The sequence below is a fragment of the Somniosus microcephalus genome, chromosome 24 (assembly GCF_052327205.1).
Source record: "Somniosus microcephalus isolate GS21.2 chromosome 24, FLI_Smic_1.0, whole genome shotgun sequence".
NCBI classification, from domain to species: domain Eukaryota; kingdom Metazoa; phylum Chordata; class Chondrichthyes; order Squaliformes; family Somniosidae; genus Somniosus; species Somniosus microcephalus.
In genome coordinates, this window is record NC_141010.1 from 3,997,146 (window position 1) to 4,118,410 (window position 121,265).

At 46.8% G+C, this 121,265-nt stretch overlaps 1 protein-coding gene across 7 annotated transcripts; it reads right to left on the bottom strand.

The window, feature by feature from the left end:
* Positions 1–13,701: 13,701 nt before the first annotated feature.
* Positions 13,702–95,635, bottom strand: smarce1 (SWI/SNF related BAF chromatin remodeling complex subunit E1). Of its 7 annotated transcripts, none has more exons than XM_085966084.1 (12): positions 95,389–95,635; positions 93,053–93,084; positions 87,428–87,471; positions 71,406–71,510; positions 57,349–57,420; positions 53,095–53,175; positions 52,150–52,281; positions 48,017–48,188; positions 39,675–39,847; positions 33,609–33,710; positions 22,263–22,464; positions 13,702–15,064 (listed from the first exon to the last, which is right to left on the bottom strand). In XM_085966084.1, exons 2-12 carry the CDS (start codon positions 93,057–93,059, stop codon positions 14,853–14,855), a joined length of 1,302 nt encoding a protein of 433 aa, XP_085822210.1. In that variant the 5' UTR covers positions 93,060–93,084; positions 95,389–95,635; the 3' UTR covers positions 13,702–14,852. The 7 variants fall into 7 exon arrangements, with proteins under 7 accessions (XP_085822210.1, XP_085822207.1, XP_085822205.1 ...); XM_085966081.1 differs by having other exon boundaries at positions 93,053–93,088; positions 95,389–95,634; XM_085966079.1 differs by having other exon boundaries at positions 93,053–93,088; positions 95,356–95,634.
* Between the last annotated feature and the right edge of the window lie 25,630 nt (positions 95,636–121,265).

A 121,265-nucleotide genomic window follows, 5' to 3' on the forward strand; every position in this document is an offset into this window, starting at 1 on the left:
CCTGTGTCGGGTTCATCTGGTTCCAGTATCACCGGATCGGAGGTAGATACTATGGGTATCTCTGCGTCATCATTAGGCGTATAGAGTTGTGGTGTAGGTTGTCCCTTTTCGGATGACTCTATGATCTGGTCAGCATGGCGCCTTATGCTTTCTCCAATGTCCACGGTATACATCAGCGGTCCTAGTCGTGTGCAAATAGTTCCAGGCTGCCATTTCTCGGTACGGTAGTCCCGGGCCAAAACTTGTTGACCTATCTGGAAGGTTCTAGTTGGCCTTTCATTCATGCCTTGAAATTGCCGGTTCTCCACGTCCCTTCTGATGTTTGGCTTGATCAAATCCAGCCGGCATCTTAGGCTTCTATTGAAAAACATCATGGTGGGAGTTTGGTTTGTAACCACATGTGTTGCATTCCTGTATGCAAACAAGAAGTTATCTACCTTATGCTGTAGATTTATGTCTTCATTACCCATGGCCTTTATGGCCTTCTTGAAGGTCTGGACAAACCTTTCAGCCAATCCATTGGTGGCGGGATGGTATGGGGCGGACGTGTAGTGCTTAACCCCATTGTTTTTTTAAGAACTTCCTGAATTCTTCGGACACAAATTGCGGTCCATTATCAGAACAGACCTGTTCAGGCAGCCCATTCCTGGCAAATATGGTCCTTAATACTGTGATGGTTTTTTCCGTGGTGGTGGAGGACATCTTTATTACCTCCGGCCACTTGGAGTGTGCATCCACCGCGATTAAGAACATTGAGTCCATAAATGGACCAGCAAAGTCGATGTGTAACCTTTGCCATGGAGACGAGGGCCACTCCCATGGATGTAGAGGGGCTTGTGGTGGGGCATTTTGGACCTTCTGGCATCCTAGGCAGCTCTTGGTCATTTCTTCGATGTCTCCATCGGTACCTGGCCACCACACAAACGCTCTGGCTAGGTTCTTCATTTTCACTCCACCCAGATGCCCCTCGTGAAGCTCCTTTAGCACTTTATCCTGGAGTTTGGGTGGAATCACCACTCTGGATCCACACATCAAGGTTCCTCGGCACACTGACAGCTGTTCTCTTCTTTGCGAGAATGCTGGCAACAGTGGTTCGCCATGTGCTGGCCATCCCTTCACCGTTAAATCGTAGACTCGTGAGAGAGAGTCGGGTCATTTCTTGTTTCCTTTTCAATGGTAGAATTTGTTACTGGTAGACATTCCACTATGGTTGAGTGGAACATCTCCACTGGGTCCACTGTAGGTGCCTCTTCTACCGTTGGCAATGGTAGGCGCGATAACCCGTCAGCATTCCCATGCTGTTTTGATCCTTTGTATTCTATGTCATATTGGTGTGCCCCTAGGAAAAGGGACCACCTCTGTAGCCTTTGCGCTGTCATAATGGGAACACCCTTTTTACGGTTGAATATGGAGACGAGGGGTTGATGGTCAGTCAACAAGGTAAATTTTTGTCCGTGTAGGTAATGGTTGAATTTCTTCACTCCCCATACCAGGCTGAGTGCTTCCCTGTCGATCTGGGCATAGTTACGCTCAGCTGAGTTCAATGAGCGTGACGCAAAAGCTATCGGCCGCTCCGAGCCATCAGGGAATCTATGCGATAATACCGCTCCTACGCTGTAAGGGGATGCATCGCACGCCAGTCTGATTGGCAGTGATGGGTTGTAATGAGCCAAAACTTCCTTGGACGTGATCAAGCATTTGCAGTCTTCGCTCCATTTCCAAATTACTCCAGTTTGTAGCAGTTCGTTAAGAGGGTGCAGAACAGTTGACAAGTTCGGTAAAAATTTATGATAGTAATTTATCAATCCCAGGAACAACTTTAATTGTGAGACATTTTCAGGTGCTGGGGCTTTTATGACCACTTCAATTTTTTCAGGTGACTTATGCAACCCTTCCTCGTTAATTATGTGGCCACAATATGATATTTTTTTCTGGAAAAATTCGCACTTGGGGCGATTTGCTCGTAGGCCCCGTTCTCTCAGCCTAGTGAGCACCTGCTCCAAATTGGCAAGGTGCTCGTTGTCGTTTTCTCCTGTTACAAGGATGTCGCCTAGGTAGCATTGAGTCCCCGGAATCCCTTGGAGGACTTGCTCCATAGCTCTTTGCCAGATAGCTGGAGCTGATGCTACTCCGAAAACCAGTCGATTGTACTGGTATAGGCCTTTGTGTGTGTTTATCGTGAGATACTTTTTAGAGGCCTCTTCAACCTCCATCTGTAGATATGCCTGTGCCAAGTCAATTTTGGTGAAACGTTTCCCTCCGGATAGTGAGGCGAAAATATCTTCTATCCTCGGAAGAGGATACTGTACCGTGTGAAGGACCGGGTTTACAGTCACCTTGAAGTCCCCACAGATGCAAATTTTTCTCTGTTCTTCAGATTTATCATTATTCAACGTTTTCTTCATGACCGGGACGATGGGTGTTGCCCACTCGCTCCAATCTATCTTGGATAACACGCCTGCGTTTTCCAAATTCTCCAGCTCTGCCTCGACTGCTGGACGAATTGCGTATGGCACCGGCCTTGCCTTAAAAAACTTGGGAATTGCCGCATCTTCCACTTTTATTGAGGCGGTGACGCCTTTCAAGGTTCCTAGTTCCTGTTGAAACACTTCTTTGGCGTTGGCCAAGATGTCTTTTAATCGTTCAGGTATGACATCATCATTTTTTTTCTTACTGGTCACCGTCAGTGCCTGAATGGAGTGCCAGTCTAAACGTATCATCCTGATCCATTCACGTCCCAACAGCGGTGGACCACCATCTTGCAGAACATATAAATACAACTTCTGTATTTCCTTGCCGTTGTATACAACAGGCACCCTTATTTTCCCTCTGGGGTATACTTTCTGCCCCGTATATGTTTTCAAGATAATGGATGTGTCTTTCAAAGGTATATGCGGAAATAGCCGCTCGTAATCCCGTTGACTTATGACGGTCAGAGCTGATCCTGTATCTAGCTCCATTTTAACTGGGGACCCCGCTATCGTGAGGGTAACCCAACTGGTCTGGTAATCTTCTTTGGCAATTACATTATGTAATTTGAGACAGCTTAGTCTCTTGTTTCCGGAGTCGTTATCGCTCTTCTGGTCTTCGGAGCTACTGTCTGTCATCATTTGTACCTTTCTGTACTTTTCCTTATTGATTTTTTTTTCTGTCAGTGGATTTTTTGTTTCCAGATCGGCATACACGTGCAATGTGTCCCATCTTTCCACATTGCCTGCATGCTTTGTCCTTGAACCAGCAGTCCCTCTGGTCATGGGTGGATCTGCCGCAGCGATAACATCTCTCGAAACCCTGTGTCATTTCATGGGTGCCGAAGTCCTGTGGCTTTTGCTGTATCTCTGCAGCTCCTCTTGCTGCTGCTTCGTATGATACAGCCACACTGAAAGCCTTGTCCAGTGTCAAATCTTTCTCAGAAAGTAGCCTTTTCTGTGTTCCTTCACTTAGGAGACCGCAGACGAATTTGTCTCGAAGAGAATCTGCCAGTCCTGCCCCGAATTGGCAATGCTTTGACAGCTTCCTTAATTCGGTGAGGTAATCAGCGTTACTTTCATTCTTGTGCTGATTCCTCCTGAAGAATTTGAATCGTTCCGCTATCAGCAGCGGTGTTGGGTTTAAGTGCTCCTGTAGGGTATCAACAATCTCCTTAAAATTCTTGTCCATCGGTTTGGCTGGAGTGATTAAGTTTCATAACAGCCCGTATGTCCTTGCGCCCATTAGATTTAGAAGTACCGATGCCTTTTTATTATCCTCTATTTCATTTGCTGTGCAATATACCTCCACTCTTTCCACATATGTGGTCCAATCCTCTATATCGCTATCGAAAGCAGTAATATTGCCAGTCTTAGGCATCCTGAAAAAAAAGGCGCCTCCCGCGCTTTCCTTTCTTCCCTGCTGAAAGAAAATGGCGCCTCCCACGCTTTCCCGCCACTGCTGACAACGCTGTTCTCCACGGTTTTTATTTACACAGGTATTTTTAATAGTTGGAGACTCGTTCCCGCCGGACTCTCTGGGAATTTTCCCTCCCTCTGCTTGGTCCGAACGCCGACCTGCTTTGCAGCGCCGGCCGTCTCCCGAGTGCTCCACCCTCCGTCTCTGTTTGCCTCCGCCTTCGCTGCTCGGCCCCGCTGCAGAGCCAGCCGATCGAGCCCCAGCCTGCCGCCCAGGAAGGATTATTGCAGTACCTGCCACCAGCCCGGCTAGCTGGTGAAACCACAGTTTTTCTTTCTTTTTTTCTTCGACCTTCGTCTGAGGAATCGATCTCCTTGAGGTGCTGCCGAATTGCAGGTAAGTCCGTTTCCAATTCGTCGCCACTGTTGTATCCGTGTGTTAATGGCGACATGGAATGCAGGAGTTGGTTTAACAGGTGTTTACTGAACAAAGTCTGGAGGTGAACTAAAAGATACAAGACACTATACAGGCTTATATAGCCCGAGTGGCCACTACCGGCATTACAGTACACAGGGGCTCTTAAAGGCACATACACCACACCCGTGACCTTGACCACCTAGGACAAGGGCAGCAGGTGCATGGGAACACCAGCACCTCCAAGTTCCCCTCCAAGTCACACACCATCCTTCTTGAATATATTTAATGAATTGGCCTCTACTGCCTTCTGTGGTAGAGAATTCCACAAGTTCACCACTCTCTGGGTGAAGAAATTCCTCATCTCTGTCCTAAATGGCTTACCCCTTATCCTTAGACTGTGACCCCTGGTTCTGGACTCCCCGACCATCGGGAACATCCTTCCTGCATCTAGTCTGTCCAGTCCTGTTAGAATTTTATAAGTTTATAAGTTTCAATGAGATCCCCTCTCATTCTTCTAAACTCCTGCGAGTACAAGCCCAATCGACCCAATCTCTCCTCATACGTCATTCCTGCCATCCCAGGTATCAGCCTGGTGAATCTTCGCTGCACTCCCTCCATGGCAAGAACATCCTTCCTCAGATAAGGCGACCAAAACTGCACACAATACTCAAGATGTGGTCTCACCAAGGTCCTGTACAACTGCAAGACATCCTTGTTCCTGTACTCAAACCCTCTCGCTACGAAGGCCAACATACCATTTGCCTTCTTAACCGTCTGCTGCACCTGCATGCTTACCTTCAGCGACTGGTGTACAAGGACACCCAGGTCTCGTTGCACTTCCCCTTCTCCCAATTTAATGCCGTTCAGATAATAATCTGCCTTCCTGTTTTTGACACCAAAGTGGATAACCTCGCATTTATCCATGTTATATTGCATCTGCCCAATCACCCAACCTGTCCAAATCATACTGGAGTTTCTCAGCATCCTCCTCACAGCACACACGCCCACCCAGCTTTGTGTCGTCTGCAAACTTGGAGATATTACATTTAGTTCCCTCGTCCAGATCATTAATATATATTGTGAATAGCGAGGGCGATAAGGGATGGGCAATAAAATGCTGGCTGTGCCAGCTATGCCCACATTCCGAGAATGAAAAAAAAAATGTAGGAATGAGATGACTACACTGTACCAAGTAGTCAGTGTTCTGACCAAGAACAGCGAGGAGCTGCAGGAGCCCCAGTGAAACAGCAATGACCGGCTTTTGCTTGGGGTAGCTGGGTCTTTGCTCTTTACTAGACTTGGCCCCGTCGTGGTCATGGTGTTTTAGCTTGGTGATTTAGTGGGGTGACCCTTTGGAGTCAGGAGCTTGGATAAGCTCCACTAGCTCCCTGTATTCCAGTGAAGTGACTCCAAAATTCTGATCTCTTGTTTTCAAATCTCCCTCTCCCCACCCTACCTTGGTGATCTCCTCCCATCTTACACCTCCACAAACAGCCCCATCACTCCAATAATGGGCTTGTCTTTGTCCTCCACCATTTATGGGCTCTTGGTCAGCCACCATGCTCCTCACCAGTATGCCACCCTCCACTCAGTTTCCAAAACCTTTTTCTTTGGCCATGACTTTGATCCCCTGCCTCGGCATCTGCTGATCCTTGAGGCATCTTCCTGCGTGTGAAGAATACTACAGAAGTGAAATGCAGTTAGTTATTGCTGTAAAAGTTACAATTGAATCTGCTTCCTTTCAGGCAGTGCATTCCAGATCATCAACCCTCTCCACTGCTTCATCAAAAAACTAATCACATTTGTCAGGTATGACTTGCTTTTAAGAAATCCATGTTGGCTGCCATTAATCCCATGTTTGCCAAGTGACAATTAATTTTGTCCTGGATTATGGTCTCGAGGTTTCCACACCACTGACACTAGGCTGACTGGCCTGTAGTTTGATTGATCTCTTTTTTTAAACAGAGACACAAAATTTGCAACCCTCCAAGTCCTCTGGCACCACTTCCACATCCAAGGAGGATTGAAAGATTGTGGCCGGAGCCTCTCTTTTTTCCGCCCTTACTTATCTAGGCTGACATTCCAGTACTGCATTGTTAGAGATACCGTCCCACAGATGAGATATTAAACTGATATCCCGTCTGCCTGTTCAGGCAGATTTTAAAGATCCCATGAGACTATTGAAAGAGCAGAGAGTCTCCACAACATCACCACCAAACAAAACCAACTTAACAGGTTGTTACTGTTATTGCTGTTTGTGGGTCTATGCTGGCGCAGAATGGCCGGTGTGATTTTTTTAAATTAAATTCGCTTATGGGATGTGGGCGTCGCTGGCAAGACCAGCATTTATTGCCCATCCCTAGTTGCCCTCGAGAAGGTGGTGGTGAGCTGCTGCAGTCCGAGTGGTGAAGGTACTCCCACAGTGCTTACATAACAGTCCTTGCATACCAAAAAGTAATTAATTTCGTGAAGCACTTCTGTGCTTTTTGTCAAGTCTTCTGACTTGATATAGTTCTGTATAAATAGAAATATTATTTCTCTTTATCAGTATCACTGTATGAGGAATTCCTGAATTCTGGTTCCATCCATCTCCGATCTGTGATCTATGATCAACAGAGAGTTTTTTCAAATTTATTCTCAGGATGTGGGCGTTGCTGGCAAGGCCGGCATTTATTGCCCATCCCTAGTTGCCCTGAGGTGGCGGTGGTGGGCCGCCTTCTTGAACCGCTGGTCGTGAGTTTGATACAACTGAGTGTCTTGCTGGGACATTTCAGAGGGCAGTTAAGAGTCAACCAGGTTGGTGTGGGGCTGGAGTCACACATAGGCCCAGACCGGGTAAGGACGGCAGGTTTCCTTCCCTAAAGGACGTTAGTGAACCAGTTAGGATTTTTACAACAATCAAGTTGTTTCATGTTCGATTTTATTGGTACCAGCATTTTATTTCCAGATTTTTAAAACCCTTTTTAAACTGAATTCAAATTCTTAAATGACTATGGTGGGATTTGAACCCACATTTTCTGGATTAATAGTCCAACCTCTGGATTGATTTTGGTGCAATGCAGTTCTGGTCTCCATATTATAAAAAGGATACAGGGGCACTGGAGAAGGTGCAAAAAAGATTTACAAGGATGATCCCAGAACTGAGAGGTTATACCCATCAGGAAAGATTGAACAGGCTGGGGCTCTTTTCTCTAGAAAAGAGAAGGCTGAGGGGTGACCTGATTGAAGTCTTTAAAATGATGAGAGGTTTTGATAGGGTAGAGGGAGTGAAGATGTTTCCACTTGTGGGCGAGACCAGAACTAGGGACCAAAAATATAAGATAGTCTCTAATAAACCCAATAGGGAATTCAGGAGAAACTTCTTTACCCAGAGAGTGGTGAGAATGTGGAACTCGCTACTACAGGGAGTGGTTGAGGTGATTAGCACAGATGTGTTTATCTAATTTTCCCTTAAATGCATGAGAAAGGAATACGATACACTGACAGAGTGAGATGAAGTAGGGCGGGAGGAGGCTCGTGTGGAACATAAACACCGGCACGGACCAGGGCTGAATGGCCTGTTTCTGTGCTGTAAATACTTTGTGATTACTAGTCCAGTAACAACCCCTACTGTTTGATGCTACGGAGGAGAGGAACCAACGTGCATATTGAGCTTTATAACTTCACTGAAATGTCTCCAATTGTTCCATGCAGTGAATTACTTGTAGAATGAATCAATTGCTACGTAGGCAAACAAGTTAGGGTACTAAAGAGAACTAGATGGGCTGAATGGCCTTTAATTGCCATCGACATCCTTCACAAACAAAACATTGCATTTATATAGCGCCTTTAACGTAGTAAAATGATCAGGAGCGTGATAAAACAAAGTAAGGAGACATCGAGCCACATAAGGAGATATTAGGGCAGATAACCAAAAGCTTGGTCAGAGGTAGGTTTTAAGGAGCGTCTTAAAGGAGGAAAGAAATGTAGAGGTGGAGAGGTTTGGCGGGGGGGGGGGGTGCAAATTCCAGAGCTCGGGGCCCAGGCAGCTGAAGGCATGGCCACCAATGGTGGAGCGATTAAAATTGGGGATGCTCAAGAGGCCAAAATTAGAGGAGTGCACATATCGGAGGGTTGTGGGGCTGGAGGAGGTTACAGAGATAGGGAGGAGTGAGGCCATGGAGGGATTTGAAAACAAGGATCAGAATTTTAAAATCGAGGCATTGCTTAACCGGGAGCCAATGCAGGTCAGCGAGCAAAGGGTCGATGGGTGAACGAGACTTGGTGCGAGTTAGGACACGGGGCAGCAGAGTTTTGGATGACCGTAAATTTATGGAGGGTAGAATTTGGGAGTTCGGTCAAGAGTGCATTGGAATAGTCAAGTCTAGAGGTAACAAAGGCATGTGGGTAAAGAGGAATAGGTACAAAGCAAAGGGCCAAAGCCTCTATGGTCACAGGAGAAATGGCTGCAGTAAATGAAGTGGAATTTAATTTTCTTTTAAACTATTTTACAGGTCAGATCCAAATAGGATTCACATATATCAAGTTTCGGGATGCCCCACATAAGATCAATTCACCAGAGATTTTGAGACAAGGCTGTTAAGAAGGAATATGGGATCCTTGGCTTTATAAATAGGGGAGAAAAGTACAAAAGCAAGGAAGTGATGCTAAATCTGTATAAAATACTGGTTATGCCCCAGCTGGAGTATTATGGCCAGTTCTGGGCACCACACTTTAGGAAGGATGTCAAGGCCTTGGAGAGAATGCAGAGGAGATTCACTAGAATGGTTCCAGGGATGAGGGACTTCAGTTGTGTGGCAAGAAGGTGGGATTGTTCTTAAAGCAGAGAAGGTTAAAGGGAGATTTGATAGAGGTGTTCAAAATCCTGAAGGGTTTTAACAAGGAAAAACATAGAAACATAGAAGATAGGAGCAGGAGATTCGGCCCCTCGAGCCTGCTCCGCCATTCAATGCGATCACGGCTGATCATCCAAATTCAGTACCCGGTCCCTGCTTTCGCCCCATACCCCTTGATCCCTTTAGCCTTAAGAAATATATCCAATTCCTTCTTGAATATATTTAATGAATTGGCCTCTACTGCCTTCTGTGGTAGAGAATTCCGCAGGTTCACCACTCTCTGGGTGAAGAAATTCCTCATCTCAGTCCTAAATGGCCTACCCCTTATCCTTAGGCTGTGACCCCTGGTTCTGGACTCCCCGACCATCGGGAACATCCTTCCTGCATCTAGTCTGTCCAGTCCTGTCAGAATTTTAAAAGTTTCAATGAGATCCCCTCGCATTCTTCTAAACTCCAGCGAGTACAAGCCCAATCGACCCAATCTCTCCTCATATGTCATTCCTGCCATCCCAGGTATCAGCCTGGTGAATCTTCGCTGCACTCCTTCCATGGCAAGAACATCCTTCCTCAGATAAGGCGACCAAAACGGCACACAATACTCAAGGTGTGGTCTCACCAAGGCTCTGTACAACTGCAGCAAGACATCCTTGTTCCTGTACTCGAATCCTCTCGCTATGAAGGCCAACATACCATTTGCCTTCTTAACCGCCTGCTGCACCTGCATGCTTACCTTCAGCGACTGGTGCACAAGGACACCCAGGTCTCGTTGCACTTCCCCTTCTCCCAATCTATTGCCGTTCAGATAATAATCTGCCTTCCTGTTTTTGCCACCAAAGTGGATAACCTCACATTTATCCACATTATATTGCATCTGCCATGCTTTTGCCCAATCACCCAACCTGTCCAAATCATCCTGGAGTTTCTCGGCATCCTCCTCACAGCACACACGCCCACCCAACTTTGTGTCGTCTGCAAATTTGGATATTACATCTAGTTCCCTTGTCTGGATCATTAATATATATTGTGAATAGCTGGGGTCCAAGGACCGATCCCTGCGGTACCCCACTAGTCACTGCCTGCCACTTGGAAAAAGACCCGTTTATTCCAACTCTTTGCTTTCTGTCTGCCAACCAGTTTCCAGTGGCAGAAGGGTTGGTAACCAGAGGACACTGATTTAAGATAATTGGCAAAAGAACCAGAGCAACATGAGCAGAATTTTTTTTTTTTTTTTTTTTTTTTTAAAAACAGAGCCAGTTGTGATCTGGAATGCGCTGCCTGAAAGGGCGGTGGAAGCAGATTCAATAGTAACTTTCAAAAGGGAATTGGATAAATATTTGAAGGGGAAAATTTGCAGGGCGATGGGAAAAGAGCAGGGGGGAGTGGGACTAATTGGAGAGCTCGTTCAAAGAGCCGGCACTGGCACGATGGGTCGAATGGCCTCCTTCTGTGCTGAGAGATTCTATAATTCTACAAACGACATTTTCTGTGTTAGAGCAGCTGTGTGTGTGGGTGGTGCGAATTCACCTCGTTCTTTGATAGTGTAATGGATACACCCAAGTTGCTCTTTCATAATTAATCAGCTCCGACAATTAATTAAAAAAGAAATGGCTGCCTTTGGCTAAATCACAGCATTCCGAAAAAACAGTTCTTGTCGAGCATTGCGTGCTTCTCTCAATGATTACACACTCGTTCACTTATCAAGCCTTTCTCAACATTTTCCTGAAGGGTGTAGTGGTGACATTTATACAATAAATCTTTACACTGCGATCTTAGCAACCAATCGGAAATTGAGAGCTCGTCGATTACTGTTTCCTTCTGTTTTAATTATTTTCCAAACCCAATTATTGCTCGACTATGGTACCATAGTCAATGGTCCAAATAGGAAAGGTTTGCCAGGCACTATATGATGTCAGCTGTGCCTCAGAGGGCAGTGCTCTCACCTGAGTCAAAAGGTTACGGGCTCAAGTCCCACTCCAGAAACTTGAGCACAAAATCTAGACCGACTCTCCCAGTGCCAATGCTGAGGGAGTGCTGCACTGTCGGAGGTGCCGTCTTTTCAATGAGATGTTAAACCGTGGCCCCGTCTGCCCGCTCAGGTGGATGTAAAAGATCTCACGGCCACTATTTTTTTTGGAAGAGCAGCAGAGGGAGTTCCTGTTGCTGTCCTGGCCAATACTTATCCCCAACCAACACCACTAAAAAAAAACTGATGATCTGGTCATCACATTGCTGTTTGTGGGAGCTTGCTGTGCGCAAATTGCCTGCCACGTTTCCTACATTACAACAGTGACTACACTGCAAAAAAGTACTTCATTGGCTGTAAAGCGCTTTGTGACGTCCCGAAGTTGTGAACGGCGCTGTTTAAACGCAAATTCTTTCTTTTTAGACTGTCAGCTAGCAATTTTATAAGGTTCGGCATCACAGCCGAGTCGAACCTCTCCCCCCGCTATAGCCACACACGTGCCAGCAGGGATTTCCAGATAATTACTGAGAACAGAAACTCTGGCTGGCTATTTTTTGCCTTTCATAATACATGGGGTGCTGAACATTGTTCCCCCTAATTTTTTTTTGGGCTACATGGCCCCTTTAACAGGCTGAGTGGCCCCTTTCATAACACCACGCGTGCGCGGTTTTTCCCCTTTAAAAGCCGGCTGCGCGGGATCTCAAGAGCGCGGCGCGGCTTACAGGGGACATTGGTGCTGAGGCCAACTGGAGCACTGGTGCGGACATCAGCTAAGTCCCTCTGGCAGTACGGCTCAGCTGCTCGCTGGGCAATCTCTGGGGAGCTTCCATCAATTCCTTTCTAACCAGCAAGATCAACCGTCACACAACCAATGAGCAGCAGCCAACTGCGGATAATCTAACGGACTAGATTACCTCACTGCAATTCCAATCTCAGTTCGGAAGTTCCAGCACCACCCAGTCTCATGGTCCCCACTGTGCTGAAACCAAGACTCATCACAGTCTTTTCTCTAACTCATTCTTTCCCAGGACTGCAAAATTCTAGAAATCCTCACCTCGCTCAGTCGCACTTTTCTCCAACCACCTACTGGCTTTTATAAAATCCAAGCTTAGTGCCTTAACTGCTCTCCTATCCATTCCAACCTCGGTGCTTTCCTACGTTCTGGGTTCGCCTTGGCTCTTCACCTAAACAAAGTTTCAAGCCAGTTAAGACATGCAGATAGCTGGACAGGGATTGCACAATACGAGCGGCTTGTACTGAAGACACGGTGCAGGCAACGGTGGAGGGAACAGGTCCATGAGACGGAGGTCGTGTCGGGCACATGGCGTTAATGTTTGTGGTGGGATCACGTTCAGATCATCTCTTTCCAGAACAACAAAGCAACTTCAAAAGTTGAGCGAGGCATGTTGGAGCCCAGCTGGGAGTACACAAATCCCACAGTGTGGAGCTTCTAATTGTGAATATGAACCATGAAACCTGAAGCAACCATGAAACTTAATGCACAGAATTTTACTACTATCTTCTATTTCTGGACCCTAGCCATCAATTAAAGAACTTACCTACCTTTCTTGGAATCAGGTACCCTATAATTATCATGCATCCACATTGTTTCCAATATTTGCAGTCAAGACCTGTTCTGCAACCTCTTGTTCGCATCCAAAAGATTTTTAGAAACTACATTTTTGTGCGTGGAGCAATTGTAATAATCTCTCCCAGCTCACTTGGGGGCTTCTTAACTGATCTTCAGTCACCAGAGCTAAAAGCCTCGAGGGGGGGGGGGGGGGGGGGGGGAGGGCTTTGCACACAAGGCCCCACAAACAGCAATGTGATAAATGACCAGATAATCTGTTTTAGTGATGTTGCTTGAGGGGTAAATCTTGGCCAGGACACCGGGGAGAACTCCCCTGCTCGTCTTCAAAATAGTGCCTTAAGATGTCTTTACAACAACCTAAGAAGGCAGACATGGCCTCCACTTAACGAAAGACTTGCAATGTTAATTCAAAGATCCTACACAACTCGGGTGCCAGTGTTATACTAGTGTGAGCATGGCTTAGCATAAATGAGGGGAAGTGAATAGAAATAGGATGTTTGAGGTCACCACGTCATTAGCATCTCATTTACATGTAGCTGTCCAAATATGGATGGGCACTAGCGCTGTCTGTTGGAAATGATAGTGCTGCACTGTCGGAGTGCCATTTTTCAGATGAGACGTTAAACCCAGGCACCATCTGCCTGTTCAGGTGGATGTAAAAGATCCCATGGCAATATTTGAAGAGAAGGGGAATTTTTCCATTGTCCTAGCCAACATTTATAGCTCAACCTACACCATCAAAACAGATTAATTGGTAATTTATCTCATGGCTGTGGGACCTTGCTGTGCACAAACTGGCTGGCGCATTTGTCTACAAGTGACTACGCTGCATAAGTAATTCATTGGCTGTGATGCTCTTTGGGGCGTCCAGAGGGTGTGAAAGGTGCTATAGAAATGCAAGCTAGCTCTTTTTTCCCCTCAGTGGACCGAGATTCAACCAGCGGAGCTTCCACACTCTGCACGATATAGTGTCTAGCATCAGGATCAGAAAGCACACACAACAGAAATTACATTGAGCTTCTCCTTTATTGTGGCGGGGAAATCTTTTTAAAAAAAAGGTAACGCAGCATACTACAGTACAAGACACAAACAGTGATGCCAATCACACTGGGGAGCCACCTGTGCTGTGATCCTTGCTTGCACGCCCCATCTTCCCCCGAGGCACAACACAACCTCAGCTACAGAGACTCAGCTGGCTTTTATAAAGGAAAGGTGCTTGTCGCAAAACAAGTTCACCCAGCACCAAACTACATCAGTTGACAGCTCTGTAGTTATGACTAGCTATCCTGTGTCCTTGTTAAATGACTTTGTCCATCAGCAGCTGGGGAGGCAGGAAGGAACCTGCAGCTCTACACCCGTAAAATGTCAACTCTGCAGCCAAGTTAGTTCATTACAGGGCATTGCAAGACGACACTTTTACACAGCTCAAGTAAAACGCAATGAACAAAAGGGCATTGATCGAACGCATGCGACTAGTGAACTTATAGTCACCTCTGGGGCGATCGCCGTCTTATCAGGGTCCTAAATTGGCACAGAATGAATTCCAGGAAGATGTACACCAACTGTATTCAATTGTGCTCTGCAAAAATGATCGCGCGAGGAAGTGGTAAACCTTTGAGGTCCAGAAAGCACTTGTACAGTAAACAGTGAGCATGGGGGCCAGCCTCACCAGAAACACTATGTCTTTCAGTTTTGGGAAGCAACGTTCACAGTTCTTCAACATGTCAGTCAAAATTCATGGACAATTAAGTACACAGGAAATCAGAGAGGGAGATAAGTATCAAGCTGACAACTGCAACCTGTGCACGGAGCTTGTGATTCAGCCATTAAGTGGTATTTATTTAATGAGGAAAATAAATATCCTTTTACAGGGACCAAGAGACAAGCAGGCTGGTTTAACTACAGCATACAGTACCTTTAAACTTCTGTATCTTTCCTTCCACCCCTTTATAATTCATTGACCTCCAATTTGTAACACTGAATCTCAGACTGGCGACGGGGCTGTAGGTTGTGCTGAAGGAGTCCATTATGCTGGCATCTCTACAAATGTGTAAAAAGAAAATCCTTCTAACTTATAAACAGGTCGAATAAAAAACGAGTACGATATTAATCAAGTAGTACAACTAACTGGAATGAAAAGTTTGTGTGTTTGTTGAAATCATTCTTTCTTGTCTTCGCTCTCTGCTGTGGGCTCTGGTATGGGTTCCTCTGCCATGGCGCTGTTACTCTCCGTACCAGAGGTGCTCTCGCTTGCTCCCTGCTCCACGCTGCTGTCTGTTGTGTCCGGACACCCCTCTTTGTCTTCTGGAGTCGCTGTGCTCTCTTCACTACTCTGTTGGGTTTCTGGTGTTTCATCATTGCGTGGTTCATCTGTAAATAAGGATGCAGGGTTTAGCCACAATGTCCTCCAGTTAAACACGGGGAAGACTGAAGCCACCGTCTTCAGACCCTGTCAAAAAATCTGCTCAGGTGGACGCACAAGATCCTACAGCACTACTCAAAACAGAACAGGGGAGTTCGCATGGCATCCTGGTCAACTGTTCTTCCATCTCAATGCTGCTTGTGGGACCTTGCTTGGCATAAATTGGCCGCTGCATGTGCCTACAAAACAACAGTGACCACAGTTCAAAAATAATCCATTGGCTGTAAAGCCCCTTTGGCTCGTCCCGAGGAAATATAACTGCTAATTCTTTATTTTTAGAAAAAGGGGACAACAGGATTGGGCTCAGCTGTGATTCTCCTCAGTTTAATAGTCTGTTGATGCCCCAACCACCTGCTGGTGAGTCTCAGTACTGCACTGAAGCGTCACGCTAGACTAAATGCCGAAGTGGAGCTTGAACCCACAACCATCTGATTCAAGGGCAAGGGCGTTACCACAGAGCAAAGTTGGCACCATCTACAATTACACACTTCTCAGCAGAAAAGTGGTTTGGGATCAAGAATTTCTGTGGGGGCTCTCCCAATTACCTGCCGCGACTTCAGCGGACGATCAGCGGAGACAGAGGAGGAATGGTGTGAGACGCCTTCTCCCCGGGGTTTATACCGATCTTCTACCGAAGTTAATGAGGAACCCCAGGGGAAATTCTACCCCCTCGGCTGATTATTTCCACCACCCACCCCCCCCCCCCCCCCCCACCCTACGATTCATAAACTTAGGGGAACTGAAGAATGGCAAGATTCACCCAAGTGCTGTCGGTGCCCGTGGCACCATACCCCACCCCGGCAAGAGACAATATGTTCAGGAAGGCAGGGGAGAACCATGGAAAAGGGGTTAAATAATATAAATCCTTTATAAACTCCAAATCATAGCAACAACCCAGTCGGGTCATCGCGCTCCTGGCTGTGAGGTGGTCAAACAGTTAACTGCTTTATTACCCAATTCCAAACCGGGACACCAAAGCTGTTGTATGCACCTCCCTTAGAAAATCAACAAATGACTGCGGATACTATGGCCTTTTGCCCCCATTCCACAACGGAACTCCGATAGCCTGGGAATAGGTAAATAATCAGGTTTCTTTACTGAGCCTCTGATGGGCAGGGTGACGCAGCTGCCTACACCAGGGCTCGAGTCCACTTACTCAGCTCAGAGACGAGAGCGCCATCCCATCTCTACCAGCCACACTTTGTGCGGCACAACCAGTTTCACCATCACTGATTTGTTCAAGAGCCCGAAGCATTAGTACAGTTAAACCTGCTGAACGAACTCCAGCTTCAGAGAAGCAAATTTAGATGCTGGAACAACAGAGGCCTTTCCTTTCCACCCCATGACAAACAGGAAAGTTAAGTCTGGATGTTATACAAGAGTGTGGGCTGATCCCATTTGTATGGCAACGTGGCACTTGACAATTTGAAATCACAGATTAAAAGGAACAGCGAGAATTTAAAAAACACTCCTTCAGTAACCGGAATGGAAAATCCTGCTAGGGCTCAGAATGTGGTTTGACACTAGATTTAAGCAGACTATGTCGGAAGGCTCAACAAGGATTTATCCAGAACCACTAACCACACGCTAGAGGTTTAAACCATGCATTAAATAAAATAGCAAGCTTCTGTAGGTAATTCTGAATCCGATGCAATATTGGTAAAATCCCAATCATAAACATGTGTGCCTTTTTTCCCCAGGAATGAGGGATTAGTTATGTGAATAGACTGGAGAAGCTGGGGTTGTTCTCCTTGGAGCTGAGAAGACCAAAAGGAGATTTGATAGAGGTGTTTAAAATCATGAATAGTTTTGATAGAGTAAATAAGGAGAAACTGTTTCCAGTGGCAGAAGGGTCGATAACCAGAGGACACAGATTTAAGGTGATTGGCAAAACAACCAGAGGCGACATGAGGAAAAGCTTTTTTACTCAGCGAGTAGTTAGGATTTGGAATGCACTGCCCGATAGGGTGGTGGATACAGATTCAATAGTAGCGTTCAAAAGGGAATTGGATAAATACTTGAAGGAGAAACAATTGCAGGGATCTGGGGAAAGAGCGGGACTGACTGGATTGCTGTTTGAAAGGGCCGGCGCAGACTCGATGGGCCGAATGGCCTCCTTCTGTGCTGTACGATTCTATGATTCTATGCTAAACGAGCAGAGTGAGAAGGAGTAGGAGTATAAGGGGTACGGGGTTGCAGGTCCAACGTTATGCACAGCGGAGTAGATAGGCCATAGTGATTACCTCACACTGATTGCAACCACTACACCAAGAGAAGAAGAAACTGAAAAATATCAGTCACCACTTTCACACACCTACAGCCACCAGCACAGGTCTGGCATCAGTCAGCTGGCCAGCTGGGGCTGTGCTGTAGTGCTGGCCTGGAAATAAAGTCAAAGTTGAATCTTGCTTGCGATCCAGACAAGTCAAATCTAATACTGCAGGGTAACCTAAAGGACAACTGGATAAGAAAGTGATGTCAGCTTTTACAGGCAATGTCACACTTCCAAAGTTTACTGCCTATACTTCTGCAAAGAAAAATCTGATACCACCGTAAGCTTTTAGTTAACCCATGCCAAAACTACCTACAAAGACATCACACCCTCCCTGAAACAGGCATTCACAGGTTACATTCAGATGAAAAGGGCCCTTCAGCCCATTTAATCTTTCCAGAACACGAACCCTACCCAGCTGCTTCTCCAGTGAGTCCAGTCTTAGCCTCAACTGCCCTTCCTCACAACCTACTCCAGTTTTTAATCACCTTCTGTGTAAAGAAGTACTTTCTGACATCTGTCCTAAGTTTGCCCTCACACTCAGGCCCTGCACCCTCCTGCCCTGCTGTATCTGGAAGCATTGTTCCAGGTTTCCATTCTCTATCCTTTTAAAGATCTCGTACGCCTCTACAAGGTCTCCACTGAGACATCACCTTGAGGCTGAAGAGTCCAAGCTGGTCAAGTCATAGCTCTTCCTCGGACACCAGGGATCAGTCTCACTGCTCTCCTCTTCACCGCTTCGAGGGTCTGGATGGCCCCCTTATGTTGTGATGACCAAAACTGTACTTGGCACTGCAGGTGTAGACTGACCAGGACTCTGTACATCTTTAACATGGCCTCTGGGGATTACAACTCAACTGACTTAGCAACAATATCCAGAATCATGTTTGTTTTGTTTAATGCTGCTTCGCGCGGTTTGGGCATGGTGAGCAATGAGTCATCCAACACCCGTGTCGCTTTCAACTCCCCTCGACAAATTCCATCCCACTCATGGAGATGAACTGGATAGAACATGTGCCTCCTGTTCTTACTTCCAACCCTGTACTTGTCCCTATTGACCTTCATTTGCTGCAGACAGTCTAGATGCGAAACCGGTTCAGCTCCCTTTGTAAGATCTTCACTAGTTCTCTCTGAGTACACCCCTACCTATTAAATAGTGAGGAGAATCACAGCTGAGCCCAATCCTGTTGTCGTCTTTTATTAGAAAAGAAGAAGAATTTGCAGTTATGTAGCACCTTTCACTTCCTCAGGACGAGCCAAAGGGCTTTACATCTGCAAATTTAACTACTTTGCATTACTACCCGACGTCAGGTAATTCATTTATACCAGGAACAAGAAGGGTCTTAGCACAGACCCTGGGGCTGCCCACAGGTTCCTCAATGCAACCCAGCTCCTCTTATGGCTAGCTTCTACTTCCTTCCCTTTAGCCAGTGACTAATCTGCATCCATGTCTTGCCCTTGATACATTTGTAAAGGACTCTCTCACGTGGTATGATCAGCCATGATCTCATTGAATGGCGGAGCAGGCTAGAGGGGCCGAATGGCCTACTCCTGCTCCTATCTTCTATGTTTCTATGTACTTTTTCCAACAATCTTTTGGAAGTCCAGGCACCTACATCAGCGGCCAAATTTGGATGTCACTTCCTCAAAAGTCTACGAGAAGGTTGACACTTCAGTGCAGTAGTGAAGGAGTGCTGCGTTATTGTATTTGCTGTTTTTCAGGTGAGAGAGTTGTTAAACAGAGGCCCAGTCTCTCTGTTCGAGTGCTTCAAGTGGAGGTAAGCGATCACATGTTTGAAGAGCAGCAAGATCGCCCGGTGTTCTCCCTCAACCAGCACCACCAAAAACAGATTACCTAGTCATTCTTATATTTGCTGTGAGTGGGACTTTGCTGAGTGCACATTAGCATTTGCTTGCTGAATAACAGTGACTGCAACTCAACATAATTAACTGGCTGGAAAACACCTTGGGATTTCTAACGGCGTGATGAGGTACTATATTAACTTTCTTATTATTTTGAGGCAGGCCGGCCAAGCAGGACCTATTCCTTCCAGACATGCTGTCTGTGTGTATTAGTTATCTGCAGACAAGCACTCTTCCATTTTGCTGATAATTATTGTTTCCATTAGTTTCCTTCCATTAGAGTCCTTATCTCACAAGACAGACAGATGAAGGCGGCTACTGATCCCACCCCAGCGAGAAAAAAAACCTATGGTCATCCACCAACCAGGTATTTAGAAAATGATTCCAGGGTTTCCCTCCAATGCAGTGCCTTAAAGTCCATTCCATCCACTGGTGACTAAGTGCATGAACTTCTTGACAAATTTTATTTGCAATTCACTAGTTTGAACTAGTCCTACCGTCACAAAGTTTAATTTGAATTAATTCTGTGGCATTCTCAATCCCTGTGGCTGCCTCTTTTCCCACAGATTTTCCTTAGTCTCACTTTCTTTCCCCTTTGATGCGTTTCTTTGATGCTGTTTCTTTCCTATTTATTTCTGTTCCTCTCCTGTTCAGATTTTTATTTCAATCACTTCGGACCACCGTGGCCATTGCACAGATGGCCACTTTACTGGGTACAGTAGCATAGTGGTTATGTTACTGGTCCAGAGGCCCGGACTAATGATCCGGAGACGTGAGTTCAAATCCCACCATGGCAGCTGGGGAATTTAAATCCAATTAAATAAATCTGGAATAAAAAGCTAGTATCAGTAACAGTGACCATGTAAAAACCAATCTGGTTCACTAATGTCCTTTAGGGAAGGAAATCTACCAGCCTTACCCGGTAAAGTCAGTATTGTGGGTGTACACTGCAGCGGTTCAAGAAGGCCACCATTTTCTCAAGGGCAATTAGGAATGGGCAATAAATGCTGGCCTTGCCAGCAACACCCATATCCAGTGAACGAATAAATTTAAAAAAAGTTTACAGCACTGAAGGAGGACATTTGGCCCATCGTGTCGATGACTGCTCTTTGCTACAAAACTAACCCACCCGCTTTATAAATCAAACAAGGGCCGACTCCATCAAACGTGGAAATTGGGTCACGACTAAGATGGAATTTCTATTTAGCCTGAAGATAATGCCTGTGGAAAACAACATTCGAGATAACCACAGAGGTATTCAAGAAAAGAAGGCCATCCTTGTAAAACAAGGTTGTCAGCAGCAAATAGCTACACCTGAATGTGAAATATCTACAGATAACCCGCAGCATGTAGTCAAGCAACTTCAACCTCCACCACACCCAGTAACTGGAGTCAGGTAACCTGTATACCATAGACTGGGTGCCAGGTGATCTACAGTGCATCTGATGGACTAAAGATCACAGAAAAAGTTTATGTGCACCAGTTCCATTAACACACTCAAATAAAAATGGATAACATGTTGGAATAAGATAGAGTAGCATGTTAGGGGGAAAAGACAAAAGTTATACACAAAGGATTGGAAACCTATAAACTACTCCATAACATGCCATGGTTTATTGATATTACAGAGCAGAGTGCAGGTAACACTGAAGCAAAGCGCGCAAATGCAGAAGTTAAAGTTTCTGGCCCTGAAGTTAGAAGGCAGGTGGAGCGCCAGTAATGCAATATAAATTCAACATTAGACCACAACCTCTAGCGCATATGGTTGGACATGGCTCCTTACACTTGTGTACAGGTGTATTCTTTTCAAGCTATTTCTCCCTTGCTGTAGGCAGTATAACCAACCTACTCCCAGGCAAGCAACTTAACAGGAGACTCCTCGCCAATGGGGAGGTGCCTAGTTTCTCATATTCCACTCCAGAGACTTCAGCACAAAAATCTAGGCTGACACTCTGGTGCAGTACTGAGGGAGTGCTGCACTGTCGGAGGTGCCGTCTTTCAATGAGTCGTTAAACCGAGGCCCCATCTGATCTCGCAGGTGGACATAAAAGATCCCATGGCACTATTTCGAAGACGACTAGGGAAGTTCTCCCCGGTGTCCTGGCCAATATATATCCCTCAATCAACATGAAAAGAATTAACTAGTCATTATCACATTGCTGTTTGTGGGAGCTTGCTGTGCACAAATTGGCTGCCGCATTTCCTACATTACAACAGTGACTACACTTCAAAAAAATATTTCATTGGCTGTAAAGCGCTTTGGGACATCTGGTGGTTGTGAAAGGCGCTATAGAAATGCAAGTCTTTCTTCTTTCTATACCCTGTCAGTAAAGGCACTACCATGATTTATGTACCATCACACCCATACATACATCAGTAATGTGGCTTCGCCATAACTGGGCTATACAGGCCTTCCAATATCAGGGCCAGAAACTTTAACTTCAGCGTGGAACATGCCCGCTCGATACGCTACGCCCAAAGTAACCATACAAGGCGACTGGTAAAGATCACAACTGTTCTACTGACATTACTCTTATAATAGAGCAACTTCGACAGTCGATATGGGCTTTAAAACCACCTGAAGCATCGACTCCCTCCCCCACCAGCGCACCGTGGCAGCAGTGTGTACCATTTACAGGATGCACTGCAGCAACTCGCCAAGACTTCTTCAACAGCATCTCCTAAACCCAGGACCTCCAGCAACTAGAAAGACAAGGGCAGCAGGTGCATGGGAACACCATCACCTCCAAGTTCCCCACCATCCCAACTTGGACATATAGTCGGCCGTTCCTTCATCATCACTCGGTCAAAATCCTGGAACTCCGTACCTAACAGCACTGTGGGAGCACCTTCACCACACGCACTGCTGCAGTTCAAGAAGGCGGCTCACCACCACCTTCTTGAGGACAATTAGGGATGGGCAATAAATGCTGGCCTTGCCAGCGACACCCACATCCCGAGAATGAATTAAAAAAGATATGCAACAATCTGCAGCCCGCCTATTCTGTTACCTGTGTCCATGGGGGCCTCCTCCACTTTGGACTCTTCGGCCTCACTGCTGCTTGGGGGTTCCTCAGGTGTATTGCTCGGGGGCGGTTCTGCATGCTCAGCCTCCTTTTCCCTCTCCTCCTGACGCTTGCGGGCCTGCTCTTCAGCCTGAGCGATTTCAGCAGCAATTTTCTCCATGTCGACCTCCACCTTCAAATTGCACAACTAAATAAAGGAAGGTTAAAACAAAAAGCTGTAAGAAGCCAAAGATTTGAACATCTTCCAGCATCTACAACAACTTGCATTTATATAGCGACTTTAATATAGTAAAACGTCCCAAGGCACTTCATAGGAGTTTTATCAGACAAAATTTGACACCAAGCCACATAGAGATATTAGGACAGGTGATCACAAGCTTGGTCAAAGAGGTAGGTGTTAAGGAGCATCTTAAAAGGAGTAGAGAGAGGTAGCGATGTAAATTGGGGATGTGTAAGAGGCCAGAATTGGAGGATTTCATTTAACTGCACAAGTATTTTGTGCCACCTGTGGGTTTGCAGTTTCCCAGGGACTTCACAGATGTAACCTGCCTCAAAAAGAGTCAGGGTCAGAAAGAATCTTCCACAAAGAATCACAAGCATCAGCAGCCAAGAGTGAAACTCGACTGAAGTCGCAGCAGACACATCTGAAGATGAGATGTGTTCAAGTACAGGACTGTTATAAATGTTATTTCATTGCTTGTGGATTTTTACAAAGTACCAACAGCACAAAACAGCAAAGGGAAACCAAAGTACTTTCATAGAATGGTTACAGCACGGAAGGCGGCCATTCGGCCCGTCGACCCTGTGCCGGCTCTCTGCAGGAGCACTTCAGCTAGTCCCACTCCCCCGCAGCCCTGTAAATGCTTTTCTTTCAGGTACTTATCTAACTCCCTCTGGAAAGTAGTGATTGAGTCTGCCTCCACCACCCTTTCAGGCAGTGCATTCCAGATCATAACCACTCGCTGCCTAAAAAAGTTTTTCCTCATGTCACCTTTGGTTCTTTTGCCAATCACCTTAAATCTGTGTCCTCTGGTTCTCAACCCTTCCGCCAATGGGAACAGTTTCCCTCTATCTACTCTGTCCAGACCCATCATGATTTTGAATACTTCCATCAAATCTCCTCTCAACCTTCTCTGCTCCAAGGAGAACAACTCCAGCTTCTCCAGTCTATTCACGTAACTGAAGTCCCTCATCCCTGGAATAATTCTCGTAAATCTTTTCTGCACCCTCTCTAAGGCCTTCACATCCTTCCTAAAGTGCAGTGCCCAGAATTGGACACAATATTCCAGTTGGGGCCGAACCAGTGTTTTATGAAGGCTCATCATAATTTCCACGCTTTTGTACTCTATACCTCTATTCATTAAGCACAGGATCCCGTAAGCTTAACTGCTCTCAACCTGCCCTGCCATCTTCAATGTTTTGTGCACATACACCCCCAGGTCTCTCTGTTCATGCACCCCCTTTAGGATTGTACCCTTTAGTTTATATTGCCTCTCCTCATTCTTTCTACCAAAATGTATCACTTCACACTTTTCTGCGTTAAGTTTCATCTGCCACGTGTCCGCCCATTTCACCAGCCTGTCCATGTCTTCCTGAAGTCGATAACTCCCCTCCTCACTGTTCACTATACTTCCAAGTTTTGTGTCATCTGCAAATTTTGAAATTGTGCCCTGTACACCCACATCCAAGTCATTAATATATATCAAGAAAAGCAGTGGTCCTGGTACTGACCCGTGGGCAACACTGTATAACTTTCTCCAGTCCGAAAAACAACCGTTCACCACTACTGTCCTGGCCAATATTTATCCTCAACCAACATAACAAAAAAAAATTCTCTGGTCATTATCACATTGCTGTTTGTGGGACCCTGCTGTGCACAAATTAGCTGCCGCATTTCCCACATTACAACGGCGACTCCACTTCAAAAGTACTTAATTGACTGTAAAGTGCTTTAAGATGTCCAGTGGTCGTGAAAGGCGCTATATAAATGCAAGTCTTTCTTTCTTTTCTTTTACTCTCCATTTCCTGTCACTTAGCCAATTTTGTATCCATGCTGCCACTGTCTCCTTTATTCTTTGGGCTTCAACTTTGCTGACAAGCCTATTATGTGGCACTTTGTCGAACGCCTTTTGGAAATCCATGTACACCACGTCAACCGCATTACCCTCATCAACCCTCTCTGTTAGCTCAAAGAACTCGATCACGTTGGTTAAACACGATTTGCCTTTAACAAATCCATGCTGGCTTTCCTTAATTAATCCACACTTGTCCAAGTGACTGTTAATTTTATCCCTGATTATTGTTTCTAAAAGCTTCCCCACTACCGAGGTTAAACTGCCCGGCCTGTAGTTGCTGAGTTTATCTTTACCCCCTTTTTTGAACAATGGTGTAACATTTGCAATTCTCCAGTCCTCTGGCACCAGCCCCGTATCTAAGGAGGATTGGAAGATTATGGCCAGTACCTCCGCGATTTCTTCCTTCACTTCCCTCAGCATCCTAGGATGCATCCCATCTGGTCATGGTGACTTAGCTACTTTATAAGTACAGCCAGCCTTTCTAATACCTCGTCTTTATCAATTCTTATTCCATCCAGTATCTCCTTCAGGGAAAGGAATGGAGGGAAAGGAATGGAAGAAAACTAAAATTAAGGATTTCCAAGACAGCGTTGCTTGGGACATCTAGCAGGATAGACTCCAGTGGTCATCTCTCCAATTCTTTTAGGATCTTTATTCTGCCTTTTTCTCTCCGCTCCTGAAGGTACTGATCCCTGCTGGATGAAAGTGCCCTCTGGTACCTTTCCCTACTGGTCACTAATCACGTGCGAGCCCCAGCCAGTGAGGATTGGCAGGTTATCGGACCACTGAGGACATCACAGCAGAGCCTGATCCTGTCCGTACCCAATATTCGCCACGTGGGCTTTCAACAAGGTGACTGGGTAGCGATCAGGAGCAAGAATACCAGCCCACTTTCTCTTCCCTAGCCCAATGGCGACTTCATGCCACATCTGGTTCCCCTTTCCAAGCTCAGCTCACTCAGGACCGACTGGAAATGGAAGCTGGGTTCCTCATGGTCTGTATAGCCCAGCTGTTCACTTGCCTAACCAGCTGAGCCATGGAGGGTGGGGGGCGTTTCCCCTCTAATTCTGGAGGAGTTAGAACAAACTTCTCAGCAGGAAGAACATGATGACTATAACAAAAGCGTTGCCAATTAAATAAGGAGTCATCCAGGAGACCAAGGGAAACATCAGGGAGACTTAAACGAAGCTGTTATGGTGCAACTTTCCATATCACCACCTGGATAGTCCCTCCAAAAAATAATCAAATGTATGAAAACACATCCCCTGCATGCCTGGAACAATTTTGACAGGTTTCAGCAGTCAATTTATTCAAATTAAATGCAGCATAACAAAAACGGTGTCTGTATTTAAACTGCTCCTCTCTGTGCAGAACAGTACGTGTCCAGGCCTAGCTTCAGACATCCTCTGCACCTGGCTCAACAAACATGCAAATACATACAAGTTTCAACACGGAGCTGGCCAACCCGTCCCTACCAGTGTTCGCCCACCTTGCAAGAAAACATTTCCAAGCACATTTAACCACTCTGTTCCCATATCTCTTCAACCCCATTCCTTTTTTTGTATTATTCGTTCATGGGATGTGGGCGTCGCTGCAAGGCCAGCATTTATTGCCCTCGAGGTGGTGGTGGTGAGCTGCCTTCTTGAACCGCTGCAGTCCGTGTGGTGAAGGTGCTCCCACAGTACTGTTAGGGAGGGAGTTCCAGGATTTTGACCCAGCGACGATGAAGGAACGGCGATATATTTCCAAGTCAGGCTGGTATGTGAATTGGAGGGGAACTTGGAGGTGGTGGTGTTCCCATGGGCCAGCTGCCCTTGTCCTTCTAGGTGGAAGAGGTCACGGGTTTGGGAGGTGTTGCCGAAGAAGCCTTGGCGAGTTGCTGCAGCGCATCTTGTAGATGGTACACACTGCAGCCACGGTACGCCGGTGGTGGAGGGAGTGAATGTTTAAGGTGGTGGATGGGGTGCCAATCAAGCGGGCTTATTTGTCCTGGATGGTGTCGAGCTTCTTGAGTGTTGTTGGAGCTGCACTCATCCAGGCAAGTGGAGAGTATTCCATCACACTCCTGACTTGTGCCTTGTAGATGGTGGAAAGGCTTTGGGGAGTCAGGAGGTGAGATACTCGCTGCAGAATACCCAGCCTCTGATCTGCTCTTGTAGCCACAGTATTTACGTGGCTGGTCCAGTTAAGTTTCTGGTCAATGGTGACCCCCCAGGATGTTGATCAACCTAATCAATCATATATATGGAGTTAGGTCACAGATCAGCCATGAGCTCATTGCATCATGGAACAGTCTCGAACGGCTAAATGGCCTCCTCGTGTTCCTATACATGTTCAACCACCATCCCTGGGAGTAAATTCCACACCCTCACAACTGTGTGTGAAGAAATTTCTCCTGCCCTCTGTTCCAAATCTCTTACATTTAATCATCCCCTTGTCCTTGAGTTTTCTTTAGCTATCTTTATGTTTTAGGTACAAAATGAATAGAAAAATGCTGGAAATACACGTTAAATCGGTCAGCTTCTGTGAAGAGAGGGAACAGGTTAATGCTTCGGGTGTTTTTAATCAGATACTCTTGGCAAGGTCTGGCGCTAATGGTAAGCACAGGACACAAGTTTTTTCTTGCTCTCTACACTAAATCTCTTCCATTTAATCTTGTATCTATGGCCCCTCATGCTAGACTTTTCAACTACTGGATTTCTATTTACCCTGTCCCATCCTTGCATAATTTGAAACACCTCATAGAATCATAGACATTTACAGCACAGAAAGAAGCCATTCGGCCCATTGTGTGAGCAGGCCGAAAAAGAGCTCTCCAGCCTAATCCCACTTCCCAGCTCTCGGTCCGTAGCCCTGTGGGTTACGGCAGGCGCATATCCGAGTACTTTTTAAATGTGATGAGGGTTTCTGCCTCTACCACCCTTTCAGGCAGTGAGTTCCAGACCCCCACCACCCTCTGGGTGAAAATAGTTCTCAACTCCCCTCTATTCCTTCTACCAATTACATTAAATCTATGCCTCCTGGTTATTGACCTCTCTGCTAAGGGAAATAGGTCCTTCCTGTCCACTCTATCCAGGCCCTTCATAATTTTATACACCTCAATCAAGTCTCCCCTCAGACTCCTCTGTTCTAAAGAAAACAACCCCAGCCGATCCAATCTTTCCTCATAGCTAAAATTCTCCAGTCCTGGCAACATCCTCGCAAATCTCAAACTTCTATTATGTTACCCTGTAATCTGCATTGTTCTAACAAAAAAGCCCCAATTTAAAGCCTTTCTATGCATTTGTATCTTACCAGGCAGCACCCTAGCATATGCTCTCTATAGCTTCAAACTCCCTCCTATAGATAGTGTGGGGCTCAATATCGCACCCAGTACTCAAACCGAGGTCTTGTTCAGGTTTAATATAGGCTTATCAGTACCTCTTGGCTTGAATATTCTATACCTCGTGATAAAACTTAGAAATCCATTCGCTTTTTTTTTTAAATGGCCTCATCAACCCAAGGTGCTACCTTTAACGTTCTATGTCCATTGATAGGCCAAAATTTTTAAAATTTATTCCTGGGACGCGGGCATCACTGGCCAGGTCAGCATTTATTGGCCGTCCCCAATTGTCCTCGAGAAGATGGTGATGAACCGCCTTCTTAAACCGCTGCTGTAATTGGGGTGAAGGTCTTTTTTGTAGCGGTTTGGTACAATTGAGTGCCTTGCGGGGCCAGTTCAGCGGGCAGTTTGAGTCAGCCACATTGCTGTGGGTCTGGGCTCACCAGACCGGGCAAGGACGGCAGATTTCCTCCCTAAAGGACATTTTAGGACAATTTGGCAGCTTCAGGGTCACCATTATTGATACTAGCTTTTTAATTCCAGATGTTATTTAATTAACTGAATTTAAATTCCCAGCTGCCGTGGTGGGATTTGAACTCATGTCTCTGGATCAGTAGACCAGGCCCCTGGGTTACCAGCCCAGTAATGCTCATGTCTCTGGATCATCAGTCCAGGCCCCTGGGTTACCAGCCCAGTAATGCTCATGTCTCTGGATCAGTAGACCAGGCCCCTGGGTTACCAGCCCAGTAATGCTCATGTCTCTGGATCATCAGTCCAGGCCCCTGGGTTACCAGCCCAGTAATGCTCATGTCTCTGGATCATCAGACCAGGCCCCTGGGTTACCAGCCCAGTAATGCTCATGTCTCTGGATCATCAGTCCAGGCCCCTGGGTTACCAGCCCAGTAATGCTCATGTCTCTGGATCAGTAGACCAGGCCCCTGGGTTACCAGCCCAGTAATGCTCATGTCTCTGGATCATCAGTCCAGGCCCCTGGGTTACCAGCCCAGTAATGCTCATGTCTCTGGATCATCAGTCCAGGCCCCTGGGTTACCAGCCCAGTAATGCTCATGTCTCTGGATCAGTAGACCAGGCCCCTGGGTTACCAGCCCAGTAATGCTCATGTCTCTGGATCAGTAGACCAGGCCCCTGGGTTACCAGCCCAGTAATGCTCATGTCTCTGGATCATCAGACCAGGCCCCTGGGTTACCAGCCCAGTAATGCTCATGTCTCTGGATCATCAGTCCAGGCCCCTGGGTTACCAGCCCAGTAATGCTCATGTCTCTGGATCATCAGTCCAGGCCCCTGGGTTACCAGCCCAGTAATGCTCATGTCTCTGGATCATCAGACCAGGCCCCTGGGTTACCAGCCCAGTAATGCTCATGTCGCTGGATCATCAGTCCAGGCCCCTGGGTTACCAGCCCAGTAATGCTCATGTCTCTGGATCATCAGTCCAGGCCCCTGGGTTACCAGCCCAGTAATGTAACCACAGTACCTCCTTCTCTGCTGTATCATTCTATAATCCTATGAATTTGTACCCAAATTCCCTCTGCTCTTCCATAGACCGAGCCTACAACCAGAGTATAAATACTGAATGTTTTTTAAATAAACCAAAATACATCATCTCACACTTACTGATATTAGAGTCATTGGCCTAGAAATTCAGTGGGCTGCGCCACCAGTTAGCGCCCAAAGAGGGCACTCAGTGGCTTTAGCGCCACTGGCCACGCCTCCCGCGATATTTAGCGGGGCGCTAATGGCGGCGTTAGCTTGTAGCGCTGCGCCGCCACCGATGACGTCATTGGTGTGCGCAGCGCCCCGCCCGCGATATTTGGTCGCGCCCGCCTCTAACGCCGGTCGCAAATCGCGACCGGTTCACAGGGCCTACCTGTGGCGGTAGTGGCACAAATTAAGGTGGAGGTGCGGGGCGGCCATTTTTTCCGGTGGCCGCCTGCCAGCACCTCCTCGCGCCGCCCTCCCCGGCCTCCTGATCCACCCCCCGGGCAGTGCCGGCTGTGTCCCAAAAGCCCGGCACTTCTCCTCGGTGTCGGGCTCTTTTGCTGGCACTCGCGATCGGTGATCGCGCTGGTGCAGCCCCTCCCCCTTAAGAAGGGGAGGAAGGCCTGCAGTACAGCAGCACGCCGTGCCACAGCATGTGGCACGTAGCACGACGATATTCAGTTTGAGCGCCTCAAGCGGGACGCGGGGAGCCTCGAGCAGCGCCCCGAGTCCCTCTTCGGGCGCTCCCACTGAATATCGGGAGGGCGCAAGCGGCTCTGGCCGGAGCGCAACTTCCGGCGCCCAGGTGAGCTTGGCGCCCCAAACGCGGCGCTACCGAATTTTTAGCCCATTGAATTAGACAGCACAGAAGGAGGCCCTTCGGCCCATCGCGTCCGCGCCAGCCATCAAGCCCTGTCTAATCTAATCCCATTTTCCAGCATTTGGTCCGTAGCATTTCAAGTGCTCATCTAAATGCTTCTTGAATGTTGTGAGGGTTCCTGCCTCTACCACCCTTTCAGGCAGTGAGTTCCAGATTCCAACCACCCTCTGGGTGAAACAGGTTTCCTCAAATCCCCTCTAAACCTCCTGCCCCTTACCTTGAATCTATGCCCCCTTGTTATTGACCCCTCTACTAAGGGAAAAAGTTCCTTTCTATCTACCCTATCTATGCCCCTCATAATTTTGTACACCTCAATCAGGTCCCCCCTCAGCCTTCTCTGGTCTAAGGAAAACAACCCCAGCCTGTCCAGTCTCTCTTCATAGCTGAAGCGCTCCAGCCCAGGTAACATCCTGGTGAATCTCCTCTGCACCCTCTCCAAAGCAATCACATCCTTCCTATAGTGTGGCAACCAGATCTGCACACAGTATTCCACCTGTGGCCTAACCAGCGTTTTGTACAGCTCCATCATAACCTCCCTGCTCTTATATTCTATGCCTCAGCTAATGAAGGCAAGTATCCCATATGCCTTTTTCAACCACCTTATCCACCTGTTCTGCTGCCTTCAGGGATCTATGTACATGCACACCAAGGTCCCTCTGATCCTCTGCCCTTCCTAGGGTCCTACCATTCACTGTGTATCCCCTTGCCTTGTTAGTCCCTCCAAAATGCATCACCTCACACTTTTCAGGGTTAAATTCCATTTGCCACTGTTCCGCCCATCTGACCAACCCATCTATATCGTCCTGCAGACTGAGGCTACCCTCCTAGCTATTTACCACCCCACCAATTTTCGTGTCATCTGCGAACTTACTGATCATACCTTTTACATTCCCATCCAAATCATTAATGTAGACCACAAACAGCAAGGGCCCAGCACCGATCCCTGTGGTACCCCACTGGACACAGGCTTCCAGTCACAAAAACAACCTTCGACCATCACCCTCTGCCTTCTGCCACTAAGCCAGTTTTGGATCCAATGTGCCAAGGCACCCTGGATCCCATGGCCTCTTACCTTCTTGACCAGTCTCCTATGTGGGACTTGTATCGAAAGCCTTACCGAAATCCATGTATACCACATCCACTGCACTACCCTCATCCACACACCTAGTCACCCCCTCGAAAAATTCAATCAAATTGGTCAGACATGATCTTCCCTTGACAAAGCCATGCTGACTATCCCCGATTAATCCTTGCCTCTCCAAGTGGAGACTAATTCTGTCCCTCAAAATTTTTTCCAATAATTTCCCTACCACTGATGTTAGGCTCACTGGCCTGTAATTCCCTGGTTTATCCCTACTACCCTTCTTGAATAATGGTACTACGTTAGCTGTTCTCCAGTCCTCTGGCACCTCCCCTGTGGCCAGAGAGGTTCTGAAAATTTGTGTCAAGAGCCCCTGCAATCTCCTCCTTTGCCTCACACAGCAGCCTGGGATACATCTCGTCCGGGCCTGGGGATTTATCCACTTTTAAGCCTGCTAAAACCGCTAGTACCTCCTCCCTCTCGATGCTAATATGTTCAAGTATATCACAGTCCCCCTGCCCGATTTCTATGTCTACATCGTCCTTCTCCATAGTGAACACAGATGCAAAAAATTCATTTAAAACCCCACCTACATCTTCTGGCTCCACACACAGATTGCCACTTTGGTCCCTAATGGGCCCTACTCTTTCCCTAGTTATCCTCTTGCCCTTAATATACTTATAAAACACCTTAGGATTTTCCTTTATTTTGCTCGCCAGTGTTATTTCATGGCCCCTCCTCGCTCTCCTAATTTCTTTTTTAAGTATCCCCCTGCACTTTTTATACTCTTTAGTCCTTTGTATCTGGCAAAAGCCCCCCTTTTTGTCCTAATCCATTCTCGTATATCCCTTGACATCCAAGGTTCCCTGGGCTTGTTGGTCCCACCCCTGACCTTTACGGGAACATGTTGCCATTGTACTCTCAATTTCCTTTCTGAAAGACTCCCATTGCTCCGATGTGGATTTTCCTACAAGTAGCTGATCCCAGTCCACTTTGGCCAGATCCTGCCGTATCATATTAAAATCGGCCTTCCCCCAATTTAGAACCTTTATTTCCGGTCCATCTCTGTCCTTTTCCATGACTACCTTAAATCTCACCGAATTATGGTCACTGTCACCAAAGTGCTCACCTACTAACACTTCTACCACTTGCCCGGCCACATTCCCTAGAATTAGGTCCAGTACCGCCCCCTCTCTTGTAGGACTTTCTCCATGCTGGCTCAAAAAGCTCTCCTGGATGCACTTTAAGAATTCTGCACCCTCTAAGCCTTTAACACTCTGACCATCCCAGTTAATATTCGGGAAGTTGAAATCCCCCACTATTATTACCCTATTATTTGCACATTTCTCTGAGATTTGCCTACATATCTGTTCCTCTATCTCCCCCTGACTGTTTGGGGGCCTATAGTACACTCCCAGCAAAGTCTGGATTGAATTCCATTTGCCATTTTTTTTAATCCATGCCCCCATCTTATCAATTTCGCATTATCGTTTCCTTCAGTCTTAAACAATTGACCATACCTCCTATTTTGGTTCAAATCCGGCCTCAGGTGACAGTCTGTGTGGAGTGTGCACATTCTCCCCGTGTTTGCGTGGGTTTCCTCCGGGTGCTCCGGTTTCCTCCCACAGTCCAAAGATGTGCGGGTTAGGTTGATTGGCCATGATAAAAATTGGCCCTTAGTGTTAGGGGGGATTAAATACGTGGGGTTACGGGGATAGGGCTTGGGTGGGATGGCTGTCGGTGTAGGGACCGGGTGCTAGGGTTTGGATGATCAGCCATGATCTCATTGAATGGCAGAGCAGGCTCGAGGGGCCGAATGGCCTACTCCTGCTCCTATCTTCTATGTTTCTGTTTGCAAATGTTGAATGTTGATACCGCACTGTCCCTTCCTGTGCTGACAGTGTTAGGCTTTGTTCCACTTTAAAATTGACATTATTTGTGTGTAATATTAGCTAGTCTACTTAGCACCTCCTTCCTTCTCTGCACCTAATTTCTACTCTCCCATTTTAGAAGTCCTTACTCGCGCTCTGTTCCTACCTCACTCTGTGACATGCACTCGGCATGAGATTAAACAGATGGCTCATGAGAGCGTGTCACTGGGAAGTTAGGAAAAATCCCTGAGCTGTGACCAGGAACTCCCCAGGTTATGCAGAGACAGTCTGTCCATGCAACAATAAATCTGCTCAGGTGAGAAGTTCACCTCTGTGGACGCAACTGAAAAGAACACTAAAGTTCAGGATATGTGAGCCTTGCACAAGGTAAACTGATCCACACATAAAAATACTAAAGGCTTTCCTTGAATACTTACATCTGGATTTTTCAATTGCCATTATTTAAACCAGTTCAAAACAGACAGGTAAGCACTGGAGTCAACTTAACACCCATCAGAAAATCGAAGGTTTATGGAGAGAACATTTGAGTTATTTGATAGTTACAACGCATCACCTCCCACCCCTAAAAGAGAATATATTCTTACCCGCTTTAGCTCACTATTAAACGTCTCTGTAGTTTCCAGAAATTTCCTTTTCTTGTCTTGGTGGCGATCCTCAATCTGAAGGAGCTCGGCTTCCAATTTCCGCTAAAGGGAAACGGATTTTAAAATTATATTTAGAGACCAATTAAATGTTCAATTATTTAGGGATATGAAGAATCATAGATACATAGATACATAGATACATAGAAGATAGGAGCAGGAGTAGGCCATTCGGCCCTTCGTGCCTGCTCCGCCATTCGATGAGATCATGGCTGATCCTTTAATTCAGTATCCCGTCCCCGCCTTCTCTCCGTAACCCTTAACCCCTTTTGCCCGTAGAAATATATCTAATTCCCTCTTAAATATATTTAATGAGCTGGCGTACACTGCCCTCTGTGGCAATGAGTTCCACAGGTTCACCACTCTCTGAGTGAAGAAATTCCCCCTCATCTCTGTCCTAAATGGTTTAGCCCTTATCCTTAAATTATGTCCTCTAGTTCTGTTCTCACCCGCCAAGGGAAACATTCCTTCTGCATCCAGTCTGTCTAGACCTGTCAGAATTTTATACACTTCTATGAGGTCCCCTCTCAATCTTCTAAACTCCAGTGTGTACATCCCTAAACTACATAGTCTCTCCTCATAGGTCATTCCCGCCATTCCTGGTATCAGCCTGGTGAATCGCCGCTGCACCCCCTCCATGGCAAGAACATCCTTCCTCAGATGAGGCGACCAAAACTGTACACAGTACTCGAGGTGTGGTCTCACCAGTGCCCTGTACAGCTGCAGCAAGGTATCCCTGTTCCTGTATTCTAACCCTTTTGCTATGAAGGCCAGCATACCGTTTGCCTTCTTGACCGCCTGTTGCACCTGCATGCTCGCCTTCAGTGACTGGTGTACAAGAACACCCAGGTCTCTCTGTACTTCCCCCTCTCCCAATCTATTGCCATTTAAATAATAATTTGCCCTCCCGTTCCTGCACCCAAGGTGGATAACTTCGCACTTGTCCACATTATAGTGCATCTGCCATTTATCCGCCCAATCGCCCAGTCTGTCCAAATCGCTCTGGAGCTTCCTGGTCTCTTCCTCTGAGCCCACCCCCCCTCCTAGTTTAGTGTCGTCTGCAAATTTGGAAATGCTGCATCCGACTCCCTGATCCAGGTCATTAATGTAATCATCTCCAAACTTCTTCATCAGCTGAATTTTTCTTTATTTGTTTTGCATTGTTTAAAAAAAACTCAAAAGAAAACAAACATTTCAGTTAACTATTGCTGTATATCATTAATCATCGACTAGGAGGTTAAATAAACTTAAACAAATCACTACAATCGTTAGGGTCTGTAGGGACCTGCTGTTTATTCAGCAGGGAAGGGTTAAGAATGAATAGAACTAAGGCTCTGGCTTTTGCTCACAACCACATACCTGCTAAATCACCAATCTCAGTCACACAGTTGTGATCGAAGAAAATACAGGAGGAAGAGGGACCCTGGGCTGGTCACACACCTCACTGGATATAAATGAATCAATAAGTGTACCACACAGCCATGAATAACCCAGGTTGTGCACAGTTAATAGGTCTAAGTTCGGATGACGGCAGGAGTACTCCATTAACCTCAGAGCCATGGGGTACGGTAGCACAGTGGTTATGTTACTGGACTAGCAATCCAGAGGCTTAGACTAATGATTTAAATAAATCTGGAATAAAAAGCTAGTATTGTCATAAAAACCCTTTTGATCTTTACCCAATATGACCTATGTGTGACCCACAGCAATGTGGTTGACTCTTAACTACTCTCTGAAATGGCCCAGTAAGTTGTATCAAAACCGCTACAAAAAACTGTAATAATAATAAAACAGGAAGAACCACCCGGCATCGACCTCGACACCGGATTCGGACACAAAGGCACACCCAGCCCAATCGACCCGGCAAAGTCCTCCTCACTGACATCTGGTGACTTGTGCCAAAACTCGGAGAGCTGTCTCAGACCAGTCAAACAGCCCGACAGTCATACTCACAGAATCATGCATTTCAGCCAATGTCCCAGACGTCCCAGGACATACCCAGCAGAGGTGGCAACACAGTGGTATACAGTCGGGAGGGAGTGGCCCTGGGAGTCCTCAACATTGACTCTGGCATCAGGTCAAATGTGTAAGGAAACCTTTACCTACCACTCTCCCTCAGCTCATGAATCAGTACTCCTCCATGTTGAACAGCACTTGAAAGAAGCACATGTAGGCCAGCAGCAGAATTGTATTCTGCCACAATCTGTAACCTCATGGCCCGGCATAAGAACATAAGAAATAGGAGGAGTAGGCATTCGGTCGACCCTGCGAGCCTGCTCCGCCATTCAATGAGATCATGGCTGATCTTCTGCATCATTCACCAGCCCTATCGCCATATCCCTTGATGCCCTTACTAGTCAGAAACCTATCGACTTCTGTTTTGAATATACCCAATGACTGAGCCTCCACAGCCCTCTGGGGTAGAGAATTCCAAAGATTCACCACCCTCTGTGAAGAAATTTCTCATCTCAGTCCTGAATGGCCAACCCTTTATCCTGAGGCTGTGGCCCCTGGTTCTAGACTCCCCAGCTAAGGGAAACATTCTCCCAGCATCCATCCTATCAAGCCCTGTAATAATTTTGTATGCTTCAATGAGATCCCCTCTCATTCTTCTGAATTCAAGGGAATACAGGCCTAGTTTACTCAATCTCTTCTCATACGACAGTCCCGCCATCCCAGGAATCAATCTCGTGAACCTTCGTTGCACTCCCTCTATGGCAAGTATATCCTTCCTTAGGTAAGGAGACCAAAATTGTACACAGTACTCCAGGTGTGGTCTCACCAGGGCCCTATATAATTGGAGTAAGACTTCTTTACTCCTGTACTCAAATCCTCTTGTAATGAAGGCCAGCCATTCACCTTCCTAATGGCTTGCTGCACCTGCACATTCACTTTCAGTGACTCGTACAAGGACACCCAGGTCCCTTTGAGCATCTGCAATCCCCAATCTTTCACCATTTAGGAAATACTCTGCCTTTGTTTTTTCTACCAAAGTGGATAACTTCACATTTATCCACATTATATTCCATCTGCCATGTTCTCGCCCACTTACTGAGCCTGTCGAGATCCCCTTGAAGCCTCTTCACATCCTCTTCACAACTGACAGTCACCTAGCTTTGTATCATCAGCAAATTTGGAAATTTAGTCCCCTCATCCAAATCATTGCTATAGATTGTGAATAGCTGGGACCCAAGCACCGCTCCGTGCGGTACCCCACTAGTCACATATCCCTCACACTATGATTATCATCGAGCCAGGGGACCAATCCTGGTTCAATGAGGAGTGTACAAGAGCATGCCAGGAGCAGCACCAGGTGTACCTAAAAATGAGGTGCCAACCTAGTGGCGCTACAACACATGCATGCTAAACGACGGAAGCAGCATGCTATAGACAGAATTAAGCATTAAAACACCAACAGTCAGATCAAAGCTCTGCAGTCCTGCCACATCCAATCGTGAATGCTGGTGGACAATTAAACAACTAACGGGAGGAGGAGGCTCCAAGAACAAACACATCCTCAATGATGGCGGTGCCCAGCATGAGCGTGCAAAAGACAAGGCTGAAGACTGGTGCTCCAGAACTAGACGTGCCTCTTGCCAAGCTGTTCCAGTACAGTTAGAACACTGGCATCTACCTGACAAAGTGGAAAATTGCCCAGGTAAGTCCTGTCTACAAAAAGAACAAATCAATCCAGCCAATTACCACCCTGTCAGTCTACTCTCAATCATCAGCAAAGTGAAGGTGTCATCGACAGTGTTAACAAGCGGCACTTATTTACCGATGCTCAGTTTGGGTTCCGCGAGGAACACTCAGCTCCAGACCCAATTACAGCCTTTGTCCAAACATGGACAAAGAGCTGAATTCCAGAGGCGAGGCGAGAGTGACTGCCCTTGACATTACGGCAGCATTTGACCGAGTGTGGCATCAAGGAGCCCTAGTAAAACTGAAGTCAATGGGAATCAGGAGGAAAACTCTCCACTGGCTGGAGTCATACCTAACACAAAGGAAGATGGTTGTGGCTTTGGAGGCCAATCATCTCAGCCCCAGGACATCACTGCAGGAGTTCTTCAGGGCAGTGTCCTAGGCCCAACCATATACAACTGCTTCATCAATGACCTTCCCTCCATCATAAGGTCAGAAGTGGGGATGTTTGCTGATGATTGCACGGTGTTCAGCTCCATTCGCAACTCCTCAGATAATGAAGCTATCCGTGCCCGTATGTATCAAGATGTGGACAACATTCAGGCTTGAGCTGATAAGTGGCAAGTAATATTTGCGCCACACATGCACCAGGCAATGACCATCTCCAACAAGAGAAAGTCAAACCACCACCCCTTGACATTCAATGACATTACCCTCATCAAATCCCCCACCATCAACATCCTTTGGGGGGGGGGGGGTGGTCACCGTTGACCAGAGACTGAACTGGACCAGCCACATAAATACTGTGGCTGCAAGAGCAGGTCAGAGGCTGGGTATTCTGCAGCGAGTGTCTCACCTCCTGACTCCCCAAAGCCTTTCCACCATCTACAAGGCATAAATAAGGAGTGTGGTGGAATACTCTCCACTTGCCTGGATGAGTGCAGCTCCAACAACACTCAAGAAGCTCGACACCATCCAGGACAAAGCAGCCGGCTTGATTGGCACCCCATCCACCACCTTAAACATTCACTCCCTCCACCACCGGCGTACCGTGGCTGCAGTGTGTACCATCTACAAGATGCATTGCAGCAACTCACCAAGGCTTCTTCGACAACACCTCCTAAACCCGCGAACTCTACCAGCTAGAAGGACAAGGGCAGCAGACGCATGGGAACACCACCACCTCCAAGTTCCCCTCCAAGTCACACACCAGCCTGACTTGGAAATATATCAGCCGTTCCTTCATCGTCGCTAGGTCAAAATCCTGGAACTCCCTCCCTAACAGCACGGTGGGAGTACCTTCACCACACGGACTGCAGCGATTCAAGGCGGCGGCAAGGGCAATTAGGGATGGGCAATAAATGCTGGCCTTGCCAACGACACCCACATCCCATGAATGAATTTTAAAAAGTGATTAGAAATGTTTGCTCGCAAGGTGGGTAAACAATGGGCTGAATGGCCAGTTCCGTGTGGTATTTGCTCGTTTGTTGCACCAGATGAGGAGGATGTTTGAAGACGGGCCTGGACGCATGATTTTAAGTGTGCTGTGTTTCGCACAGAGGGGAGCAGTTTAACCACCATCGTGGATTTTGCTATGCCCAGCATAATTTGAAAAAATTGACTGCTGAACCCTGTCAGGTGTGGCTTAGTTGTTAGCACTTTGAGTCAGAAGGTCGAGGGTTCAAGTCCCACCCCAGAGATTAGCGCACAAAAATCCAGGCTGACATTCCAATGCAGTACTGAGGGAGTGCTGTACTGGCGGAGGTGCTGTCAAACTGAGGCCCCGTCTGCTCTCTCAGGTAGATGTAAAAGATCCCATGGCACTATTTGGAAGAAGAGCAGGGGAGTTCTCCCCAGTGTCGTGGTCAATATTTATCCTTCAATCAACATCACAAAAAAAAATGACCTGGTCATTATCACATTGCTGTTTGACAGACTAGCTGTGCGCAAATTGGTTGTCGCATTTCCTCCAACAGTGACTACATTTCCAAAAAGTACTTTGGGATGTCCTGAGGTCGTGAAAGGCACTATGTATGTGCAAGTCTTTCTTTCTTTATCAAAATTGTCCCAGGCATGCAAGGAATGGATTTCCACACATTCCAGGGTGGGACAGGGTAGATAGAAACAGACTGCTTCCATTAGTTGAAGTCTAGAGTGAGGGGTCATAGATATAAGATTAATTGCAAGAGATTTATTGTAGAGTGCAAGAAAGTTTCCATTATAAATATGGATAAGAATTTATAATGGGAAAAGTTGACAAGAAATGCATGGTGATGCAAGATATTAATACATTCGTTAACTTTTTTTTTTAACAACTCCAATTGCAGAGGACAAAATGAGCCCCAAGTTGCAGCATTCAGTACGCACCTGGTGAACCATCAGTGACTGCACCTGCCGTTTCAGAACTTGCATTCGTGCTGTCGTCACCACAGAACGGACATCCGGGACAACACTCTCGCTCAGAATCTCACTAATCAAACGATGGTTTCTCTGGAAACGTGCCGCAGAGATATGCTTCATTGAAAAGCCATCATCATAATCTGTGAGGGTTGGGAAAGAAGAAAGTCAGGAGAAAGCAGGCGCAAAAGAAACCAGACCAGTAACTTGTGGGAAGTTTCTCGCCTCCCGAGAGCTGAAGTTGAGATTAATATCGGCAAGAACAGTCATGTTCGGTATCTGTCCTGTACATTTAAAACCTTCAACCATTCTGCTGTAGTAAACAGAAGCCACCAAGCATACAGTCAGCCCAAGGCCATCGCAGTTTCACACATCAGTTCAAAATATAATGCCGAGCCTGATTTTATTCTTCTGCAGTAATAGCAAATGGTTAGGTGCAATGAAGTAACTCCCTTGTCTTTATCCTCCAGCCATGCCATTCCGACCCAGGAAAGGTGGTGCTGAGCTGCTCCATGTTCTCCCTGTGTCACTCTTCAACCAGCCTTTCAATCTGGCTGACTACCAGACAGGAAATTCTAATGATGTCCTGCCGTTAAATTCGGCAGGACCTCCACATTCCCAGCCGCAGACACTCAACCCCCCTCCCTCCAGTAAATATCGGGGTCTATATTTCTGGGTTCTATAGAATGTGGATATGGGCCAGAGGACTGCACAGTGGCCAATGTAGTATCCACTGTTGAAAAGGTAGACAGAGCAGAACTAATTGCAGGAGTTAATTTAACATCTATGCTGGGAAAATGTAATTTAGTCAAAGATGAAATTACCATGTATCTAGATAAAGAGAAAATATTTAAGAGTAACCAACATGGATTGCAAAACTGATTGTGCTTGACAAACCTCCTCAAAAGAATTCTATGAGGTAACAAACAAATGTAGATGGGGAATGCAGTGGTTTGACTTTAGGAAAGGTCACGCGAGATTATTAGAGAAGATTAAGGGATGTGAAATTAGTGGAACATATCAAACTGGATTAAAATTGGTTAAAAGGCAAAAAAAAAGTGCACGGGTTAAAGCAGTTTCTCAGAGTGGTTGGCAGTGGGTCCTGGTGTCCCACAGGGTTCAGGGCTGGGGCCACTTCTGTTCACTGTGTATCAATGATTGGATACAGGGCTAGAGGCGAGGTGTCGAAACTTGCAGATGATAAAATAGTAGGTATAGTTAATTCTTTCAAAGACCAAAGGAAGCTGCTAATGTATATTAATAAGATAGTGGAATGGGCTACATAGTGGCAAATGGAATTCAATTTCATAAGTGCGAGATGATGCATTTCAGTAAAAAAAAGCCGTAATCGATGTTCCCTCTAATTCCCCCCACCCGTGCACGGTCCCCTTTAAATTTACTGCGCAGACACAGCTTGTGAGCGGCCTGCATGGGATCTCCCGGTTGATGCGCGGCCGCACACCTTAGGGGAAACACTGGCCGTAATTATACCGTGAATGGAAGTAGGCTCGGTGCTGTGGAAGAGCGGGGGGGATTTAGGCATACAGGTTCACAGGACATCAAAGGTCGATAAGGCCGTAAAAAGGAAACGAATGGAATTCTGGATTTTATCTCAAGAGGTATAGAATCTAAAAACCAAGAGAGAACGATGAGCCTATATTAAACTTGAACAAGGCCTGCTGGAATACTTTGTCCCGTATTTAGCTCCACATAGGAAGGATATTGAGGACTAGAGAGAAAGTTCAACGCAGATTCACGAAGATGCTGTTTTGGTATGAGGTAATGGGTGGAGGTAAGGAATAATAAGGGGAAAAAAGCACTAGTGGGCGTAGTCTATAGGCCTCCGAACAGTGGCAACTCTGTTGGACAGAGTATCAATCAGGAAATAGTTGAGGCTTGTAATAAGGGAACATCTATAATTATGGGGGATTTTAACTATCATATTAATTGGACAAATCAAATTGGGCAGGGCTGCCTTGAGGATGAGTTCATTGAGTGTATTAGGGATGGGTTTCTTGAGCAGTATGTAACTGAACCAACCAGGGGGCAAGCAACCTTAGATCTGGTCCTGTGTAACAAGACAGGATTAATTAAAAATGTCCTAGTAAAGGATCCCCTTGGAATGAGTGACCATAACATGGTTGAATTCCATATTCAATTAGAGGGTAAGAAGGTTGGATCTCAAACAAGCGTGCTAAGCTTGAATAAAGGAGACTATGAAGGTATGAGAGCGGAATTGAGTAGAGTGGATTGGGAAAATAGATTAAAGGGTAAGACGATACATGATCAGTGGTGTACATTTAAGGAGTTATTTTACAACTTCCAAAAAATATATATTCCACTGAGAAGAAAAGGGTGTAAAAGAAAAGACAGCCATCCGTGGCTAAGTAAAGAAATTAAGGATAGTATTCGACTAAAAACAAGGGCATATAAGGTAGCCAAATCTAGTGGGAGGATAGAGGATTGGGAAAACTTTAAAAGACAGCAAAAAATAACAAAAAGATTGATTAAGAAAGGGAAGATAGATTATGAAAGTAAATTAGCAAAAAATATAAAAACAGATAGTAAGAGTTTTTATAGTTATATAAAAAGAAAAAGGGTGGCTAAAGTAAATGTTGGTCCCTTAGAGGATGAGACCAGGAAATTAATGGTGGGAAATATGGAGATGGCAAAAACACTGAATGAATATTTTGTATCAGTCTTTACAGTACAAGACACTAAGAATATCCCAACACTGGACAAACAGGGGGCTAAAGGGGGGGGGGGGGGGGGGGGTGTGGGGAGGAGCTAAGCACGATCAAAATCACTAAGGAAGTGGTACTCAGTAAAATAATGGGACTCAAGGCGGATAAATCACCTGGACCGGATGGCTTACATCCTAGGGTCTTGAGGGAAGTGGCGGTAGGGATTGTGGATGCATTGGTAATAATTTTCCAAAACTCCCTGGACTCAGCAAAGGTCCCGGCAGACTGGAAAACTGCTAATGTAACACCCTTATTTAAAAAGGGCAGTAGACAGAAGGCTGGAAACTATAGACCGGTTAGCCTAACATCTGTGGTAGGTAAAATTTTGGAGTCCATTATTAAGGAGACAGTAACAGGACATTTGGATAATCATAATTGAATAGGACAAAGTCAGCATGGTTTTATGAAGGGGAAGTCATGTTTGACAAATTTGCTGGAGTTCTTTGAGGAAGTAACATATAGGGTGGATAAAGGGGAACCAGTGGACGTAGTGTATTTAGACTTCCAAAAGGCATTTGACAAGGTGCCACACAAAAGATTATTGCTTAAGATAAAAAAATCACGGGATTGGGGGTAATATTCTGGCATGGATAGAGGATTGGCTATCTAACAGAAGGCAGAGAGTTGGGATAAATGGTTCATTCTCGGACTGGCAATCAGTAACTAGTGGTGTTCCACAGGGGTCAGTGCTGGGTCCCCAACTCTTTACAATCTATATTAACGATTTGGAGGAGGGGACCAAGTGTAACATATCAAAGTTTGCAGATGATACTAAGATGGGAGAGAAAGTAGTGAGTGAGGAGGACATAAAAAACCTGCAAGGGGACATAGACAGGCTAAGTAAGTGGGCAGAGATTTGGCAGATGGAATACAATACTGGAAAGTGAGAGGTTATGCACTTCGGCAGGAAAAATCGTAGAGCAAGTTATTATCTTAATGGCAAGAAACTGGAAAGTACTGAAGTACAAAGGGATCTGGGGGTCCTGGTGCACGAAACTCAAAAGGTTAGTATGCAGGTGCAGCAAGTGATTAAGAAGGCCAATGGAATGTTGCCTTTCATTGCTAGGGGGATAGAATATAAAAATAGGGAGGTATTGCTTCAGTTGTACAAGGTATTGGTGAGACCGCACCTGGAATACTGCATACAGTTTTGGTGTCCATACTTAAGAAAAGACATACTTGCTCTCGAGTCAGTACAAAGAAGGTTCACTCGGTTAATCCCGGGGATGAGGGGATGGACATGAGGAGAGGTTGAGTAGATTGGGACTCTACTCATTGGAGTTCAGAAGAATGAGAGGCGATCTTATTGAAACATATAAGATTGTGAAGGGGTTGGATCGGGTGGATGCGGGGAGGATGTTCCCGATGATGGGTGAAACTAGAACTAGGGGGCATAGTCTTAGAATAAAGGGCTGCTCTTTCAAAACTGAGATGAGGAGGAACTACTTCACTCAGAGGGTGGTAGGTCCATGGAATATGCTGCTCCAAAAAGCAGTAGAAGCTACATCATTACATAAATTTAAAACAGAAATAGACAGTTTCCTAGAAGTAAACATAGAAACATAGAAGATAGGAGCAGGAGTAGGCCATTCGGCCCTTCGAGCCTGCTCCGCCATTCAACGAGATCATGGCTGATCATCCAAACCCTAGCACCCGGTCCCTACACCGACAGCCATCCCACCCAAGCCCTATCCCCGTAACCCCACGTATTTAATCCCCCTAACACTAAGGGTCAAATTTTATCATGGCCAATCAACCTAACCCGCACATCTTTGGACTGTGGGAGGAAACCGGAGCACCCGGAGGAAACCCACGCAAACACGGGGAGAATGTGCAAACTCCACACAGTCACCCGAGGCCGGATTTGAACCCGGGTCCACTGGCACTGTGAGGCAACAGTGCTAACCACTATGCCGCCGTGGCATAAAGGGAATAAAGGGTTATGGGGAGCGGGCAGGAATTTGGACATGAGTCTAGGTTAGGATCGGTCATGGCCCTGTGGGTAGCGGAGCGGGCCCAGGGGCCGTGTAGCCTGATCCTGCTCCTATTTCGTGTGTCTAATTCTGTTAGATTCAGGAGATGGTTCAGTGATAGTAGATTGGCGGTTAGGATCAGATCAGCCATGATCTTATTGAATGGCGGAGCAGGCTCGAGGGGCTGATTGGCCTACTCCTGCTCCTATTTCTTATGTTCTTATGATAAGATGGAGATATGTGGCATAGTGGCTAGCACTGTTGCCTCACAGCGCCAGAGACCCGGGTTCGAATCCGGCCTCAGGTGACTGTCTGTGTGGAGTTTGCACATTCTCCCCGTGTTTGCGTGGGTTTTCTCCGGGTGCTCCGGTTTCCTCCCACAGTCCAAAGATGTGCGGGGTTAGGTTGATTGGCTATGATAAAAATTGACCCTTAGTGTTAGGGGGATTAAATATGTGGGGTTACGGGGATAGGGTGGGATATGTGTCGGTGCAGGCTCGATGGGCTGAAATGGCCTCTATCTGTACTGTGAGGTTTCTGTGATTCTGTGATATGAAGAAAGACTCGAAAAATTAGGGCATTTTTCATTGGAACGATGTGGATTATGGGACAATATGATAGAAGAGTTTAAAAATACCGAAGAATTGGACAAGTTTAGACAGAAGCAGACGGTTTCCAGTGCTTATGGGGTCATTGATACAAGATTAAATGCAAGAGGTTTAGAACAGAGGGCAGGAGCAACTTCTTCACACAGAGCCGAGGTAGAAACTAGGTCAACATTCGAGCTTAGATTGGATAGGTGGATGAAGGAAAAGGGGAACAGGGTGGGTAAATGTGACTAGAGCTACTTGCTCACATGGAAGATAAACACCGACATGGACTGGTTGGGCCAAATATACTAGTGGCCCAGAAATTCGGGTCTCCACGGGTGAGTACGCATGGGGTACTCACCCGTAGGCCCAATGGAAGTGCCGGTTTCCTGCATGCACAACTGGGGGGGGGGGTTGCCAGACGTGATCACGATCATGGTGGGGGGGGGGGGGGGGGGGGGGAAGAAGGTAAACCAGGGGCAAGAGATAGTTTTCTTGTGGGGCCCAGAGGAGCATTCTTGCTGCTCCTGTCCCACAAGGAACCTGTAAACAAAATTAAATTGCCCTAGCCCCTCAGCCCTCTTCCGGGCCTGTTGCTCCTTGGTCATCCTGGCGAGGCCAGCACTTTGGAGGAGGGGTAGACACGTAATTGCACAATAAAATCGATTCAGGGTCTCAATTATGTCACCAGATGCTGATTTTTGCATTTTAATGAGGCCTCTCAAAACCTGGGATTTAAAATTAGGACCGGTGAGAGCGTGGTGCCAAACTAGAGTGCAGGATGCTGCCTCTACTTTAACCACTCCACCGCACGTTCCTTTGTCGTCAGGTACGGTGGTTTAAAATCGGCCCCACTATCTATGGTTCGCTCACTCACTAAAAGTTTTACTGTGGAGCTCAAGGACAGCATTTGTTACTATCCAATAGCGCCTATTAAACTGGGGCTTGTGCCAAGATTTAGGTTCTTGATAGAGGAAACTGGATCACTAATTTCACACAGTTTGATTTCATCAAGTGAAACTAGATGATTGGGGTTTTAGATAAAAAGGAATAGGCCCCGGGACAGGGCGGGATAGTTAATCGAGAATACTTCTTTGTGAAAAATAATTAGCAACTGACAGTGTACCATGAAAACTTGGTAAATTCCACTGACATCAACAAAACTGAAAAAACTAAAGCAAACAATCCTAATGTACCAGTGCAAACAGGGAAGGGGTACGAGTCCCCTGAACCTTGGACAGGAGTGGGCCTGAGGATCACAGAGAATAAACTGCCACATGACATCTGCTAGAGAAAGTTAGTGAAATAAACTACGAAAACCCTCTGGTTGCGAACCTTTGCTTTGTGTGTATATAACATACACGTTATATAAAAGTCCCTCAAGGAAGGGCAGCGCAGAGTAATAAGATACAAGTCTATTCCTTACACAGCAAGAGCCCGAACTCTGCCTCCGCCACCATTGTGCTCATCAGGAATGCCTTAAACAAACAGGCACAGTTCTTATTTGACAAAATTACTGATTGGTGATAACTGAAGTCACCCCCACACACCTTTTAGTCGTGTCCCCCAAGGATCTATACTTGGCCCCCTCCTATTTCTCATCTACATGCTACCCCTCGGTGACATCATCCAAAAACAGAGTCAGTTTCCACATGTATGCTGACGACACCCAGCTCTACCTCACCATCACTTCTCTCGATCCCTCCACGGTCTCTGAATAGTCAGGCTGCTTGTCCGACATCCAGTCTTGGATGAGCAGAGATTTCCTCCAACTAAATATTGGGAAAACTGAAGCCATTGTCTTCGGTCCCCTCCACAAACTCTGTTCCCCAGCCACCGACTCCATCCCTCCCCCTGGCAACTGTCTGAGGCTGAACCACACTGTTCGCAACCTTGGTGTCATATTTGACCCTGAGCTGAGCTCCCAACCACATATCGCCATCACTAAGACCGCCTACTTCCACCTCCATAACATCACCCGACTCTGCCCCTGCCTCAGCTCATCTGCTGCTGAAACCCTCATCCATGCCTTGGTTACCTCTAAACTTGACTATTTCAACGGTTACTGGAAACACTTGAAACACACACTGATTTTTATCAGTAACCTCAGTGATAGTTTCACCACTTCCCCAGCTATTTCTCTCTCCTGAAAGCATCGACATGCTGAAGCACCTGCAGTGCTGTGGTACTTTGCTCAAGTGGTTATTTGCACAAGGAATCACAGCTAATTACATTCCAGTCTGCTTGCACTTTTCCAACTAAAGTGGCTTCATAATGATCAGGAGCAGGAACCCAGCCCAAGGGCACCAACAGCAACTGGAGTAGTCAAGCTGCTGCTCCAGGTGAGATCAGTCAAACCTCCACCGGCCAGGGATCAATTTTGGGATCTTCCTATTGCTCTAACCTGGATGGCGTCGAACTTCCTTAGTGTTGTTGCGGTTACACTCATCCAGGCAAATGGTCAATATTCCATCACACTCCTGACTTGAGGTTTTAGGTGGCAGACAGGCTTTGAGGGGCCAGGAGGTGAGCCACTCATCAGAGAATCCAACCCGTCTCCAATAGGAGACAGAAACATGCAGCATAGAGGCAATGCAGGGAGACACAGTCAGCGAAAATGAGGCAACAAGAGACAAAATCACACGGCAAAAACAGGAGCAACGAAAGGAGACTCACACTACTGATTGAGAAAACCACAGGACAAGCACACAAATCTGCAGAAATTGTCACAGATTTGCCTTATAATAAAGCTATCATCACGTATATTTACATTCCCTTTCTATGGGTACCATAAACGCTCAAGGACGGTGGCAGGCTGCCAATCATTATGCATCCATGTTCACCGTTAAGGCTGTCAGCTGGTTTTCACAAATTATTTTTGCTGCTTTTCATAGTCATGACCAAGACAGATGACGTGGTTAGTGAAAGTCTACGAGGGCAGGATTAAATACTATCTACGCATACAGGCTGTGGCAGTGCTGAGCTGTGTATAGGCCCGTGCTTACCATCAGGGTCCTCGGCTGGCTGGATGCTCATGTAAGGCTCTCCTTTCTCCATCCGTGATTGCCGTTGGCGACTCTCTTCCTCCAGTGCTGCCTCAGCCCGGCTTTTTGCATTGATGTAGGCGAGATACGCAGGAGAGTTGTGATACGCCTTCATGGCTTCATTGTATTCGACCTGAAAATAGAAGCAAATACAAAAACATTAAGTGGGATCACCCAAATGCAGTAACCAATTCCTCTTAAAGCAGGTTTTCCTTCTCGAAGGTCATGTACCAATCTCCCAGTCGAGACGAGGCGACAGCTTGTGAGCAGATCTCACCAGCATCATGACCATCCCATGGAGGGGCACAGCAGTGGCTCTCAGCGACTCGCCCAACTATCCCTCTCTTCCGATAAGGTTCCAGGATAGCCTTCACATGACAGAGATCGGTAATTCATAGTGTGGGGAATCGTAGGCGTGAAAACCTTGGGCTGTAAGACATCACTCAGACTTGCTGTTTCAGCACGATACCCACGGCCCCACTTTCATCAATGAAAACTTTCAGCACCAGTTACACAGAATAAAGGCCTCTTGCAAAATAGTCTTCCTACCCAAAGGCTGAAAAACACCACTGAAAACAAACTGCTCGATCACACATGGAGACGTGCGTTGGGGCGATATCGGAAGGTGCAAAAGAGCACACCTCTTTACCATTCAGATCAAAGAAAGCTTGAAATGGTTTGCAAAGTGCTTTCCACGTAATTCTCGGTATCTATGTCCGTGAAATGTTGCCAAGCAGTGGAAAAGTTTAAAGCTTCGAGTTTCGTTAGCCTACATTAAACCAGTTCAATTAGAACTAGCAAAGTGATTGTGCTTTTGACTCAGTCCAGCCCCTTGGCTTCAAACTGGCAAAATGAGCTGGTCCTACAGCAAAAATAAAACATGCACAAAGGAATAATACACAGCATAAACCAGAGATAATATGAAACTCATGCTTTACTACATTCTGCCGTAGAAAATCTCCTGCTCAAGGGCAAGAGAGGAAATTTCAAGTCTGATGGATCACATTAATTTTCTGTAAGGGTAAAGTTTGAAGAAAAACAGTATCATAACAAAATTTCTTTCCCCTCTGTCCAAAACTGTGACACCAATCTCTGAACCTCTTGTCGTAAAAGTGGATAGCATTGTTTCTACAGAAATTGGGGGGGGGGGGGGGGGGGGAAAGAGAGAGAGGACAGAGAGAAATACAACATCCAAACCATGTGATTAGAACAGGGGTCAACAGGAGACCCCTTAGCAGAGGGGTCAAAAACCAGGGGGCACAGATTTAAAGTAATTGGTGGGAGGTTTAGAGGGGATTTGAGGGGAAATTTCTTCACCCAGAGGGTTGTGGGGGTCTGGAACTCACTGCCTGAAAGGGGGGTAGAGGCAGGAACCCTAACCACATTTAAAAAGTACTTGGATGTGCACTTGGGATGCTGTAACCTGCAGGGCTACAGACCAAGAGCTGGGAAGTGGGATTAAGCTAGATAGCTCTTTGTTGGCCGGCGCGGACACGATGGGCCGAAATGGCCTCCTTCCGTGCTGTAACTTTCTATGATTCTATGAACACACATTGCACTTCTACAAAGCTTTGGCACAGGGAGTGCCTGGAATAGTCGCTTAAAAAAAACAAGTCCACAGGTCCTTCACTGTGAGAGTGAGTGTTCAAATCCAGCCCAGAGTGATATGCTGAAAGTCTTCATTCTGTTCCCAAAGGAGACAGATCCACAGAACAAAGCTGCCCATGACTGAGCAAAAGTTGGCAATCTCACTCAAAGGGTGGCTGAGAAACTGAAATGCCAACTGGTGCAGCAAAAGTTCTGTTGTGGGAAAGAGAAAGAGAGGTGAATTAAAGCTCAGAGTTTAGGGCAGATTTACTCTGTATCTAACCCGTGCTGTACCTGCCCTGGGAGTGTTTGATGGGGACAGTGTAGAGGGAGCTTTACTCTGTATCTAACCCGTGCTGTACCTGCCCTGGGAGTGTTTGATGGGACAGTGTAGAGGGAGCTTTACTCTGTATCTAACCCGTGCTGTACCTGCCCTGGGAGTGTTTGATGGGACAGTGTAGAGGGAGCTTTACTCTGTATCTAACCCGTGCTGTACCTGCCCTGGGAGTGTTTGATGGGGACAGTGTAGAGGGAGCTTTACTCTGTATCTAACCCGTGCTGTACCTGCCCTGGGAGTGTTTGATGGGGACAGTGTAGAGGGAGCTTTACTCTGTATCTAACCAGTGCTGTACCTGCCCTGGGAGTGTTTGATAGGAGAGTGGGTTTTTTTTGGGGTTTTTTTATTCATTGATGGGATGTGGGTGTCGCTGGCTGGCTAGGCCTGCATTTAGTGCCCATCCCTAATTGCCCTTGAGAAGATGGTGGTGAGCCGCCTTCTTGAACCGCTGCAGTCCATATGGTGTAGGTACACCCACAATGCTGTTAGGGAGTTCCAGGATTTTGGCCCAGCGACAGTGAAGGATCGGCGAAACAGGTCCAAGTCAGGATGGTGTGTGGCTTGGAGGGGAACTTGTAGGTGGTGATGTTCCCATGCGTCTGCTGCCCTTGTCCTTCTAAGTGGTAGAGGTCGCGGGTTTGGAAGGTGCTGTTGAAGGAGCTTTGGCGAGTTGCTGCAGTGCATCTTGTAGATGGTACACACTGCAGCCACAATGCGCCGGTGGTGGAGGGAGTGAATGTTGAAGGTGGTGGATGGAGTGCCAATCAAGCGGGCTGCTTTATCCTGAATGGTGTCGAGCTTCTCGAGTGTTGTTGGAGCTGCACTCATCCAGGCAAGTGGAGAGTATTCCATCACACTCCTGACTTGTGCCTTGTAGATGGTGGAAAGGCTTTGGGGAGTCAGGAGGTGAGACACTCGCCGCAGAATTCCCAGCCTCTGGCCTGCTCTTGTAGCCACAGTATTTATATGGCTGGTCCAGTTTAGTTTCTGATCAATGGTAACCCCCAGGATGTTGATAGTGGGGGATTCAGCGATGGTAATGCCATTGAATGTCAAAGGCAGATGGTTAGAGTCTCGCTTGTTGGAGATGGTCATTGCCTGGCACTTGTGTGGTGCAAATGTTACTTGCCACTTGTCAGCCCAAGTCTGAATGTTGTCCAGGTCTTGCTGCATATGGACACGGACTGCGTCAGTATCTGACGAGTCTCGAATGGTGCTGAACAGTGTGCAATCATCAGCGAACATCCCCACTTCTGACCTTATGATGGAGGGAAGGTCATTGATGAAACAGCTGAAGATGGTTGGGCCTAGGACACTGCCCTGGGGAACTCCTGCAGTGATGTCATGTGATTGAGATGAATGACCTCCAACAACCACAGCCAACTTCCTTTGTGCTAGGTATGATTCCAACCAATGGAGAGTTTTCCCCTTGATTCCCATTGACTTCAGTTTTGCTAGGGCTCCTTGATGCCACACTCGATCAAATGCTGCCTTGATGTCAAGGGCAGTCACTCTCACCTCACCTCTCGAGTTCAGAGGGAGCTTTACTCTGTACCTAACCCATGCTGTACCTGCCGTGGGAGTTTGATGGGACAGTGTAGAGGGAGGTTTACTCTGTATCTAACCCGTGCTGTACCTGCCCTGGGCGTGTTTGATGGGACAGTGTAGAGGGAGCTTTACTCTGTATCTAACCCGTGCTGTACCTGCCCTGGGAGTGTTTGATGGGACAGTGTAGAGGGAGCTTTACACTGTATCTAACCCCGTGCTGTACCTGCCCTGGGAGTTTGATGGGACAGTGTGGAGGGAGCTTTTCTCTGTATCTAACCCGTGCTGTACCTGCCGTGGGAGTGTTTGATGGGACAGTGTAGAGGGAGCTTTACTCTGTATCTAACCTGTGCTGTACCTGCTCTGGGAGTGTTTGACGGGACAGTGTAGAGGGAGCTTTACTCTGTATCTAACCCGTGCTGTACCTGACCTGTAGTGCTGAGGTGAGAAAATGTTCCATTTCCCAGTCTTGACATTCCTCAAGTCAACAAGGACAAAAATTCCACCCCCACCCAAAAAAAATGGAATCGGAAAACATATCTAGATGTTTGACACTAACAACCGGATGCACTTTATGGTCACTGAAACTCATTTAATGAAAGGAATCCTGTTCCTGCTGTTTTACCTTTTCTGCTTCATAGTCATTCAGATACTCCTGCTTTTCCTCATCTGTGAGATCCCGCCACATTCCACCAATGATTTTCCCTATTTCCCACAGCTTCAGATCAGGATTGGAGGCCTTAACCTGGTCCCATACCTAAAACATAATAAGGAGACTTATTTACAGAGCTAATACAGTAACAGAATTATCACACGGTCAACCGGACAGTCTGTGGGTATCGGAGGATCAACACCCGAATGTACTTACTACAGTTAGGCATTAGAGAGTCCTGTGATTAGTACCCCTAACAAATCATAGATTTAAAAAATATATATATATACTTTTTAATTAAAATTTATTTAAGCTACAGCTCTTGGCGACATCATCGGTGGAAGCTGGTTGGGAGGAGTTTGTCCGAGAATGCGAGGGAGCTGAAGTCACACACGGACGCAAATGGATTGAGAAATGATTGCAGAATGGCAGCAGGTTAAACGGGTGAATGCCAGTAGGGTAAATTCAGCCGATCACACTGTCGGACTCAGTAACTCATCCAAAGTTAATTACTAGCACAAGAACAGAAAGAGGAAAAAGGGGACACTTGTTAAAACAGATCACAATCTTTATTAAAGATGTCCTTTTTTTTTATTTTTTAAGTTGCACCTTTGGGAAGACGCGCTTTTAATTCAGCTGGAAGTGAGTTACAGACCAGAATCTACTGAAGTCCAAATGTTTTATAAAAAGATTTCCCTTCAGGATTGTTACAGCCTCCAACTAATGCAAGACTTCAGATGTTTATAATAATGGATACTCGAGGGGGGTAGACTGTAAAGGAATCCCACTCCTTGGTAGAAAGTCTAACAGTACAACAGCGAGCACCCTTCCTCAGTCCGCTTGTGTAAACAGGCAGGTCTCAGCCAGGTGAACGAATGCTGCAACACACGCAGTGATACAATCCTGCAGATACTGTACCTTTCTGCTGTAGCGCATGTAGGGCATCAGGGGCTTGTCTGGAGGCTTCGGGGGCTTTGGAATAGTGATGCCCGAGGACGTCTGCGGGGAACAGAAACATGGCACGTTATCAAGGAGGAAAACAAAACACTCGTCAAACTGCCAACAGTTAGTATGAAATAAAATGTAAAGATTGACGAGAACAGGGATGCTATCTGCACCCAGGTGCGATTGTCCTGGGTTTGTTTTGAAATATATCGCTTAAAGGCCAAATTGTGAACACTATGGATAAGACAAATCAAGGATTGAAAACTGAGGTCCTTTTTAGGGAAGGTGGCATTGAGAATGTTGAATCAGTGTAAAAGACTGCTGGGGAAAACTGTGCTGCTCAAATAAGTACTTCCTACCACTGCCTGGAGTGTTAAAGGAGCCTCAGCAAACCGATTCTTTGTTTGTGAAGAGAGGGGAGACAGAAAAGCTGTGTATCCCTTCCGTCACAAGTAATAAAATCACATGCGAGCAAGGCACTTGACAAACACTCCAACATTAAGATCATTGGAAATAAAGGTTTGGGAAGTGACTGGCTCTGCAGTCAAACTCCGATCACTTTAAATCTAATAAGATTTTTGCTAGCCATGGGTATTAATTGATATGGAGCCAAAGCGGGTGGATGGAGTTAGGATACAGATCAGCCATGATATGGCGGAACAGGCTCGAGGGGCTGAATGGCCTCCTCCTGTTCCTATGCAGTTATGGATTGCAAGCACCATTCTGCATCTTATGCCAATCAAGAGTGCAGCTAATTCACCTCGTTCCAGAAAACTAAGCTCAAAGTGGAACAAGCACTGCGACGTGCTGTTACCTAACCAGCAATTCTGATGGCATCAAGTTATATAGCAGACCTTGCCACAGCTCAGACCTAAATGTGTTCATGCACTCAGGTGAGAGACTGGAACTGCCTGTACTTTCTGCCAATCAGGGCCTCCCCAGGGCTCCTGAAAATACTCAAACCGTGATATTTTAAGCAGAGGTGCAGCAACGCAGCAGAACCGAGACCTCTGATGCTGAACAAAACAAATTTACTCTAGGATGTCCGTATTTTAAGACCCGAATAATTTAATGAGAATCTGTTTGTGGCGGAGATGTGGGTGTGCACGTGTACATGGTCTCTATATTGCAACATTCGGCACAACTGGTCTATCCCAGTGCTTATGCTCCACACGAGCCTCCTCCCACCCCTCTTCAGCTAACCTCATCAGGAAATCCTTCTATTCTTTTGCTTATCTAGCTTCCCCTTAAATGCTATTTGCCTCAACTACTACTTGTGGTAGCGCGTTCCACATTCTTACCACTCTTTGGGTAAAGAAGTTTCTCCTGAATTCCTGTCAATTCTCGCGCGTGTTTTAACTGCCGCTCTGGACCAGAGCCCATCACTTCTATTTCCCCTTTTCTTTTTACCCCTCCTAGGCCCTTTCTCCTGTCGTCATGCCTCCTTTCATTTCTCCCCTCTCAGGTACTCTGCCCCCACCCCCCCAAATCCCTACCCTTCAGCGCTCCTCGACCTTCCTACTCTCCTGCTGTCGTCCCAGGCTTGACTCACTCGGCGATAAGCCTACAGCTTCCCTCTGTGCCTCTCGGCATCCTCCAAAGGGCCCATCGAGGCATTCGTCGCTGCTTCCTTACAAGCTCAGCCCTAACTGCCCCATCCTAGTCTCTTGCTGACCTTCCTGCCCAGCTCACCCGCTGGAGGTTAATCTCGATGATCTCCTTCCCAGCCCACTAACCCCGTCCAGCGCTGACCCTGTGGACTCTGCCAGCGGATTGGCCATCACCGTTCCTCTCCGCATCTTCCTCCAGAATATCCGTGAACAGGGCCCTTGCCATCTACGAGCTTATTGTGGATGATTGCCTCGACATCACGGCCTAGACAGACACTTGGCTGATGAGTAATAACACCTTCCCACTTAATGAAACCTCCTCGCCTGGCTATACCTTCCACCACTTGCCCACCCAGACCGCCACAGTGCCTCTTACCACCAAATCACACTGTGGTCTATTCCCCTACTCCTCTGGAACCTGCTTTTCCTTCAAGCATCACACCTTGTTCCACCCCTCTCGCCTCTCCTTTAAAATCCTCGGGCTCTACTGCCCACCCAAGTACCATACCAAACTTCTCACCGCGATATCGTTACTGCTTCTCTCCCTCAGCCTCTGCACCAAGCAACTTTTCATCCTCAGTGATTTCAACCTCCATCTCAACTCATCATGCCCTTTCTACTTTGAGTTCACTGCCCTCCTATCCTCCCTTAATCTCTCTCTATAGAAACTCCCCTACCCATATTCACAGCCACCCCCTCGACCTTACCATCTCACGTGGCCTCTCTACTCCCATCATATCAATCGCAGATAAGGTCATCTCTGATCACTTCTTTGTATCCCTCACCACTTGCATCCCTCTTCCCCCTCTCAATCCTACTTCCTTCTGTGTCCGTCCCTGGAAAAAAAATCTCTCTCCCAAGTCACTTACAAAGGCATTTTCTCACGTGGCCTCTCTACTCCCATCATGTCAATCACAGAGAAATTCCCAACTGTCCAGCCTTTGGCCCTTCATTCACAACAATTCTGCAGCCAACGATCTGCTCAATCACACCCGCACCTCCACCTCTGATGCCCTTGTCCCCATTAAAAACATTACTCTCTCCTTCCCTGGGCATTCCCCCTAGTACAGCCCTCATCTCCATTCTCTTAAGTCCAAGGGACGCAGACTTGAACGTTTATAGCGGTTTAGCCATTCATTGCCAGATCTGGCTGGACCACAAAACACGAGTCCTACTTTCCTCTGCCAAAACTGCTCACAATTCCAGGATCAACCTGGAATGCAAAGATAAACCCGCTTCTCTTCACTGCAAATCTTCTTCTGAGACCCCTCTCCCCCACCCTCGCCCACCCTCTCCCCCACCCTCTCCCCCAACCTCGCCCACCCTCTCCCCCAACCTCGCCCACCCTCTCCCCCAACCTCGCCCACCCTCTCCCCCAACCTCGCCCACCCTCTCCCCCAACAAGTGCAACGACTTAAAGAAGTTACTAAGATTGAGACCATCCGTTCAGCTGTCTCTGCTGCTTCCCTCCCTTCCACCTATCTACTTCTCATTCCTCCTTTAAGACACTTCTCAAAACATACGTCTTTGACCAAGTTCCTGTCCTAATCTCTCATGTGGCCCGGTGCCAAATTTTATTTGCTATCGCTCCCGTGAAGCGCCTTGGGACGTTTTACATTTAAAGGTGCTGTATAAATTCAAGTTGTTGTTGCCTTATATTTATGACCTCTAGTTTTGGACTCCCCGCAACGAGAAACATTTCCTCTCCATCCACCATCAAACCCTTTCAATATCTTAAAGACCTCCATCAGGTCATCCCTCAGCCTTCTCTTTTCTAGAGAAAGAGTCCAAGCCTATTCAGTCTTTCCTGAGAAGTATATCCTCTCAGTTCTGGCATCATTCTTTTGATTTTTGTTTGCACCTTCACCAATGCCTCGATATCCTTTGTATAATATGGAGACCAGACTGTTCACAGTACTCCAAGTGTGGTCTAACCAAGGTTCGATACAGTACAGCTTCTCTGCTCTTCAATTCTATCCCTCGAGAAATGAACCCCAGTGTTTGGTTTGCTTTTTTTAAAATGGCCTTATTAACCTGCGCTGGTGCTTCAATGAGTTGTGTATCTCTACCCCTCGATTCCTTTACTCCTCTACCTCATTTAGACTCTTATTATCCAAGCAGTGTGTGGCCACCTTATTCTTCCTCACACTTATCCATATTGAAATTAATTTGCTATTTACACGAACATTCTGCGCGTTTATTAATGTCTTCCTGCATTTTGTCGCAGTCTTCCTTTGTATTAACTACACCTCCCAATTTGGTGTCGTCCACAAATTTTGAAATTGCACTTCCGATTCCAGAGTCCAAATTGTTAATGTAAATTGTGAACAACAGTGGTCCTAGCATCGATCCCTGTGGAACACCACAAACCCACCTTTGGCTAGTCTAGTGCCCGCTTTTCAAAAAGCGTTTCTCACCACTGAACACTGGGAATTTATTTTACTTAAGCGAGCAACAAATCCCTTCATCCTCCTATTCATTGCTATTTGAAGTGAAATCCACTCACTTCCATCGAATAGGGTGGAAGCTTGGAATGTTTTTTTTGGGACACTACCTGAATTGCTGACCTGTCACGGTTGCTCTTATGATCCTATAGGTTTAGAAGTTCAATACTTACCTTCTCCCTGCCGATTATACTGGAAGCACGAGGAGTTCCGTTGTGGAATGGGGCCGTAGGGCCACAAGAATCCTGTTTATAAAAACAAGTCATGTGTTACGTAGAAAGGAAATGGACAGTGAATCACTTTGATAAAATGGCATTTGCTAACAATACCTAAGAAATCTAGTTCTATCACTTCATAACTTTGTTCCCATCCACCTGCTTGTTAAGTTTGATGCCAAGTGATTTTAAAATGTATACCACCAGATGGTGCTCTAAGGTGGTTTGGAAAAACATGAGAGAGTACTCCAAGCTCAAACACAATTTTCTCAGTACATCCTCACCAAACCTACACAATTACTGAACCTGATTAGTTAGCAACTGGAGTCTTCAAGCCCCAAGCTGCTCCTTGATCACTTGGTGTGTTTATGAACAAAATGCCTCAAACGTCATCGAGATTTCCTACCCGGTTATTATTACAATGGGGTTCGAGATCGAGAAATAACTATAGGGATTGTATCAAAACTCGAACATCGTGTTGTGTTATTTTGAAATGAATTTACACAGGCACTTCCTTCTTCCGCTGAAAGAAATGGACAACGATTACAAGCTCAATCTCTCACCCAGGGAAAAGACGGCCATTTCTCAAGCACTCCCATCTTTCAGTGAAGGATGTGTGGATCATGCGGATTTCTCATAAACCAACTTTGATCATTGGGCTAGACAAATGAAGGCCACTGGGATGGTCCAAAATATAGTCGCCCGCGTTAAAGCTTATTCTTCTAGAGTTGAATTAAAAATTTCTGCATAATTTAAGGGACGTTAGTAAGCCAATCCATTCATTCTTGGAAGTTGCAAGTTTCTGTCTGTTGGCACGTTACTGCTAGACTCCCATTTGAAATCCTAGTTTTACCCTGTCAGAATGTCACCTGTGTTGACAGATACCCACTACTGCTCCATTGGGGTTTTCAAAGAATAAATTTTGGCAGGGGGGAAATCAGTCAATTATATATTGCTGCAGTTATTAATTTTTCATGTACCACTTTAGGTTTCCATTATGATGTATTTACATTTTAGCCTTGCATTGTTCAACCCTTGGGAGAAGAACTATTAACAGGACATCTGTTTCATATTAAATATTAAAAGCAAGTATCCATTTATCTGGCTAATGGGAACCTTAGAAAAAGATAGAGGAAGATTCCAAGCCAACTCATTGGTTGTTAATGTGGGCACTAAATATATACACTATAAAATGTAAATTAGGAAACAAGAAAAAGCAGAGTGTATTCAGTGACAGTGAGGAATGTGGCACTCTAGAACTGTCGTGCACTTGATGAAAGCAGGCATGCTACAGCAGACAGGAACGTCCAATGTAAACTTGGTGTAAAATAGGTAGCTATTTAAATCTCTCTGCCACAACAATTAGTTTAACCTTCAGCGCCCTTCTGACTCCGAGCGGAGAGCTGCCACTGAGCCTAAGCTGACACCTCAGGGGTGCAAGACAACTACTAGAAAGGTTGCAAAGAAAACTGGATGGCCCCACTAAAATACTGCAGCTCGCTTCTGACCCGTGCTCAACCTCCTCTGGAATCAGCTCACCCCCCACCCCCACATCTGCCCCCAACCTGCCAGCCAGTTCAGAGCGGGAATGGCCCGATTTCCTGCCCTCCCAACCATTGAGCTGTAGCGGGGCCCGCAGCTTATTGACGAAAGTCCCAGCTGCTCATCCAATTTCACGCCTGTTTCAGGTGGAAGTCTAAAACCGGCCCGTGTCTTTGAAGATTTGGGGGAAAACATACTTCCTACCCCAATAAAGGCATCCACCAGATCAAGAACACAGTGATTCCGCCATTGCAATGTGAGTGGTTGTGAACATTGAGGACATATGATCCGCAGGACACAGCGTCACCCTATATCGATCAATCAGATAAAAAATAGAAAGGGTTGGATGTTGAGTGCAAGACATCAATGGCAAATATGAAGATATGAAGAAGAAACAGAATGGAAGAGAGAATAGAGCCCCGAAGTTAAGGGACTAAGAGTCAGAATCAGAGAATAAACCATCAACCACAGCACGGGATGCCCAAGCGGTGGGTCTTGGTGCAGCATATAGATGTGGTTAGAACTCGCTACCAGAGGGAGTGGTTGAGGCGAACAGCATAGAGGCATTCAAGGGGAGGCTAGATAAGCACGAGGGAGAAAAGAAAAGGTGGGGTGCGATGAAGAGGGTGGGAGGGGGCTCAAGTGGAGCACAGACCAGTTGGGTTGAACGGCCTGTTTCTGTGCTTTAAATACTTCGGATATCATGGAGCCTCGGGGAAATAACAAAGTGTAAGTCCAAGCTTCCTGACACTAACCGATCTTGCTGCTCGGATTCAGTTTTTATCCAGTACAGTAAACTCTTGTTTAAACGGCACTACTTCATCTGGAATTCTTTAATAACTGGCAAAATAGATAACCGGCAATCTTGCCGAATCCATCCATTTTTCGTTTAGTCCGAGTCCGAGTTTCCCGCGGTGACCGAGTTGGTCCGTGGCTTTTATTTTTTGTGTTAAAAATTGCCTACCTCTCTGCTATCCGGAATTTTTCATCAACCGGCACCATCCCAGTTTCATAGGTGCCGGATACGAAAGAGTTTACTGTATTGAGGCAACAGCACTAAAAACCCTTTCTAAACCCCCCCCGGGACAAGGAAATTTAAACAAGACAAACCGGACAGTAAGAAATGCAGGGGCAAATTATTGCCAGGGTTCAGGCCTCTCCAGCTGGACAAGGTGATGTCAGAGGAATTTGATTGTCACAAACAGGCAAAGCAAAATAATAGCACCTCTTAGAATGCATGATCCCAGAGACTGATAAAGGTTTAGGAGATATCTATGGCTCCAAAGAGTGTGTAACAAACGAGGAATTCGCCAGCCATTCCGAGAGCCATAAAGGTAATCGTGGATTAGGACAGAACTTTCAAAGTGATGAATAATTTGAGAACAAACAGCAGCTTCCATAAATTTAGAAAATACCAATTGAAGTGGTGGATGGAAGGTGGAAGAGCAGAGGATCACCCACATAAAGTGATTTTCAAGAGAGGCACACTGGCAGTAAAGGAAGTGGGAGTGAGAGTGTTGCACAGGACAGGGGTTAAATTCAAAGGTACACAACTTGAGAACGGGAAGGATACTATCAAGATCAGAGAAGTCATTGGAGTCGAGGAAGGTTCTGACAGACTAGGCTGGGATAAAACCTGATGTTGGGCAGAATAATCAAACAGAATGGGGAGAGAGCGGGAATATGGTATTGAGCTAGAGGATAGCCATGATCAATATTGAATGGCGGAGCAGGCTCGAAGGGCCGAATGGCCTACTCCTGCTCCTGTTTTTCTATGTTTCTATGACTAAAGGGAGGCAAGTTCTTTTGTAAGATCATTGAGATCCGAGTTGGAGAAGGAAAGAAAAGGAAGCCAAAAAGGTTTCTCTTTAGGAGAGTTAGCAGCTGTACAATCAGAATGGAATTTCCTCCAACTAAATATTAGGAAGACTGAAGCCATTGTTTTTGGTCCCCACCACAAACTCGTTCCCTAGCCACCGATTCCATCCTTCTCCCTAGTACCTGTCTGAGGCTGAACCAGACTGTTCACAACCTTGGTGTCGTATTTAACCCAGAGATGAGCTTCCGACTACATACCTGCGCCATCACTAAGACTGTCTACTTCCACCTCTGTAACATCACCCAACTCAGCACCTGGCTCAGCTCATCTGCTGCTGAAACCCTCATCCATGCTTTTCTTAACTCTAGAAGTGACTATTCCAACGCACTCCTGGCTTCAATCGTGAATTTACCAAAATTACAAGCATTTGGACACCTTCAGACTGAATATGACGACTGCGATAGACAGAATTTTGAGAGAGATAGGGACAGCTATGAATGAAGCAAGATGTTTAGAGTAGCAGCAGCTAAGATCACTAAAGAAACAAATAGTCAGGGATTCAAATAGGAAATTGGCTAAGTGACAGGAAACAGAGAGTAGTGGTGAACGGTTGTTTTTCGGACTGGAGGAAGGTATACAGTGGTGTTCCCCAGGGGTCGGTACCAGGACCACGGCTTTTCTTGATGCATATTAATGACTTGGACGTGGGTGTACAGGGCACAATTTCAAAATTTGCGGAATACACAAAACTTGGAAGTATAGTGAACAGTGAGGAGGAGAGTGATAGACTTCAAGAGGCCATAGACAGGTTGGTGAAATGGGGGGGACACGTGGCAGATGAAATTTAACGCAGAAAAGTGCGAAGTGATACATTTTGGTAGGAAGAATGAGGAGAGGCAATATAAACTAAAGGGTACAATCCTAAAGGGGGTGCATGAACAGAGAGACCTGGGGGTATATGTTCACAAATCATTGAAGGTGGCAGGGCAGGTTGAGAAAGCAGTTAAACAAGCTTACTTCAGGAATAGAGGTGTAGCGTACAAAAGCGTGGAAATTATGAACCACCTGAATAAAACACTGGTTCGGCCTCAACTGGAGTAGTGCGTCCAATTCTGGGCACCGCACTTTAGGCCTTAGAGGGTGCAGAAAATATTAATTTTTTTTACTCGTTCATGGCATGTGGGCATCGCTGGCAAGGCGAGCATTTATTGTCCATCCCTGGTTGCCCTTGAGAAGGTGGTGGTGAGCCGCCTTCTTGGACCGCTGCAGTCCGTGTGGTGAAGGTGCTCCCACAGTGCTGTTAGGAAAGGAGTGCCAGGATTTTGACCCAGCGACGATGAAGGAACGGTGATATACTTCCAAGTCAGGATGGTGTGTGATTTGGAGGGGAATATGTGCCCTTGTCCTTCTAGATAATAGAGGTCGCGGGTTTGGGAGGTGCTGCCGAAGAAGCCTTGGTGAGTTGCTGCAGTGCATCTTGTAGATGGTACACACTGCAGCCACGGTGCGCCGGTGGTGGAGGGAGTGAATGTTTAAGGTAGTGGCTGGGGTGCCAATCAAGCGGGCTACTTTGTCTTGGATGGTGCCGAGCTTCTTAAGAGTTGTTGGAGCTGCACTCATCCAGGCAAGTGGAGAGTATTCCATCACACTCCTGATTTGTGCCTTGTAGATAGTGGAAAGACTTTGGGGAGTCAGGAGGCGAGACAATCGCTGCAGAATACCCAGCCTTTGACCTGTCCTGGGCTGTGATGATTGACCTCCAACCAGCACAACCATCTTCCTTTGTGCTAGGTATGCCTCCAACCAATGGAGAGTTTTCCCCCTGATTCCCATTGACTTCAGTTTTACTAGGGCTCCTTGATGCCACACTCGGTCAAATGCTGCCTTGATGTCAAAGGCAGTCACTCTCACCTCACCTCTGGAACTCAGCTCTTTTGTCCATGTTTGGACCAAGGCTGTAATGAGGTCTGGAGCCGAGTGGTCCTGGCGGAACCCAAACTGGGCATCAGTGAGCAGGTTATAGGTGAGTAAGTGCTGCTTGATAGCACTGTCGATGACACCTTCCATCACTTTGCTGACGATTGAGAGTAGACTGATGGGGCAGTAACTGGCTGGACTGGATTTGTCCTGCTTTTTGTGGATGGGACATACCTGGGCAGTCTTTCACATCATCGGATAGATGCCAGTGTTGTAGCTGTACTGGAACAGCTTGGCTAGAGGCGCGGCTAGTTCTGGAGTTCAAGTCTTCAGCATGATAGCTGGGATGTTGTCGGGGCCCACGGCCTTTGCTGTATCCAGTGCACTCAGCCATTTCTTGATATCACGTGGAGTGAATTGATTTGGCTGGAAAATGGCCTCTGTGGTGGTTGGGACCTCAGGAGGAGGCCGATATGGATCATCCACTCGGCACTTCTGGCTGAAGATGGTTGCAAACGCTTCAGCTTTGTCTTTTGCACTCACATGCTGGGCTCCACCATCACTGAGGATGGGGATATTCATTTAAGCTTGCTCCACCATTCACGACTGGATGTGGCAGGACTGCAGAGCTTTGATCTCATCCATTGATTGTGGGGTTGCTTAGCCCTGCCTATAGCATGCTGCTTCCGCTTTTTAGCATGCATGTAGTCCTGTGTTGCAGCTTCCCCAAGTTGGCTCGCACTTTTAGGTACGCCTGGTGCTGCTCCTGGCATGCTCTTCTACACTCCTTATTGAACCAGGGTTGGTCCCCTCACTTGATGGTAATGGTAGTGTGAGGGATATGCTGGGCCATGAGGTTACAGATTGTGGTGGAATACAATTCTGCTGCTGCCGATGGCCCACAGTGCCTCATGGATGCCCAGTTTTGAGCTGCTAGAGCTGTTCTGAATCTATCCCAGTTAGCACGGTGGTAGTGCCACACAACACGATGGAGGGTGTCCTCAGTGTGAAGATGGGACTTCGTCTCCACAATGACTGTGCGGTGGTCACTACTACCAATGCTCTCATGGATAGATCCATCTGCGACAGGTAGATTGGTGAGGACGAGGTCAAGTAGGTTTTTCCCCTCGTGTTGGTTCTCTCGCTACCTGTCGCAGCCAGACTGGCAGCTATGTCCTTCAGGACTCGGCCAGCTCAGTCAGTAGTGGTGCTACCGAGCCACTCCTGGTGGTGGACATTGAATTCCTCACCCAGAGTACATTCTGTGCCCTTGGTACTCTCAGTGCTTCTTCCAAGTGGTGTTCAACATGGAGGAGTACTGATTCATCAGCTGAGGGAGGGCGGTAGGTGGTAATCAGCAGGAGGTTTCCTTGCCCGTGCTTGACCTGATGCCATGAGACTTCATAGGGTCTGGAGTCAATGTTGAGGACTGCCAGGGCCATTCCTTCCCGACTGTATACCACTGTGCCGCCACCCCTGGTGGGTCTGTCCTGCCGGTGGGACAGGACATACCCAGGGATGGTGATAGAGGAGTTTGGGACATTGGCTGAAAGGTATGATTCAGTGAGTATGACTGTGTCAGGCTGTTGCTTGACTAGTCTGGGGGACAGCTCTCCCAATTTTGGCACAAGTCCCCAGATGTTGGTGAGGAGGACTTTGCAGGGTCGACTGGGCTGGGTGTGCCATTGCCGTGTCTGTAGCCAGTGCGGAGGTCGATGCCGGGTCGTCCGTCGGGATTATTCTTATTGTTTTTGTAGCAGTTTGTTTTACAACTGAGTGACTCGCTGGGCCATTTCAGAGGGCAGTTAAGAGTCAACCATGTTGCTGTGGGTCTGGAGTCACATAGACCAGACCAGGTAAGGACGGCAGATTTTCTTTCCTAAAGGACATTAGTGAACCAGGTGGGTTTTTACGACAATCCGATAGTTTCATGGTCACCATTACTGATGGGATTTGAACACAGGTCTCCGGATCATTAGTGCAGGCCTCTGGATTACTAGTCCAGTAACATAACCACCATGCTACTGTTGCCGAGGATGATTCCAGGGATGAGGGACTTCAGTTGTGTGGATAGACTGGAGAAGCTGGGGTTGTTCTCCTTAGAGCAGAGAAGATTGAGGGGAGATTTGGTAGAGGTTTTCAAAACCCATGAGGGGTCTGGACAGAGTAGAGAGAGAATGTGTTCCCACTGGCAGAGGGGTCGAGAACCAGAGGACACAGATTTACCAAAGGCGACACGAGGAAAAACCTTTTTTACTCAGCAAGGGGTTAGGATCCGGAATGCAATGCCTGAATGGGTGGTGGAGGCAGACTCAATCACAGCTTTGAAAAGGGAGTTGGATAAGTACCTGAAGGAAAAGAAATTGCAAGGCTACGGGGAAAGGGCGGGGGAGTGGGACTAGCTGAAGGGCTACGGGGAAAGGGCGGGGGAGTGGGACTAGCTGAAGTGCTCTTGCAGAGAGCCGGCACGGGCTCGACGGGCCGAATGGCCTCCTACCGTGCTGTAACCATTCTATGGTTCTACCACCCGAGAGGATGGGCTACCTTTTACACATAATCGTCATCTGTTACTTTAAAACTACCACTGCCAAAATAAAGTTATTAAAATACTGCCGATCTGTCACAAACAGGGGCTTGATCACAGCATTAAACGTGATCCTATGGACTACTTAGCTGAATTTTTGTAAATAACCGTAGAAACCTGGTTGACACACAAAGGAAAGGGAGAGAGACTGCCTACGCTGGTCTCTCTTCCACTGAGCCCATACCCCAAAATGATGCTTTAGCCTTTGCTGAGTGAATGGGTGGTACAGTACTGGAACTAACCCTGGAAAGCCTACAGAAACACAAGACAGAGAGATGCAACAGAGCAAAGCCAGGGGATGTTAGTGTTAAACTTCACAATGAAATCAGTATCAGCAAGCAGACAAAGGCAGACTGGAGCAGCTACCACACCACTCATGCCTTGAGTATTACCAAGACTTAACTTTTACCAAGTTAACCGATTTTAGTTTTAATCTGAATTTGTTTACATCTTACTTTTTACTAAATGTGGTACCTTTTGCACAAGATCACACTCTTTGCCAGCCTGAATATCAGATAGCGCCTGTACATCATCAGCTGACCGATTCACTTCTGTGCCTGAATTTACAGATAAAGAGGGAAGCTTTTCTCTGCTCACTATTTTTAGCAAAACTGTAAACTCTAGTGTAAAAAATGAGTTTATCGTTCTGCTCTAAATAGCAGAGCAAATTCCCCCAATATGACAAAAACCTTACAACTAACATTGCTGCAGAATCCCTTAAGTTGCCCACTTGGTCCGACATTGTTATATTTTATGAAGCATCAATTCAGGGGAAACATTCCATTTTATTACACAGAACCCCAAACCAAATCTGCGCAAATGATCTTTCTACTTTCAACTGTATCGCTTTTATTAAATTTTACAATTAAAGAGGATATTGGATAAGTCCAAGTGCATTGTAATCAAATCTGAAGGGGGTCAGATGACATCAGACGACAATGGGAAACATTCTAAGTGTAACCCAGGGCCCTCTAATTGAATAGATGGAATAGTTATCGTTTATAAATGCACGTAGAGAGCATTCTCCTCAGCTACCTAAACTCAGCCAGGTGGAACAGGTGCTAGAATTGGCCTTAATGCCCCTAGGTTAGTGAGGGAAAATACATCATCCAGTAACTCCCGTTGGAGGGTGCATGTGTGTGGATGCTACGTGAAGTTAGGAGAGTGCCAGCTGCGATGTCCTGCACAGTTCAATAAAAGGCTGACATGCACACCCTGCTTACGAATGAAGCCATGGTGTGGAGATGCCGGAGTTGGACTGGGGTGGACAAATGTAAAAAGTCACACAACACCTGGTGTTGTGTGACTTTTTACGAATGAAGAACAGCCCTTTGGATGAGATTTAGAGAACAGCTGCACCCGAGGACTGTATCGTAGCACAAGTTGCCAGCTCCAGAATAGAAGAGCAGAAAATTTAAGGAGTGGAAGATAAATATTCTTAGTGTTACAGTACAGCCGATTTGCCCGATAGAGGCTTTCTTGTGCTGTTTAAAGGTCAGATCGCCAAACACAGAACCCACAGACACACCAGGATCAATAATACAGACTGTCAAATTGTTTATCATCCTGTATATGAAAACATTTTTATGCTTTAGGAAACTCCAACCCAGCAAAGATCCAACGGAACTGAATAACTTAAGGAAATCAGAAGGACCCCACTCTCACCTCCAACACTAATTCCTTAAATAAACCATAGCAACAACTTCATATAAAATGTGACTTTCTACTCTCTCTCCATCCCCAGGTTTTACCTGCATGAGCTCAGTAAATATTAACAAGATGCTGATGGTACCTATGGTTGTTAAGTTGCTGCTTTACAGGAGTGTATATATATTTTTTTACACTGGGTTCTAAGCAACTCTAAACTCAGTGTCTTGCACCAACAAATGATGCTCCCAATTAGCTGAAAGTATTCAAAATTATTTATAAAGCTTATACAAGTAAGCTTCTAAAACCTAGTAATGTTGGTTTGTTATTTTGTACAAAGTCTCTTTAATTTAATGCATTAGGTAGAACATGAAACTTGCATTGAGCGGTCAGACCAGCTGCCTCAGGCACAACACATCTGCTGAACTGAAACAACAAGGACATTGCTTAACATTTTGGCCTCAATCCCAGCCACAGTAGCTGATTAAATCAGGATCAGAAACAGGATGGCTGCTTATGAGAGAGGACTGATATCTGTAGATATATGTCACATTTAGGAGATATCGCACAGTTGAACAGCATCCTACAAAAGCTCCTCGGTGAAGGAATAACACTCTCTAAGCAGGCGATTTTTCAAAATGTTCGTGGAGATCATAGTTGGGGAGCAAAAGGAAAAGGAAAGACTATAATGTAGGGGAGGGGTATGGTAGGGTAAAATTGTATGTACTATCAAAAATAGCTACAGTCTCTGCAGATGTTCTGCTGGTTAACAGCTCCAGACCTGCTTTGTCCAAAGACTTGGAACTTGAAATGTCAGATTAAGACAGAGATGTGCATCAAGCCAAAAGTGATCTGACAATATTGTATACTGTATCTAACACCAACAGAAAAGACAGATGATCACATTTGCTGGAGATGCTGGGATGAATATTCAATGGAATTCAGTCTTCTAACTTCTTGTTTCTCAGTCACCTTGAGGCTCTGCCTTTTCTCTGCACAAATAGACTGAGGGAATTTTATTGGTCACTGCTAGTGAGGAGCCTTGATTTGATCTGTACGGCATCAATATACTAATTGCAGACACTTGTCTATTTAATCTCCAGTGCAAGCATTCTGGAGTGCTTCCGTTTGGTCTGATGTACGTTAAAAGCTCCAGAAAAAATCCTCACTGTGTATAATCTATTTTGTCTGGTATGGATCTCTCCAGGAAATCCAATGCTATTCATGTGGCCCAGTGGACAAAGTTCGGTACTGGCAGGCTACAGTTACAACAGCGCACTGGTGAAATAGTCAAACTGCGGAGCAGACCAACAATGCAAGAATCAGTGGATAACGTGAATAAAGCTAGGTCTCTGGCAAAAGTAGATGCAAGAGGAAAGGGGTATATAAAAGCAGTCAATATCAGATTATTAGTTATACATGCATACACGGTTGAACAAAGAGGGTATTTTGGAGAACAAAGTTTAGTAGAGCCTGGACATTACATTGCATCGCTTATCACAAAGTCAAGGTTAAAAGAGAAAAGATTGATAACAGAAATAGGACGGGTGGCATTTGGTAAAACAATCTAAAAATGAGTAAATATTAGGGTCCGTTGGTAAAGGAGTATTAGTAAAGCAGGTGGAATGCTGATGTGCATTGCTGTACTGTGTAGATGCAGATATGCAATGAATATAAATTTTGATGGTGGCCTCCATTTAGGTGTGATTAGGCTGGACATATTAAAGCTAAATATGATCAGAAAATGTTGGAATGTCAAGGAAGACATCAAAATAGTACCAAAGACTGATAGAATACATTTAATATATCTGTACACAGAAGGAGCAGGGCCACAGGATGAACAGAAGAAGCAGGAAGTTACAAGGCTCCACTTCACCAAGTTACAAACAGAATATGTTGGGACTTGGATTTCTTAAACTGTCCTGACCCCCAGGGAACACCCATTGAAAACACAATTCTTAAGCTTTCTGCTCCATTTCCCGTTGGGTTTGACAGTTACCCTTCCTCTCCTTGACCGAGCTGCTGATCATTTGGCGTGATCAATGGCTTGGGGAACGGGTCATACCCAACCTCTGTCCAGTGACTGTAGTCAGTGCAGGGCCCAAGGAGAAAAAGAACAGAGTTATAGGAAGAAAAAAACCTGAAATATTAATTAGGGATTCAGAGAATAAACACTAAAGACAGTTGGGAATTTCCACGACTTGAAAATGAATACAGGCTCACTAGACTAGTATCTGGACAATGGACCAGTGAATGTAATCCAGAGCCACGGTGTACTGACTGCACTGTGCTCCTACACATACAAAGCTTCTTATCCAAACTTTTTGCATATTGTCTTTGCTTAAACCCCATGGGGGAAAAATTCAGTTGTTTGCACCTCCCGTTAGCGCCTTAAGAGGGCGCTAATGGGGCGCAAAGCAACTAGCGCCCGGGTACGGCGATGTTTGCGTCGCTCGCGAAATTAACTAGACATTTTGCGGCGGCGCTAAACACTACCGCCATGATCTCCTGCGCCGGCAGATTATGACGTCAGTCGAGTGCACAATGCCCCGTTAGCGCCCCGGACCGGATATTGAGTGGCACCCCGTGCCTTACCGCTTGCCACCAGCAACGACAGGTTGAGGGGAGCGTTTTGCAGTCAGAAAGGGACTGGGGGAGCGCTATTTAAAGGCGACCGCTTCCTGCCTTTTTTTGTCGGTGACATTTTTGCACCACGCATTCTGAGAGAGAGAGAGAGAGAGAGAGAGAGAGAGACTGACTTCTGGAGAGTTTCAATGCGGTGTGAAGGGGTTTTGGGTACTGAGCAGCACTTTGCAGGTTTATTTTGATTTGCCCTTCCTTGCTTCGCCAGCGCTCTGAGGTAGCGCCTCGCTCCTCGGCCTTTGCGCCTTAAGACAGGTGTGAAGCGCCTGATTTAGCGCTCCAATCACCTCCAGGGGCGATAAAAGCCAAGTTTGCTGTCGGAGGCGATAATTAGCGCCAGGCGCTAAACTTTGCGCACGGCCGATAATGGCGCCCTAAACAGGACGATACTGAATTTTCCCCCCCATGGAGTATAAAGTACAGCAAGTAGGTTTTTCATTCGCATTATACTGGTGGGTCAATTGACGGCTGTCAGCGACTGGTCAAAATGTTTACTGGGTCTACTGTAATCTTTAATCCATGAATTCTCACCACAAACATAGAACATAAAGTCCTGTTAATACAGAGCTCACAAGAAGGTCTACACTACTGATGGAGTTTATGGTCACTCTGATGCAGCAAGGGTGCTCTGAAGAGGTCAGAATTAAGGTGTTATTGGGATTATGTTGAGAACACCTCATTCTACCTCTAACCTGCTCTGTGCTTAATGGGAAGAATTCAAACAGACTGTTAGCATTGCTGATTTATAGCCAGCATATAGCAGGAAATTTCCTTCTGGCAAGCAGTAAATTCTATACCCGACAGGGCAATTCAGACAGAGCTTTGCTCTGTATCTAATCTATGCTGTACCCAACCTGGAAGCACTTAATGCTAGCACTAGGTGAAAAAAAACCTGGGAAGTTTCATTCCCAATATTCATTAGCACATTGCTGTTTGTGGGAGCTTTCTGTGCGCAAATTGGCTGCCGCGTTTTCCACATTGCAACAGTGACTACACTCCAAAAGTACTTCATTGGCTGTAAAGCGCTTTGAGACGTCCGGTGGTCGTGGAAGGCGCTATAGAAATGCAAGTCTTTCTTTCTTTCTATTGACATTTCCCCCTCGTCCCACTGTGATGAATACAGATCAGCACGAAGGAAAATAAAAACAAAATATGGAGATTAACATTGCCAAAGTGTACACATTTTTTAAAACTCTAGTTTATAATATTCAGCGGTCAAGTTTCCAGAAAGTATGTGGTTGAAACAAGCATGTTTTGAAAGTCAAAGGCAAATTCTGTGCACGTAAGATTAAGGCAGGTGATTGTTTTACTCAAGTGGCCAGACCCAGGTTTTACTGCAGATTTCAGATATTTATTTTGAAACACACCCAACCCTTTCATACTCCTCCTTAAAGCCCAAAATAAAATCAGAAAATGCTGGAAATACATAGCAGGTCTATCAAAATCTGAAACTACAAAAGCCAGGTTAACATTTCAGCGAGGCCTTTGAGCAGAATGTAGTTCCTATAAGGAACCCCGCCGGAAACAGTAATTTTTCTTTAGTCTGTGCAGATGCTGACTGGCCTGCTCGGTATTTCCAAAACTTTAAGTTTATATTTCAGATTTCCAGCATTCGCACTTTTTCCCTTTTTAATTCTTAGAAGCCTAAAGCTTTGGCATTTGTCAACCCTATAGCAATTATTAAACCTGCCAAAGTGAACCTCCTGAGCCAGTGCTCCCAAATAAGCAACGGGTTGTGAAAGCTGGATCCAATGCCAGCCATCTCCTTTCTGTACTCTAATCGCCAGATCCGCAGACCCAGGACACACGGAATCCTGGCCTAACCTTTTCTTTTTGTTGCAGTGCAATAGTTAATACTCCTACCGTGACCCGGCTGTTGGTGCCTGGGTTCCCTCCCAGCCTGTAGTTGTTGTAGGCCAGATGACTGTATGGATTGTATCCCACAAACCCTGGGGTGCTGGGCATTTGCTGATGGAAACAAATGAGACAAAACACGAATGAGAATGAGTTCAAACAAGAAACACAGAAATGAAATGGTCAGCATACAAAAAAAGTGGCAAAAATTCAAACAAGTTATGGTTGCGCATGGAAAAGCACAGTTCTGTTGACTGCACTGCACTACTAAAACTAGTGTAATCCCCACTCTATCCTGAACACACACGGGTACAAACGGTTGAGTGCCCACAAGACATTCCCATCACCTCTCTGGCAACGTTCCTTCTGTGATTAGCCCAAGAGAAGGTTTTCCAAAAAGCAACGTGACCTTTGGACCCATTAAAAATGTCCCCTTTTCCATTTGTTGGCAAGCCACCTTGTTTCCACACAGTGATATGCACAGCAACCTAAGCAGGAGTGGAAATCAGTATCTATAATGGTCGAGGAGAACCCCCAACCGTAAATGTCAGCCAAGGAACGGCACCATTCAAGCAGTTAAATCTGGTGCCTTTTAGCTGAATGTCTGGTAGATCAGTTAAGACGCTATAACCGGCAACTTTGAAACGGACGTTAATGTAAATGGATAATGATTATCGCTTTTTGGCTGATGTAAGCGACTGCCTGTTTCAAACATGGATGTTTTAAGTGGTAAGGACTATATTTAATTGCCACATTTAGGTGTGATGCATCCTCCACTCAGACAAACACGGAACAAGATGAGGAGTGTATTGCTTCAGCATTTCAGTACATGAATTCGTTACAGGGTCTTGACAACCGCGCAGGATTTGTCACTAAGCAGCTCTTGAAATGCCTGGAGGTGGACAAACCCAACACAAAATATCCCAAAGAGTTGATACCATCACTCAGCCAATGCTGCTCCTCTTAAAAAGACCACCTGTGTGACAGAATTGTGATTTGCATACACCAGAAAAGCATTTATTAAAACATCCTCTGATAAGGAGGGTCACACTGACAAAGTACAGCACATGCATGACTGAAAACAACAAACAGAAATCATAACGCACTTAACAATCCTCCCAAAAATGTTCCAAAGTATTCAGTTACAAAATTACAGGGGCTAGATTGGCCATAACCCAGCAAATAGTATTCCTAATTACACTGGCACAGAGAGGATTCTGCTGTGAGGTCTCGACTGACTGGATGTCACTCTAACTGCCCACGAGGCAAGACAGGGCCTGGGTGACTCACCTGGAGGCAAGCAAGAGGCTTCCACTAAGTTTATGCTGGGTCTGCACGAGCACACCTTGGCTGCTCACGTACAGTCTAGGACTTTCCCCAGAGTGATTTTTGAAGTTAAACAATGAGGGATTCTTTTATCTTCCCATTTCTCACACAATGACATTTGTTTAAGAACTTTTTGAATCAATCAGATCAAATAACTACTTTTTAAATTTTTTTTTTTTTTTTTAAGTTTTACAGAAATTTATTATTGTAGCCATGGTGTGGAGATGCCGGTGTTGGACTGGGGTAGACAAATGTAAGAAGTCACACAACACCAGGTTATAATCCAACAGCTTTATCTGAAATCACAAGCTTTCGGAGCGCTGCTCCTTTGTCAGGTGAAGTGAAGAGATGCATATAGACACAGCTTATATAGTCAGAGAATAATGCCAGATGACTATATAAGCTGTGTCTATATGCATCTCTTCACTTCACCTGACGAAGGAGCAGCGCTCCGAAAGCTTGTGATTTCAAATAAAGCTGTTGGACTATAACCTGGTGTTGTGTGACTTCTTACATTTATTATTGTAACAACGCCTCTAAACGAAGACCCCAAAATTTTTTCCATAGCAGCGTTTCATTAGAGCCGGACTTCAAAAGAAGCACAAAAAACCTCAACTAAAACCACCCAGACTGGAACATCCCACCATCTACAAGGCACAAGTCAGGACTGTGATGGAATACTCTCCACTGCATGGATGAGTGCAGCTCCAACAACACTCAAGAAGCTCGACACCATCCAGGACAAAGCAGCCCGCTTGATGGGCACCCCATCCACCACCTTAAACATTCACTCCCTCCACCACCGGCGCTCCATGGCTGCAGTGTGTACCATCTACAAGATGCACTGCAGCAACTCGCCAAGGCTTCTTCGACAGCACCTTCCAAACCCGTGACCTCTTCCACCTAGAAGAACAAGGGCGGCAGGAGCATGGGAACGCCACCACCTCCAAGTCACGCACCAGCCTGACTTGAAAATATATCGCCATTCCTTCATCGCGCTGGAACTCCCTCCCGAACAGCACTGTAGGAGCACATTAACCTGACGGACTGCAGCTGTTCAAGAAAGCGGTTCACCACCACCTTCGAGGGCATTTAGTGATGGGCAATAAATGCTGGCCTTGCCAGTGACGCCCACATCCCATGAACGAATATAAAAAAAATTAGGCGGGGGCTCAAATCATAGTATCTAATTAATCATTCTGTATTTAACAAAAATACATGTCACAACATTGTCGGTTGTTCCAATCACGGTGTAAGGTGCAGTTCCCCATTGTACATGTGTCTGCTTTCTGTGAGTGGGCAGGCCTGGGCTGCCACTTCTCAGTATAAAAGGTGTAAAAACAAGCTGAACTGCCCTATTTCTCACAAGGCCCACAGGATTATTAACGCTTAGTGTTGCTATTAGCTCAAAGCCTGGGATACGGTAATTTGACAAGCAGGAGGTACATCTTCAATAAACTGTACATTACTATCTCTGGATATCTAAACAATAATCTTCATACACAAGCTTTCTCTCAATATATAGTTCACTTTTATCAATTCACAACCATGGTTGAGTTATTTTGCATTAATCACTAAGACATAGAGCACTGCAAGTTTAAAGCGTTCCCCACACATCAGTGAGCCTGCCAACAGCTCCGCCATGTTACTTTGCCGCACAGGCGTTATTCTTTGGTACACTCGATAAACAGCTGGCACACACACAGCATTACTCTGGAATCAGCACCATTTGCATATCCAAAATGTTTACTATATTACATTAAATATATTGACTGATATTAACTGATATGGTGCCCGCTGCACACATTGCTTAATCATACTTACATAGAAACATAGAAGATAGGAGCAGGAGATTCGGCCCCTCGAGCCTGCTTCGCCATTTAATGAGATCATGGCTGATCATCCAAATTCAGTACCCGGTCCCTGCTTTCTCCCCATACCCCTTGATCACTTTAGCCTCAAGAAATATATCCAACTCCTTCTTGAATATATTTAATGAATTGGCCTCAACTGCCTTCTGTGGTAGAGAATTCCACAGGTTCACCACTCTCTGGGTGAAGAAATTCCTCCTCATCCCTGTCCTAAATGGCTTACCCCTTATCCTTAGACTGTGACCCCTGGTTCTGGACTCCCCGACCGTCGGGAACATCCTTCCTGCATCTAGTCTGTCTAGTCCTGTTAGAATTTTATAAGTTTCAATGAGATCCCCTCTCATTCTTCTAAACTCCAGCGAGTATAAGCCCAATCTCTCCTCATACGTCATTCCTGCCATCCCAGGTATCAGCCTGGTGAATCTTCGCTGCACTCCCTCCATGGCAAGAACATCCTTCCTCGGATAAGGTGACCAAAACTGCACACAATACTCAAGGTGTGGTCTCACCAAGGCTCTGTACAACTGCAGCAAGACATCCTTGCTCCTGTACTAGAATCCTCTCGCTATGAAGGCCAACATACCATTTGCCTTCTTAACTGCCTGCTGCACCTGCATGCTTACCCTCAGCAACTGGTGCACAAGGATACCGAGGTCTTGTTGCACTTCCCCCTTCTCCCAATCTATTGCCGTTCAGATAATAATCTGCCTTCCTGTTTTTCCCACCAAAGTGGATATCCTCGCATTTATCCACATTATACTGCATCTGCCATGCATCTGCCCAATCACCCAACCTGTCCAAATCATCCTGGAGTTTCTCTGCATCCTCCTCACAGCACACGCGCCCACCCAACTTTGTGTCGTCTGCAAACTTGGAGATATTACATCTAGTTCCCTCGTCTAGATCATTTATATATATATATATTGTGAATGTGAATAGCTGGGGGGTCCTAGCACCAATCCCTGCGGTACCCCACTAGTCACTGCCTGCCACTCGGAAAAAGACCTGTTTATTCCAACTCTTTGCTTCCTGTCTGCCAACCAGTTCTCTATCCAAGACAGTACCTTACCCCCCAGTCCCATGTGCTTCAACTTTACACGCTAATCTCTTATGCAGGTCCTTATCGAAAGCCTTCTGAAAGTCCAAATACACCACATCTACTGGTTCTCCCTTATCTATTCTACCAGTTACATCCTCAAAAAATTCCAGTAGATTAGTCAAGCATGATTTACCTTTTGTAAATCCATGTTGACTTTGTCCGATCCTGTCACTGTTTTCCAAGGGCTCTGCTATTACATCTTTTATAATGGACTCTAGCATTTTCCCCACTACCGATGTCAGGCTTACCGGTCTATAATTCCCCGTTTTCTCTCTACCACCTTTTTTGAATAGTGGGGTAACATTAGCTACCCTCCAATCCATGGGAACTGTTCGAGTCTATAGAATTTTGGAAGATGACCAGCAACGCATCTACTATTTCTAGGGCCACTTCCTTAAGTACCCTAGGATGTAGATTATCAGGCCCTGGGGATTTATCGGCCTTCAATCCCGTCAATTTCCCCAACACCATTTTCCTACAAATACTGATTTCATTCAGTTCCTCCCTCTCATTAGACCCTATGTTCCCCGACATCTCTGGGAGGTTATTTGTGTCCTCCTTTGTGAAGACAGAACCAAAGTATGTATTTAATTGGTCTGCCATTTCTTTGTTCCTCATTATAAATTCCCCTGACTCTGACTGCAAGGGACCTACGCTTGACTTCACCAATCTTTTTCTCTTCACATATCTATAGAAGCTTTTACAGTCAGTTTTTATGTTCCCTGCAAGCTTACTCTCATATTCTATTTTCCCTTTCTTAATTAATCCCTTTGTCCTCCTTTGCTGCATCCTAAACTGCTCCCAATCCTCAGGTTTGCTGCTTTTTCTGGCCAATTTTTATGTCCTCGCCTTGGATCTTATGCTATCCCTAATTTCCCTCGTTAGCCACAGTTGAGTCACCTTTTTTGTTTTATTTTTATGCCAAACAGGGATGAACAAATTCTGTAGTTCATCCATGCGATCTTTAAATGTTTGCCATTGCCGATCCACCATCAACCCTTTAAGTAACGTTCCCCAATCCATCCTAACCAACTCACGCCTCATACCATCGTAGTTTCCTTTATTTAAATTCAGGACCCTAGTCTCCGAGTCAAATACTTCACTCTCCATCTTAATGAAGAATTCTATCATATTATAATCGCTCTGCCCCAAGGGGCCTCGCATAACAAGATTGCTAATTAATCCTTTCTCATTACATAAAACCCAGTCTAAGATGGCCTGATCTCTAGTTGGTTCCTTGACATATTGGTCCAGGAAACCATCCCGTATACACTCCAGGAATTCCTCCTCCACAGTATTGTTACTAATTTGGTTAGCCCAATCTATATGTAGATTAAAGTCACCCATGATAACTGCTGTGCCCTTATTGCACGCGTCTCTAATTTCCCGTTTAATGCCATCCCCAACCTCAGCATTACTGTTTGGGGGTCTGTATACAACTCCCACTAACATTTTCTGCCCCTTGGTATTTCTCAGCTCCACCCATACAGATTCCACATCATCAGAGCCAATATCCTTCCTTACTATTGTGTTAATCTCCTCTTTAACCAGCAATGCTACCCCACCACCTTTTCCTTTTTGACTGTCTTTCCTGAATATTGAATACCCCTGGATGTTGAATTCCCAGCCTTGGTCACGCTGGAGCCATGTCTCCGTAATCCCAATTATATCATATCCGTTTACATCTATTTGCGCAGCTAATTCATCCACCTTATTACAAATGCTCCTCACATTAAGACACGTCTTCAGGCTTGTTTTTTTTAACACTTAGACCTTTTAGAATTATTATTTACTGTGGCCATGTTTGATTTAAACCCTTGATTTCTCTGACTGCCACATTTGCTTTTCTCCTTCCTGTCTTTTGCTTCTATCCTTGCTTCCCTTTCCTCTGTCTCCCTGCACAGGTTCCCAACCGGTACTCAATTCCAAACTTGATAACACTTAAAAGTTTTACAGACACAAACTTGATTGACAGCACACAATGTAAACAGGTGTAGTCACAGTTTGGTCACCACTATAACTCGGCATCAATAAAGCAATGCATGAGCAATTTCAACAAAACCCCAACAAGCAAGTTACTTTGAAACTTTATTTTAAACATTAAAACATTGTGGAATTAAAGCAGTTTTAATACAATAGAGTCTCAAGTTCCAAATAGCAGACATGTTGCTGCTGTAATCTGATACACATTGTAACCAAGGGTTGGTTCAACGTCCCAACATTGGCCAGGACTTTGGATATACCATCCTACACGCTCTTCCGCATCCCCACTCCTCACCGGGTTCAAATCCAGAGTTAATGCAGTCTCATTCTTTCCCCAAGACTTCAGACTGTGGAACACCTTCTAGCACTCAAAAAAGGGACCTGGATAAGTATTTGAAAATGAAGAACATAAAAGGAAATAGGGGAAAGGACTGTGTAATGGGATGACAGTATATAGCTCCAGTTGAAGAGCTAGACCAGCACAGATACTTGCACGCTGCAATTTCTATGATCCTATAGTTTTCTGACCAGCATCATTCAACGCCAGCAGTAACCTATTTAAGGAGTGGGATTCGAACCCTTGCCGCCAGGGGGAGATTGCAACATGAAGGCTGTGGAAATAACCTTATCATAGAATAATTATGACACAGGAGGCCATTCGGCCCATCGTGTCCGTGCCGGTCGGAAAAGAGCTATCCAGCCTAATCCTACCTTCCCACTCTTGGTCCATAGCCCTGTAGGTTACGGCTCTTCAAGTGCACATCCAAGTACTTTTTAAATGTGATGAGGGTTTCTGCCTCTACCACCCTTTCAGCCAGTGAGTTTCAGACCCCCACCACCCTCTGGGTGAAATTTTTTTTCATCATCTCCCCTCTAATCCTTCTACCAACTACTTTAAGTCTATGCCCCCTGGTTCTTGACCCCTCTGCTAAGGGAAATAGGTCCTTCCTATCCACTCTATCTAGACCCCTCATAATTTTATACATCTCAATTAAATCACTCCTCAGTCTCCTCTGTTCCAAAGAAAACAACCCCAGCCTATCCAATCTTTCTTCATAGCTAAAGTTTTCCAGCCCTGGCAACATCCTCATAGAAACATAGAAGATAGGAGGAGTCGGCCATTCGGCCCCTCGAGCCTGCTCCGCCATTTAATGAGATCATGGCTGATCATCCAAATTCAATACCCTGTCCCGGCTTTCTCCCCATATCCCTTGATCCCTTTAGCCTTAAATATATCTAACTCCTTCTTGAATATATTTAATGAATTGGCCTCAACTGCCTTCTGTGGTAGAGAATTCCACAGGTTCACCACTCTCTGGGTGAAGAAATTCCTCCTCATCTCTGTCCTAAATGGCTTACCCCTTATCCTTAGACTGTGACCCCTGGTTCTGGACTGCCCCTGCATCTAGTCTGTCTAGTCCTGTTAGAATTTTATAAGTTTCAATGAGATCCCCTCTCATTCTTCTAAACTCCAGCGAATATAAGCCCAATCGACCCAATCTCTCCTCATTAATCTCCTCTGTACCCTCTCCAGTGCAGGGTCTGGTCTGGAGTCAGGTATAGGCCAGGCCAGGTGAGGATGGCAGATTTCCTTCCCTAAAAGGACCTTGGTGTCTGGCAAGCTGCAACCACAAGTTGACAAATTTCAAGTGAACTGTTCCCGTTATCCTGGGGAATGGTAGCATAGTGGTTATGTTACTGGACTATTAATCCAGAAGCTTGGACTAATGATCCGGAGACGAGAGTTCAAATCTCACCACGGCAGCTGGGAAATTTAAATTCAGTTAATTAAATAAATATGGAATAAAAAGCTAGGATTAGTAATGGTCGTAAAAACCCATCCGGTTCACGAATGTCCTTTAGGGAAGGAAATCTGTCGTCCTTACCTGGTCTAGCCTATATGTGACTCCAGACCCACAGCAATGTGGTTGACTCTTAACTGCCCTCTGAAATGGCCTAGCAAGTCACTCAGTTGTAAAAAAAAGCTACAAAAAATAATTTAAAAACCGGATGGACCACCCGGTATCAACCTTGGCACCAGTTACAGACACGACAACAGCACACCCAGCCCAGGCGACCCTGTAAAGTCCTCCTCACCAACATCTGGGGAGAGCTGTCCCACAGACTAGTCAAGCAACAGCCTGACATAGTCATACTCACAGAATCATACCTTTCAGCCAATGTCCCAACTCCTCCATCACCATCCCTGGGTATGTCCTGTTCCACCAGCAGGACAGATCCACCAGTGGTATACAGTCGGGAGGGAGTGGCCCTGGGAGTCCTCAACATTGACTCCTGACCCCATGAAGTTTCATGGCTTCAGGTCAAGCACGGGCAAGGAAACCTCCTGCTGATTACCACCTACCGCCCTCCCTCAGCTGATCAATCAATGTTGAACACCACTTGGAAGAAGCACTGGGAGTAGCAAGGGCACAGAATGTACCATCACCAAGAGTGGCTCGGGAGCACCACTACTGACCGAGCTGGCCAAGTCCTGCAGGACATAGTTGCCAGTCTGGGCCGCATGCGACAGGTGGTGAGAGAACCAACATGATGGGAAAAATCTACTTGACCCCGTTCTCACCAATCTACCTGTCGCAGATGCATCTGTCCATGACAGCATTTGTGCGGTGGTCACTGCACCGTCATTGTGGAGACGAAGTCCCATCTTCACACTGAGGACACACTCCATCGTGTTGTGTGGCACTACCACCGTGCTAAATAGGATAGATTCAGAACAGATCTTGCAGCTCAAAACTGGGCATCCATGAAGCACTGTGGGCCATCAGCAGCAGCAAAATTGTATTCCACCACAATCTGTAACCTCATGGCCCGGCATATCCCTCACTCTACCATTACCATCAAGCCAGGGGACCAACCCTGGTTTAATAAGGAGTGTAGAAAAGCATGCCAGGAGCAGCACCAGGCGTACATAAAAATGCGATGCCAACCTGGGGAAGCTGCAACACAGGACCACATGCATGCTAAAAAGCGGAATCAGCATGCTATAGGCAGAGCTAAGCGATCCCACAATCAACTGATCAGATCAAAGCTCTGCAATCCTGCCACATCCAGTCGTGAATGGTGTTAGACTATTAAACAACTAACGGGAGGAGGAGGAGGCTCAATGAATATCCCCCCATCCTCAATGATGGTGGAGCCCAGTGCAAAAGCCAAAGCTGAAGCGTTTGCAACCATCGTCAGCCAGAAGTGCCAAGTGGATGATCCATATCGGCCTCCTCCTGAGGTCCCCACCATCACAGAAGCCAGTCTTCAGCCAATTCGATTCACTCCACGTGGTATCAAAAACAGCTGAGCGCACTGGATACAGCGAAGGCTATGGGCCCTGACAACATCCCGGATGTCGTGCTGAAGACTTGTGCTCCAGAACTAGCCAAGCTGCTCCAGTACAGCTAGAACACTGGCATCTATCCGACAATGTGGAAAACTGCCCAGGTATACCCTGTCCACAAAAAGCAGGACAAATCCAATCTGGCCAATTACCGCCCCATCAGTCTACTCTCAATCATCAGCAAAGGTGGAAGGTGTTGTTGACAGTGCTATCAAGTGGTACTTACTCACCAATAACCTGCTCACCGATGCCCAGTTTGGGTTCTGCCAGAACCACTCGACTCCAGACCTCATGACAGCCTTGGTCCAAACATGGACAAAAGAGCTGAATTCCAGAGGTGAGGGGAGAGTGACTGCCCTTGACATCAAGGCAGCATTTCAGAGAGTGTGGCATCAAGGAGTCAATGGAAATCAGGGACAAATTCTCCACTGGCTGGAATCATACCTAGCACAAAGGAAGATGGTTGTGGTGGTTGGAGGTCAATCATCACAGCCCCAGGACATCGCTGCAGGCGTTCCTCAGGGCAGTGCCCTAGGCCCAACCATCTTCAGCTGCTTCATCAATGACCTTCCCGCCATCATAAGGTCAGAAGTGGGGATGTTCGCTGATGACTGCAGTATTCAGCGCCATTCGCAACTCCTCAGATAATGAAACAGTCCATGCCCGCATGCAGCAAGATCTGGACGACATTCAGTCTTGGGCTGATAAGTGGCAGGTAACATTCGCGCCACACAAGTGCCAGGCAATGATTATCTCCAACAAGTGATAGTCTAACCATCGCCCCTTGACATTCAACGGCATTACCATCGCCGAATCCCCCACCATCATCATCCTGGGGGGGGGGGGGGGGTCACCATTGACCAGAAACTTAACTGGACCAGCCACATAAATACTGTGGCTACAAATGCAGGTCAGAGGCTGGGTATTCTGTGGCGAGTGTCTCACCTCCTAAATCCCCAAAGCCTTTCCACCATCTACAAGGCACAAGTCAGGAGTGTGATGGAGTACTCTCCACTTGCCTGGATGAGTGCAGCTCCAACAATACTCAAGAAGCTCGACACCATCCAGGACAAAGCAGCCCGTTTGATTGGCACCTCATCCACCACCTTAAACATTCACTCCCTCCACCACCGGCGTACCGTGGCTGAAATGTGTACCATCTACAAGATGCACTGCAGCAACTTACCAAGGCTTCTTCGGCAGCACCTCCCAAACCCGCAACCTCTACCATCTAGAAGGACAATGGCAGCAGGCGCATGGAAACACCACCACCTCCAAGTTCCCCTCCAAGTCACACACCATCCTGACTTGGAAGTATATCACCGATCCTTCATCGTCGCTGGGTCAAAATCCTGGAACTCCCTCCCGAACAGCACTGTGGGAGCACCTTCACCACACGGACTGCAGCGGTTCAAGGCGGCGGCTCACCCCCACCTTCTCAAGGGCAACTAGGGATGGGCAATAAATGCTGGCCTTGCCAGCGATGCCCATATCCCATAAATGAATTTTTAAAAACTGGAAAAATTCTGTTGCATCTAGTGCACAATTAAAATCTTGCCCAGAAATAACTGCACAGCTTTGGTTAAGTAACTGACAGTCACAGTAAATCAATGGAAATATGAATACTACCACAGTTAAGATCTGAAGGAGTCAAAACTTGCTCTAGTTAAATGTTGGCAAAACTGAAGCCATTCTCTTCAGCTTCTGCAAAGTCCCACACCACCTCCAGCCTCGACGACTCCTCCCTCCTCAGCCTAGCGCAGAAGTGTGGAACCTTGGCGTGTTGTTACACCTCGAGTTCAGATCCCTTTCCCCACATCTGAATCGTCACCAAGATCGTTTTGTTTCGCCCCCACAGCAATACCTGCCTTTGCCCCCACCTCCCCTCTCAACAGCATGAATTTACAGTTTCCACTGTGATCACATTACAGGTAGACTTTGCTAACATTCTCTTTGCCAGTCTCCCCATTTCTGCAATTCATAAGCTACAAGTCGTCCAGAATACCACGGTCCGTGTTCACACCTGCACGGAGGCAGAACCATCCTTGCCAAGCTTCCCATGTCTCAGAAAGTCAACCCTGCATTCCTCCATAGCCTCCTCCAGCCTCGTGTCCCCGCGCACACCCTCCGACCCTACATCTCTCTCACTCCCCATTCCACTACCAGCAGCCACTCCTTGCCCCCCCCCCCCCACCCCTGCTATTCACCACGTTGGAAGGTGCTCAGAGATGTCCCTGTATGCAAGAAGTGCTATAAAATATATGTTGCAGATTTAAAAAGTATCTGCATGTGATATTTGTTAGTCATAAATTTCTAATGCACGTCAACAACTACTGCAGTTACAATAATGAGGGGCAAACTTGTTAAATAGTCAGAAAATAAATATAGCTTAGCCACACGAGAATAAGGGAGCTGTGGCGAGTATGAAAATCCCCAGGCACCAATTTCTTAATCCATGGTCAGCTTCACCCCACTTTGTGCAGTGGCCCATTCACTGTGCCAGTATTTCAAAAAGATAAACCGGTGCAGGCACAATATCTACAAATATTAGACGTTGGGTCTATACGTAGTATGCATATACTTTTTTGGGGCCAATTTTCTATCCTTTCTCCTGAAAGTGCTGACTCTACAGATCCCAGCAGCCCTCCGACACCGTGCTAAAGGGGCAATTCTTCATGCGTAAGCCTAGTAAGACATTAACTACTGGTAGGCACCAGAGACAAACTCAATTCCATTCTCACCGTCCTATTGAGGAGAAATTTGGACTAGTCTCTGAAACATTTGCCTGTTGTGAAGCAGCCATATACCGACACTGGAGAGGGTACAGAGAGCAGCAACAACACCGATACCCAGTTGTGAATGAGAGAAGGCACAAGGAAAGAACCCACAGCCTTACAACGTAGAAAGAAAAGCCCCAAATAAAGTATACAAGTTATTATTAAATGATATATCTAGATCAGGCAAATCTAGAATATTGCTTCACAAGTAAGCCAGGGAAGTGGAATCAGAGGACAAACAGAAATGAGTGAAAAAAATCAATTTAAAATAGATATGAAGAACTATTCTCAAAAAGGCAGCATAGTGGAGGCCAATACATCAGGATGCGAAGAGCAGACAGGATACTCGAAAGATCGGCTCAATGGGCTGAATGGCTTTCTCTTCCTTAAGGACTTCATGCATCACGCAGTTTTGTTGGGTGAAGTTTCAGGGGCACGGGACCAGGATTTCAGAAAAGTAGGAGACTGTGAGCTGAACGGTGTGATATTTGAAGAGTTTAAGTGCTTCACAGGTTATCCTTCCCGGTTAAAACACTCACCCTAAAGATCAGAGCTCGGTGCCAATTTAAGTGAACTGGGAAGCAAAACAGTAAGTTGCGGCACAGACAAATAGCCTATGTTTTCCGATCTGTGTTATTTTAACGCTAACAGTAATCGCTTAATTTTAAATGGGTTATCATCGGCAATACAATAACGCTAATCAGAAGATCTAGGCTACAATGTAGCCACAAACGGAACAATAACTCCTTACAGAGCTAAACCTTCTCTCTTTCACTCCGCTCCCCATTTTATTTAAACAGCTGGAGTGCGGTATAACAACCAACAAAGCTGGATATAGGTTATCATCATATTTTCAGCTCTAGTTCATTCTCTTTAACACCTGTTGGAAATTTTAATCCCACTAAAGGTAGGGCCAATTGAAATAAAAGTGACAGGGCGCAATTTTCTCTTTTGTATCTAAAGCTGAATTGTATTCTCTTTTATATCCAACGTAGTCACTGTAAAACAGGGAGTGTACTTCACAACAGCAGGGATATAGCGTTTACACTTTCAACTGCCACTGTTCCTCTTACAAACTGTTAATGTGATGAATTCTGACAACAGGTTTTGGTGAAGGCCGTTTACACAGCCTCTGGGAGAAAAAACCCATCTCTTCACAAGAGGCACCCAGCTGCTGTTAGGGGATCACTGTACCATGACATATAGCAGTAGGATGGAGACTGGCACTCACAATTCCACACGTAGAACAACTGTGCTACAGGGTAGTGGTCAGGTATCCCTCTGTGCAAACAGAGATTATAACAGAAGGTGAATCTACCCCAGGATGTTCTCACACTCCTCTTAATGGCTGGTTGCAAAATCTGCGATGGAAGATCCCTGCCAGCAAGTCACCTGCCCAGCCAGTCACTCAGAGTGCTGGTGCAAGAGGACTAAAACAAAAAGAATAAATCAAATGAAGTCACGGAGCAGGAAAGAGGACTCAATACTATGGTTCACCGCACAAGGGCCAGTTTATTATGGGAAACACACAGTAATAACAGAAAACGCTAACAATATACAGATCAGTCAGCATCTGAAAGAGAAAGGCTGGTTGCACGTTCGTATCAGAACATTTTTGATGATGGTCCCACTCGAAATGTAAACTTACTGTATTTCCTTTACAGATCCTGATGGCCCAGTTGTAGATTTCCAGCATTCCCCATTTTGAATTCAGATATATCCAACATTCATGTTTTAAAAATCTCTACAGCGTACCCAGTACTTTCCATATTATAGATTAATGAAGCTTCATAATACGATGCAGCATCACACCGCACTTTCCTGAGACACACTATAATGTTTGCCAAATCATTTTCTGTTTAATACACAAGCAAACACTTCAGTCTCTGAAAGGTAACAACATTCTGGTATCCATACGCCTTCCCAAAAACACAACCATGGTATTACGAGAGCATGGGGTTTTAAATGTGCTCAAAATGATTTTCAACAGGTTGCACATGGGCCAGTTCCCGATAGCAAAGCCAGGAGGTGACTGCACCAAATCACGAATCGATACCTCCTATAGACGCACTCCAGTGTCACACTGGCATCAGTCTGGGAACAGATCGCCTGTCCAAGCTCTTGGTCAGGGAATGGAACACAAAACCATTCCAACGTTGCGATCATTCGAGACAGCAACACACCTAAACTTGTAATTCCTAGATTTCAAACCACAAATACAAAACTGTAACTATGTCCTAAAATTAGAGGTTTAGATCCCAACTCTCCATGAGTAACATTACTTTGACAATTGTATCATTGCACAAGTAAAACGAGGACAAGAATGGAACCTCGTTCATTGCAAATGGCAAATATATAAAAGCGTAGTTTGAAATACTTTTGGAATGAAACTTCTCCTCCTCCCCCCCCCCCACCCCCAAATGCACTGGCATTTGAAACTTGGTGGTCAAAAGATCTACTGGTTCAGACGCAATCCAGCAGCTGCTACCGCTATGAAACTTCAATGCAATGAAACTTCAATGCAATGGTAATTAACAACCACAACCTCAAAAGGTCAGACGAACCAGCAGCCACACTGAACCCTCTTTATTCATTCTTGGAATGTGGACAACACTGCGAAAGCCTTGCTTGGTTGCCCTGAGAGATGGTGGGCCATCTATTGTTCCATAATGATTATTTTGTACAACCGAGTGCTTTTAGGACACTTCTGAGAACATTAAGAATGAGCCACAGAGTTTGGACTAGAGTTCCAAAGTTATCTTCTCCAGGAATGGCTAATGTAACAGTCACACACCATTTAACCAAAATGATACTTCAGTCTATTTCTATTCTATTTTCTTGGTCAAATCAAACCTTCTGGCACAGGCTGTTATAGTAATATCCACAGCAGAAACATTTTACTGCTCAATCACCATACACTACACTACCATCTGCACATACTCCACACCCCTCCTGCTACCAACTTACACATATGCTGCCCCACCCAACCCCCTTGCTACCTCCAACCCACCTTCTAGCTAAGAGAGATTGTATATAAAAGCCTCTCACTGTAATTAGAAAGCCTTAACTGTATTTAATATCAGCAAAAAAATTCTGGCAAGGCAAAGACAAAAACTGGAGCAAAAATAATTCACACAAATCTCATCATTAAGATTTTAAAGTAACACAGCCAATGCAAGATTGCATCTTTCTGCTTTGATGTACTTCAAGTATTTCTTATGTCAATACATTAATTCCTCTTTATTTTATGTAATTAATATTTTATCTCTATTTAATAGATAAGGAGCTTGGCACAGCTACAAGTGCACACACTTTACTCTTACTCCCACTCACGCTCCATGACCAAGAGGTGCTGGAGGCCATTTGGTAATGTACAGGACCTTGTGCCAGGCACCAAATCCCTCCTCAGGATGTCTCAGACAGCAAAGGTAAACCACCTGCAATGGCAACACTTGCGTAAGGCTCTGGCTGAGGTCTGGCTGAAACCTTAACCCGCCAGTACAAGCCAGCATTGCATTTTCGCCATCTGAGAATCATCTGTGTTGACCATTATTTTTGCAAACATTTTTCAACATACAATATTTTTTTTTAAATAATTCATGAAAACAAATATAAAGACTTACAGTGGTGGGAGCAGGGGCAGGAGGCGGTGCGTAAGACGGTCTTTCTGTAATAAAGCCAAAAAAAACCCACAAAATTAAAACACAAAGCTCAACTGTAGTGCCTGCCATCTGCCTGGCTGAGATAGGGTCTAAAACAAAGACCTGCCTGGTTAGAATGGCTCAGCGAGTTACTGGGCAGACACTGTAATCTTTAGATGATCTTTAGAACAGGCTCTATTGGGCGTCGATGGCAATGCCAGCATCTATTGCCCATCCCTAAATGGGCTTGAGAAGTTGGTGGTGAGCCGCCTCATACAACTGAGTGGACAGCAGGATTCCTTCCCTAAAGGGGATTAGTGAACCAGATGGGTTTTTGCAACATTTCATGGTCACCATTACTGATACTAGCTTTTTATTCCAGATTTATTTGAACTCCGTTCTCCAGATCATTAGTCCAGGCCTCTGGATTTCTAGTCCAGTAACAGAACCACTCTGCTCCCATACCCCTATAGTCCAAGGATCCTACACAGTATGCTTTACTCAATTTGGAGTCGAAAGTTCCCTCCAAACTAAAGTGACACAGACAAGAGAATCCTGGATCAAAACCTGGAGTCTAACTACTAGAAACTTAAATTAATTTGGCTCCCAATATACTCTAGAATCATAAGCACACAAACCCTATGATTAAAAACATCTGTACACAGTGCAGTTTTTTAAAGTTTTTGTAAGGCTACAGTTCATCACCCAATGCCTGGCAATAGGGAACAGCTGATGAACTGTGGAACAACAGCACGACACTGCCCCACAACTTGACGTCATCTCAAAGCACTTCCCAAAACAGTTTTTACGCGGAGGGATTTACTAGCTCCTATTACATTGTCACATCAAAAGTCTGCTGCACTAGTATGATGCATTTATTTCCATTCCAAGCTATTTTTGCGGCCTCCTTGAATGAGATGAGTAATTTAGTGTCAATCTGTATTGACTTTATGGGTAGTTTAATGTTGCGGACTCATGCCCATTACAAAAACAGGCTGAGATTGCTATAAACTCAGTCACATAGGATTCTTGGTCTGCAGGGAGAAGACTTTGATCCAATCTGTCTGGACTGGATTTGAATCCAAAGTCCTGGATTGTTACTAACTGGACTACTCTGCTTCACAAAATGGGTCCAACAAAATTAAAACATCACTCATCGTAGTTTATTACTGGAATGAAGGAAATGCAAAATCTGTTGCATTCATTTACAGAGAAATCGGAAGTTAGGGTTAGTTGGTAAAGTGCTTCCAAACTAAATCTAAAATAAATGGACACAGCAGCTTTCAACAGCTCCACTTTGGTCTTACACATTCCGCTTTACTCTTTCTCCCGACAGTGCTGACTTTTATTGGTGTACAGTCCCACAGACTCCGCCTACCCTCTGGCACCTTACTCATGCCTAGACAACCAGGCTATTCGACGCAGCAGCATCACAGTCAGGTCTGACCCTGTCCTAACCCGAGGTTCACACATGCACTTTTCAGCAGGAACTCTGGAGCAGCAATTAGACGGTAGAAAAATGTTCAACTCATTCTTTTCCCCCCCTCCTTAAATTGGAAGGAAGTCCTACCACACGATTATCAATATCAACTGTTTAACTATGGTGGGAGATGGGTGAAATACCTCATATCAGAAGTATTGTCTCCTTAATCTAAATGTACACTCTCGGGAGCGGCAAGCCTACATTTCGTTGTACTGCACTTGTGCACTAACAATGACAATAAAGTTGATTATTATTATTATATATACACTTTATTTTTCCGACATTACAACAGTGACTACACTTCAAAAGTAATTAATTGGCTGTAAAGCACTTTGGGACATCCTGAGGTGGTGAAAGGTGCTGTAGAAATACAAGTCTTTCTTTTTTGAGCTTGAACTGTACACAGATTTCCTGGCCTGAGCCATTGGATGAGGATGGCAGAGAGGCACTTTCCACAGGGCAGGACCAGTCACCTGGGCTGAGGGTGAGGATGGCGGAGAGGCACTTTCCCACAGGGCAGGACGAGTCACCTGAGCTGAGGGTGAGGATGGCAGAGAGGCACTTTCCCACAGGGCAGGACGAGTCACCTGAGCTGAGGGTGAGGATGGCAGAGAGGCACTTTCCCACAGGGCAGGACCAGTCACCTGGGCTGAGGCTGAGGGTGGCGGAGAGGCACTTTCCCACAGGGCAGGACGAGTCACCTGGGCTGAGGCTGAGGGTGGCGGAGAGGCACTTTCCCACAGGGCAGGACGAGTCACCTGGGCTGAGGATGGCGGAGAGGCACTTTCCCACAGGGCAGGACCAGTCACCTGGGCTGGGGATGAGGGTGGCGGAGAGGCACTTTCCCACAGGGCAGAACCAGTCACCTGGGCTGAGGGTGAGGATGGCGGAGAGGCACTTTCCCACAGGGCAAGACGAGTCACCTGGGCTGAGCATGGCGGAGAGGCACTTTCCCACAGGGCAGGACGAGTCACCTGGGCTGAGGGTGAGGATGGCGGAGAGGCACTTTCCCACAGGGCAGGATGAGTCACCTGGGCTGGGGATGAGGGTGGCGGAGAGGCACTTTCCCACAGGGCAGAACGAGTCACCTGGGCTGAGGGCTGAGGATGGCGGAGAGGCACTTTCCCACAGGGCAGGACGAGTCACCTGGGCTGGGGATGAGGGTGGCGGAGAGGCACTTTCCCACAGGGCAGAACGAGTCACCTGGGCTGGGGATGAGGGTGGCGGAGAGGCACTTTCCCACAGGGCAGAACGAGTCACCTGGGCTGAGGGCTGAGGATGGCGGAGAGGCACTTTCCCACAGGGCAGGACGAGTCACCTGGGCTGGGGATGAGGGTGGCGGAGAGGCACTTTCCCACAGGGCAGGACGAGTCACCTGGGCTGGGGATGAGGGTGGCGGAGAGGCACTTTCCCACAGGGCAGAACGAGTCACCTGGGCTGAGGGCTGAGGATGGCGGAGAGGCACTTTCCCACAGGGCAGGACGAGTCACCTGGGCTGAGGATGGCGGAGAGGCACTTTCCCACAGGGCAGGACGAGTCACCTGGGCTGGGGATGAGGGTGGCGGAGAGGCACTTTCCCACAGGGCAGGACGAGTCACCTGGGCTGAGGATGGCGGAGAGGCACTTTCCCACAGGGCAGGACGAGTCACCTGGGCTGCCCTTACACATCCTCTGGCACACGGCTCAAGTGTGGCATTGGCAAAGGCCGGGGAGCACCAGGTTGTGCAGGTGGCGGCCCAAAACTGCTGTGTTTTCCCCCCCCCAGATGCTGGACCGAGCAGCTGCTTCATACCAACGCATTCCTACCAGGCGTTGCTCCACCCCACTCCAGATTTGTGACATTTAAATGGCAGGTTTCCCTCCAAGCTCCTAACTTTAGATTTAGAACTGGAGACAGTACAACAGGATATATAGAGGGAGAGGAGATTTAGAAAGAGACAGCCCAGCAGGATAGATAGAGAGATTTAAAATCAGCAATGGGAGCCAGGACGGAGTTGAAAGAAATAAAGAGGTTTCCATTTAAATATCACAGATCTGAAGCCACAGAGCAACACTGGTAGAAATGTGCGAATTGAAATGAGAAAGAGCAGATAGAAATTGTATTGACAGGAAGGGGAGATTTTTTGCTGGATGGGGACTTTGTAATGTTCACCCTTGTCTTATAGAAAGATCATGGATTTTTTGGATTTGTCTTATAATAGTCAGGTTTGTTAGATGTCAGTATATGCAGCAAAATTAAAAGGTTTTATTTCTTGTTGGAATATTCCAACAGATTACAAGAACAATATTCCTGTAACAGTGCTTCCCCAGAGACAGCATGAGCCTTGAATACTCTCACATAATTACAGACTTGCTCCCATTATTGTTCCTTCCAATGTTCACCAGCTTTCTCCCTTCAACCTCGAGGTCAAATAGAATGCCAATAACAATATACCAGCCCGAGTGGATGAAGGATTGCTCAGAGAAACATTCCAGAGAAAGTAGAGAATAACATAAAAATAGTAAAAGAATGGTTTAACAATAGTCACAATTCCACTACTTTGTCATTTAGAGAGAGCGACAAGCAAAGATGACATGAATTTATTTTTAAATCTGAAAAGTAATGGGCAGAAAGTTGGTGTTTAAAGTTATGGTAAAAAAATACAGGGCATGGCCACTCAGTGGTTGAATACATTGCACAGTATAGTACAGAGCCATTCAAAGTAGGAAGGTCCCAGGTGTGAGGTGGTGTGTCAGGAGTTAGCTGATTTCAGGCAGGGCAGCACAGATGTTATATTTTATGCATATGGACTAGAGAGGGAAAAAAGACCAGTCAGACTTCCTGTTCCGTATTCAGTGACCGCACCCCCACACAGGCCACATTGCTAAAATCAGTATTATGAATAAAACGTGTACCATCAGATTTAAAAATGCAAGACGTATGGAGTGAAGTTTCCCGGGAAAGTGGATTTGGGTGACAAATGACAGAACTCCAAATAAATGTTCCAGGACTACTAGACAGGGTTACTAGTAACAAGTGACTGGTCTTTCACTGGCAGATCCATAGTGTGCATTGACTGCACCACGAACTCTGGAAATGGTTTGTAAAAAGGTGAAACAACATGGTGCATGTGGGTGCACAATATAGCGTGTCTGCGTACATTGGAGCGCACTTCATGGTCCATCAGACCAATCACACTGCTGTCCGTCACTAAATGTAGCAGTTACTATCTGGTAGATCAGTGTTGGAACGGAGTGCTTTAATTAGCACACTGAGCAAGCGAGGGCCGGGTCCGCACCGAGCAAGCGAGGGCCGGGTCCGCACCGAGCAAGCGAGGGCCGGGTCCGCACCGAGCAAGCGAGGGCCGGGTCCGCACCGAGCAAGCGAGGGCCGGGTCCGCACCGAGCAAGCGAGGGCCGGGTCCGCACCGAGCAAGCGAGGGCCGGGTCCGCACCGAGCAAGCGAGGGCCGGGTCCGCACCGAGCAAGCGAGGGCCGGGTCCGCACCGAGCAAGCGAGGGCCGGGTCCGCACCGAGCAAGCGAGGGCCGGGTCCGCACCGAGCAAGCGAGGGCCGGGTCCGCACCGAGCAAGCGAGGGCCGGGTCCGCACCGAGCAAGCGAGGGCCGGGTCCGCACCGAGCAAGCGAGGGCCGGGTCCGCACCGAGCAAGCGAGGGCCGGGTCCGCACCGAGCAAGCGAGGGCCGGGTCCGCACCGAGCAAGCGAGGGCCGGGTCCGCACCGAGCAAGCGAGGGCCGGGTCCGCACTGAGCAAATGAGGAGCAAAAGAATTTTCTCCTTGAGCTTGAAAAAATGTGCTTTCATAAAATTATCAAGACTCCATTTAACACACTAAAGAATCTCCAGTTGCCATTCTGCGTACTGGACAGAGGATCAACATCACCACAAGCTGGATAAGAGGTCCAGAATGGGAGCACTGGGGGGGGGGGGGGGGGGGGGGGGGAGGTGATGGTAGAGGGAAGAACAACAGACTTGAGCCAGCTATGTGCTTGAAGCTTTCTACCAGACCAAAAACTAAACAAAGCTTCAAGTGACTGTTGCGAGGCCAGTAATTTCTGATGATACTAGTCAACATTTGCATTGTCATTCAATAACAAATTTAAAGCAACATAATCTTTCTCTTACTTGACATGATGATGCCAGCAGGTTCTTCCACACTATCTGAAATAGAAGGAAAGAAAGATCAGTAAAGCAAAATCTCCTGGAAACAGCACACGTTCCGTCTACTGTCTGTTTGCATCTTTGACGCATTTAAAATATGAAGAAAGACTTGCACTTGTAAGGTACCTTTCACAACCAGCACAGATTGGGAATGGAAACTGGAGCCTCCCTGGTCTGTGTGGATCAGCTGCTCAAAAGGGCCATTTCATAGGTAACGATGCTTGCCTTGGCTCAGTGGCAACACTCTCACCACAACACCGAGTCAGAAGGTCATGGGCTCATGCCCCACTCCAGAGACTTTAGCACATAGTCTAGGCTGACACTCCCAGTGCAATGTCAACCACTGAAGCAGGAGGTAGAAGCTGAGAGGGGGTGTTGGGGAAAGGTGAGTAGAGTACTAGCACGATCAATGGGAGGCAAGAGAAGCGTACCCCAGCTTTACATAGAAACATAGAAGATAGGAGCAGGAGTAGGCCATTCGGCCCCTCGAGCCTGCTCCGCCATTCAATGCGATCATGGCTGATCATCCAAATTCAGTACCCTGTCCCTGCCTTCTCCCCATGTTCCTTGATCCCTTTAGCCTTAAGAAATATATCCAACTCCTCCTTCAACCGAGGAAGTAGAGTGCCAGCATGAATTGGAATAAAGGGAAGTGCCTCAGGCACTGTGGCAATTATCAACATAAAATACCCACATCCATAATCAGCTGCAATTTCTCAGCAAGAAATTAGTGGAAATGCCTGCAATTTCAGCCAAAATCTTCTGCTTTAGTGAAAGAATTTGGGGATTAGCTATGCCCCTCACTGTACTCTGTGCCTCGCGGTGCCCACCGAACTGCGGAAAGCCCCGAGTGTACTGGCCGACATCACGCGTAAGCCGTGGCTCAGTGGGCAGCACTCTTGCCCGAGTCAGAAGGTTGATGTCCCACTTGAGACTTGAGCACAAAAATCCAGGCTGACACTCCACTGAGGGAGCACTGCACTGTCGGAGACGCCGTCTTTTGGATGAGACATTAAACCAAGGTCTGCCCTCTCAGGTGGACGTAAAAGATCCCATGGCACTATTTCGAAGAAGAGAGGGGGAGTTCTCCCCGGAGTCCTGGCCAATATTTATCCCTCAACCAGCATAACAAAAACAGATTCTCTGCTCATTATCACATTGCTGTTTGTGGGAGCTTGCTGTACGCAAATTGGCTGCCGTGTTTCCTACATTACAACAGCGGCCTCACTCCGAAAAGTACTTCGTTGGCTGTAAAATTGGGACGTCCGGTGGTCGTGAAAGGTGCTATATAAATGCAAGTTCTTTCTTTCGGTAGCGCGTTCCACATTCTCGCCCCTCTCTGGGTAAAGAAGTTTCTCCTGAATTCCTATTGGGTTTATTAGTGACTCTCATATTGATGGCCCCTGGTTCTGGTCCCCCCACAAGTGGAAACATCTTCTCTACATCTACCCTGTATTTTCATAATTTTAAAGACCTCCGTCGGGTCACCCCTCAGCCTTCCCTTCCACCGACAAGAGCCCCAGCCTGCCCCGATAGTTAGAATCGCTCAGCTCGGATATCATCCCAGTAAATCTGTCTCCAGAGCCTCCACACACGGGGAGAGGGTGAGAATCACCACAAACCCGCCATCTGCTGAATATTATCAGTGATTATTCTGGGTGAAAGGGCTGCTGTGGAAGCGAGGGGAGGCCGGGGCCCGGTTACTGAGGGGAGGGGAGGCCGGGGCCCGGTTACTGAGGGGAGGGGAGGCCGGGGCCCGGTTACTGAGGGGAGGGGAGGGGAGGCCGGGGCCCGGTTACTGAGGGGAGGGGAGGGGAGGCCGGGGCCTCAGGCCCGGAAAGAGATAAAACAAAGAGACAAGGAAAGAAAAACAAAGCGCGAGGGCGGCGGTACAACCTGAGGCCGGGGCTCGGGGCCCGGAGTCCGGGGCGGTGAAGCTGAGGTAAAGCCCGCGGGGAGTCTGAGGCGGCGGGGCCGGAGCCAGGGGTAGCGGCCGGGCTCGGGGCGGCTGACTGGAGTCCGAGCCGGAAGCTGAGGTAAAGTTGGCCGGGCTCAGTGAGGCGGCGGGGACTCCGGGGCCAGCGGCTGAGGTAATGGCGGCGGCCTCACTGAGGAGAGTCTGGGGCCTGGAGCCTGAGGAGAGTCCGGGGCCGGGCCTTGGGCGGGAAGCCGGGCACGCGCCTGTTGTCCGCTGGCCGCGCGCGGCCGCCGCGCCGTTGGACCCGTGAGGGAGGATTCCGCGCCGCGCCCTCTCCCGCCACACTCACGCCCGCTCTGCGCCGCTCTCCCGCCACACTCACGCCCGCTCTGCGCCGCTCGGAATTTTCTTGAATTGACGGAAAGCCGCGCCGCGCCCAGGCCAGCCGCCGCTGTGACTGCCGGCCGCAGATTCGCCGCTCAGACAATCAATCCTTTTGTTTCTCTTTAAATCCACCCGGCGGGAAACGGCCAGCAATATCCCGCGGATTTTCTAATGTCACTGGAGCAGGGAGCGGCGCTGGGATCCGCTGTCGCCGCCGGAGAATCTGTGGCTGAGGTTTGTAAAGCTGCTGCTCCCGGGACAGTCTTCAGCCTCAGCTCAGAAAGTCCCTCCTTTCACATCTTGGGTTTTGTTTTATTAGCTTTTCTCTCATTTAGAAGCAGCAATTCCGGCCGGAGGCCTGCTGAGCTGAGGGAAACTCCACCGGGGAAAGCCAAAGAATGGTGATTCCCACAGAAACATAGAAGATAGGAGCAGGAGTAGGCCATTCGGCCCCTCGAGCCTGCTCCACCATTCAATGAGATCATGGCTGATCATCCAAATTCAGTACCCTGTCCCTGCTTTCTCCCCATATCCCTTGATCCCTTTAGCCTTAAGAAATATATCCAATTCTTTCTTGAATATATTTAATGAATTGGCCTCAACTACCTTCTGTGGTAGAGAATTCCACAGGTTCACCACTCTCTGGGTGAAGAAATTCCTCCTCATCTCAGTCCTAAATGGCTTACCCCTTATCCTTAGACTGTGACCCCTGGTTCTGGACTCCCCGACCATCGGGAACATCCTTCCTGCATCTAGTCTGTCCAGTCCTGTTAGAATTTTATAAGTTTCAATGAGATCCCCTCTCATTCTTCTAAACTCCAGTGAGTATAAGCCCAGTCGACCCAATCTCTCCTCATACGTCATTCCTGCCATCCCAGGTATCAGCCTGGTGAATCTTCGCTGAACTCCTTCCATGGCAAGAACATCCTTCCTCAGATAAGGCAACCAAAACTGCACACAATACTCAAGGTATGGTCTCACCAAAGCCCTGTACAACTGCAGCAAGACATCCTTGCTCCTGTACTCTAATCCTCGCTATGAAGGCCAACATACCATTTGCCTTCTTAACCGCCTGCTGCACCTGCATGCTTACCTTCAGCGACTGGTGCACAAGGACACCCAGGTCTCGTTGCACTTCCCCTTCTCCCAATCTATTGCCATTCAGATAATGTGCCTTCCTGTTTTTGCCACCAGAGTGGATAATATAAGATAGTCATTAATAAATCCAACAGGGAATTTGGGAGAAGTGTCAATATTCCACACCCCACAGATATATTCATTTCATTCGGGGCAATTCCAATCTCAGGTTATTTGCACTTCTCGCACCTCTGAGTCCGAAGGTTGTGGGTTCAAGTCCACACTCCAGAGACTCGAACGCAAACTCCAGGCTGACACTCTGCTGCAGTACTGAGGGAGTGCCGCACTGTCAGAGGTGCCGTCTTTCAGATGAGATGTTCAACCGGGGCCCCATCTGCCCTCTCAGGTGGACGCAACAGATCCCATGGCACTGGAAGTTCTCCCCGGTGCCCTGGGGCCAATATTTATCCCTCAATCAACATCTCTAAAACCAGATAATCGGGAGACAAAAGCTCAAATCCCACCACGGCAGCTGGGGAATTTAAATTCAGTTAATTAAATAAATCTGGAATGAGAAGCTAGTATCAGTAATGATGACCATGAAACTATCGGATTGTTGTAAAAACTCATCTGGTTCACCAATGTCCCTTTAGGGAAAGAAATCTGCCTCTTTACCTGGTCTGGCCGTTATGTGACTCCAAGAAACAATAATAAGAATCAAACCGGACAGAGCACCTGGAATCGACCTCGGCGCCGGCTTCGAACACGGCAAAGGCACACCCAGCCCAGTCAGCCCTGCAAAGTCCTCCTCACTAACATCTGGGGTCTTGTGCCAAAATTGGGAGAGCTGTCCCACAGACTAGTCAAGCAACAGCCTGACATAGTCATACTCACAGAATCATCACTTTCAGCCAATGTCCCAAACTCCTCCATCACCATTCCTGGGTATGTCCCGTCCCACCGGCAGGTCAGACCCACCAGGGGTGGCGGCTCAGTGGCATACAGTCGGGAGGGAGTGGCCCTGGCAGTCCTCAACATCGACTCTGGACCCCATGAAGTTTCATGGCATCAGGTCAAGCACGGGCAAGGCAACCTCCTGCTGATTACCACCTACCGCCCTCCCTCAGCGGATGAATCAGTACTCCTCCATGTTGAACACCACTTGGAAGAAGCACTGAGAGTAGCAAGGGCACAGAATGTACTCTGGGTGGGGGACTTCAATGTCCATCACCAAGAGTGGCTCAGTAGCACCACTACTGACCGAGCTGGCCGAGTTCTGAAGGACATAGCTGCCAGTCTGGCTGCGACAGGTGGTGAGAGAACCAACACGAGGGAAAAACCTACTTGACCTCTTCCTCACCAATCTATCTGTCACAGATGGATCTGTCCATGAGAGCATTGGTAGCAGTGACCATCGCATAGTCGTTGTGGAGACAAAGTCCCGTCTTCACACTGAGGACACCCTCCATCGTGTTGTGTGGCACTACCACCGTGCTAAGTGGGATAGATTCAGAACAGATCTAGCAGCTCAAAACTGGGCATCTATGAGGCGCTCTGGGCCATCAGCAGCAGCAGAATTGTATTCCACCACAATCTGTAACCTCATGGCCTGGTATAACCCTCACTCTACCATTACCATCGCAGTATCAAAATCCTGGAACTCCCTCCCTAACAGCACTGTGGGAGCACCTTCACCACACGGACTGCAGCGGTTCAAGAAGGCGGCTCATGACCACCTTCTCAAGGGCAATTACGGATGGGCAATAAATGCTCGCCTTGCCGGCGATGCCCACATCCCATAAAAACAAATAAAAAAATGAATAAAGCCAGGGGACCAACCCTGGTTCAATAAGGAGTGTAGAAGAGCATCCCAGGAGCAGCACCAGGTGCACCTAAAAATGAGGTGCCAACCTGGGGAAGCTGCAACACAGGACTACATGCATGCTAAAAAGCGGAAGCAGCATGCTATAGGCAGGGCTAAGCGATCCCACAACCAACGGATCAGATCAAAGCTCTGCAGTCCTGCCACATCCAGTTGTGAATGGTGGTGGACCATTAAACAACTAACGGGAGGAGGAGACTGCATGAATATCCCCATCCTCAATGATGACGGAGCCCAGCACGTGAGTGCAAGAGACAAGGCTGAAGCGTTTGCAACCAACTTCAGCCAGAAGTGCCAAGTGGATGATCCATATCGGCCTCCTCCTGAGGTCCCCACCATCACGGAAGCCAGTCTTCAGCCAATTTGATTCACTTCATGTGATATCAAGAAGTGGCTGAGCGCACTGGATACAGCAAAGGCTATGGGCCCTGATAACATCCCGGCTGTCGTGCTGAAGACTTGTGCTCCAGAACTAGCCGCGCCTCTAGCCAAGCTGCTCCAGTACAGCTACAACACTGGCATCTATCCGACAATTTGGAAAACTGCCCAGGTATATCCTGTCGACAAAAAGCAGGACAAATCCAATCCGGCCAATTACCACCCCATCAGTCTACTCTCAATCATCAGCAAAGTGATGGAAGGTGTCGTTGACAGTGCTATCAAGCAGCACTTACTCATCAATAACCTGCTCATCGATGCCCAGTTTGGGTTCTGCCAGGACCAGTCGGCTCCAGATCTCATTGCAGCCTTTGTCCGAACATGGACAAAAGAGCTGAATTCCAGAGGTGAGGTGAGAGTGACTGCCCTTGACATCAAGTCAGCATTTGACTAAGTGTGGCATGAAGGAGCCCTAGTAAAACTGAAGTCAGTGGGAATCGGGGCAAACTCGCCACTGGCTGGAGTCATACCGAGCACAAAGGAAGATGGTGGCTTTGGAGGTCAATTATCTCAACCCCAGGACATCGCTGCAGGAGTTCCTCAGGGCAGTGTCCTAGGCCCAACCATCTTCAGCTCCTTCATCAACGACTTTCCCTCCATCATAAGGTCAGAAGTCATAGAGTCATAACAGCACAGAAGGAGGCCATTCGGCCCATCTAGTCCGTGCCAGCTCTCTAGAGCAATCCCGTCAGTCCCATTCCCCCGCTCTATCCCCGTAGCCCTGCAAGTTTATTTCCCTCAAGTGCCTATCCAGTCTCCCCTTGAAAACATTGAGTGTCTCCGCTTCCACCACTTCCATCGGCAGCGAGTTCCAGGTCCTCACCACTCGCTGCGTAAAAAAGTTTTTCCTCACGTCCTCCCTGTAACTCTTGCCCCAAACCTTAAATCTGTGTCCCTAGTCCTTGTACCATCAACTAGTGGGAACAGCCTTTCCCCGTCTAGCCTATCCAAACCCATCATAATCTTGTACACCTCTATCAAATCACCCCTCAACCTCCTTTGCTCTAATGAAAACAAATCCAGCTTCTCCAACCTGTCCTTGTAGCTAAGATCCCCCATCCCCGGAACCATTCTGGTAAATCTCCTCTGCACCCTCTCAAGGGCCTTCACATCCTTCCTAAAGTGTGGTGACCAGAACTGGACGCAATACTCCAGTTGTGGCCTAACCAGCGCTTTATAAAGGTTCAGCATAACTTCTCTACTTTTGTACTCAATACCTCGATTTATGAAGCCCAAGATCCCATATGCTTTGCTAATCACTCTCAATTACTACCCGCTTATTGTTTACATGCCGGTAGAAGATTTTTCGGTTCTGTTTTATGTTAACCGCCATTCTACTCTCATATTCTCTCTTTGCCAATCTTATTTTCATCTTCACTTCCCCTCTCAACTTATTGTATTTGGTCTCGTTCTCCCTTGAAGAATTCACCTGACATGCATCATACACCCTCTTTTCTTGTTTCATCATCTTCTCTGTCTCCCTCGTCATCAAAGGAGCTCTTGCTTTGGTTCCCTTACCCTTCCCTTTTGTTGGAATGTACCTAGCCTATACTTGGAACATCTCCTCCTTAAAGATCACCCATTGTTCCATTACAGTTTTTCCTGTCAGTCTTTGGTTCCATTTTACTCTGGCTAGATACTTCGCATCCCATTGAAGTTAGCCCTATTCCAGTTCAGAAGTTCCACTCTAGATTGTTCTTTGCTCCTCTCCATTGCTAATCTAAATCTTATGATACGATGATCTCTCGTCCCCAAGTGTTCTCCCACAGACACTTGGTCGACCTGGCCCACCTCATTCCCCAGCACCAGATCCAGCAATGCCTCCTTCTTAGTTGAGCCAAGAACATACTGGTTAAGGAAATTCTCCTGAACACATTTCAGAAATTCCTCCCCCTCCTTTCCCTTTACCCTAGCATTATCCCAATCGATATTTGGGTAATTAAAGTCCCCCAATATCACCACTCCAGAGACTCGAACGCAAACTCCACCACAATCTGTAACCTCATGGCCTGGTATAACCCTCACTCTACCATTAGAGTGTGGACTTGAACCCACAACCTTCGGACTCAGAGGTGCGAGAAGTGCAAATAACCTGAGATTAGAATTGCCCCGAATGAAATCTCTGCGATTTCCCTGCAGATTTGCTCCTCTACCTCCCTCTCACTATTTGGAGGCCTATAGAAAACCCCCAATAGTGTGATCATACCCTTTTTGCTCCTCAACTCTAACCAAATGGATTCTGTCCTTGTCCCCTCAAGAACATCCTCCCTTTCCAACACTACAGTCTTCCTTAATCAGCACTGCCACCCCACCTCCCTTTTTTCCTTCCTTATCTTTTCTGAACACCTTGTACCCTTGAATATGAAGTGCCCAGTCCTCATCGTTTTTAAGCCACGTTTCCATTATTGCCACATGGCTAATTGTGCTTGTAGCTTACCAACCTTATTCACCACACTTTGTGCGTTTACGTACATGCATTCTAAACCCATTTTTGAATTTTTCGTAGTCTTTCTTAGTCTCCTATCTACTATGGTACTACTTCCGCCTCTAGTACTTTCTTCTCTAGTACTATCCAACACACTCACTCGTTTATGCACCTTATTCCTCTTTTCTACCCCTGTATGCTGGTGCCCATCCCCTTACCAAGCTAGTTTAAACCCTCCCCAACAGCACCAGCAAAATTCCCCATGGGAATATTGGTCCCGGCTCTGTTGAGGTGTAACCCGTCTGGCTTGTACAGGTCCCACCTGCCCCAGAAATGGTCCCAATGCCTCAGATGGAGATGTTTGCTGATGATTGCACAGTGTCGCAGATTGCACATTCGATAAGGTTCCGCATAAGAGATTAGCGTGTAAAGTTAAGGCACATGGGATTGGGGGCAAGGTACTGACTTGGATAAAGAACTGGTTGGCAGACAGGAAGCAAAGAGTTGGAATAAACGGGTCTTTTTCCGAGTGGCAGGCAGTGACTAGTGGGGTGTACCGCAGGGATCGGTGCTAGGACCCCAGCTATTCACAATATATATAAATGATCTAGACGAGGGAACTAGATGCAATAGCTCCAAGTTTGCAGACGACACAAAGCTGGGTGGGCGTGTGTGCTGTGAGGAGGATGCCGAGAAACTCCAGTATGATTTGGACAGGTTGGGTCATTGGGCAGAAGCATGGCAGATGCAGTATAATGTGGATAAATGCGAGGTTATCCACTTTGGTGGCAAAAACAGGAAGACAGATTATTATCTGAACGGCAATAGATTGGGAGAAGGGGAAGCGCAACGAGACCTGGGTGTCCTTGTGCACCAGTCGCTGAAGGTAAGCATGCAGGTGCAGCAGGCGGTTAAGAAGGCAAATGGTATGTTGGTCTTCGTAGTGAGAGGGTTCGAGTACAAGAACAAGGATGTCTTGCTGCAGTTGTACGTGCCTTGGTGAGACCACATCTTGAGTATTGTGTGCAGTTTTGGTCGCCTTATCTGAGGAAGGATGTTCTTGCCATGGAGGGAGTGCAGCGAAGATTCACCAGACTGATACCTGGGATGGCAGGAATGACGTATGAGGAGAGATTGGGTCGATTGGGCTTATACTCGCTGGAGTTTAGAAGGATGAGAGGGGAGCTCATTGAAACTTATAAAATTCTAACAGGACTGGACAGACTGGATGCAGGAAGGATGTTCCCGATGGCCGGGGAGTCCAGAACCAGGGGTCACAGTCTAAGGATAAGGGGTAAACCATTTAGGACAGAGATGAGGAATTTCTTCACCCAGAGAGTGGTGAACCTATGGAATTCTCTACCACAGAAGGCAGTTGAGGCAAATTCATTAAATATATTCAAGAAGGAGTTGGATATATTTCTTAAGGCTAAAGGGATCAAGGGATATGGGGAGAAGGCAGGGACAGGGTACTGAATTTGGATGATCAGCCATGATCTCATTGAATGGCGGAGCAGGCTCGAGGGGCCGAATGGCCTACTCCTACTCCTATCTTCTATGTTTCTATGACTGAGCCTCCACGGCCCTCTGGGGTAGAGAATTCCAAAGATTCACCACCCTCTGAGTGAAGAGATTTCTCCTCATCTCAGTCCTAAATGGCCAACCCCTTATTCTGAGACTGAGACCCCTGGTTCTAGACTCCCCAGCCCAGGGAAACATCCTCCCTGCATCTACCCTGTCAGTCCCCCTCAGAATCTTATACGTTTCAATCACCTCTCATTCTTCTAACTCCAGAAAATAAAGGTCCAATCTACTCAATCTGTCCTCCTGGGACAGCCCTCACATCCCAGGAAAAATCTCTAAACACATGAGGGAGAAAGGAATGGAAAGCTCCTGATGGTAGTGTTAGATGATTGAGGTGGGCCTTTTTTGATGGAGCAATAAGGCTGACATTGGGTTGTCCCCGGGGTCACCAAACGAAAATCGGCACAACAAGCGCCCCTTTTAGGGCACTACCAATATGGGATGGTCCCACCAAACTAAACAGGCCAAAATAAGCAGCAAGTGCCACCAAAACAAAAAGATATTTTCCCAACTAAATCAGGAAATTAATATTGATGTCTAAAGGACACTCTACTCCCTGAGGGGACAGAGCAGACCACGGGAGAGAAGCAGGCAGCAAGAGCGAGCCCCCCATCGGCCCCGCCAGTCCTGGACCTACAAATTGCTGTTTTTTCCAGGAGCAGATGAAGAGGGGTGGGAGGAGGCTCGTGTGGAGCATAAACACTGGCATGGACCTGTTGGGCCGAATGGCCTGTTTCTGTGTGTAAACTCATGTTACGAGACACAGCAGTGATTCCAGCGAGGGCCTACCCGCTATGAATGGCTCAGGACCCCCGTGGGCGCTGCATTTTCCCACTGGGCTATTTAAACAGGATTAATAGACTGGAGGCTGAGAGATTAGGCTGATATTAATCCTGATTACCACAATTGCAGACATACTGATGTATTACTGCCAATTAAAGACCCACCCCATGATTATAAAACCGTTGACAGATGTTTCTGTTTCCCACATGTTAAATGTGTTGTGAAAGAACCTTTGAATTGTGTTCAGAACCTCACTAAAACTTTGTGGAATCAGTTTTAAATTTGACTTTTACTGATATGAACCTGTGTCTCTTTGTCCTACAATGACCATTTAGTTTGAAGTAATTTTCTGTGTCTACCACTTATTACCTTGTAGACCTCTGTAAGGTCACCTCAGTCATCTCGTTTTAAGGCTGAGGAGATCAAGTTTCTCCAGTCTCTTCACATAACTCAGCTCTTTGATGTTAAGGGGTAGCCCTGTCACTCTGCCCTGTTACAGTGTCAGCCGTGCCTCAGTGGGCAGCACTCCAGAAACTTGAGCACAGAAAATCGAGGCTGACACTGAGGGAGTGTCAGCCTAGATTTTTCGTGCTGCACTGTCAGAGGTGCCGTCTTTCGGATGTGCTATCGCAGGTAGAGGTATAAGATCCCATGGCACTATTTCGAAGAAGAACAGGGGAGTTCTCCCCGGTGTCCTGGGCCGATATTTATCCCTCAATCAACATCACTAAAACAGATTACCTGCTCATTATCACATTGCTGTTTGTGGGAGCTTGCTGTGCACAATTAGCTGCTGTTTTTCCCACATTACAACAGTGACCACACTCCAAAAAAAAAAGTACTTCATTGGCTGTAAAGCGCTTTGGGGCGTCCGGTGGTCGTGAAAGGCGCTATAGAAATGCAAGTCTTTCTTTCTTTTGCGCTGATGAATGGGAAGTTTATTTAGTGATTAGCTGAAGCAGACAGATTTAAGAAGGTCGCAGGTTTGAGCCCCAACCTGTGCTGAGTTACCGGATCAGAGCCGGGGCTCCAGGAACAGGGCTGCAATTGGCCTCAGCACCTTAAACTAGGAAAGTGTCAAATCCACCCCGGTTCCTGCTCCTGACCACTATCCAGTGACCCTCTGCTGGAAAACACACGCACGTGGAAGTTGGATGAGGACACGATGGGGCTCGGGCTGTGACGCCCCTACAGTGGACTAGCCAACCACCACTCACCGCCAAGGCTCACACATGGACAGGCCACTGGGGAGAGGTACTGGCGGACAGTCGCTGCCTGTGGTGCCGCTCTGCAGCAAGAATCTGCCATCTCTGGGGAGAAAACAACTGGAGAGAAAAACTACTCCTTGTTCAAACTCAACTAAGTACATAGGCAAAAATAAAGCCCTTTTGTGTGGGAGGGAAGCTGCAGGGAGTAACTCCGCCACTGATGGTTACAGTATTTGTAAAGCTGTGCTGTTAACATGCCCATACATTGCACATCACTTTGTTCACTTGTTCTCCTGTAAATGACCTTTAAAAATACATAGTCACCAGATTCTTGGCATTGTTTGCAGACAAACAGCTGTAGGTGCATTTTCTCCATAGTTTGGGCATGTTGAGGCTGTTTTTAGCACCTTCACCGCTGCCACGGCTTAGGTCAGCCAACTACACCCCCACCACCAATGACAACAACAACTTGTATTTATATAGTGCCTTTAACATAGTAAAATGTCCCAAGGCGCTTCACAGGTGCGTTATCAAAAAAATCTGACACCGAGCCACGTAAGATATTTGGGCAGATGACCAAAAGCTTGGTCAAAGAGGTAGGTTTTAAGGAGCGTCTTAGAGGAAAGAGAGGTAGCGAGGCGGAGAGCTTTAGGGAGGGAGTTCCAGAGCTTAGGTCTTCAACAGCTGAAGGCACGGCCACCAATGGTGGAGCGGGTAAAATCGGGGAGGCGCAAGAGGCCAGAATTGGAGGAGCGCAGAGATCTGGGAGGATTGTAGGGCTGGAGGAGATTACAGCGATATGAGGGGTGAGGCCATGGAGGGATTTGAACACGAGAATTTTAAAATCAAGGTGTTGCCGGACTGGGAACCAATGTAGGTCAGCGAGCACAGAGGGTGATGGGTGAACGGGACTTGGTGCGAGTCAGGACACGGGCAGCAGAACCTTGGATGAGCTCAACTTAACGGAGGGTGCAAGATGGGAGGCTGGCCAGGAGAGCGTTGGAATAGTCGAGTTTAGAGGTAACAAAGGCATGGATGAGGGTTTCAGCAGCAAATGAGCTCAGGCAGGGGCGGAGACGGGCAATGTTACGGAGGTGGAAATAGGCGGTCTTAGTGATGGCGCAGATATGTGGTTGGAAGCTCATCTCGGGGTGAAATATGACACCAAGGTTGCAAACAGTCTGGTTCAGCCTCAGATAGTTGCCAGGGAGAGGGATGGAGTCGGTAGCTGGGGAACGGAGTTTGTGGTGGGGACCGAAGACAATGGCTTCGATCTTCCCAATATTTAGTTGGAGGAAATTTCTGATTATCCAGTACTGGATGTTGGACAAGCAGTCTGACAATTTAGAGACAGCGGAGGGGCCAAGAATCGAATCTTGTTCTGTATGACTAATGGATATGTAGTACGTTTATCACTCGTTCTCACTTTCCGAATCATCCCCTTTTATACTCTTGCCATTCTCCTCATTCCTGGAATTTTCCAGCTCCTCCTGTCTGATCATCATTTCACTTTCAGTCTCCCTGCCTCTTTCTCTCATTACTCTCCCTCTTTGTCTCTCGCATGCTCCCTCTGTCCATGTCTTCTTACCTGGAGTTTTCAGACTCTCTAACTATGTTCCTGTCCCTCTTTCTCCGGGTCCATGGTTCCTTAATTCTTGTCTTTGACTCCTCACAGCAACTTTCTTGTTCGGAGCCCATTTCCCGACATAGAAAGGTGACTTTGCAAACCTTTAACTGTTGATGCAGTGTGCTTTGGCCTCTATTGGACTGCACCGCGAACATACTACAGGGCCAACCCTCCCCTTCATGTGCAAAAAGAATGTAGCAACAGGTGACCACCATTTTAAACAGATGAAGCAAGAGAACTGGTGGCCTGAGCAAGTTGGGATATACAATAGGGTAATGGTCAGTTAGCGCATTCCTGACCCAGTACACTAACTCGTTCTTCTTGATACTAATATCCAGTGCTTTATTTACGGTAGCCTGCTTCTCCATTGTAAACTGCACAGTACGGCCTAGAGTTTGCGCTACTTTTATCAGTGCAATCCAGGTGAAATTCGGACGAACTAGCGCAAAAGATCGCGGAAATTCAAGCGTATGTTACGTCGAGCGTAAACCGGGTTTCTGCGATCTTTAACACTGGTTTGAAAATCATTTCACCCATAGCCGGCCCCATCCACAAACCTGGCCAGGCCCCCAGATCGAAATAACGAGGATGGCGAGTTTCCGCCGACTGTGGCGGTTTGAAGGGCCTCTTCAAATTCAGCTCCTTTTCTCCAGCGCACAGGCACTAGGAGACGCGGTTTAAACGTTTTTACATATTACAAAAGTATTTAATTTACCTAGAAACTGACTACTCTACACCAATGTGACAAGTAAATGGTTCAGCATAGTTTTTTTTAAGTAATTTTCAGTGATTTTAAATCAGGTTATACACAGGCGGTGGACTGGACACTCTTATTAAAAATGCTTATTTTTTTGTGATAAACCCATTTTTAGTTGTATTGATAAAACTGCGCCAGGTTACCACTCTTAACTATATCAAGGAATATTTCTAAATGCAAAGAAAATAAATAAACAATTGCGTTCAATTACGCTGCCCCATTGCGTGGCTCATGGAGGAGTTTACGTCTGTGATTATGCAAATGCATTTTAGCGGAAACTCGAACTGTAAACTAACCAGTGCAGTTTCAAGTGCAATTATAGGAACAGGAGGAGGCCATTCAGCCCCTCGAGCCTGTTCTGCCATTCAGTGAGATCATGGCTGATCTGGACACCTAACTCCATATATCCGTCTTCAGCCCATCTCCCTTAATACCTTTGGTTAGCAGAAAGCTATCAATCTCAGATTTAAAATTAACAATCGATCTATCATCAATTGCCGTTTGCGGAAGAGAGTTCCAGACTTCGACCACCCTTTGTGTGTAGAAGTGTTTCCTAATTTCACTCCTGAAAGGTCTGGCTCTAATTTTTAGACTATGCCTCCTAGTCCCTCCAAGGCCAATATACCCTTCCTCGGGTGTGGTGCCCAGAACTGCTCACAGTGCTCCAGGTGTGGTCTAACCAGGGCTTTGGACAGCTGCAGCATAACTTCTACCCCCTTGTATTCTAGTCCTCTGGATATAAAGGCCAGCATTCGATTAGCCTTTTTGATTATTTTCTGTCCATGACATTTTAATGATCCATGTACCTGAACCCCCGAGTCTCTTTGGACCTCCACTGCTTTTAGCTTTTCACCATTTAGAAAGTACCCTGTTCAATCCTTTTTAGATCCAAAGTGAATTACCTCACATTTGCCTACATTGAAATCCATTTGCCAGAGTTTTGCCCATTCACTTAATCTAGTATTATTCTTTGTAATGTTATGCTTCCATCTACACTGCTTACAATGCCGCCCACCTTTGTGTCATCGGCAAACTTGGATATGTGGCTCTCCATCCCATCATCCAAGTCATTAATAAATACGGTGAATAGTTGAGGCCCCAAAACAGATCCCTGCGGGACACCACTAGTCGCATCCTGCCAATAAGAATACTTGCCCATTATCCCCACTCTCTGTCTCCTGCCGCTCAGCCAGTTTCCCAACCAGGTCAATAGTTTGCCCTCAATTCCATGAGCTCCAACTTTAGCTAACAGTCTCGCCCACTTTTCAGCCGTGGCTCAGTGGGTAGCACATTCGCACACTCAGAAGGTTGTGGGTTCAAATCCCACTCCAGGAACCTGAGCACAAAAATCTAGGCTGACACTCCAGTGCAGTGCTGAGGGAGTGCTGCACTGTCGGAGGTGCCATCTTTCAGATGAGACGTTAAACCGAGGCCCCATCTGCTCTCTCAAGTTGACATAAAAGATCCCGTGGCATTATTTTAAAGAAGAGCAGCGGAGTTATCCCCGGTGTCCTGGCCAATATTTATCCCTCAACCAACATCACTAAAACACATTGGGGGAGAAATTCGGTGGAGCCGCAAACGGGGCGCCCAGCTCGCCTGGGCGCCGGAATTAGCGCAGCGATCGGAGCAGTTGCGACCGCCGGAAATTCAGCTTGAATGCCCCAAGAGGGACTCGGGGCGAGGCTCAAGGCGCTCCGCATCCCTCTTAGGGCGCTGAAACTGAATATCACAGCGCAACGTGCCACAGCGCCACACGCTGCGGCATGGCGCGCTGCGGTACTGCAGGCCTTCCTCCTATTCTTAAGGGGGAGGGGCCTGCACCAGTGCGATCGGAGATCGCGAGTGCCGGCAAAAGAGCCTGGCACCGAGGTGAAGTGCCGGGCTCTCGGAAAACAGCCGGCACTGCCGCGGGGGGGGGGGGGGGGGGGGTCAGGAGGCCGGGGACGGAGGTGCTGGCAGGCGGCCGCCAAAAAAACCTTAATTTGCGCCACTGCCACCACAGGTAGGCCCCGTGAACTGGGCGCGATTTGCAAACGGCGCTACAGAGGCGGGCGCTACTGAATATCGAGATCGGGGCGCTGCGTACACCGATGACGTCATCGGTGGTGGCGCAGCGCAACAGGCTAACGCCGCCATTAGCGCCCCAGCTAAATATCGTGGGAGGCGTGGCCAGTGGCGCTAAAGCCACTGAGTGCCCTCTTTAGGCGCTAACTGGTGGCACAGCCCACCGAATTTCTAGGCCATTATCTGGTCATTTTCACATTGCTGTTTGTGGGAGCTTGCTGTAGGCAAACTGGCTGCCGCCTTTCCTACATTACAACAGTAACTACACTTCAAAAAGTACTTCATTGGCTGTAAAGTGCTTTGAGACGTCCAGTGGTCGTGAAAGGCGCTATAGAAATGCAAGTTTTTTTCTGATTGCACCCAAAGCGGAAACTCTACCCTGTCACTCACCCCCCTCTCTCACTCTCTCTCTCCCTGCAGGGAGGTCAGTGTGTGGGAGACTACAGAGTCAGCAGAGACACATTATTACTTAAAGGTTGTCTAATTATCTGTTTAAACAGATGCACCCATAAAAACAAGTTCTAACACAGAATCACTGCAATCGTAGACAAAATCTGATGAGCTTATAATATTTTGAAAGGGGAATTGTATTCCGAACTCGCCGAGGCTGTCTGGAGTGGGGTTCGAACCCAAACCTATCCCTGATCCGGAGGTCACGCCGTCCGAACATGGATACACAACTGAGTCAGCATTAGAGACCATATTCAAGTCTCCACTCGCCGGGACTGTCTGCGGTAGAGTTTCTGCTCAGGGTGCAATCAGAAAATTGGGCGAGACTGTTAGCGGAAGTCGAAGCTCATGGAATTGAAGGCAAATTATTGACCTGGTTCAGAAATTGGCTGAGCGGCAGGAGACAGAGAGTGGGGTTCAAACCCCCCCTCTCGGGAGCAGGAATACCACCACTGAGCCAACACCTCGCTCCGGGCAGTGTTTCCATTCTCAGTTTCCATTGGAGGAGGACAGAGGGCTGGAATGAAACAAAAGGAATTTTTTACGACCAATAGTATTAAATTATGACAAGAAACCATAGAAACAATATAAGTTTTATTTAGTAATTCAACATTATATTAGTAAACATAGGCTCGACATCTCAACAGCTGTAATGCATTTCCATTGCAATAATAATGAGACATTACAGTATAACAGTACAGTAGAGTTCAGGTTTGCATTATATACCCATTATTACAAGCAGATATTCAAGGAAAAGCAAGGCAAGAGTTTGAATGTTACCTCTATCAGCTCACACTGCCCCAAAGATCGTGGAACCCCAGTCAGGGAATGTTCACTCTGCTCCCGAACACTCTGAGGGTTGGGCTGAAGGTCCATGCTGTCGATACTGGGACCACTGATCGGGACACGGAGGCTCCAGTCGTGTTAATGATTCATTGAACTTATTCATTGACATATCATCATTTGTCGGTGAGTTGTACAGAGACGGACGTTCGTCTGAGGCAAATTCAGTCTGGTGTTCGTCACAGTAAATGAGGCAATGAATGGCACCCAATGACTGCATCGAATACTCTGATTAGGTAAAATTCAGGGTAAATTTCTACAATGTCCCATCAAACACTCCCGGGGCAGGTACAGCACGGGTTAGATAAAGAGTAAAGCTCCCTCTACACTGTCGCATCAAACACTCGCAGGGCAGGTACAGCACGGGTTAGATACAGAGTAAAGCTCCCTCTACACTGTCCCATCAAACACTCCCAGGGCAGGTACAGCACGGGTTAGATACAGAGTAAAGCTCCCTCTACACTGTCGCATCAAACACTCCCAGGGCAGGTACAGCACAGGTTAGATACAGAGTAAAGCTCTCTCTACACTGTCCCATCAAACACTCCCAGGGCAGGTACAGCATGGGTTAGATACAGAGTAAAGCTCCCTCTACACTGTCCCATCAAACACTCCCAATGTAGGTGCAGCACGGGTTAGATACAGAGTAAAGCTCCCTCTACACTGTCCCATCAAACACTCCCAGGGCAGGTACAGCACGGGTTAGATACAGAGTAAAGCTCCCTCTACACTGTCCCATTAAACACTCGCAGGGCAGGTACAGCACAGGTTAGATACAGAGTAAAGCTCTCTCTACACTGTCCCATCAAACACTCCCAGGGCAGGTACAGCAAGGGTTAGATACAGGGTAAAGCTCCCTCTACACTGTCCCATCAAACACTCCCAGGGCAGGTACAGCACGGGTTAGATACAGAGTAAAGCTCCCTCTACACTGTCCCATCAAACACTCCCAGGGCAGGTACAGCACGGGTTAGATACAGAGTAAAGCTCCCTCTACACTGTCCCATCAAACACTCCCAGGGCAGGTACAGCACGGGTTAGATACAGAGTAAAGCTCCCTCTACACTGTCCCATCAAACACTCCCAGGGCAGGTACAGCACGGGTTAGATACAGAGTAAAGCTCCCTCTACACTGTCCCATTAAACACTCGCAGGGCAGGTACAGCACAGGTTAGATACAGAGTAAAGCTCTCTCTACACTGTCCCATCAAACACTCCCAGGGCAGGTACAGCAAGGGTTAGATACAGGGTAAAGCTCCCTCTACACTGTCCCATCAAACACTCCCAGGGCAGGTACAGCATGGGTTAGATACAGAGTAAAGCTCCCTCTACACTGTCCCATCAAACACTCCCAGGGCAGGTACAGCACGGGTTAGATACAGAGTAAAGCTCCCTCTACACTGTCCCATCAAACACTCCCAGGGCAGGTACAGCACGGGTTAGATACAGAGTAAAGCTCCCTCTGCACTGTCCCATCAAACACTCCCAGGGCAGGTACAGCACGGGTTAGATACAGAGTAAAGCTCCCTCTACACTGTCCCATCAAACACTCCCAGGGCAGGTACAGCACGGGTTAGATACAGAGTAAAGCTCCCTCTACACTGTCCCATCAAACACTCCCAGGGCAGGTACAGCACGGGTTAGATACAGAGTAAAGCTCCCTCTACACTGTCCCATCAAACACTCCCAGGGCAGGTACAGCACGGGTTAGATACAGAGTAAAGCTCCCTCTATTATATCCTGTCAATTTACCTCAACCCCTGTTTCAGAAAAGTCTCCCTTCCTGCCCCACAGTGACATTTCCATTTCCCAGATGGCCTGAGCTTGTGGCCTCGGCGTGATGCTGATTGTAAATATCACCAGTTTGCTTTTTCAAAACCCCATGCATTGGGAGTCAAAGGAGAAAAGTAAGGGCAACAAAACCAAATGGATTAAATCTGATCAGAATTGGTGTGTTTTGACATTGCTTTTACCTGGTGTAAATCCTGTTGAAAGGAAATGAGTAAAAGCAACACGATCACTGAGATTGGTAATAACAGTCTAACTGTGCCAGTCAACGTGCATAGTCCCACGCTTCTGATTTAGAATGATCTAGAATGCAATCCAGAGGCTCAGTGTGGACAGAGGGAGTCTGCGCTACCAGAGGCTCAGTGTGTGGACAGGGAGTCTGCGCTACCAGCGGCGAGTCTCACCCTCTGGCATCACATATCGGAAATTCACCCTCTCGGTGCCTACGATTTTCCGGCAATTCATTTTAATGCTCAGAGAATCAGTATGCACAGTCTGACTGAAGCATGGAGTTGTCACATTGCTGCACTAGAGCCTGCGTTTAGCAGGGTCTGCGCTATAAACTGATTTGAATATTGGCCTCGCAGCCCTGTGTGTGTAACCCTGTTCATGTCGATACTTGCTGTCTGCAGAGATCCCCTGCAGCATATTCTTCATTTTTATTGTTTAAAAGAAATCCAGACCCCTGTGAGATTAAGGGGTGATCTGATTTAGGTGTTTAAGATGGTTAAAGGAATAGCTAGAGGGAAACTATTTCCTCTGATGGGGGGAGTCCGGAACAAGGGGGCAGAACCTTAAAATCAGAGCCAGGCCGCTCAGGGGTGATGTCAGGAAGCACTTCTTCACACAAAGGGTGGTGGAAATCTGGAACTCTCTCCCCCAAAAAGCTGTTGAGGCTGGGGGTCAATTGAAAATTCCAAAACTGAGAGGGTTAGATGTTTGTTGGGCAAGGGTATTAAGGGTTACGGAGCCAAGGCGGGTAGATGGAGTTAAGATCCAGATCAGCCATGATCTAAATGAATGGTGGAGGGGCTGAATGGCCTCCTCCTGCTCCTATGAGAGCTCAGTGGCTGTGACTGTGACCATTGTCTCAAGTACATCCAAGCTCGGGTTCCCAGTTCTGATTGCTGCCAAGCCCGGCCCCTGTTGGAAGTCTGCATGTTTGAATGCCAGACGAGGACAGGCTCAGGGCTGCGATGGCCCCCATGGTCAAATAGCCGGCCAACACTCAGTGTCCTGGCTCTTGCACAAACTACCACCACCTGCTCTAAATGGCACACGGCTGCAGCTGCCCGGGGAGCCTCATCCCAGTATGAGTCCGCACCTTCTGCGAGGGGAGGTTACATTAAAAACACCGTCAAGAATTCACAACCCACCTTGTATCTCACAAATAGAAATGTGCAGCACTCGCAGGCCCCTGAGTTTAATCACCTCATAGTTTCAGTGTAAGTACTCTGCAGGATGTATGCAATAAAAAATAAACTTGAATCTCACGGAATAGTAGCAGGTGCAGGGTTTTATATCACGGCAATACATTCACTGCAGCAGCTAGCAAATATCTTGTGATTCATTTCTTTTTGAAACTGTTCTGATTTTGCTGACAGATTGGATTAGCTGGAATTGATTAGTTTTTACCGAACGTCTTATTGCTCAGTTGGACCTCAAAACACTTCACATACAGTAAGAGTTATTCTGCAGGCAAACACGCCAGTCGTTTTGTACATAGTAAGATCCCACAGGCAGCAATGAGGCGAATAATCAGTTCATATGCTTTTGGTAGTGTTGATTGAGGCTAGGACACAAGGAAATTCAGTGCTGTTCTCCGACTAGTGTCGAACTATCAGAACAGGCAGACAGGCCTCCTCCAAGGTCTGTGCTTGGAGCTTTCTTTCAATCCGGAGCCTCACGAAGAGCGAAAGATACAACTGCAGTCTCAAAGCCAGTTCCAGATTATCATTCCATACTCAGAACCAAGAGACGAACACGTCTTTACTTAAATCGACTTTGACAGGCGCAAGATGCAGGTCTCAAATCACTGAGCCCCTGTGCCAATCTGAAAATGTTAATATGCCACATTTGGGTTCCTGGCAAGGGTAGACCTGGCTTGGCATCATAAGCTGCCAGAAAGGCACCTATGATGCTGATTGTGGGTCTGTCCGCGGTTTGATGGCCTAGCCAAACTTTGTTACAGGTCACGTCAGCTGTGGCTCAGTGGGTAGCACTCTCGCCTCTGAGTCAGGGGGTTGTGGGTTCAAGTCCCACTCCATGCAATTTGAGCACATAATCTAGGCTGACACACCCAGTGCAGTGCTGAGGGAGTGCTGCACTGCAGAAGGTGCCGTCTGTCGGATGAGATGTTAAACCGAGACCCCATCTACCCTCTTAGGTGAGCATAAAAGATCCAACAGCACTATCTGAATAAGAGCAGGGAGTTCTTCCTGGTGTCCTGGGCCAATATCTGAATAAGAGCAGGAGAGTTCTCCCCGGTGTCCTGGGCCAATATCTGAATAAGAGCAGGAGAGTTCTACCTGGTGTCCTGGGCCAATATCTGAATAAGAGCAGGGAGTTCTTCCTGGTGTCCTGGGCCAATATCTGAATAAGAGCAGGAGAGTTCTACCTGGTGTCCTGGGGCCAATATTTATCGCTTAACCAACATCACTAAAACAGATTATCTGGTCATTATTACATTGCTGTTTGTGGGAGCTTGCTGTGCGCAAATTGGCTGCTGCATTTCCTGCAGTGGCTACATTTCAAAAATACTTCATTGGCTGTAAAGCGATTTGAGACGTCCTATGGTCGTGAAAGGCGCTATAGAAATGCAATTTTTTCTTTCTTGTATAGTTATTGCGAACCCGAGAGATTCGGAGAGCGCGACAACCCATCACCGCTTTAACTGTAGAAAACTCGAATTTCGGAACTTAATCTTTTTCTCAACGGCACGTTTCCCAAAAATGAAATGATGAGTTTGTTGTAAAGCCTTGCAATAACAGTAACCTAGAAACCGGCAGTATCAGCGGCCAATGCTTAATATGTTCGTATGATATTCCTCTGTCTGCAATTATAACACCAGCATTACTCTGTTTATTTTAAATCAGTTACTGCCTCGGCTAAAATGTGACAGCGGAAAGTTACACAAACACGATATGGGCTCACTCACTACTATCGGCCATGGGAATATTACATTTAGTCCATAGAAGATAAATACCTGCTTCTTCGATACTGATTACATCCCATTTCTACCATCGCCCCACTGCTCTGAAATAGAAAATGTAAACTATTTTTACATAGTTTATACGGCACAGAAACCGGCCATTCGGCCCAACCAGTCCATGCCGGCGTTTATGTTCCACTCGAGCCTCCCCCGTCTTTCCTCATCTAACTCTATCAGCATAGCCCTCTATTCCCTTCTCCCTCATATGCTTGTCCAGCCTCCCCTTAAATGCATCGATACTATTCGTCTCAACCACTCCCTGTGGTAGTGAGTTCCACATTCTCACCACTCTGGGTAAAGAAGTTTCTCCTGAATTCCCTATTGGATTTCTTGGTGACTATCTTATATTGACGGCCTCTAGTTTTGCTCTTCCCCACAAGTGGAAACATTCTCTCTGTATCCACTCTATCAAAACCTTGCATAATTTTAAAGACCTCTATTAGGTCACCCCTCAGCCTTCACTTTTGAAGAGAAAAGAGACCCAGCCTGTTCATCCTTTCCTGATATGTATACCCTCGCATTACTGATATCATCCTTGTAAATCTTCTCTGCACCCTCTCCAGTGTCTCTATATCCTTTTTATAATATGGTGACCAGAAATGTGGTCTAACCAAGTTTTTAATATAGTGCGGTGTTTTAAGTTGTGGGTAATTCCCATTTCTAGAAAGCAGAGTGGAGTTGAATTAGTTGTATGTCGCATTAACCCTTTAAATACTGCAGTGGCACCAATCATCTTAAAAAGATTTCAGAAAATAATTGTTTTTTGGGGTCCCCAGTTATTCCCAATAGTTATAGGGTGTGGTTATAGTACTGGACCACACAGGTCCTGAGTACAAATCCAATCCTAGCAAGTTGGGAAATTGAATTAAATACTTCTGGTAATTTGTGGGCTGGAACCAGAAAACATGACCACAAAAACTTCTCCAACTGCTTCACTAATGTCCTTCAGCGAAGGGAAGCTGCTGCTTTTACCCAGTCTGGCCTACGTGTGACTCTAGTCCGCACTGTGTGATTGACTCTAACCCACTCTGGAGTGGCTGAATCTCCCAGTTACACAAACAACCTTCTCGGCAACTAGGGATGGACTGTAGAAGTGCTTGGGAGAGGTTACAGAAGAGATTTACAAGAATGGTTCCAGGAATGAGGGATACAGTTAGAGAAGGTTGAGAGGAGATTTGATAGAGGTGTTCAAAATCATGAAGGGTTTAGATAGAGTAAATAAAGAGAAACTGTTCCCATTGGCGGAAGGGTCGATAACCAGAGGGCACAGATTTAAGGTGATTGGCAGAAGAACCAAAGGCGACATGAGGGGAAAACATTTTTTGTAACGAGTGGTTAGGATTTGGAATGCGCTGCCTGATAGGGCGGTGGATACAGATTCAATAGGAGCCTTCAAAAGGGAATTGGATAAATACTTGAAGGAGAAACAATTGCAGGGATCTGGGGAAAGAGCGGGGCTGACTGGATTGCTGTTTGAAAGGGCCGGCGCAGACTCGATGGGCCGAATGGCCTCCTTCTGTGCTGTGCGATTCTATGATTCGATGGTCTTGCCCGTGTCGGAGAACAAGGTGTAGCTGACACTTTGCAGTGTTGTTAAAGTGCGTGGAGAGATAGCAGCTGAAAGAAGCTTGTTTCATTTTAACTATTAGGGATGATGAACGAGGAAGGCTGTCAAATGATATAACCATGTCTGGGTAAACAACACCACCAACAAATCTGACCGCCTGTTTAATTTCTGTCACGATATCTTAAGCCATAATGATCGTTAGCAATAGAACTGGCCCAGGCTTCCCAGAGCTCAGTAAAATGCTTTGGAAAATGCAACCGCCCGGGAAACATTGCCTGTCATAGCATTGCAATTATCATTACATTGCACAGGTGCATGTTTGGTGCTGACAGCTCGCTCCGAGTCAGGACTCAGCCACAGCACCACGTTTGGTGCCTTGACGACAATCGTTCACGACCCATGGCCCCCGCGCACATAGTACATTCTTTCAAATGCCCAATAATTGTAATCGTAAACCAGAAGCAATACTTTGACACTAGTTGGTGACAGTAAGAGTTTCAGGCAGGAGAAGACCTTTGGCCCATCTAGCCCACCTATCCACAGTGTTCCTTCAGCCCATCTAGCCCACCTATCCACAGTGTTCCTTCAGCCCATCTAGCCCACCTATCCACAGTGTTCCTTCAGCCCATCTAGCCCACCTATCCACAGTGTTCCTTCGGCTGATCTAGCCCACCTATCCACAGTGTTCCTTCAGCCCATCTAGCTCACCTATCCACAGTGTTCCTTCGGCCCATCTAGCCCACCTATCCACAGTGTTCCTTCGGCCCATCTAGCCCACCTATCCACAGTGTTCCTTCAGCCCATCTAGCCCACCTATCCACAGTGTTCCTTCAGCCCATCTAGCTCACCTATCCATAGTGTTCCTTCGGCCCATCTAGCCCACCTATCCACAGTGTTCCTTCGGCCCATCTAGCCCACCTATCCACAGTGTTCCTTCAGCCCATCTAGCCCACCTATCCACAGTGTTCCTTCAGCCCATCTAGCTCACCTATCCACAGTGTTCCTTCGGCCCATCTAGCCCACCTATCCAGTGTTCCTTCGGCCCATCTAGCTCACCTATCCACAGTGTTCCTTCGGCTGATCTAGCCCACCTATCCACAGTGTTCCTTCGGCCCATCTAGCCCACCTATCCACAGTGTTCCTTCGGCCCATCTAGCTCACCTATCCACAGTGTTCCTTCGGCCCATCTAGCCCACCTATCCACAGTGTTCCTTCGGCCGATCTAGCCCACCTATCCACAGTGTTCCTTCAGCCCATCTAGCCCACCTATCCACAGTGTTCCCTTGGTGCATTTCCAATAACCCCGAGTTCAGGCTCGTGTGGAGCTTAAACGCCAGCACAGACCAGTTGGGCCGAATGGCCTGTTTCTCTGCTTTACACGCGATGTAATTCCATGAATTCCACGTGCTGCCAGAACCTGTCTAGTTCCTTTATGAAACCCATTAAGGTTTCTTGTTGCAGATCATATCAGTTTTGTCAAGGTGCATTCACTTAGGTGTTCCGTGACATATTGCATGTTGAAAATCTGATGTAACATTTCCTTACATCCTGAAAATGTACGAGTTGTGCAGTTTTCAATGTTGTAGAGTTATGTGCATAGTTTTTAAGTTTACCCTTAGAACTTTTAGCTGTAGGTAGCTGCAATATCTTGTTCAAGTATCTCACTGCTGTAAATTTGATGATCAATAGTTTTATCTGGTGATTGACAGGCACAGACGATGCCGAAACACAGATAAGCAGAGATTACAGGTACGCAGGCACTCGCTATCCAGGTAGACAGAGATTACAGGTACGCAGACACTCGCTATCCAGGTAGACAGAGATTACAGGTACGCAGACACTCACTATCCAGGTAGACAGAGATAACAGGTACACAGGCACTCGCTATCCAGGTAGACAAATTACAGGTACACAGGCACTCGCTATCCAGGTAGACAGAGATTACAGGTATGCAGACACTCGCTATCCAGGTAGACAGAGATTACAGGTACGCAGACACTCGCTATCCAGGTAGACAAAGATTACAGATACACAGACACTCACTATCCAGGTAGACAGAGATTACAGGTACGCAGACACTCGCTATCCAAGTAGACAGAGATTACAGATACGCAGACACTCGCTATCCAGGTAGACAGAGATTACAGGTATGCAGACACTCGCTATCCAGGTAGACAGAGATTACAGGTACACAGGCACTCGCTATCCAGGTAAACAGAGATTACAGGCACGCAGACACTCACTATCCAGGTAGACAGAGATAACAGATACGCAGGCACTCGCTATCCAGGTAGACAGAGATTACAGGTACGCAGGCACTCACTATCCAGGTAGACAAATTACAGATACACAGGCACTCGCTATCCAGGTAGACAGAGATTACAGGTACGCAGGCACTCACTATCCAGGTAGACAGAGATTACAGGTACACAGGCACTCGCTATCCAGGTAGACAGATTACAGGTACGCAGGCACTCACTATCCAGTTAGACAGAGATTACAGGTACGCAGACACTCGCTATCCAGGTAGACAGAGATTACAGGTACACAGGCACTCGCTATCCAGGTAGACAGATTACAGGTACGCAGGCACTAGCTATCCAGGTAGACAGAGATTACAGGTATGCAGACACTCACTATCCAGGTAGACAGAGATTACAGGTACGCAGGCACTCACTATCCAGGTAGACAGAGATTACAAGTACGCAGGCACTCACTATCCAGGTAGACAGAGATTACAGGTACGCAGGCACTCGCTATCCAGGTAGACAGAGATTACAGGTACGCAGGCACTTGCTATCCAGGTAGACAGAGATTACAGGTACACAGGCATTCGCTATCCAGGTAGACAGAGATTACAGATACACAGACACTCACTATCCAGGTAGACAGAGATTACAGGTACGCAGGCACTCGCTATCCAGGTAGACAGAGATTACAGGTATGCAGGCACTTGCTATCCAGGTAGACAGAGATTACAGGTACGCACGCACTCGCTATCCAGGTAGACAGAGATTACAGGTACACAGACACTCACTATCCAGGTAGACAGAGATTACAGGTATGCAGGCACTCGCTATCCAGGTAGACAGAGATTACAGGCACGCAGGCACTCGCTATCCAGGTAGACAGAGATTACAGGTACGCAGGCACTCGCTATCCAAGTAGACAGAGATTACAGGTACACAGGCACTCGCTATCCAGTTAGACAGAGATTACAGGTACGCAGGCACTCGCTATCCAAGTAGACAGAGATTACAGGTACACAGGCACTCGCTATCCAGTTAGACAGAGATTACAGGTACGCAGGCACTCGCTATCCAGGTAGACAGAGATTACAGGTACGCAGGCACTCACTATCCAGGTAGACAGAGATTACAGGTACACAGGCACTAGCTATCCAGGTAGACAGAGATTACAGGTACGCAGGCACTAGCTATCCAGGTAGACAGAGATTACAGGTATGCAGGCACTCACTATCCAGGTAGACAGAGATTACAGGTACGCAGGCACTAGCTATCCAGGTAGACAGAGATTACAGGTATGCAGGCACTCGCTATCCAGGTAGACAGAGATTACAGGTACGCAGGCACTCACTATCCAGGTAGACAGAGATTACAGGTACGCAGGCACTCGCTATCCAGGTAGACAGAGATTACAGGTACGTAGGCACTCGCTATCCAGGTAGACAGAGATTACAGGTACGCAGGCACTCACTACCCAGGTAGACAGAGATTACAGGTACGCAGGCACTCGCTATCCAGGTAGACAGAGATTACAGGTACGCAGGCACTCACTCTCCAGGTAGACAGAGATTACAGGTACGTAGGCACTCGCTATCCAGATAGACAGATTACAGGTACGCAGGCACTCGCTATCCAGGTAAACAGAGATTACAGGCACGCAGACACTCACTATCCAGGTAGACAGAGATTACAGGTACGCAGGCACTAGCTATCCAGGTAGACAGAGATTACAGGTATGCAGGCACTCGCTATCCAGGTAGACAGAGATTACAGGTACGCAGGCACTCGCTATCCAGGTAGACAGAGATTACAGGTACACAGGCACTCGCTATCCAGGTAGACAGATTACAGGTACGCAGGCACTCGCTATCCAGGTAGACAGAGATTACAGGTACGCAGACACTCGCTATCCAGGTAGACAG

Coding starts and splice junctions, on each gene's coding strand:
- smarce1 (XM_085966084.1), bottom strand. Junction 48,189..52,149: donor ATGACTATGAAGCAGAAAAG/GTAAAACAGCAG, acceptor TTCTATTTTCAG/GTCGAATACAATGAAGCCAT. Junction 33,711..39,674: donor AGTCACTGATGGTTCACCAG/GTGCGTACTGAA, acceptor GTTTCCCTTTAG/CGGAAATTGGAAGCCGAGCT.